Here is a 144,179-nt window from a genome sequence, read left to right on the forward strand (position 1 = left end):
TGTTTCCAAACATTTTAATCCAGAGGATAACATGATACATTTTTAACTTAGAAAGATTACTCCGGGATTTATATACAGAATAGATTGATAAGAATTTGAATATATTCATGGACATGAGTTATGAGGTTCTTATGATACATAATAGAAAATGAGGTCCAGAAATAAATAAATAAATAATAAATAAATAAATAAATAAATAAACAAACAAACAGTTATAAAATAGAGACAATAAACTCTGAGAAGGAATTATACACACACACACATACATACACACACACAGACTTGGCTTTGTTATATAACATTAAGTAGGGAAATTAACATATTACCATTTTGCTAATCAAGTCTCAATATGACCCATCAATTATATACTAGACTCTGAGAAATAGAAGTCTCTTTCCTAACATCTTAATTTCTGGATATCCCAGCTTGCAAATTTGGGGGGCTTCCACCTAATATTTTCTCAAAAGTGTAATTTATTTCATTCTCCATAGTCATTGTCTAAAATAGGAGGATAATCTAAAAATAAGAATGAAGATATAAATAAGAACCCCTCCCTCAGGTTTATATATATTTGAATTCAAATTCAATATTAACATCTCAAAATGTAATCAATTTTTGAAACAATGTGAGGTATTTTACATACTTTTTTCTTTTTTCCTAAGTCTAGGAAATCCGGTATAGAGACAAATAACAAGTAATTAGACATGAACTAGTTTTCCCTGGTTATCTGAACCGGAGGCTTTTAATATTTGTTATAACTGAAAATTTATAGCACAAATAGTCTGTTAACGAGCAGTAATGGACTTTTCATCTGTCAGCAGATTAAAGGTGCAAAAAAAAAAAATGATGTCTTCTCATTGCAATGCCTCACTGTGTGCCTCACAAGTGCCACAGTGCCACCCTGAACAAGCTCAAGAGTCCTTTATCTCCAGCTAGGTGTTTTTCAGACAACAGTATTTGGACATTTATTCTTTTTCCCACTCAGCCATATCCTGAACTAAACTTTTCACCCCTCTTGACCCTATTCCTACTCCATGTCCAGTCCAGCTCATTTTCTGATTTGTGGCTCTACCGTTGAACTCATGTTTCCATAGAAGCTTATTTCATTTTGTCATTAAATTGGGAAGACTGTACTCCATCAGTACACCATGATTGTTAGGTGGGCCTTCCCAGAAGTCTACTCTTAAAATATGCAGGTCTCTTAGGAGTAGCAACTCCATCATTTCACCCAAAGAAACTGATGTCTGTATAATTACTGTGAAAACAGAGATTCCTACTTCAGGTTTTAGCATTTTTTACTGACCTGGACTGTGTTGCCCACTACTCACTGCTTTTCTTGCTGAATCAAAAAAAAAAAAAAAAAAAAAAAAAAAAAAAAAAAAAATGAGAGCTAATAAATGGTAGAGAGCATATACACCAAGAAGTTTTGCCTGATGTTTTTGTTGCTGCAGTATGTAACAAATTACCACACGCCTAGTAACTTAAAGCAACATGTTCATTACCTTACATTTCTATAGGTCAGAATTTAAATACAGTGACTAAAATCTTAAACACAGTGACTAAAATCAAGGTGTTAGCAAGACCTTAGTCCTTAGAGGCTCTAGGGGAAAATCCCTTTCCTTGCAGTTTTCAGCTTCTAGAGACTTCTCAGATTCCTTGGCTCATGGGTCTCCTCCACTCATCTTCAAAACAAAGTTATGTACCTCTCTGACCATTCACCAATAGTTACATATCCGTCCATGCTGACCTCAACGTGGAAAGGTTAAAGACTCGTGTGATCAAATTGGGTTCACTCAGGTAACCCAGGATTACCTTCATATTTCAAGGTCTCAATTTTACTCACATTTACAAAGTCCTTTTTTCCATGTAAGGTAACATTTTCACAAATTCTGGGAATCAGGACTCAGGTATCTTTGGAGGGCTGTTATTCTGCCTACCACAGAATTGTTTAAAAAAGTATTGAATAAAAATATTTTAAAAATAATCCTCTTCAAACACTAGAGAAATTCTACCAGATGGAATTCACTGGGTGGGGTCTCATCTTTTGAGGGTAATGGAGTACAGTGGTTGAGAGTGCACAGTATAACCCAGACAGCCATCTCACAGGTCATAATTGTCACCCCTAATGAACCAATATTGATATGTTACTATTAATTAAAGCCCATACTTAATTAAGTTTTCTTAAATTTTCACTTAATGTCCTTTTACTATTCCAGGGTTCCATCCATGTTTCCACAGAATATTAATTTTCATATCTTCTCAGACTGTGACATTTTCTCAGATTTTCTTTTTCTTTTTTTTTTATGACCTTGGTAGTTTTGAGAAATAATGGTCAAACATTTTATAGGATGCCTTTGGGTGGAATTGGTTTAATTTAGTTCTCATGATTAGATTATGACAGTATATTTTTGGAAGCAAGACCATGAAAGTAAAATGTCATTCTCATTACCTCGTATCAAGTGTGTATACTATCAACAGGGCTTTCTCCCAAGTGGGATGGATAAAGCTCTGTTAAAGTCCTTTCCTTGAAATACAAATCAAAACCACACTCAGATACCACCTCACGCCAGTCAGAGTGGCCAAAATGAAGAAATCAGGAGACTATAGATGCTGGAGAGGATGTGGAGAAACAGGAACCCTCTTGCACTGTTGGTGGGAATGCAAATTGGTGCAGCCGCTCTGGAAAGCAGTGTGGAGGTTCCTCAGAAAATTAAAAATAGACCTACCCTATGACCCAGCAATAGCACTGCTAGGAATTTATCCAAGGGATACAGGAGTACTGATGCATAGGGGCACCTGTACCCCAATGTTTATAGCGGCACTCTCAACAATAGCCAAATTATGGAAAGAGCCTAAATGTCCATCAACTGATGAATGGATAAAGAAATTGTGGTTTATATACACAATGGAATACTACGTGGCAATGAGAAAAAATGAAATATGGCCTTTTGTAGCAACATGGATGGAACTGGAGAGTGTGATGCTAAGTGAAATAAGCCATACAGAGAAAGACAGATACCATATGGTTTCACTCTTATGTGGATCCTGAGAAACATAACAGAAACCCATGGTGGGGGGGGGGAAGGAAAAAAAAAAAAAAAAAAAAAAAAAAGAGGTTAGAGTGGGAGAGAGCCAAAGCATTAGAGACTGTTAAAAAACTGAGAACAAACTGAGGGTTGAGGGGGGTGGGAGGGAGGGCAGGGTGGGTGATGGGTATTGAGGAGGGCACCTTTTGGGATGAGCACTGGGTGTTGTATGGAAACCAATTTGACAGTAAATTTCATATATTAAAAAAAAAAAAAAAAAAAAAAAAGTCCTTTCCTTGAATTACAGATCTTTTTTTTTTTTTTTTTTTTTTTTTTTTAATGGAGAATGCTGTCAGTACATTACACAATTGGTGTTTTTCCTTTTCCCTGCCTGAAACAAAAAGAGGTCTTTAGTATTTTCATTATGAGAAAATGGTGAGGTTCCTGGAGGCACAGTCATGTAGGTATAGGACCCCCAAGTCTATGGAATCAGGAATTTCTCAATCTCATGCTATACTACTCTGTTTTCAGCAATTCATCAAAATTACCATAGAAATGGCCCTGCCAGTTTATGACTCCTTATGAGTAGATCTCAGCTATGTTTCCATATCTCAGGTTGGATGTCTATGTTGTGATCTCAGTTCTCTGCGAGGTCTGAGAACAACTGTAGATTTTCAATTTTCTCAGAATTTTTCTTGTTGTAAAGCAGAAATGATGACTTCCAAGCTCTTTATATGTTGGAGCTACTATTTAATCTCCAACCAACTGCACTCTGTGTTCATTCTTCACCCTCAAAAACCACTTGGAAAAAAAACAAAAGAAAACAAATAAACAAAAAAGCTCTAGAAAGGGCACCAAGGTCTCCTAATTGTCCGGTCTTTAATAGTATCTTAATATGGCAACTCTCAGCATTTTGACACTGTTCTCCATTTTTAAAAATTGTGTTGGTTACTTTGTTATTATGAAGTTTTGAGGTTTATATATTCTAGGTATAATTCCTTTATCCTATATGTGATTTGAAAATTATCCAACCATTCTCTTAGCGAGTTTCAAAGAGAAGAATCCTTCATTTTGATGAAGTTCGATTTGTCCATTATTATCTTTTATACATTATGTATTTGGGACATATCTAAGAAAATTTTAACCCAATGTCACAAAATTTTATTCTATGCTTTCTTCTTAAAGTTTTAAAATTTAGGTTAAATACTCAGGACTATTATCTAATTTCAGCATGTTTTTTTCTTTTTCTTTTTCTAATGTTTATTTATTTATTTGGAGAGAAAGAGACAGAGAGAGCTTGAGCAGGGGAGGGGCAGAGGGAGAGAGAGAATCTCAAGCAGACTCCATGCTCAGTTCAGAGCCCGACTTGAGGCTCAATCCCACGACCATGAGAGCAAGACCTGATCTGAAAACAACAGTCAGAAGCTTAACAGAGTAAGCCAACCAGGCGCCCCTCTTTTTCTTTTAATTGTGGTTATGTTGTTAGTTAAGATCAAAGTTCATGTTTTTATATATGGCTATCAATTATTTTCCAGCATCATTTGTTAAAAATAATATCTACTTTCCACTAAATTGCTTTTACTTCATTGTCAAATTTAATTAGCTGTATGGGTAAGTCATTTGTGGACTTTCTGTTGTGCACCATTGGTCAATCTGTCGTCTTTACACCAAGGCTTCCGTGTCCTAATTCCTAGAGACACATAATAAGCTTTGCAATCAGTAGAGTATGTTCTCCAATAGTTCATTTTCAGAGATGTTTTTTATATTCTAACCCTTTGAATTCATATGAAATTTAGAAGTAACTTGTCAATTTCCACAAAAAAAAATCATGCTAGAATTTTATCATTGCACTGAAACTATAAATATTTGGATAAAATTAACATAATAATACTGAATCTTCCAATCCACAAATAATGTATCTTGTTTCATTTATTTAACTCTTATCTGAGCACATGTTCTCAACACAGTTACAATAGCTGTTTTAAAATGCTTGCCTGCTATTTCCAACATCTGAGTCATCCTGAGCCCATACTGATATGACAGGCTTTTCTTTTAAATCTTGATCATATTTTTCCATTTCTTCCTATACCCAGTACTTGGGGAATGTATCCTAGATATTATGGCTGTACATAGTAGAGGCTCTAAATTTTATTATATTTCTCTGAAATATGTTGATTTATCTTTTTAAGAAAGTTGTTTAAATTGGCTAGACTCAAACTACAAATCTGTCTTCCCTATAGTGGCTGTAGCAGAATTTCTCTGCTTATTTCTTTTGTTCTTTGATGGGCTTTTTGAAGTCTTCCCCACACAAATATAGTTTAAGAGTCAGTCTGAGATTTGGGCAGAGATTTTCTTTCATAAAATTTGGGACTCCAATTTATGACTCTATTTTTCTGTGTTTTGTTTTTTTTTTTTTTCTCTTCCTTTCCTGCTGCTATTTTGCTCTAATTCTGGTCCTCTTGTTCTTGAAGCCAGTAAGACTGGATCTACTCTTTAGAAAGAACTGGGGAAAAAATCAAGATTATCAGATACCATTGCTGTTCCATTATCCCAAGTGTAGACTGCCATCCAGTGTCTGCTTACTTTTGATTGTTTTCAAGTACTTTCAAGTAGTTATTTATATTTGTCCAGAGATTATAGTTATCTGAATGAGAGTTGGTGCAAAAGAGGTTATATCTGTATTAGTGAACCTGGTGCACTTTTCCTTGAAACTGATAATGAAGTGAACTGCTTTGGCAAACTTGTAATATCAAAGTATCTTTGAATAGCTAAGCAAACATTTCTTGGATACTGATATTTGAATTAGTGTCAGTATGATTTGTCAGTGTATATTTTGGGATATTTGTGATATTAGTCTATGAATGTTCTGAAGAGATATTGGTCTCTAGCATTGTTTTTTGCTATTCTCTCCTTTATTCATTTGAGTTCCAGGATCATGTTCAATTCATTATGTGTAATTTTCCAACATTTTTTTTCTGTGCTTTGCAACTCTGCTTATGAGATCTAAGTGTCTGTTTCCTGAAGACTGGCTAAAACCAAACTTTATAGCCATCAAAGCTCAGTGCCTGTTTGTGTAGGCATTTAATAATTGGTTTTTTTGGTAACTGTTCATGTTTCAACTTTTCTATTTATCCTTCAGTTACATTTTTTGCTATTTAAATCTACCTACAAGACTTTTCTTCATAGATTTTAAAACTAATTTTTATAAGGTAACATGTGTTTTTATAAATTATAAATGCTTTCATATCTATAGTTATATCATTCTTTCTAGATATCATTAATATTTACCTTCTATCCATTTATAAAAATAATTGCTAAAGTTTTATTTGGCTTTTTAAAAAAATATTGTAATTACTTAACTATGGCATTATTATAATTTCTAGTTAATTTTCACATATTGTTATTTCAGTATCACTGCTTCCTTTCATTTTATTTAGCTATTTTTCAACCCTTTTTATATGAAAGTGTATTCATTTTTTTCTATCTTGTTTTGTAGATTATTGGCTTTCAATCTATAAATCTTCTGACTTCTACTTTGTTCACATCCTATATGTTTTATATATAGAGGGTTAATTGCTATTTACTAGAAGCTAACATAATTTTTGATATTTTTAATAATCAATAATATTTGGGATTATGATTTATTAACCTGATAAGTATTTGGACTTTTTATTGTCATTGATATTTTACTTATATATTTATATATTTTTTGGTTTTTGTGTTTGTGCTATGTGCTACTCTCTACTGGTCTCTGGGATATTTTTTCTAGAAGTCTCGGCATTTTTCAAAATAGGAAGAAATGCCTTGTGAGGACACAGCAAGGAGGTGGCCATCTACACAACACAAAGAGAAATCTCACCAGAAACCATCCCTGGTGGTAATCTGGTTCAGGAATTCTAGCTTTCAGGATTATTAAAAAATAAATTTCTGTTGTTTAAGCTATGTAATCTGTGGTAATTTGTTAGAACAACCTTAACAGTCTGATATAGGGGGAAAGCTTTTAGTCTTTCATCATTGAGTATGATGTTCACTACAGGTTTGTTATAAATGCCCTTATCTTTCAGAAGTCCCATTCTTTTCCTACTTTTATAAGTGTTGTTTTTATCATGAAAAGGTGTTGTTGGATTTGATCAATGGCTTCTCTGCATTCATTGGTATTATGTGGCATTTTTTTCATTCTATTTCTATTAATATGGTGTATTATATTGATTGATTACCTTATGTTGAAACCTCCTTGCATTCCTTAGATAAATTCCACCTGGTCATGGTATATAATCCTTTAATATGCTGTAGATTTAGTTTGTTAGTGTTATGTTTAGGGTTTTTGCATCAGTATTCATAAAGCATGATAGTCTGTAGTCTTCTATTCTGGTGATGTTTTTACCTGGCTTTGGTATCAAAATAATGTTGGCCTCATATAGTAAATTAGGAAGTGTTCCTTCCTCTTTTATTACTATTATTGTTATTTTTGAAAACGTTTGAAAAAAATTATGTTAATTCCTCTATGATAGAATTCAAGACTGAAGCCATCTGCTCCTGGACTTTGTTGAGAGGTTTTTGATTACTGATTTAGTATCTTGTTATTGATATGTTGAGATGTTGTACTTAATTTTAAGTCAGTTTAAGTATTTTGTGCATTTCTAGGAATTTTTCCATTTCACCTACAAAAAATATTTTGGCATAAAGACAATTTTCTATGCCACAAAATTCTCCTTAGGATTATTTTATAATCTCTTCTCTTAAAAAAAAATCTGTAAGGTTGATAGTAATGTCCTCAATCTCATTTCTCATTTTAGTTATTTGTGTCTTTCTTTTTATTTTTTTATAAGTCTAGGTAAGTATTTGTCAATTTTGCTCCTTTTTTCAAAATCCAAATTTGGTCTTAGTGGTTCTCTCCACTGTTTTTTCTATTCTCTATTTTATTTGTTTTTGCTACCATCTTTATCATTATCTTCCTTCTCCTAGTTCTGGGTTTAGTTTGCTTTTTTTTTTTTTTTTTTCCTGCTTGAGGTGTAAAGTTAGGTTATTGACTTGAATTCTTTCTTCTTCTTTAATTTAGTAATTTATAGCTATAAATTTCCCTCCGAACATTGTCTTTGTTGCATCTATGTTGGTATGTGCTGTTTGGTTTTTCTTTATCTTTACGTACTTTCTGATTTCTTTTATGATTTCTTTTTTGACCTATTGATTGACAGTTTGTTTTTTACTTTCCATACATTTTTGGATTTTCCAGTTTTCCTTTTGTTACTGATTTTTTGCTTCCAAGCACTGACACCTATTTTGTAGCCTAATATAATCTCTATCCTGGAAAATTTTCATGTGTACTTGAGAAGGATATGTATTTTGCTGCTTGCTGTTGGGTAGAGTGTTCTCTATATGTCTGTTAGATCTCGATTGTTTATTTTCAAGTCCTCCATTTCCAGAATAATTTTTCGTCTAGATATTCTACCAATTTTTGAAAGTAGTATATTGGAATCTCCAACTATTATTGTTCAACTGTCTCTTTTCCCTTCAATTCTTTCAATGTTTCCTTCATATATTTTGGGGCTCTGATATTTGGTGCTATATTTATAACACATATTTTTTCTTGATGATTTCACACACTTATCAATATATAATATCCTAATTTGTCTTTTTTAACAAAGACAAATGTGGAATTAAATTCTATTTTGTCTGATAATGAAAGAGCCAACCGAGCTCTCTTTTGTTTACACCTTGCATGGAATATTTTTTTCTTATCCTTTTGCTTTCAACACATAGGTATCCTTGTAACAAAGTTAGTCTCTTATAAACATCATATAGTTGAATCTTGTGTTTTTCCCAGAGAAACTTATTTCTTCATATGGCTTGGAATTACTGTCTAGAATCCTTTCATTTTAACCTGAAGGAAACCCTTAAATATATATATATATATATATATATATATATATATATATATATATATATAGTAGGGTAGAAACTATCTTATCTTTTATTTATCTGGGACAATATTAATTACTTAAAGGAAGTAAATCAAGATAATTAGAAAAAAATAGAAGTTACCAAAAAACAAACAAAAAAAACATATGAACCCATAATGATAAAATATGTAATATCTGAAATGAAAAAAAAGTACTGTAAAGATTAAAGCAGATTAGGAACTCTGGGGAAAATCAGTGAAATTTAAGACATGGCAATAACCTCTCTTAAAAGAATCCCAGAAAGGGAAAATATTGAAAAAGAAAACAAACCTTTGTGACTTGTAGGAAAATATTAAATTTCTCACGTGTATTAGGAGTTCATAAAGAGAGGGAGGATGAGGAGGAAGAGAATAAAATATTTGAAGAAATAATTTCCAAATATTTTCCGAATTTGATGAAAACTATGAATCCACAGATCCAAGAAACTCAATGAACCCAAAGCAGGATAAAAATGAAGAAAACCATACCAAGACATAGAATAATTAAATTGCTTAAAACCAGTGAGAAAGAAAATTTTATGAGCCAATGAAAACAAGCACATTCAAAGAAACAAAGATAGTAATGACAGCAGACATTTTTAAGAAAATGGTAGCGTGAAGTCAATAGAACACCATCAATACTCAAAAAAAATCTTTCAAAAATGTGTAAAATACAGGCATTTTCACACAAATAATAGGTGAGAGTAGATCATCATTGTAAGCAATATTAAATTAATTCTTCAAGGAACAGAAAAATGATCCCAGATGGGAAAGTGGATCTATATAAAGAAATAAGTAACAGAGTAAATGATAAATTTGGGAGTAAATATAAAATATTTTTCTCACATCAATTTTTTAAAAATATAATTAATTATGAAAAATAATAACTCTTGAGAGGGTTATCTGAAATCCACACTCTAGAGATCCACAAGGAGTTAACAACTGTGCATTTCCAAGTAAAAGTACTATATATTTCCCTCGATCTCTATTGCTCTACAGATATATGGCTATTAGTTTAAAATATGTATATATGAACCATCTGAAAGACAGGATAAAACAATAATCTTCCAAGATACATAGTTATCTACAGAAATAGACTCAGATGTGACATAAATGTTGAATTTATCTGACAAGGAATTCAAAATATGATACATTTAAATTGGTTATCAATGTTCAGATTAAAATAGGCATGGTTTGAAGGTATCAGTTAAAAGAAAGATTTTCTGTCTTTTAAAGCAAGATCCAACTAAATATTGTATACAAGCAATTGATTATAAACGTAAAGACATATTTAGCTTAAAAAGTAAAAGGATGGAAAGAATATATATGAAAATGCACAGACAAAACAAAATTAAAAAAACATTCAGTATCATTGACCAGTACTCTTCAAAGTATTGAAGACAAGAATAACTAGGAAACATTATGGAACATTCTGCATTGGAGAACACCAAGGGTCACAAAATCTAAATGACATGTGTGATCTCAGTTTGATTCCAGGACAGGTAAACACCATCAATTAAGAAACTGCTGAAGTCCAAATAAGTTGTAGTTCGGTTATAATATTGGACTGGCAGTATTATTATTATTATTATTATTATTAATATAGTTTTGGTAATTGTACTTTGGCGATGTAAATTATTTAAATTGAGGACAGGTTGGTGAAGGATATATGGGTACTCTCTGTCCTATTGCTGCAACATTGCAGTAAATCTGAAATTATTTCAAGGGAACAATAAAAAATGTTTTCAAGAATGCAGGCAAATCCATAAAAACAAAAAGTAATTAATTTATCTTTCATGGGTGAAAACATAATCCTGGCTTAGATTTTTACTATATATTTCTTCCTATGAGTAGTTGTTATTCATGTATAGTACATATAGTCTTTGTAATAGCATAATAATATTGACAGTATGATGATGTTCAAAAATAAAATAAAATAACTGATCATTTGAACTTTTGCCTAATGAAACCTCCAGTAATGCTGCTTAAGATCACAGTATTTTTCTGAATAGCATGAAACTTTGTTGATAAAAACCAGAAACAAGTTCCTTCCTATTTTTGGAGTTCCTTCCTACCCATTATCAACATACAATCTTGAGTAAACAAAATATATATTCTGTGATCATTGCTCCAATTTTTATTTCCTTACTAACTTAGGAATTTTGTGTTTCTTTCTTTTCTTTTTATGTATCTTTGGAATTTGCTTTACTTTTTTTTTCTTCTTCCAATTTTTTACCTAAATTATAATTAGTTAACATTAGTGTAATATTAGTTTTAGCAGTAGAATTTGGTGATTCATCACTTACATACAACAGCCAGTTGTATCATAACAAGTGCCCTCCTCAATACCCATCACCCATTTAACCTATCCCTCTGCCCACCTCCCTCCGTCAACCCTCTTTGTTTCCTATCATTAAGTCTCATGGTTTGCTTCCCTCTCTCTCTCTCTCTTTTCCCTTCCAATGTGCAACAATATGGATGGAGATAGAGTGTACTGTGCTAAGTGAAAAACAGTCAGTCATAGAAAGACAAATACCACAGAAATTTTGCATTTTTACATGGAAGAAGAAATTTTTACTTTGTGACTATATGCATGCATACTGAGGTGTCAAAGTATGGGTAGAATGGGAATATTTGATTTTGGAAGAGTTATGGTCGAGCAGATTTCAAACGTATCTGTATATCACAGTAACCTGAGGAGGATTTTAAAATTGTGTATTCCATGATCCCCACCCAGAGATTCTTATTCATTAAAACTGAATTGATATAAGAGAATATGTATATTTAATAGCTCCTCAGGTGAGTTTGATAAAGACCTATCACCGTCTGAGTACCAATGTCATAAACCGAACTTCAAAAAGTGACTCTTAATAAAATAGCACAGAATAATAAAAATCAGAGAGCTTTGAAGTCAGGAAGCAATACACATATTTCTGTAAGTAGTGGCTGGGGGACTTTCTAAGCTTCTTAAAACCCATTTTTGTTATCCCCCCAAAAATCTGGATAGCAATATATACCATTTAATGTTATAACTATTAGGACAATGTAAGTATACCATGTTCCTGACACATAGCCAATACTCTATAAGTCATGAAACCCCAGTTTTTCATTCAAACACAGCTACTTATGAGTCAGTATAACCAGATTCATAAGACTGTCATGCACCACCACCCTTTAAAACAAGGTAAATGCAGGATAACTCTCTATATATGAGATGCTTCAAAACTCTTTAGTTAATGACCATTTAAGGAAGATGACTTTTCACTGACAGAGAATAACAGAATAGTATAGTACAGAAGAAAGAGAGACATGAGCTTCTATGACTTCATCTCCTATGGGAAGATATTAATAATTTATAAAGGGTGGGTGTATGCTCTTAAAAACATAAATATTATCATTAATTTAATGGGAAATATTGCTTTGTTATTTCTAACACTAGAAATTAAGCCATAATGTACATAATCTAGACTGTAGAGATATTGAGAAGAAACTACCTTCCCAAAAGAGAAGAAAATTGGGGTATTGTGGTGGAAAGGGAGACATCAAAATTTTTAGGACAAGGGCAAGACTTTTGTATTTATGAAAAAAAACTATAACTTCAAAAATTTAAGAAATACTGATGGCTAGATATTTTATAGTTTAGGGATGGTCACTAATCATATGCTTTTGAAAGAGTTTTTTAAATATCCTTATTAAAATTTGAATGTTAGATGTACTTCATAATAGTTTCCAGATATTAATGATTATTATATGCTAAAATATATTGATATAACTTAAAACTTAAATATTTTATCTATTTTAACCCTAAACATAATTAGGTATATAATACATATAAAATAACTATATATGTATATATATATAAAAATATAAAAATATATGTATATACTTTCTATATATATGTATATATAGATCTTGATATATGTGTTTGCTTTAGCAGTTAATAAAACATGCACCAAGCTGAAATATTTTTGAGGACACAGGTGACTCCTTTCTTTCTGTACCTCTATAAACTGTAGTTGGATGAATAGATAAATAGATAAACATGGGTTATCAAAATCATCTTATAATTATTTATACTTGTGTATTAACTTTTTACTTTTTCAGGTTCTACCTCACTCATTTGATTACTTAACTGGTTTCTATGTTTGATAGTACCTTTGGTACTAAAATAAAAGCACAACTGACAAAAATCTAATTGCCCTCAACAAATACACATGTGAAGGATACAAGAAATCCCAAGAATAATAACAAAGATGTGTGTGTGTACAGAGATGAAATTTGTCTAAGGAGATTTTATTGAGAAGAAATAAAAATCCTTGCAAATTTTTTTTAACGTTTTAAGTTTTGAGAGAGAGAGAGAGAGAGAGAGAGAGACAGAAGGTGAGCAGGGAGAGAGGGAGACACAGAATCCAAAGCAGGCTCCAAGCTCTGAGCTGTTAGCACAGAGCCCGATGCGGGGCTTGAACCCACAACTGCAAAATCATGACCTGAGCGAAGTCAGATGCTCAACCAACTGAGCCACCCAGGTGGCCCCAAATGAGAATCCTTTAAAACTTGAAAGCTTTACAAGGATTAAAGGAATAAAACTTTTCTTCCCTTGAAAACCACTTTTCCCTTCCCTTGAAAACCTTCATTCATAGTGACAATTTTTCCTTTAGTGGCAATTAAGAATAATATACAATGGATAATATACCTAGAGAAAATATACCATTTTTTAAATGGTGAAAACACTAATTAATATACACTTTTAGTACAGGGACAGCAAAAAGCTGGAAATTTCTAAAGATCAGGAAAAAGAAGGGAACAAGCTTTTCTATTTTATTAATAAGGAGTAAAACTATAATAATGTAACAACTTAAACTATGTACCACAGGAAATTTTTGTTTTGCTCTGTTTTGTTTTGCATTTTTCTATGTGGTCTTTCTTTCATTGTTAGTTCAAATTCATTATTGTACTAAGACTATTGTAATCTATTTTCAAAATAAAATTCTATATATTTCCTGGAAGTGAGACACTGGATATAAGAAAATACCTTGTTTCTTGGAATACAAATATGATATAACTGCACTGTTACCCATAGTGAAAGAGTAAAGGTTAGTGATGGTTTGAAGACTCAGGAGATGATGTCATTATAAGAAGAGAATTGTACATAGGGAGATAAACCTTTTCAAGTAGCAAAATCACATATTAAATCTTTAAAATTTCACTTTCTTCTGAACCTATCAGTAAGCAAAACAAAATATAAAGTAATTTGAATACATTCTTCTCTGTACTGCAAATTTCATGAAAGTTATTTGTATTTGATCTTTATTTTTATCCCTAAAACAATAATTTTCAACCTTAGATTAAGAAAAGCTCTTATAAATTTCAAAATATTGTTCTTGTGCTTACCTTTGAAGACCTTTTCATGTTTCAAATCAACTGCTTTCTTCTGTGTAAAATAATCTTCTTTTTAGAAACGTGTGAACAATTTTATTGTTTTCACAATTAAGAGAAAACAATAAAGAGAAAAAGAATTGATTTTACTTATAATCTGTGATAGTCAATATTCTTTTTCTAAAAAATGATTAAACCCTATTTTATATTTCGTGTCAATTATTTAGGTTAAACACATATCTAATGTTCACATATTTCATGGCTCCAGTGTCCACTCAAGGTTTGTTGGTATGCATTTTCTTCAACTAAAAATAATTATGTTGTTATGTGCAGATATGGCTCACTTAGAAAAGACAGCTCTGTTCTCAAATAGTTGAAATCCAAGCTCTAACCTCCTGACTTCCATTAAATTTACCACATTTATAAGTACACTGGTATAGGGGTGCCTATTTGGCTCAGTCAGTTAAGCATCTGACTTCAGCTCAGGTCATGATATCATGGCTCGTGAGTTCGAGCCCCGTGTCGGGCTCTGTGCTGACAGCTCAGAGCCTAGAGCCTGCTTCGGATTCTGTCTCCCTCTCTCCCTGCCCCAGCCCCCACTTGCACTCTGTCTCTCTCTCTCTCTGTGTCAAAAATAAATAAACGTTAAAAAAATTATAAATATGTTGGGATAACAGACAAAAGTGGCTTAGGTACATTAAAAGATTGCTCATTAGTACCCAATGGTGAGACACTATTATTGACCTGTCCCATAGGACTAGTTTTGGATTTTAAAATAATCATAGTTCTAGCAAATATTTATTGAGGAGTTAGTATGTTTCAAGTACTGTACTCAGTACTTTATCTGTATTATCATACTTAAGCACAAAAAACTCTATAATGTAGGAAATATTCTGTTTTATAAAAAAGGATAATTATTCTGTTCACAGTGTCATAACCAGTAAGCAATGGAGCTGATTTCCAAACTAGAGGATTGGATTCTAAGGTGGGTTTCATAAGTCTGTATAGTGAAAAGAGCCCTAGAAGAACAGTGTGCTGGGGAGATAATTGTTTATGATGACTGCACTCTAAAGTGGTTCTAAATATCCCACCATTGAGAAACTCTTTTCCCCTTTATATATGCCCACAAGGGATATAAAACTATAAACTTCACTTTGCTTTTCAAATGATTGCCCAGCAAGTGGAAAGTCTTTTTAAGTCATGAGAAGGAAATGAACTAGCTCAAAATCCCCCATCAGCTTCACACAGAAGGCCAATTCTTTTGTACAAATGCATTTTGCTGTAAACAGCTCCATTATTAGCTGCTATCCTTTCCCAGCAGGTAAAATGTGACACAACAATAAATTACTATTCACCATATAACTTCTGATGAAACAATAAACATTGTTCAAAAGGCAGAAAGGCCAATTATTTTCGACTTCTTAACTGTTTGAGTAGCAACTAGACAGAAATAGATGACATAATGTCTATTATGTCTGAGGACAAAGTACAAGTAATTTAAATCTAGATGGGAAAGATTCTATTCCAGAATTTTAGACCTAGAAGGAACCACAGAGATTAAATTGCCCATATTCCTTAACTTGCAGGTAAAGAGATTCAGGCTCAGAAAAGTTACGTGGCTTATTAAGGATCGCACAGCTAATTACTAACAATTCTGGGAACAGAATGCAGGTGTCTTGAGTACTTTTCTGATGCACTTGGTTCTTTATCAAGGCGGGCTGAGGCACTAGTTTAGGCTTTTAATTAAAATTGAATTATCATTCATTTCTTTTCTGAATCTCTGCATAAAATAACTGCTTTTTAGAAAAGTGTGAACAATTTTCTTGTTTTTGCAATTAAAAGAATTACACATATTTCATGGCTCCAGTGTCCACTTAATGTTTGTTGGTATGCAGACAGTTACACTTTCTGTTTGTATCACCAAAATCTTGAGTCATCCTGAATTTCATTCTTTTTCACTTCATAAATCATTTATCTATACTTGGAAGAATGCGTCTTGTGTATTTACTTATACTTTATTGTTTATTTTTGAAAACTTAAATGTAAGGTCTTTAAAGGCAGGAGCTTTATCTATGTCATTAACCATTCTTTCCAGGCAGGTGACCAATCATCCTGATTTGCCTGGGGCTGAGCTCCCCCCCCCCCCCACCCGCCCCAGATGTGGGTTTTTTAATAACACTGGGAATGTCCTGGGAAAGCTGGGATGAGTCAGTCACCCTATCAGGGTTTCTGCATAGTTTTATAGGTTATGCATTCCACTCTTCCAAGGAGTACCATCAACATCAGAATTATCATAGGTTTAATTATTACTAACATATTCTGAAAGATGGTGGCAAACCTGGCAGAATTTGCAGAGTTACTGTTTGAACTGTGATAGTACTGCTTCTATCCTCATTTAGGGACAGTGCATGGTATACTGTAGGCACTCAATTAGCATTTGTTGCCTGACACACCTGCTAAAAGTATATCAAGAAAGAAATATGTTCAGTTATGATTTCTTATGAGAAGTGGTTTATCCATACAGTTAATCTCAAATTTGGGGCTAAATCCTTTTTGGGAGTGAATCTGCCTTATGCTTTGTAAGATCATACATATATACACAGATAAATACATATATAACCTACAAATTGTGCATACATATTCATATGCGTATATAGTGAAACTAGTAAGTTATAGCCATATTAGCACTGCATATATCTATATATATCTAGATCTAGATATATAGATATATATATATGCATGCACATTGTCTTAAAATGCTATTATTTTATTTGATTGTTTGACTCAGGATTGTCAAATGACACCAGTTAGAAAAAGCACACAGAAAAAAAAAGAGAATCAACAAAAATGTTCTTGGTTTCAGGAAAGACAGCAAATCCCTTCACTGTAAGAATACGATTCTTTAAAAATGGCTTTTAGATTAATCTCAACAGAGTGACCATCACTATAATGAGTAAGGCTTGGCAGAACTATCTTCAACTCCATTCCCTGCTGTGACAAACAGCAAACCCTATACTTAGTACCTGCTTGCATTGTTGAGATGAAATTTGTCATGTCACTTCCTATGCAGCCCCTGATTGTGTTTGTGGTATGGAATGACTCTACAAAGTCTTCATAGAATTGCAGTTATCAGCTATTCACTGCTATCACAAACCACAAAATTACTGGTTTTTTTCGCAATCATCCACTTCCAATAGTTCTTCCCACACCCTTCAATGACTAGTTAGGCATTTGGTAATTTTCTTTGGACCCCAACATCCACTTTGTCCACAGCCAGACTTCTTTTTTCATTGTTATGAGAAATGTCTTTACAAAAGCCTCTTTAATGTGTTTTTTATAGAGACTATTTTGTGGCTTTGTTAGCCCTTCCTCTTGATCTCTTGATCAAAATAACTCCAACAAACTTGTGATGGCATATTCTGCTTCAATTTCTCCTGCCTGACATTTTACCTGCTGCTCTATATACTCAGCCTATTTAATTGCTACAATATTCTTAACCCAACTCAACTGCAAAAGTCTAAAATATCTTTGCCTCACCTTTCAAAAAATCCATCAAAGTGCATTTGGGGAAGGTACATTGTTTTATATTTTTATGACTATTTTATGTATAACTTAGAATTTGTTATAAGCCTCCATTTTTAAAGGAAGCAAATATTTTCTTTTTATTTTAATGTTTATTTTTATTTTTGAGAGAGAGAGAGAGAAAGAGGGAGAGAGAGAGAGCATGAGCAGGGGAGGGGCTGAGAGGGATAGAGACACAGAATTCGAAGCAGGCTCCAGGCTCTATAAGCTGTTAGCACAGAGGCTGATGCAGGGCTCAGACTCATGAACCGCGATATTATGACCTGAGCCAAAGTCGGATGCTCAATCCACCTAGCGTCCCAACTCAGGCGCCACGTGAAGGCAAATATTTTCTAAAAGAACCAAAAGGTTTTCCTGCACAAATGAAAAACTGGTGAAATTCATTTTGTTTTGCCTTCTTTTTTGCTATTTGCTTCAGATTTCAGGCACTTACTAATGAGGTCAACTCTATATGGTATTACCAACTCTGCTTGTAGCCAAACAGCATTCAAGAAGCAAAAGTAAACCCTCTATAGAGAAAGGGAAACTAGTACAAAATGTAATATTATCTCTACAGTTTTTCATACTTGATATGAAGCATTTACTCACAAATCATCACTCATAAAAGACTAAAAAGCAAGCAAAAGTAAAAAGACAATAGAAACTGATCCTCAAAAAAATTTTAGAAATCAATTACTTCTGTGAAATAAAATGACAAAACCGATGCCTCATTGGATCACAGTAGCTATCAAAATAAATAAGTCTAATGGCCTTGGTGTCCCCAAATTACAAATATATGTTGATGCTCCTCAGTCAAAGAGAACAGAACATAGTAGGGTTGAAAAAGGTGAATTTATTGTCTTCCTAAAACAAGACAGCAAGCAGAACATGGGGTAGAAGCAAGTATGGGAAGTCTCATTATGAGCGTTACGACAGGTTTCTTACAGGGTTTGGGTTTTGTTTAGTGATTTGGAGAGGGTTCAAGAAAGCATAGTTTTGTTCTGAATTGGATGTTGTCAGGAAAAAAGTGGGTTATTATAGAACTGGGTACGTTAATAATTTGGGAAAGTTGGGAAGAAGCTAAAATTGTAATTCCTAGAAAAAGACCAGTCACATTATCTGGGAGAGGGAGATGTTTGTTCCTTTTTGTTGCCTGGCAATGTTCTTGTTTCTGTCTTTGCTGAAACACGATTATGGACTGCTGTTGTTTTGGTTTGGACTCATCCAGGTCTCAGAGTAGCCTTGTCTAATAATAATTTATTGTTCCACAAGAAAACATCATGCCCTAACAGTCATCAGGGGCTCAAAGCAAAAATCTGAAACATACAGCTATGATCTGGCTGAATGTGAAGGAAATCCATATCCTCATGAATAGTACTAATATGCTGGGGAAAATTTTTGTTTTTTATTCCCCTCCCCTATGCCTGACTAAGTAATTTGAAAGAATTTTGACCTCTATACCAATAGATATTAGGTACATGATAGGCACATCTTTTAAATGCCTGTGCTTATGGAAAATAAGAGGAAACAGCAGCACCAGTAACTACAACAAACATACTTGGCTTACACCAATCATAAGTGTGGCAAAGTGGGCTTGGGCTTACTCCTAACATCCATTTTCTCATTCTGTAGTAATAGGAGCCCAAAATGTTTATTTAGTTGGGCACAGGTCAAAGTGACTATTACTGGTGTCTGTACTGTAGTTTATTTTGAGGTAAATATAGCCATATGACTAAATTTGGTCAATGATTATAACAAGAAGTGCCATGTGGTCAAATCTAGGGACTTTTGAGAGATATTGCCCTCTTGTACTGTTTCTCTTCTTCCATATGCTATAATTTGCAGAGGAAAACACTGGAGACTTAAGATTAAAGACCACATATGGCAGATCACAAGGATTAAAGGACCCAGGTCTCTGAGATACTTGAGACAATGGCAGTCTTAGACTCTTTACCTGGACACTTAAATGATAAAAAATAAATTTCAATCTCACTGATGTCACTGCTATTTTAATTTTTCTTTTCTGCAGCAGAACATAATACTAATTGATACAATAAACAATAAGCTTTATAAAAGCCACAATTTACTGATACAAATGATGACACTAACGCTAGTAACTAGAAACTCAGCCTGGGGCTTTTTCTAATTTTAGGAGGATGAACCTGAGATTTGGTATTAAGTCAAGACTATAAGGAAAAAAAAAAATAGACTGGTAGTGTTGCTTGGATCCTATGACAAATAAATGCTATATTCAATCAAAGGTAGCAGCCTCTGGTTAGACCCTCTGAGTTATTATTATTATATATTCTTTATGAAGAGGAAGAGAAACTTAAAATCCACTTTTCTCGGGGGGGGGCACTATTATTTATTTCATTGAAAGCTTACTATAAATTATTTATTTTCCATTCTGCTTTATATGTTAGACTTAGAAACTGAAGGATCTGAAAACCTAAACTTGTAAATATGAAAACCTGAATTTATAATTTGGTGACTTCTTGTAGCTTTTTGGATGTGGTGAGAGGTGATGAGGAATGTGATATACAGAAGAAGGGAGGGAAAATAAAAGTTTATATTTATTGAGCACCTATACTGCCTAGCACTCACACAACTTATCTACTATAACTAATGGAACATGACATGAGGAATACTAGAAAAACAGAAGTAGTAATAAATCCATATTTGGGACTGAAATTCAGGGGTCATATATGCCTGGCCACTAAGAAATATTTTTGCCAATACCATTCTCCAATATTCCATTCTCTCTTTCTCCCAATTTACTTATCCTGTTTTCAAGATATAGACCTCATTCTATGTTTATTGTGGAAAAATCTCTTATCCTAGAAAATAAACTTTAAATGTTAATATCTATCCAGACTAATGTGGTATCTAAACAATGCTGACCCTATAGTATCTAGTTCAAAGACAGCATATGTCAACATTTTTATTAAATAATTATTTAATGAGTCACAAATTAATATTAAAAAGCATATTTATGATTTTATGGCAAGTAAATATTCCACTATTTCATTTATGAAACCAAATTATAGAAAAATATTTCACATCACTTAGAAATGAAATATGATAAAAATAGTTTAATAATAAATGTTGTAAGTTTTATTATATCCCATTAATCTAGCCCACTGACTTTTCTATATGTACCAAAAATTTAATCACTGTACCTTTATAACATGTTTTAATATTGGGTGGTGCATTTTTTAAAATTTGTCTTGTTTATTTTCTTCTGTTCGTTCTTTCATATGAATTTAACATTATTTTGGCCAGTTGAAAACATCTTTTTTTTATTTACGTTTATTGGTATATACTATATATGTATGAGAGGGAATTATTTTCACATCATTAATGAACCATATTTATGTGTCTTTATTTACCTATCTATACTTTTCATAGCTTGTAGCTTATACCAATATGTCATAACAATTTCTGGATACATCTACTTTTAAGTTTGTGTGGTGAATGTGAGTACCCTTTTCTAGACTCTACCTTGAATACCACTTCTACAAAGTTACTTTCAGTATTTCACAGCAAATGAGTATTTGAGATACTCTATCCCTCTGTTTCATCTGGATAATGCTTATATTTCAGTGTTCTTTAACATTTTAAGTTTTCTTCATCCTAGCTAGATCACATATTTGGATTACTCTTGTCTCTACTGAATATCAACTTAGGTAATATTTTATTCTGTTTTTCTGATCTACAGCTAAAAAGTGGTAACTGTGTTTTGCTTTTAGTATAGTTCTCATTTATGACTTATTCATCTAGTGACCATTCTGTACTCCAGTGGGATATTCTAACCCAAAGCTTCATTTTCAGACATGCTTACCTATTAAGTAATTTAGGATTTAAGCCCCCTATACTGATACTAGGAGTAGGATCATTTTAGACCCAACCTACCTTGAATTACTTATGGTAAGAACACTTTTAAGGTACAAAGTGTAATTGACATCTTTTCCCTCACATTTGTTTTCTCTCTGAATGGACAAAGATGGGAAAAGGCTGTTTTAGATGAATTTTTAAATGAGACAACCAGAAATAACTTTCCAGTTGAAAACATCTAAAAATCTTGGGATATGAGGGTGTAAAACAGAGGAAGAAATATTTTTCTTCTTCTTCTTCTTTTTTTTTTTTTTTTTACATTTGGCTGGCTTTTCAGGAAATTAACAGAAATTCTCAGAGGATACATTCTGTGACATAAAGGAAATTCATATAGGTCAGTGAGCACTAAGGCCAGCTTTTGCCCTTGGGCCAGGCAGTTTTGGTTACAAGGGAGACAGGAAAACCTATTGGGGAGCTCGGCAGGCAAGAAGTTAGATTATAGATTTCTCAGAAAATTTCAGTTTCCTGAGCAGGTGTATTAGGAAAAAAACCCACCAAGTAAAGACAGTGTTATAGTGGGGATTTATATCTAGCTCAGCCTTAGCTGGAGGTGAGAAGTAAAAGAAAGATCCAGTGGGAATAAACCCTAATAACACACCCTCAACTCATACCACCTATCTGGCTTAAAAACCCTGCTAAAAACATATGTTAAGGTAGTCTCAGATTGGTAATAGGCAACACTTCTAAGAGAGGAGAAGGAAAAATCTTTCTGGAGGAATGCATGCTATAACTGGGATTCAAAGAGTTAACTATAGGTACAGGGCAAAGTGTCATGAAATTAAAATCGCCAAACACAGAGATAACCAACTCAAGAACAAAGGATATAGTTGTTATTATGGAATATATATTATAAGAATATATGAGATGGGGACTAGAATAAATGATACATTTAGGTTTCATAATTCTATAAATACATGGTTTTTATGGTAAATTGCGTACAAAAATAATATTCAATCATTTTCATTCCCTTTTTCTCACTTAACATTTATCCCACTGACAAAAATCTATCTAGAGAGCTCCCACCAAGTCTTCTTGAGCTGTGCTAAATTTGGAGGATATCCATCCATTTAAGATACACAAATATTTTATTAATATCTACCAAATGTTGCACATCTGCCAGTAAAAACAGAAGGTCTTGAGAGGGGTGAGATACATGATCTCTAGCACCTGTTACTGCCTTACACAATAAAATAAATTATGGGAACATGTTTGAAACCATAAAAAAATCAGCATAATTTTGTGGTAAGTTTAATCTTCCATACTTTTATAGAATGAATTGCTCATGGACATCATTTTTAAGGAGATATTGATAGATATATTTCTCTAGAAACTTTGTCAGTTGAAACATAATAGACAAAATATTTACAGATGGTAATTACCTATCAGAACTGTAGAAGAAAGAGACAATGATACCAAACAATTAACTGTTTTATATAAAATTCCATGGTGTTATTTCCAAAATATGTGCATTCTATGTATGGTTTTCTCAAATGTACATTATCAGCTACATCTAAAATAACCTAAATTGGGAGAAGTTAAAACGGCAGAATAGCAGGAGGACCCTAGACTTGCCTGGTCACTCGAACTTAGCTAAAGAAATATCAAATAATTCTGAATACCCAAGAAATCAATCCAAGGACTGACGGAACAAAGTACACAACTAGAGGGAAAGAAGAGGCCACACTGTGGAAGGTAGGAGGTGCAGAGATGTGATTTGCAGGAAGAATGAATCACGGGTGCCTTGGAGGGGAGGAAGCCCTGGCCACAAAGGAGAGAGAGAGAGAGAGAGACAGGAGAGAGGAGAGCACAGGAGATCACACAAGGAAAACACGTTCCCAAATCTATTGTTTGGGAAAATGAGAGGTGTGGAATCATTTCTAGAGACTGTATTCTAAGCCCTGGGAAAGTGAATGGGATAATTGCTGAAACATCAGTGATGTTCTGGTCTCAAGGCTGTTGAACGCAATAGCACTATGAGAACAGAGCCCCATGATCTCCCAGGAGTCAATTAGGGAACAGACCCACTGTAATTGCTTAGCAGTCCTTGAAACTACACATCACCCCTACATGCTTTCACGTAAACACCAGATGTGTGTTTGGTCTATATCTGGAAGCTCCTTGTGTTTTCCACCCATGTTTTAACATTCTTTGATATTTATACCTGGTGCACATGAAATAAAGACTATGTGCAGCTTGCTGCTGCTGTTTCACTGGCAGAGGCAGCCCTGCACGTCTGCTCATTCTAAGTGTCTGAGAACTTTTTCTTCAGTGCGTGGCTACAAAATGGGGCTGATTTTCCTGAGTTTTTACAAACAGTGGGACTCAAAGCCTGGAGTTTTAGAGGTCCACAGTGTGGTGCTCTGTAGGTGCTGCTTTTCTTGGGCAGTGTGCCTGAGAATCACATCAGTGGCCTCTCCCACAGAAGACCAGCACAAAACCCCTGCATGCATCATATCTGCTGACCATAGTTATCAAAGCTTCATTCAGCTCCAGTGGAAATACCACTAGGTCTCTTTAAACAAGCAGACCAGAGCACACCTGGTTAAAACTCACCACACTCTAGCCAAGGTCCAAACACTGTCCACTGCAGGAAAGGAGAAACTCTGCAGAGGACTGACCTGAGGGAAAGAGCAGCCAAAACACAGCAGCAGAGTGCACACAGCATACATTAGAGACACTTTCTAAAGTGCCAGGCCCTGGACAGTATATGACTTCTTCTTTATAAAGCCAATACTCTCAGGAGCAGGAACCATAACAGGCTTTCCTAGTACACAGAAGACAGAGACCTAGGCAAAATGCCAAGATGGAGGAATTCATCCCAAAAGAAAGAACAAGAAAAGGTCACGGCCAGTTATCTAATTGAAGCAGATATAAGTAATATGCCTGACCCAGAATTTAAAGGAACAACCATAAGAATACTAGCTTGGCTTAAGAAAAGCATAGCAGACACCACAGAGTCTCTTACCACAGAGATAAAAGACCTAAAAACTAGTCAGTCTGATGTAAAAAATGCTATAAGTAGGTTGCAAAACTGACTGTGATAATGACCACAGGATGGAAGAAGCAGAGGAAAGAATAAACGATATATAAGATAACATATAGAAAACAATGAAGCTGAAAAAAAGAAGGAAAGAAAAATTTTGGATCAAAATGTCGACTTAAGGAACTCAGAAACTCCATAAAGCATAACATTTGTATCATAGGAATCCTAGAAGAGAGAGATAAAGGGGGAAAAGGTTTACTTGAAGACATCATAGCAGAAAACTCCCCTAATCTGGGGAGGTAATCAGGCATCCAACTCTATCAGGCACAGAGAACTCCCATCAAAATCAACAAAAGCAGGCTAACACCAAGACACATCACAGTTAAATTTACAAAATACAGAGAAAAAGAAAAAAATCATAAAAGTAACAGGAGAAAAGTAGTCCCTAATTACAAGGGAAGACAAAAACGGTTAGCAGCAGATCTCTCCATTGGAACTTGGCAGGTCAGAAGGGAGTAGGAATGATATATTCAATGTGCTGAATGGGAAAAACATGCAGCCAAGAATACTCTATCCAGAAAGGCAGTCATTTATAATAGAAGGAAAAATAAAGAGCTTCCCAGACAAACAAAAACTAAAGAGTCTGTGACCACTAAGCCAGCCCTGCAAGAAACATAGGGGATTCTTTGAGTAGGAGAGAAAGACCAAAAGTGACAAAGACTAGAAAGGACCAGAGAAAATCTTCAGAACCAATCACAAAACAGGTAATAAAATGGCATTAAATTCACATCTATCAATAAATACTCTGAGTGTAAATGGACTAAATGTTCCAATCAAAAGCCATAGGGTGTCAGAATGGATAAAAACAAGACATATATATGCTGCCTATAAAAGATCCATTTTAGACCTTAAGACACCTGCAGATTGAAAGTGAGGGGATGGAAAATCATTTAGCATACTAATGGACATCAAGAGAAAGCCAGAGTAGCCATACTTGTATCAGACAAACTAGATTTTCAACCAAGACTGTAACAAGAGTTGATGGAGAGTACTATATCATAATAAAGGGTTCTATCCAACAAGATCTAACAGCTATAAATATTTATGCCCCCAACTTCAAAGAACCCAAGTACATAAAACAATAATAAACATAAAATAATTCATTGATAATAATACAATAATGGTAGTGAACTTTAACATTCCACTTACATCAATGGAGAGATCATCTAAGTAGGAAATCAACAAGGAAACAATGGCTTTGAATGACACACTGGACCAGATGGACTTAAGAGGTATGTTCAGAACATTTCATCCTAAAGCAGCAGAATTCACATTCTTTACAAGTGCACATGGGACATTCTCCAGAGTACACATACTAGGGAACAAATTAGCTTTTTGTAACAGGTACAAAAAGTTTGAGATCATATCATGCATATTTTCCGACCACCACACTGTGAAACTTGAAGTGAACCACAAAAAATAAAACTAGAAAGACCACAAATATATGTAGATTAATGAATATCCTACTAAATAATTAATGGGTCAACTAGGAAATTAAAGAAGAAATTAAAAATTACAGGGAAAAAATGATAATGAAAACACAGGAGTCCGAAACTTTGGGATGCAGCAAAAGTGGTCATAAGAGAGAAGTATATACCTCAAGAAGCATGAAAAATCTCCAGTATGTAACCTAACCTTACAACTAAAAAAGCTAGGAAAAGAACAACAAATGAAGCCTAAAGCCCTCAGAAGAAGGGAAATAATAAAGACTAGAGGAGAAATAAATGATATTGAGAAAAACAGGCAACAATAACAACAACAAAAAAAGACAATAGAACAGATCAATGAAATCAGGAGCTGGTTTTTTGAAAGAATACAATCTATAACCCCCTAGCCAGACTTATTAAAAAGAAAAGATAAAGGACCTAAACAAGTAAAATCACAAATGACAAAGGAGAGATCACAGCCAACACCATAAAAATACAATAATAAAAGTATTAAAAAAAGAAATTATTTGCCAAAATATTGGGAAATATGGTAGAAATGGATACATTTCTAGAAACATATAAACTATCAATGAAACAGAAAGAAATAGAAAACTTGAAGAGATGAATAACCAGCAAAGAAATTAAATCAATAATCAAAAATCTCCCAACAAACAAAACACAGGGCCACACGGTTGCCCAAGGAAATCCTACTAGACATTTAAAGAAGAGTTATACCTATTCTTCTGAAACTATTCCAAAGAATAGAAATAGAGGGAAAACTTCCAAACTCCTTCTATGAGGCCAGCATTACGTTGATTCCAAAAGCAAAGACCCCACTGAAAAGAATTACAGGCCATTATAACTGATGAAAACTGATGCAGAAATTCTCAACAGAATAATAGCAAATCAAATCCAACATTACATTAAAAGAATCATTCACCATGATCAAGTCGGATTTGTTCCAGGGCTGCAAGGGTGGTTCAATATTCACAAATCAATGAACATGATACACCATATTAATAAAGAAAGGAAAAGAAGCATATTAGCCTCTCAATAGGTGCAGAAAAAGCATTTGGCAAAGTACAGTATCCATTCTTAATACAAACTCTCAACAAAGTAGGGATAGAGGGAACATACCTCAACATCATAAAAACTATATATGAAAGACCACAACTAATAAAATCCTCAATGGGGAAAAGTAAGGTCAGGAAAAAGTCAGGGATATCCACTCTCACCATTGTTATCTAACATAGTACTAGAAGTCTTAGCCTCAGCAACCAGACAACAAAAGAAATGAAAGGCATCCAAATCAGCAAGGAAGAAGTAAAACTTCCACTATTCGCAGATGACATGATGCTTCATGTTGAAAACACAAAAGACTCCACCAACAATTTGATAGACTTGATACACAAATTAATCAGTTGCATTTCTATACATCAAGAATGAAGCAACAGATAGAGAAATCAAGGAATCAATCACATTTAAATGGTACCAAAAACCATAAGATACTTAGGAATAAACCTAACTAAGGAGGTAAAAGATCTATACTCCAAAAACTATAGAACACTATGAAATAAACTGAAAATAACACAAAGAAATAGAAAAAACACTCATGCTCATGGATTGAAAGACCAAATATTCTTAAAACACCTATACTTCCCAAAGAAATCTACACATTAAAAAAATTAATGTTTATTTATTTTTGAGAGAGAGAGACAGAGAGACAGAGTGTGAGAACAAGAGGGGCAGAGAGAGAGGGAGACATAGAATCCGAGAAGACTGCAGGCTCTGAATGGTCAGCACAGAGACTGATGTGGGGCTTAAACTCACAGACCATGAGCTGAAGTCAGCCACTTAACCAACTGGAGCGACCCAGGCACTCCAGAAATCTACACATTTAATGCAATTCCTATCAAAATGTCACCAGCACTTTTTCCCAGAGCTAGAACAAACAACGCTAAAATTTGTATGGAACCACAAAAGACCCTGAATAGCAAGATATTACACTATATGTTAACTATCTGAAATTTCAATAAAAAATTTGAAATAAAATAACATGTTTTGTCACTAAAAATGTAAAATAAAAATAAAAGTAACCTAAATTTTTGGAAGTTTAAAAAGGAAAATGTGTTATGTAATGTTCTATTGTCAATTCCCAATTTTCCCATAGAAATACATTTAAGAAAGAGCAATTTATATTTCTCTCTCATTCACACTAGACTGCATTCAACATTTCTCTGTGCATGCCCACTAGAAATTACATGCATGCAATTTTTTTTCCAAATTGTGAAAAATAATTCATTGATTCAGATTAAATTTTATCAAAGAACAAAGCTCTGTGCTTTATGTGACCTCCTCTAGTCTTATGTATTTACACTTCTGCATTCTCTTCCATTCTGCTTAACTCTTTAAAAAAAAAAAAAATTTTAACGTTTATTTATTTTTGAGACAGAGAGAGGCAGAGCATGAACAGGGGAGGGGCAGAGAGAGGGAGACACAGAATCCGAAACAGGTTCCAGGCTCCGAGCTGTCAGCACAGAGCCCGTCGCGGGGCTTGAACTCACGGACCGTGAGATCATGACCTGAGCCGAAGTCAGACACTTAACCGATGGAGCCACCCATTCTGCTTAATTCTTAGCAGAAGGCATTCATTATTTTCACATAGTTTTCCTTCTTACCACATATTTAATAAAATAAAAAACTGATCAGTTTGATTTAGCGGTTGAATGAATCCCCGTGGATGTCTTTTGAGAGAAACACTTTTGGTTTGAAAAGTTAGCTACACTGAGTTAGCAGTTCAGTGAGATAATTTCTAAATTTACTTAGAAATATTGAAATCATTTTTTAATTTTAATATTTCATTTAGAATTTGTAAAAAATTAAAAAAAATTGCATATGGTTATCACAAAATCAATTATTAGTCTTTAAAAAATGGATTATATGATGGTTAGTTTTTTTGTTTAACTTTGAGAGAGAGAGAGAGAGAGCAAAAGTATTTTGTATTATATTACAGAATTGTAATCGTTTTTATGCGAATATTTTTGGGTTGTGGAATGAATCATCTGAGTTTCCATTATTTCCTATGGGCAAATTTGCTTCAATATACAAGCATTTTGTATTGCGAGCATGTTTCCAAATGAATTATGCTCACAAACCAAGGTTTTACTGTATAGATATACAGATATATAGATATAGATATAGATATAGATAGATATAGATATAGATATAGATATACATATACATATACATATACATATACTTATACATATACATATAGATACTACTGATTCTCTGGAAAATTCTAATACAGATTTCCATAGACTTAACATTATTCATAGCCAAAAAGGTAGAAATATTGGTCAAAATTATTTAAAATAACGGCGTGATTATTTTGAAACAATATTTGCTTTTATTGCTATGCTAATAATATTTTTAAAGTTTCTATCACAGTCCTTGCTGATTTAACAAATATTATTTGTACTCAATGGGTATGGTTAGGCAAAATACTGTATTTTTATCTGAAACTCTAGGAATTGACATTTATTTAAAAATTAATGAAGACAGGAGAGGTTGGAAGATGGCGGCGTAGGAGGACGCTGGGCTCACCGTGCGCCCTGCTGATCACTTAGATTCCACCTACACCTGCCTAAATAACCCAGAAAACCGCCAGAGGATTAGCAGAACGGAGTCTCTGGAGCCAAGCGCAGACGAGAGGCCCATGGAAGAGGGTAGGAAGGGCGGCGAGGCGGTGAGCGCTCCACGGACTGGCGGGAGGGAGCCGGGGCGGAGGGGCGGCTCGCCAGCCAAGCAGAGCCCCCGAGTCTGGCTGGCAAAAGCGGAGGGGCCGGACAGACTGTGTTCCGACAGCAAGCGCGACTTAGCGTCTGGGAGGTCATAAGTTAATAGCTCTGCTCGGAAAGCGGGAAGACTGGAGGACAAAGGGAGGGAGAGCTGCTGAGCCCCCGGACGACAGAGCTCAGCTTGGCGGGGAACAAAGGCGCTCGCCAGCGCCATCTCCCCCGCCCATCCCCCAGCCAAAATCCCAAAGGGAACCAGTTCCTGCCAGGGAACTTGCTTGCTCTGCACAAACACCCAATGCTGTGCTTCTGCGGAGCCAAACCTCCAGCAGCAGATCTGACTCCCTCCCGCTGCCACAGGGCCCCTCCTGAAGTGGATCACCTAAGGAGAAGCGAGCTAAGCCTGCCCCTCCTGCCCCCGTGCACCTTGCCTACCCACCCCAGCTAATACGCCAGATCCCCAGCAACACAAGCCTGGCAGTGTGCAAGTAGCCCAGACGACCACGCCACCCCACAGTGAATCCCGCCCCTAGGAGAGGGGAAGAGAAGGCACACACCAGTCTGACTGTGGCCCCGCCCACCAACTCCAGTTATAAACCACAGCACAGGGGAAGTGCCCTGCAGGTCCTCACCACTCCAGGGACTATCCAAAATGACCAAAGGGAAGAATTCCCCTCAGAAGAATCTCCAGGAAATAACAACAGCTAATGAACTGATCAAAAAGGATTTAAATAATATAACAGAAAGTGAATTTAGAATAATAGTCATAAAATTAATCGCTGGGCTTGAAAACAGTACAGAGGACAGCAGAGAATCTCTTGCTACAGAGCTCAAGGGACTAAGGAACAGTCACGAGGAGCTGAAAAACGCTTTAAATGAAATGCAAAACAAAATGGAAACGACGACGGCTCGGATTGAAAAGGCAGAGGAGAGAATAGGTGAACTAGAAGATAAAGTTATGGAAAAAGAAGAAGCTGAGAGAAAGAGAGATAAAAAAATCCAGGAGTATGAGGGGAAAATTAGAGAACTAAGTGATACACTAAAAAGAAATAATATACACATAATTGGTATCCCAGAGGAGGAAGAGAGAGGGAAAGGTGCTGAAGGGGTACTTGAAGAAATAATAGCTGAGAACTTCCCTGAACTGGGGAAGGAAAAAGGCATTGCAATCCAAGAGGCACAGAGAACTCCCTTCAGACGTAACTTGAATCGATCTTCTGCACGACATATCATAGTGAAACTGGCAAAATACAAGGATAAAGAGAAAATTCTGAAAGCAGCAAGGGATAAACGTGCCCTCACATATAAAGGGAGACCTATAAGACTCGTGACTGATCTCTCTTTTGAAACTTGGCAGGCCTGAAAGGATTGGCACAATATCTTCAGTGTGCTAAACAGAAAAAATATGCAGCCAAGAATCCTTTATCCAGCAAGTCTGTCATTTAGATAGAAGGAGAGATAAAGGTCTTCACAAACAAACAAACAAAAACTGAAGGAATTTGTCACCACTAAACCAGCCCTACAAGAGATCCTAAGGGGGATCCTGTGAGACAAAGTACCAGAGACATCACTACAAGCATAAAACACACAGACATCACAATGACTCTAAACCCGTATCTTTCTATAATAACACTGAATGTAAATGGATTAAATGCGCCAACCAAAAGACATAGGGTATCAGAATGGATAAAAAAACAAGACCCATCTATTTGCTGTCTACAAGACATTCATTTTAGATCTGAGGTCACCTTTAGATTGAGAGTGAGGGGATGGAGAACTATTTATCATGCTACTGGAAGCAAAAAGAAAGCTGGAGTAGCCATACTTATATCAGACAAACTAGACTTTAAATTAAAGGCTGTAACAACAGATGAAGAAGGGCATTATATAATAATTACAGGGTCTATCCATCAGGAAGAGCTAACAATTATAAATGTCTATGTGCCGAATACCGGAGCCCCCAAATGTATAAAACAATTATTCACAAACATAAGCAACCCTATTGATAAGAATGTGGTAATTGCAGGGGACTTTAAACCCCACTTACAGAAATGGATAGATCATCTAGACACACGGTCAATAAACAAACAAGGGCCCTGAATGATACATTGGATCAGATGGACTTGACAGATATATTTAGAACTCTGCATCCCAAAGCAACAGAATATACTTTCTTCTCGAGTGCACATAGAATATTCTCCAAGATAGATCATATACTGGGTCACAAAACAGCCCTTCATAAGTTTACAAGAATTGAAATTATACCATGCATACTTTCAGACCACAATGCTATGAAGCTTGAAATCAACCACAGGAAAAAGTCTGGAAAACCTCCAAAAGCATGGAGGTTAAAGAACACCCTACTAACGAATGAGTGGGTCAACCAGGCAATTAGAGAAGAAATTAAAAAATATATGGAAACAAACAAAAATGAAAATACAACAATCCAAACTCTTTGGGACGCAGCGAAGGCAGTCCTGAGAGGAAAATACATTGCAATCCAGGCCTATCTCAAGAAACAAGAAAAATCCCAAATACAAAATCTAACAGCACACCTAAAGGAAATAGAAGCAGAACAGCAAAGGCAGCCTAAACCCAGCAGAAGAAGAGAAATAATAAAGATCAGAGCAGAAATAAACAATATAGAATCTAAAAAAACTGTAGAGCAGATCAACGAAACCAAGAGTTGGTTTTTTGAAAAAATAAACAAAATTGACAAACCTCTAGCCAGGCTTCTCAAAAAGAAAAGGGAGATGACCCAAATAGATAAAATCATGAATGAAAATGGAATTGTTACAACCAATCCCTCAGAGATACAAACAATTATCAGGGAATACTATGAAAAATTATATGCCAACAAATTGGACAACCTGGAAGAAATGGACAAATTCCTAAACACCCACACTCTTCCAAAACTCAATCAGGAAGAAATAGAAAGCTTGAACAGACCCATAACAAGCGAAGAAATTGAATCGGTTATCAAAAATCTCCCAACAAATAAGAGTCCAGGACCAGATGGCTTCCCAGGGGAGTTCTACCAGACGTTTAAAGCAGAGATAATACCTATCCTTCTCAAGCTATTCCAAGAAATAGAAAGGGAAGGAAAACTTCCAGACTCATTCTATGAAGCCAGTATTACTTTGATTCCTAAACCAGACAGAGACCCAGTAAAAAAAGAGAACTACAGGCCAATATCCCTGATGAATATGGATGCAAAAATTCTCAATAAGATACTAGCAAATCGAATTCAACAGCATATAAAAAGAATTATTCACCATGATCAAGTGGGATTCATTCCTGGGATGCAGGGCTGGTTCAACATTCGCAAATCAATCAACGTGATACATCACATTAATAAAAAAAAAAAGAGAAGAACCATATGATCCTGTCAATCGATGCAGAAAAGGCCTTTGACAAAATCCAACGCCCTTTCTTAATAAAAACCCTTGAGAAAGTCGGGATAGAAGGAACATACTTAAAGATCATAAAAGCCATTTCTGAAAAGCCCACAGCTAATATCATCCTCAATGGGGAAAAACTGAGAGCTTTTTCCTGAGATCAGGAACACGACAGGGATGTTCACTCTCACCGCTGTTGTTTAACATAGTGTTGGAAGTTCTAGCATCAGCAATCAGACAACAAAAGGAAATCAAAGGCATCAAAATTGGCAAAGATGAAGTCAAGCTTTCACTTTTTGCAGGTGACATGATATTATACATGGAAAATCTGATAGACTCCACCAAAAGTCTGCTAGAACTGATATATGAATTCAGCAAAGTTGCAGGATACAAAATCAATGTACAGAAATCAGTTGCATTCTTCTACACTAACAATGAAGCAACAGAAAGACAAATAAAGAAACTGATCCCATTCACAATTGCACCAAGAAGCATAAAATACCTAGGAATAAATCTAACCAAAGATGTAAAAGATCTGTATGCTGAAAACTATAGAAAGCTTATGAAGGAAATTGAAGAAGATATAAAGAAATGGAAAGACATTCCCTGCTCATGGATTGGAAGAATAAATATTGTCAAAATGTCAATACTACCCAAAGCTATCTACACATTCAATGCAATCCCAATCAAAATTGCACCAGCATTCTTCTCGAAACTAGAACAAGCAATCCTAAAATTCATATGGAACCACAAAAGGCCCCGAACAGCCAAAGTAATTTTGAAGAAGAAGACCAAAGCAGGAGGCATCACAATCCCAGACTTTAGCCTCTACTACAAAGCTGTCATCATCAAGACAGCATGGTATTGGCACAAAAACAGACACATAGACCAATGGAATAGAATAGAAACCCCAGAACTAGACCCACAAACGTATGGCCAACTCATCTTTGACAAAGCAGGAAAGAACATCCAATGGAAAAAAGACAGTCTCTTTAACAAATGGTGCTGGGAGAACTGGACAGCAACATTCAGAAGATTGAAACTAGACCACTTTCTCACACCATTCACAAAAATAAACTCAAAATGGATAAAGGACCTGAATGTGAGACAGGAAACCATCAAAACCTTAGAGGAGAAAGCAGGAAAAGACCTCTCTGACCTCAGCCGTAGCAATCTCTTACTCAACACATCCCCAAAGGCAAGGGAATTAAAAGCAAAAGTGAATTACTGGGACCTTATGAAGATAAAAAGCTTCTGCACAGCAAAGGAAACAACCAACAAAACTAAAAGGCAACCAACGGAATGGGAAAAGATATTTGCAAATGACATATCGGACAAAGGGCTAGTATCCAAAATCTATAAAGAGCTCACCAAACTCCACACCCGAAAAACAAATAACCCAGTGAAGAAATGGGCAGAAAACATGAATAGACACTTCTCTAAAGAAGACATCCGGATGGCCAACAGGCACATGAAAAGATGTTCAACGTCGCTCCTTATCAGGGAAATACAAATCAAAACCACACTCAGATATCACCTCACGCCAGTCAGAGTGGCCAAAATGAACAAATCAGGAGACTATAGATGCTGGAGAGGATGTGGAGAAACGGGAACCCTCTTGCACTGTTGGTGGGAATGCAAATTGGTGCAGCCGCTCTGGAAAGCAGTGTGGAGGTTCCTCAGAAAATTAAAAATAGACCTACCCTATGACCCAGCAATAGCACTGCTAGGAATTTACCCAAGGGATACAGGAGTACTGATGCATAGGGGCACTTGTACCCCAATGTTTATAGCAGCACTCTCAACAATAGCCAAATTATGGAAAGAGCCTAAATGTCCATCAACTGATGAATGGATAAAGAAATTGTGGTTTATATACACAATGGAATACTACGTGGCAATGAGAAAGAATGAAATATGGCCTTTTGTAGCAACGTGGATGGAACTGGAGAGTGTGATGCTAAGTGAAATAAGCCATACAGAGAAAGACAGATACCATATGGTTTCACTCTTATGTGGATCCTGAGAAACGTAACAGAAACCCATGGGGGAGGGGAAGGAAAAAAAAAAAAAGAGGTTAGAGTGGGAGAGAACCAAAGCATAAGAGACTGTTAAAAACTGAGAACAAACTGAGGGTTGATGGGGGGTGGGAGGTTGGGGATGGTGGGTGATGGGTATTGAGGAGGGCACCTTTTGGGATGAGCACTGGGTGTTGTATGGAAACCAATTTGACAATAAATTTCATATATTGAAAAAAAATTAATGAAGACAAAAATTGAACATTCCTTTTTTTTTTTTTATTATTACAAAATTGTTTGTCTTTTCACCTGTTCTTGGATTACACATACTTTGAGGCCCAGATCTTTCCTTTAATATGCAAACCTTGGATCACTCTTTTTGCCAATTAATAGTTTCCTTTCGTTTGTTCTTGTTAACATTTAAAACAACTTCGTGGGGCGCCTGGGTGGCTCAGTGGGTTGAGCATCTCACTTCAGCTCAGGTCATGATCTCACAGCTTGTGAGTTCAAGCCCCACGTAGGGCTCTGTGCTGACAGCTCGGAGCCTGGAATCTGCTTCAGATTCTGTGTCTCCCTCTCTCTCTGCCCCTACCCCTCTCACACTCTGTCTCTGTCTCTGTCTCTCAAAGATAAATAAATGTCAAAAAAAAACCCAACAACTTCGTAATACAATTTATCATGATTTCATTGTAATTATTTCTGCTTGAGTGTTTTTTTAAATTTTTTTTAATGTTTATTTATTTTGGAGACAGAGAGAGACAGAGCATGAACAGGGGAGGGTCAGAGAGAGAGGGAGACACAGAATCTGAAGCAGGCTCCAAGCTCTGAGCTGTCAGCACAGAGCCTAACGCGGGGCTCGAACCCACGGACCGTGAGATCATGACCTGAGCTGAAGTCAGACTCTTAACCGACTGAGCCACCCAGGAGCCCCTGCTTGAGTGTTTTTTATGCTAGGTTGTGAGACATCAAAAACGCTAGACATCAAAAATGGTGTTACTTAGTTGTATATACTAAGTATGTGATTATGGAATGATGAATGATTTGATAGTAAATAAATAAAGTAAAAATTTTCCTGCAGTCACCTTCCTACCCTGTTTTTCTGCTTGCCACTCTACGCCAGGCCTGTACAGTGTATCCTCTGCAAGTCATGCCAGACATGGAAGAGAAAGGGGCTTGTTGCTCAGCACTTTTAAATGCCTTTTTTCTCCCACTCTTGTTCCTAGAATACTCGTTCAGGAGAAGACATGGTGTGATCAGAAGGAGATCAAATTCAACAGAGCAATGAGAGGACAATCTTCATGCATTTAGAAGAGTTTACTATGTTTTGAAGAGCAATAACAGAAGGTAAATTTAACCAGATCACATATGCTAGCTTCCTAGTTGAATTCATGTATAAAGCTCATGTTTTGAAAAAGACATTAGCCTCATATTGATACTGATCTTGTACCTTTTAAATATAGTCTGCTCTATATTTAATGCAATTCAGGGAAATCAATATTAATTGGTTAATTGAACTCTCATTTCAAAAATAATTAATTAAAACAGAAAATACATTACTGAAATTTGATGACATTGTTGTTATTGAGAATATAATGAGCTATTTTCACTTAGATGAGTTAAGAATGCTTAGTTTGTGGATGCCTGGGTGGCTCAGTTGGTTAAGCGTCTGACCCTTGATTTTGGCTCAGATCATGATCTCAGGGTCATGAGATCGAGCCCCATGTCCAGCTCTGTGCTGGGCACAAAGCCTGCTTAAAATTCTCTCCTTCCCTCTTCCTCTGCCTCTCCCCTGCTTTTTCACTCACTCTCTCTCAAAAAAAAAGAAAAATGCTTAGGCAGTATGGTCTTCATTAATGTGAAAAAAGGATCTGAAGCCTCACAGACATAAAGCAAAACATCAATTTAAAAGTATAATTATAATTGAATAACTTACAACTTTTGTGCATACTTCTGGATAATATGTAAAGCAGAAATGCATTTGACCTTATGCTTTCACACATAAATGCACTTTTAATTAAGATAATATCATCTTTTTAAAACAAATTCTTTCTAGAGCAATTCGGTTGAATAAAATTATTATTTAAACATTTTTAATAGCACTATCTGAAGGTCAGTGGTTTCTCATAGACATAAATGTTGAGGCAAGGCATGTGATTGTGTTTTTCCTCTGGTAATGGCATCAGTACAAACAAGTCCCAAATCTGTAAATGAGAAATTTGTATTTTGGATTAACTCAAAGATACTTTTCCCAATATACAAAGTCTATAATTACTAAAGTTTAGAAATTTCCTTCCAATTCTGCTTAAATATATTAAGAGTAAAATAAAATAGGAAACAAACCCACAGATTATGTCATCCAAAAAAATAACACAAATCAGATATTTGTCCTCCATATTCCAGTTAAATAATAATCAAATAAAAGAATAAGTACAGTTAAATAAATATTTTATGGAAGAAATTCTTACTCAAGTTTGATTGCCTTTTGTTGAAGTACCACTAAATTACCTGACTTTTTAATAAATGAAGTAATTTCTAATTTTAAAAGTATTAGTGAGAAAGATAACATTGTAGTTAATAGTGTAAAATTGAGTGATGAAATTGAAAAGCCTTAGAGCAATCAGTGCAGTTATTAAAAGAACTAGTGTGCATATTTTTTTTGGTCTGTGTTATTCTGATTTTTTCCTTATTTTACTTTTTTCTCTAACTTTGTTTCAAATATACTTGTTTCTTAAGATACTATTAGAGGAAAATATTTCTATCAGAAATAACTGTTAAAGTGCCTATATCTCTTCTAGGCATACGTAATTCAGATTAATATGACACTGACAAATTATAAATTAAATATGTATTAAATATCTTTCATGTTGGATACAGGGAACCAATTCAACACCTTTTAAGAAGAGCTCATCTCAATTCAATGAAATGCACTTCGGGGAAAAAATGGTGTTTGTTTTTTACTGAAACTGTTATAATTAACTCTACAAGGTTTTTAAAAAAAATTTAAACATTTCACATTCAGTTTTGGTGTTTAACAAAATACGAGTATTTTTTTTCAATGTAATAAATTATTTATATGTTCAATTTTTAAGAATAGTTTTCCACAGGGTTGCTAGGCCATTATTTAGGTAGTACTCTTTTTATTAATAAACATATTACTTCAAATTCTTAATTGCATATAACATATCGATAGAGATCTCAGTAATTATAGGCTTTTTTTAACCACTTGGAATTACTTTATAGCATATCCAAAGCTGAATTATGTGAAAATATATGAATTTTTGACATTAAATATACAAATTTTTCATGTGCTTTCCAAAATAATGTGTTTACTTATTCTGCTATAGTAAGGAATAAGAATGCTTGCCTTGCAACATTCTTAGTTATAAAAATTATTTTATTTCATTTTAACCATAATTTTTTCAAACATAAAAGATATATATGTGTATATATGTGTATAATTAACTGAATATAACATATTCTAAATTTTTTACCTTAAATATTTTTTCCAAGTTGATGAGTATTAAAGAATCTCTCTATTGGGGCACCTGGGTGGCTCAGTCAGTTAAGTGTTCACCTCTTGGTTTTGGCTCAGGTCACGATCTCACAGAGGGATCAAGCCCTGCCTTGGGCTCTGTGCTGTCAGTGCAGAACGTGCTTGGGATTCTCTCTCTCTCCCTCTTTCTCTACCCCTCCTGCGCTCTCTGTCTCTCTCAAAATAAATTAAAAAACTTAAAAAAAAGTATCTATTTTTATGATGGCATTGAGGATTCTTTGCTAAATTACTTAGGTTTCTTGTTGCCTATTCATATTCTTTGCCTATTTTACTAATATTATTTTTTTTAGTTAGGTATTTTAAATATGCTGTATGCTAATACCAATTCTATATTATGTTTTAAAATATATTTTCAAGTCTTAGGTATATCTTCCTACTTTTTTATCTGCATGGAACATGCAATTATAAAATAATATATTAATCCTTTATTATTTGTACATTGTGCTTTCCAAATCTTATTTTGGATATTTCATATTTTCCTCATAAAAATTTAAATTTTGTAAATTGGATTTATCTATCAGATATTAATTTACATTTATTGGATGAGATAGGAACATTATATATCTTTTTCAAATGGATACCTGTTGGGAAAAGCGGTCACATGAAGACAGTATCTGTACCGCTGCATAGGTGCATGAAATGCTCTTTGGGATGTGAACATTTCCTTACAAAAAGATTAAAACAAACAAATAAACAAACAAACAAAAAACCTTACAGCCTATGCTGAGTATATCTCTTTGGGAATGTCTTTATTTCTTCTAGTCTTGATGTTTGCTTCTTTGTTCTCCTTAAGTGTGTGCATCACATGGCACCTGGCCAACCCCACTGCTCTAACCATTCCCAGAAGGAATGGGTGCATATAGACTCTCTCTTTGCTTGGCTGTAGGAGGAACCCCTCTGGCCATAGAAGCTAATCTTGCTTACTATAGAAGCTGATCTTATTCTGTCTCTTCTTTATGTGAGTAAAGCATTGCTCCATCTAGTAGCTGTGTGAGTTCTTTCTTGGACACCTGATGCCTATAAATCATGGACATCTGGGGACTACTGGGGGTTGACACACCTGGGGACTACTCGTCCTTTATAATGGTTATTATGCTATTTGCTATACCTCATGCCATGCAACTCCTCCCCTGGATCTAATAATAATAGGTGTCATTTGCAAGTAGACAGTATTCATTGATTCAAATTCTGTTTAGTAAATCTTTATTTATTCGTACCATTTCCAGTATTGTCTAAGGTTCTTTAGAGCTCTTAATCTGTATCTGAGCTTTCCATTCTGTTCCATTGCCAAATAAATATTTGTCTATTTTCATAATATCAGCCTTAATTGCTGTCATTTTTAATAGTATTGCTGTTTCATAAACGTCTTTTCATCTTAATGAAGCTCAAATCTAGACAAAGGTAGAGATGTACAGACATGGACAAAAAGAAGATGCTGATTGATAAAAAGATATTTTTACTATTTAAAAAGTTCAGTAGTAAGTTTACCATTTATGTGTGTTGCTGGGGCCATGGCTATCATAAATGGAGGTTATATACAAATTATAAAAAGATGTCTTCCATAATCATATTAATTACAAAAATGTAACCCTCTTTTCCCCTTTCCGGAAGACAAATTCCAAAAATGTGCTCTTTCCTCTGAAATGGGGCAGCTCTGTCCCATACTGGAAAGGCTTATTGCACAATCTTACTTTGAGGTTTTGTACTTCACTCATCCGTATCTCTTCTTCTTCCAATTTATTATGCTTCCTCTGGCTATATAGGATTGGTGTGGGAGGGACAGGAAAGGAAGGGATGCCCAGGACTGGAAAACTCTTTCTTGACCAAGCACTTATAATCTAATACTGGCTTACTTTAGATAAGACTACATTTTCAGACACTAAACCCTTCTGTTGTTGCAATGAATTTTGCTGGTTTTTCAAACTCACAGTACAGGGACGTTTGACTCCCCAGTTTCTGCATCTAAAAGTCACATTTATTTAGCTATGAAATCTTAGATGAAACACTTTGCAGATACTTGTGTCCAGTTATTGTCCATGGGCCCCACTGTCCATCTGAATGAACTTAGACTTGTTTTCCATGATGTGTCTGAGAGCGGTGTGCTTCCAGTACTCAGAAATATCCTTCTTAGTGATTGATGCCAGAGTATCAGGACAATCTTTTTTCTCCTAAAAATCATCCTGCTGTGTCAGTGTTTATTTCAAGGACTCACTTTTTGGCTTGTGGTGATGACAAAAAGTACCAACATCCCAAGCTATATAGATATTAGAGAGTGGGAGAAGGGTTGCACATCACTGTACACTCTCTTCAAAGAAATACTCTTTATCAAGTATGTCCCCCAATCACACCTGCCTCTCTTCGCACCCTAGAGTAGTGTTTTGCAATAGAGCTTTCTGATAGAATGGAAATGTTCTTTGTGCTGTCCAGTGTGGCTGTCATTAGCCACATGTGGTACTAAGGACTTGAAATTGAAATGCACCTGGTATGACTGGAAAACAGAACTTAATTTTTTTTTTTAAGTAACTAAAATTAAAGTTAAATTTGCCATGCCTCTGATGGCTACCATCACAGAAAAGAAAGCCTGGGTGCTCTCTTTGGGCTAGATGGACTCAAACTCCATTTGTATGGCATGACTAAATGGTCTTACACTTTGTCTTGCTTTAAAAAGTGAGACTACCTAGGGGATGCCTGGGTGGCTCAGTTGGTTAAGTGTCCAACTTCAGCTCAGGTCATGATCTCACAATTGGGTTCATGGGTTTGAGTGCCACGTTGGGTGTTGTGCTGACAGTTCAGAGCCTGGAGCCTGCTTCAGAAACTGTGTCTCCCTCTCTCTCTGCCCCTCCCCTGTTCCTGCTCTCTCTTTCTCAAAAATAAATAAACATTATTATTTTTTTTAAGTGAGGCTACTTAGAAAACATTGTCCCCAGTTCTGGGGCTGCAGACAAATTTTTATTTTTTAAAAGAATTTTTAGTATTTATTTCTTTTTAAGAGAGAGATAGACAGAGTGTGAGCAGGCAAGGAGAGAGAGAGGGAGACACAGAATCTCAAGCAGGCTTTGGGCTCTGAGCTGTCACCACAGAGCCTGACACGGGGCACGAACCCATGAACCATGAGATCATGACCTGAGCTGAACTCGGACACTTAACCAACTGAGCCACCCAGGTGCCCCTGCAGACAAATTTTTAAATGGTAAAAGTTCCTACTAATATCCTTTCCCAAATATTATTAAATAACTGTCTGGATCTAGTAAGAGAATCAGATAAATTTCTCTCTGTTTTTACTTTAATGTGTTGGTATACATGGATAAACTTCCTAAAGTAAACCAACTTTGCATTCTAGGGACACTCTTTATTAATGATTCAATATTTTAATACATTCTAAATGTGATTTGTTTGAAGATTTTTGCATATACGTTCATGAGCAAGAATAATTTATCATTTTATTTTCTTGTACACTCCTTGATCACTTTAGAATTAAGATTATATTAGCCTCACTAAATTTGTTGAGAAAACAGGTACATTATCTCTTCTTTACAGATTTGATAACAACCATGTCATCCTGATTTTTGTCAGGAAGAGGTTGAAATACTTGTTCTGCTAATTTATTTAGTTATTATTTATTTAGATTTTTATATTGCTTACTCAATTATCTTACATTCTAATTTTTAAGAAAATCATTCATTGCTATTAAGTCATACTTTACTTACTTTAATGTGTTTTTACTTTAATGTGTTGGTATACATGGATAAACTTCCTAAAGTAAACCAACTTTGCATTCTAGGGACACTCTTTATTAATGATTCAATATTTTAATACATTCTAAATGTGATTTGTTTGAAGATTTTTGCATATACGTTCATGAGCAAGAATAATTTATCATTTTATTTTCTTGTACACTCCTTGATCACTTTAGAATTAAGATTATATTAGCCTCACTAAATTTGTTGAGAAAACAGGTACATTATCTCTTCTTTACAGATTTGATAACAACCATGTCATCCTGATTTTTGTCAGGAAGAGGTTGAAATACTTGTTCTGCTAATTTATTTAGTTATTATTTATTTAGATTTTTATATTGCTTACTCAATTATCTTACATTCTAATTTTTAAGAAAATCATTCATTGCTATTAAGTCATACCTATTTTTTCTTTAGATTCTTCCACTTGTATGTTATACATCAGGCCTCTACTTATAGTCACATTGTTTTGATAATAATAATGCTTAGCAACCACAGGGACTAATTCCAGAACTTCTGTGATGCCTAAGGTTTATTTGATTAATATATTTTTCTTATGGGGAACCTGGGTGGCTTAGTCAGTTAAGTGTCCGACTTTTGGTTTTGGCTCAGGTCATGATCTCACAGTTCATGAGTTTGAGCCCCGCATCAGGCTCTGTGCTGATGGTGCAGAGACTGCTTGGGATTATCTCTCTCCCTCTCTCCCTCTGCCCCTCCCCTGCTTGCTCTCTCTCTCTCTCAAAATACACAAATAAACTTAAAAAAAAAGGTATTCTTACTTTTTATATCTCCTCTCCTTTATATTAAAACATAGACTGAAAATAAACAAATGAAAATAGGAGGCCCTTTGAACGACAGCCTAAGAGTTTTTGAGAAACCCAAACCTGGAAGTTTTAGTTTGGAAAACGGACACTAGCCAGTAGGCCAGAAGACAGAATTTATGAAGTTTAAGTATTATTTATAGGCATTCACACATCTTTCTTGACCCTGATTCCACTGTGTCATCTTTTATGTTTAGGTCATATCAGTACTCTCTAAAATTGTGTTTGTCATTCCACTAGAATTTAAACCTCATGATGTAGTTTCTCTAAATTGTATGTCCTTATGGTTGGATGTGTTTTAGTTTTGTAATACTATTGTTTCTGTCATTTTTTTTCCTTTTGTCGATATTTAAGAAGCCTAGAGTTTATTTGAGAAACCTTTAAAAATGATAGGCTTTATACTCAGCCCTGGAACAAAAATATAATATATGGACTCTTTCCTCATTAACCTTACAGCCACTGTTTTAATAGTATTATCTACCAGGTGAAACTATTTAATTAATATTCTCACTGTTTAGAACTGTCTCAGTTTGCTTTTTGGAGATGTGGTGGTAAGTAGTATTTCCTCAATTGTCATGTTCAAAGTATGTATTTTCATGTTTAGATAATCATATATGTCTATATGTACACACATACATGCACACATATATATGCATATATTTGTACATTCTTAATAATTTGGTGATCCTTGTTAATTTTAATAAAATTAAATTTTGGTTATCTGCAATTAGTAAATATTTGATATATTATTATCCTTACCAAATGTTTCTACACCATGAACATAAGATGGCAGTTATATTAAACACACTAAAAAAAAACGGCTTAAAAGGACAGAAAATAATGACCTTATATTGTATTTTAAGATCCTTATGTTTATGTAGACTATATCAGAGAAAGCCTGTCAACCAGAAGCAGCATGAATACAAGTGCAAAAGAGAATAAAGATCACATTCCCAACTTCCTGCTTGTGGTTTTAGTAATTCCTGAGACTTGTTTGTGTTTCCATGTAGGAACTGTGAGATACCACTATATTCTCATTCTAACACCCTTTTTCTGGAACTAATTGCAATTGGTTTCTTTCCTTTGGACCCCAAATTTTCCCAACTAAATTCACTGCTAAGATAAAAGGAGAATCAAGACTAATAGTTCCACCAGTTTAAAATATTGGTTATAGAAATTAAATGACAGTGCTACTCCATTTCTAATTTCCCATCTCTGTACGAAGATATATGGGAGGAGAGCTAATGAGGCAAGATTCTAAATGATGAAACATATACTATCACTGATGTGTCATCTATTTAAAGTAATTGTAGCAGCATTTAAGTAATACATGTGGGAGGTTAGTATGAAACATACATCTGAAAGGCACTATTATAATAATGGGGCTCTTTTTCTTATGTATTTGATGCAGGATAGAAATTTCCAGAAAGTAGTTTCTCATGATTCATACTGAATAAGATCTAGCCACAGAATATGCCATGTCTCTGAATAAGGTTTTGTGGTTTCTCAGAAAAAGGCCTTTGAAGAATTAGAAATACACATATTTCAACTTTGGGGACCCACAAAACACTTTCACTGCAGAACTTACTGCCATAAAAAATGCTCTCCTCAGGAATCTATAACTTCTCCACAACACAGAAGGGAATGATGAAACAGAGCTTTGAATGATGAAACATCTGAGTAGCTAAGACTCTGAACATCAAAGGACACAGAAATTTTTGATTGATAGTGGTTCAGATAATAATAGCTAATATTTATTGAATGCTTGCTTTGTACTTACAGTTGTAGGTTGTAAGTGCTTTAGATATGATCTTTTTTTCAATCACGTAGCAACTATATGACACTAGGAATTCTTATCACCTCTAAAAAACAAGTTGTAATACGTGACAGGTCCCAGATCTCTAACCTGACAGAGGAAGAGTCAGGATTTGAATCCGGGAGGTCTGGCTCCACAGGATGGTCACCAGATATGAGTTTGCTCTCTGACTGCTATGCCAAGAATAGACAGGTGAATAACTCAAGTATGCATTCAAAATAATCTCCAAAGGATGTATTTGCTTGCTAATCTTGTTGTATTCATGCAATTTTGTCCTTTACCTTCATGAGACATGCTGCAATGACAGATAAGTCATTCAAACCTGCAGTTACATATGCACTATAATTTGATACATTTCTTTCATAAACATTTGTTGAGTACCTCATCAAAAGTTAATTACTGTGCAGGCACAACACCATATAAAACAGACTGTATTCCTGAAGCTTCTAATGAAAATAGGGCAAGACAGTAAACAATGAGTTGTAGAATCAAACATCCATGACAATCAGGAACAGTGGTTGCTAGACCCACATAAATGTGAGGGACAATCATTGAACTAGACTGCTCAGGCAGGACTTCTGCAAGGAGCTGGGATTTTACCTGTTACATGAAGTAACTCCCTTTGTCTCTGATTTACAAATGGAAAGCCTTTGTGAAGTGGCCAGCCAAGCCACCAAATTCTTCATCCACAACTACTCAAACCTATGGATCAGCAAAAGCTAAAGTCCTAGAATTAAGAATTTCACTTTTGTTTAACAGAGTTTATTGGGGCACCTGGGTGGCTCAGTTGGTTGAGCGTCTGACTTCAGCTCAGGTCATGATCTCACGGTCTGTGAGTTCGAGCCCCACGTTGGGCTCTGTGCTGACACCTCGGAGCCTGGAGCCTGCTTCAGATTCTGTGTCTCCCTCTCTCTCTGCCCCTCCCCTGTTCATGCTCTGTCTCTGTCTCTGGCAAAAATAAATAAACATTAATTTTTTTTAAATAGAGTTTATTGACCATCTGATCTTTTCTCCTGTACTATGTGTTACCTGCTTCTTTAGGTCATAGTTGATCTTGATATAATTTACACAGCATGTGCCTAGTTTAGCACTGCTGACTTCTCTGATTATCTGTCCTTTTTTTCTTATTGATTGTTATCTTAAATACTTTCCTAAACTTGTCCTAAACTCACATAATTAGCAGAAGAAGAAGCCAAATTACTGTACAGCTATGTATACCTCAATGTCTATTTCCTTCCCACAATACTAGTTGCTTTTTTTCATTGGTCCCAAGGTTCTGGGCCATCTCAGATTTATAATTTTGAACATCATCTTTATTTTGAAAAATTGCTGCTCTATATAAGGTACCAGCTTTCTACTGCTAGTGACTTATTACACAAGGATGTGTGACTATAGGTCATCTAAGCTTTAGAATTCATTTTGGCTGGATAATTCTCCTCTATTGCATTTTCGATGCTATTATACAATATAAGAGCAGTGTTAGGGTTAGCTTCCATAAAGGTTTCCATTGTGATCTTTTCCCAGAAAATAACTGATAGATTATCAGCAAAGAAGAATCAAATATTTAAGTGACAAAAGAAATTGGGTGTGAACTCCTGAAATCACTGGAATTTGACAAAATTTCCAACCCAGGACCTGAAATGGACTGGAAATCTTTATATTCTATTGTGTAATAAAAGAGGATATACTCTAGGAGGTATGCCTTTAGGCTTTCATAATTTTTTTTTCTGGGAGATAGTATAGCCATTTTATAAACTGCTGATGAGACTCTGTCATAAATCAAAATACAACCAGAAAAATGATGACTACTGTCTTAATTATGCAGAATTTTAACAATTACAATATACACAGAGAGCACTTGTATGGCAAAAGTCATCGCCAGGTATTAAATCCTCTGAGTCAGTTACCTCTGCCCTCTTCCAACTGTGCCTACCCTAGATCAGTAAAATGTTAAACGCTCATTCAACTTTGTTCACCTTTGTGGCCACCTGAATTCCTTTAATGTTAGCAGTCTAAACTTTAACTATATTTTGCTTCAGTCATCTTTACTTAATTTGAAATCCTCATCTCTATGTATGTTGGTAATAATGCAATCCATATGTGAGCTCATGGCCCCTGACTTTTGAAAATTTTGTTAAAGTGAACAAAAGCTCCCTAAGACCTGAGCTCCACTTGCCTTCCTAATCCTTCCTTATAAGGAAACCCTCCTTATTCTCAGATTGCCATGCACAGCTTCAGATTATTTTTCTCTATTCAATGGAAAAAGAGAGATCCTGCTCATCTCCTGTCTCCAAAATAGCATATTAAACATAGTAATTGGTTCAATAGAATAAATATATACCTGAAATAACATCGTTGAATGGCAGACACAATTAAGAATTCTGCAGATTACACTAAATTGCCAAGAATGTAGGTTAAAGCAATTTACGTTCTTATAAAAGTTATTTGTGTGTTTATATGTGTCTTTGTAAATGTGTGCATATGCATATGCAAATGCACATCAAAGGTCACACCTTCAGTAAACATAAAGTACATACCTTTTGGGTAATCAGAAGCAAGAATGAGGTAAATAGTGAGATTAAAAATCCTCAGGTGGTGGCAGTCCCTAACCTGCTTTTTCTAAGATTATTTTTGATAACAAGTGAACTTACTCTCTATGCTAGCTGAAAATACTAATATGAAGTGACTTAGGAAACAAAAGCCAGGTAGATAGAAGAACTGGCAGATGCCTGCTAACTTAATGTGATTTAGGACCTCTTGGATGGGACACAGGAATATTTTGAAAACCAGACAAGTAATCTCCACAGTGACATGCTACTCACAGAGGTACAGGAAAAAGATATTTATTCCTTATTTTAGCTATTTAGATGTCCACTTTTGTGTATAATGTATTAGCACAATTGTATGAACATAATATTGCTAAGTAAAGAGTATGCATGTATTAGGGAAATGTGCTTAATTTTGTCATTATCATTATTATTTCTATGAAGCAGCATATAAAAGAAAAAAATTAGTTACTGGTTGAAAGGCATTATGCAGTGATAAAAATGGAGGTCCTTAACCACTTTAAAAGTCCTATAATTGGTCTTAACATGTCTGTCAACTTGGCATGCACAATAGATTATCCATTCTGTAAGAGGAAAAGCAAAGTATGAGTGATTTGCTGTTCCAATGAAAGTCCAAATGTATTTCTTTAGATGCTTCCATTTAACATGCTCTGTCTTAAAATATGACTTTTGTTTACTTCCTGTAACATTTATGTGTTAATATGCACACACATATAAATGATATTGTTCATGAAAACCAATGGCTGTGGTACAAATAATAAATGTCTATACTGGAAACTAGCAAGTCCATTTTTATGCAGAGTACATCTTATGAACTAAACATCTGTGAAATAAAAATTACAGAGAATTCTACTGTATACTGGAGTGCAATATTGTATTGTAGAGTCATATTTAATATAGTTTGATTTTGAAAATCCTTTGACTTTTCGGAGGCACTTAAGTAATAAATGATTCTTTAGAATTTTAGAAGATAAATAATATGCCACACATTTGTGGTTCTTTTACACTTCTCAGTAACATTTACTATTGCATGTCACTGTTTTGAAGATTTTAACTGCAGCCAAAAAAGTCACATTTTATGAATTCTTAATATTTTAAAATGAAATTTCCAAAACACTATTTTTCAACAATTCGTTGTTATAAGCATTATATCCAAATCATCTTCAGATCTCAGGAGAATCTACGTAAATATATGGGGATAATTATGTTTACTATGTATTTAAATAAGCCAGTTTTTATAATAAAATTGGAAATTTCACTACTGTCATTCTATTTGTTATAGATTGAATGATATTTTTGCAAAGTACAAAAAAGTAATCTGATAAATAATTTAGATAATATTCACATTTAAGAATGATAGACTTGGGTGCCTGGGTAGCTCAGTCAGTTAAGTGTTCGACTTCGGCTTAGGTCATGATATCATGGTTCCTGAGTTCAAGCCCCGCCTCAGGCTCTGTGCTGACAGCTCAGAGCCTGGAGCCTGCTTTGGCTTCTGTGTCTCCCTCTCTCTCTGCTCCTCCCTCACTTGAGCTCTGTCTCTCTCTCTCTCTCTCTCTAAAATAAACATTTAAAAAAAGAATGATAGATGTATTATTATAATCATGCAACCATGTTTACCTCATATCTTGAAAATTTTTGAGTTATTTTTAATTTTATTGCTGATGCAGATTTCCTTACCAGTTTTACTGATGGCAGTGTGTTACTAATCAAGATTCTCCCTATATAAAAACTATTATTTAGGAATATTTTAGGATATTTTAGAAAATTAAATTTCACTTTCATGCCATTAAGGTACAGGTGTAGCCTCACTTTTCAGAATTATAAACATGTAAAAATCTTATGAATAAATTCAGAATATTTAATACAATTAAAAACAACAGATGAGTGACAATTATACTTATCCATAAATGGATTATTCAGCTAAAAACATCTTTCTCTTCTTTATTTTTTTAAATAAAAACTTAATTCATTCAAACTTTTCAAAAATGGAACTGGTGAGAAACAGGAAGTACACCTGAATCAATAATAAATTAAATTACTGTTCTAATGCACTTATTCATATCCTAGAGGCCTAAAACTACTGACTCTGTTTTCACAAAAATCTAATATATTCTAAAGAGAGTAGTTTCTTCACTATGAATCTCAAATTCATTTTGTTTAACTATCCCACTGCTATTTGACAGTGTGTTTAGGGGCATATTTATATTTAAATGTATTTTTCTTTAGTTCATTATGAGCCTTTTGAAGGTAAAACATATCATGCTTCCTTTATGTTGTAAAAGATAAGATTGATCTCTATGGTATTATTTAATTGTTGACAATAATGCTTAATACACCCACCTACCTACCTCCAAGAACGTTTTCGTGATTAATGAGGTATATTTAAATCATTCGAGATTCAGAAATGAAAGATAATATGTAAACATAACACTTCATGGTATTATTATTAAAATCTAGTCATTTCTGATACAATTTCATAACCATTTCACAGGATTTATTGGCCAAGAAAATTACCTGGGTAAAGTATAAAGCACATTTCAATATTTCCAATATTGAGTTTACTAAAAAACTTTCTTTGAAAATGACACCCTCATTTTAGAGTTGAAGAAACTATAGTCAAAACCATAAAAACAAAACAAGAAACTGAAAGGTAATACTCAAGGTAATAGCAAGTTGATCAGTTATCCCTTCCATTTCCAAAGACTCCTCTGCTTTCCACATTTTCTTCAGTTGGAAAGGTCTATTCAGTACTGAAAAACTCTTGAGTTACTACAATCTTTGAAATTCTTTTTTTTTTTTTTTTTGCCTCTAGACTGCTTGTCTTTAATCCACTGCTTATCAGAAAGGCGTAAAAATTGTTCTTTGTTCTTCCCAGCTTCTGGCAGTTTACTGAGCTTTGTTCTGTTTGTTCTGCAGAGCAATGCCTACCACCAAAACCTCTCTCACTTTCTGAATAAACACCCCAAATAGTTGACAACATTTCTCCTTCATGAGCAATCCTATCTATTTTTTTTTTGTTGTTAATTTAACTCTAATTTTTCTTGGTTTTAACCTGTTCTTCCTCCAAACTAAATAGTAGTTTTTATTTTGTATCTTATTTTATTTCATTTACACGGTAGTTTTTAAAGGAGTTCACACCCCTTGGGAATGTCAGATTCACTTGGTTGTCAAAGAAAATTTTGTAACTTACATTAATATTTGTTAAAATTTAGAAAATAACAAAAATTATTAATATTTTGTAAATGGATTGGCCCTAAAATCTGTACTTTTGTCCATGCATGAAACTGTCAGATTTTATTCATAATTTGGAAAATATACAGAGGCAGGAACAGGAATGGAATCTTTATAATATTTAATAATGAAATAGAGAGTGACCAAGAAAACTGTTGGGAGTTTTTTGTTTGGTTGGTTGGTTGGTTGTTTGACCTTTTGCCATTCAGAGATTTATCTCATGTGAAAGTACTTAAAACAGTTGAACTAAATTAAACATAAATTTCATTCAGCTTCTGTTTGCAAGGAAATGGAATACATACAAATTTTTCTATTGCTCCCAGTAAGTACAGCTAAAAACCATGGACAGAATATGTAAAGCAAACATAAGGAGACTGAAAGGTTTAGAGAAGTCAGATGAGCTACAGACTTCAGAGTCCAAGGAACAACATACTAATGGATTAGGTGGTTTTTCTTTCTATCTAATATATGCCAGATTTAGAGCCAAAGAAGCCAGAAAACTAGAAACACTAGTAAGTGGGGGGAAAAAGTCCTAAGACATGGAAAAGGGCAGACTAACAAGAGAGAAGCCTTTTAGACAGTGACTACCCCACTCCAGGCAATTACCACAGAAAAAAAAAAAAATTGTGGTCCCTCTTCCACTCATGCCAGTAAAAGCCAAGTAGTGAGCCTAGACATCCATACTTGTTAGACTGTGATATGGCAAGTCAACCCACCGACTGGGGTGGTATCAGAGGAGGCCAAATGGAGAGTAAGGACCTTCACCACTACTCAGTACTAATGGGACCACCCTGAAATTAGTGTCAGAGGAGGTCAGAGAGGCAACAGTAAGGAGGTACGCGTACTTCTCCCAAACAGACAGGTATCAAAAGAGGCCTAGAGAAGAACTGAAACTCTCATCCCTGCCGAGCAGCAACAAGGAGCCCCTTCTCCACCGTTTCAATGGAGATCAAGTGGGGAACCTGAACTTTCACCCATGCCTGGCATTCATGAGCCACTTCCCCCTCTTCCCTGCAGAAGTGATGTCAGAAAACCTGATTTATACGCAAACAGAAGTTGAAGTAAGACCCTCAATCATATCATATAATACCTAAAATGTCTATGTTTCAATCAAAAGTCTCTCATCATATCAAGAACCAGGAAAACCGAAAGTTGAATGAAAAACAAAACAAAAAAAAGAGTCACAGAAAGAGAGAGAGAAGGAGAGAGAGAGGGGAGATAGAAAGACAGAGAATTGATAAATATAGAACTATACCAAATTTGCTATTGAATCTTAACCAAGATAAAGATGCCTAGTCTTGTCACTTTTATCCAAAACAGTACTGGAAGTCCCAGCCAGAGCATTTTGGCAAAACAAATTATAGAAAAATTATAGAAAAACAAATTATAAATAAATAAATAAATAAATAAATAAATAAATAAATAATAAAAAGTATCCAACTCAAAAAGGAAGGTGTAAAAATGTATTTTTTGCAGATGGCATGATCTCATATATATAAAGGACTACAGACTCCACCAAAAGAACCTTAGAAGTAATAAACAAATTAAGTACATTTGAAGAATAAATAATCAATATACAAATATCAGTTGTTATTCTATACACTAAGAACAAACTGTCAGAAAGGACTTTAGAAAACAATACCATTACAATATCATCAAAATGCATAATACTTAGTAATAAATTTAACCAAGGAAGTGAAAGATCTGTACTGTGAAATCTCTAAGATACTGATGAAAGGAATTGAAGAAACAAATATATGGGAAAATTATTCCATGCTCATGCACTAGAAGAATTAATATTGTCAAAATGGCCTTAATACCCAAAGAGATCTACAGATTCAATGAAATACCTATCAACAGCATTTTTTACAAAAAAAATTCTAAAATTTTAACAGAATCATAAAAGATCCCCAAATAGCTAATACAATCTTAGGAAAGAAGAAAACTGGGGGGAACCACATGTCCTTATTTTATATTAGAAAGTTATAGCAATCAAAACAGTATGGCATGGGCATAAAACAGATACATCTACTAATGGAACAAAATGGAAAGTCCATAAATAAACCCATGCATATATGGGCAATTGATTTTCAAAAGGAACCAAGAATATTCAATGGGAAAAGGATTGTCTTTTCTATAAATGGTGTTGAAAAAATTGAATAGCCACATGCAAAAGAATGAAACTGGACCCCTTTCTGACAACATATATAGAAAAATCAACTCATGGATTAAAGACTTGAACATAAGACCTGAAACTATAAAACTCCTAAAGAAAACACAGTGGTTAAGCTCTTAGACATTGGTCTGGCAATGATATTTTTGGCTATGACACCAAAAGCAAAGGCAACAAAAGCAAAAATAAACAAATGGGACCAAAAAAACTAAAAACCTTCTGCACACCAAAGGAAACCATCAACAAAATGAAAAGACAAACTACAGAATGGGAGAAAATATTTGCAAACCACATATTTGGTAAGGCATTACCACTATCCAAAATATATAAGAAACTCCCACAACTGAATAGCAAAACAAGCAAGCAAACAAAAACAAAACAAAAATATCCCTGAAAAACAAATAACCCAAGTAGAAAACGGGCAAAGATCTTTTTGAATATTCTGCTCAGTTTATTTGGGTTGCTTCCAGTATCCCTCATATCTGATCTCTCTCTCTCTCTCCAACTAAGCAAAGTTTTTAGGCTCTGTTTGGGTTTTCCCTGCACTGAGCTCTAGAACTGCCCCATGCAGAAAGCATCATGATACTGGGGTATACTTTAAATGGTTTCCTTTTCTAAAGGCTAACAATCTTGTGCAGACTGTTATCCAATGTATGAAAATAATCATTTTCTATTTTTATTTCTAGCTTTCTACTAATTTGCAGCAGAAGAGTAATTCTTATTTTTTTTAATATGCCTGAATTTAATTTCCTCATGATTTACTATTTCATGGCAAAAGGATCTGACCTCTGATCCTTTTCTATTTCAACCACAATATCAAAATTATTGTAATAAATTAGAATTAAATTTCAAAAATAAAGAAAAAAAAGGGGGGGCGCCTGGGTGGTTCAGTTGGTTAAGCGTTTGACTTTCGCCCAGGTCACGATCGATCTCACGGTTCATGAGTTCGCGTCTGACTTTGGCCCTGATCTCAGGGTTTCTGAGTTTGAGCCCTGCATCAGGCTCTGTGCTGACAGCTCTGAGCCTGGAGCCTGCTTGGGATTCTGTGTCTCCCTCTCTCTCTCTGTCCCTCCCTAGCTCATGCTCCCTCTCTCTCTCTCTCTCTCTCTCTCTCTGTCTCTCTCTCTCTGTCAAAAACAAATAAACTTAAAATTTTTTTAATAAAGAAAAAAAAGAAAACAGGCAAAGACAGGAATTCTTCTAAAGAAGATATTTAGGTGGCCAACAGGTATATAAAAAAGTTGCACTGTTAAAATTTCTATTGCCAAGAAGATAAATGCTGGGAAGAATGATAAAAAAGAAAACCTTTGCACATTGTTTCTGGGAATGTAAAATGGTATAGCCACTTTAGAAAACAGTATAGAGTCTCCTCAAGAAATTAAAAATAGAATTTCCATATGATCTCAAAGATATATTTGTTCTCTAATTTCATTGTAGCAATATTCACAATAGTCAAGGAATAGAAACAAACTATGTATCTATCAAGGAATAAATGGGTAAAGAAAATGTGATATATATCTAATGTGATATATAGGTCTAATGTGATATATCTATTATATTATATATTATGTGTGTGTGTGTGTGTGTGTGTGTATATATATATATATATATATATATATATATATATACATATACATATATGTTATATAATGGAATACTGTTCAACCTTAAAAAGAAAGGAAATCCTGTCATTTATGGCACCCTGGGTAAAACTGGAAGGCATTGGCTAAATGAAATAGCCAGACAGAGGAAGACAAATAGTGCATGGTATCACTTATATGTGAAATGTTTAAAAAAAAAAAAAAAAGGTTGAACTCATAGATAGAAATGGAGAGTAGAAAAGTGGTTTCAGGGAATGAAGAGTGGGGAAAATAGGCAGAATAAGCAGAGTTTGATATAAATTTTCAGTTATCAGATGATTAAGTTCTGAAGATGATACATAATATGGTGACTAGATTTGATAACGCTATATTGTATTTGATACACTGAAATTTGATAAGTAGAACTTAAATGTTCACACCAAAAATATAAAATAAAATAAAAGGAAAAAATCTATGAGACGATGAATGTGTTAATTAACTCTTCAATGGGAGGAATGCTTTCATAATGTACACATATACCAAATCATTACATTGTATACTTTAAATATATTAAATTTATTTGTCAATTATGCCTCAGTAGAACTGAAAAACTGAAATAATACTTTAGTTGTCTTATTACAAATTAATTTTATATCCCATGTTGCTATACAATTTATTTATTTATTTATAAGATCAAAACAACCACAATCAGCTTGGAATCAAATAAAGTTATTTCTCTCTGAATGCTTTTTGTTTTGTGTCAAATGTTTCCAGGGTGTTTTCATGCATTGTTTCATCACTAAAATACTTTTACAATTATTGGTCTTTGTGAATATGCTTCTTAAATTGCTTTGTGTTACTATCAGTTCATGCTAATATGTATAGCCTATGAAAGACAAAAAAAAAAGATAAATGATAACTCTGCAGCTGCTAAAAGGATACTTGTAGCAAGAAAAAAATTTACAATTTAAAATTTTCCTCAGTAAAATTACAAATACATACTATTTATATTTTAAGCTAATGCTTGAGGTTACTTTTCCATTAAAAGAAACACTACCATTTTATGTTAATTATATTGAGAATTAATGGACTCAAAATGTTTTACCTGCTAGGAAAAATTTGGAACTGATTAAAAAGATAGAATGAGAGTTGTGATACAGTTTTACAAAGGCAATAAAATCATAAAATTATTTACTTATGTAACTTCATGATTAAGAAAAAGAAATAGGCAAATAAGAAACAAGACCATTAAAGAGAAAATAAGTTAATTTCTGTCTCTAAACTAATGAGGTATGCATTTAGGTATAGTAAAATATGTCATTCAAAAACGTTGTGTGTCCTCTGGGTTTTGAACTAAAATCTCTTCACTTTTTTTTAAGTTTGTGTATTTATTTTTGAGGGGGAGAGAGAGCACATGAGCAGGGGAGGGGCAGAGAGAGACCGGGAGAGAGCATCCCAAGCAGGCTCCTCACCATCAGTGTGGATGGTGTCTCACGCGAGGCTCAAACATGGGAACCCTGAGATCATGACCTGAGCTGAAGTCAAGAGTCGGAAGCTTAACTGACTGAGCCACCCAGGTGCCCCTAAAATCTGTTCACTTTAACTGCAATGCAGAATATCACTATATTTCTTCAATTATATGAGCTTCATCTCTTAGTGCAATTCTGAAACAGATCTGAATTGTAGCTTTAAGCAATCTGCTTGCTTGCTTGATTGTACTTTTCATTATACTGTTCCCAGCCAAGACTTTTCTTTTAAGTTGCAAAACATTCTGGTGGTTTTTCTTCACAATTTACATGATTGGTTTTGAAGTATTACTTCAAGAATGATAGTTTCATGTAGTGTTGCTAGGAATTTTCTTGCGAAAGAGATGTCAGATTTTTTGCCTGATTTGCATTTCAACAATAATTAAAAACCATATTTGAAGCCTTTACCTGCATCCTTTGTATTATGTTGAGTGACACTGCTGTTGACTAGTGTACTGGTTATGGGTGGGATAATGTTATTATATTGTTCACTATCAGGTTCATTGTGGGCATAGCAACATTCTATCAGTCATAGACTTTGTGCTTTCATATGGTACAGAATCAAACTGTCCTGCACGTTTTTTCAAGTTCTCACTACAAATTTCCTTTTTTTTTTTTTTTTTTGTAAACAAGCTATGTTCCTCATTAAGCATACTGACGTCACAAAAACTTGATATGATGCACTGAGGACACAAAATCATTTTTGCAGTATTCTTGCCCAAAATGCATAACCTCATTGCAATTAGCAGAAAATATTGGACAACTCCTAGTTGAGACACATTTTACAAAATAACTGATCAGCACTCTTCAAAAGCATCAGTCTAGGTAAGGAAAGACAAGGAAAGGCTGAGAAACTGTTACATATGGGAGGATACTAAGGATAAATAACTAAATGAAATGTGAGATAGTGGGTAGAATCCTAGGAGAGCAGAAGGACATTAATGGAAAACTGCTGATATCTGATATCTGATATCCTACAGTTTAGTTCATAATATTGTAGCAATGTTAATTTTCTTGATAATTGTGCTATGGTCATGTAAGCTGTTAATACATGAGAGAGATATAAAGAAACTTCATACTATTGTTACAATTTTTCTATAAGTTTATAATTAGCTCCAAGTTTTTTTTCAATTAAAAATGATATAATGCATTATATTTTAATGTAATAACTTAGGTCAGGTATTAATGAAATATATTTTAACGTATTCAGCAATGAATGATATAAAACCACACAGACCAGAATTTTCATTTTTTAAAAGTTCTTATGGGCCACTTAATGTTATGAGATAAGAAAGTAAAACAATTCTACAATTTCTAAAATAACAAAGAGAAAAAAAATGAACAAAACAGCAAGAAGCTAACCTCCTCCCTGGGTGTCAATGGGTGTGAGTAGCCAGGTCTCCACAAGCCAGCTTCTTTTGCTCTACTCGACTAGTGTTACTTATGCAGACTAGTGACAGCTATTTATTTTATTTTGTTCTAAAAGCCAGTCCTGTTCACTCTAACACCAGGTGTGTGGTATTTCACCTTGACACAGGCAAAGCATGTGAATTCCTTTAAAATTAACAATGGCTACAATTTATTAAACACCATTTCTACACCAAGGAAGTATTACATAGCAACAATCTCAGTATGAACAGAGTTTGAATAACCTCCCCAAGGCCAAGGAAGGGGCCTGCTGCCATGGACACAAACTGGGAGGGTGAAAGTACAGGTGTCCAGTGATGAGGGTCCCATAGGTCTTCCAAGAAGATCCTTCGTCATTCTCACGTGGATTTTTATTCCTCTCCAGAACTTTTCTGGAGACTTGGGATTTGGGCATGTCTGCCCAGTACTGCCAGACAGCAGTGCCAGTTTACGTCTACTCTATCTGCCAGATTGGGTGAAGAAACATTCCATTTCTCAAAAGTAGTTTTCCCAGAGAAGATCCAAATTTTAGACTAAAGTCTGTTCATGTAATTGCCCAACCCTAATATTCAATATTCTTAACAATAATTGCTTGGACAGCTCATCCCTCTCCTTTCCCTAAACATTTCTTCTATATTAGGCAGAAAACAAAACAATTGTCCCTTGGTATTATTGTGGTAAATCCTTTATCTACCCAAAGGTGACAGGAAAATTTATCAAATAAAATAAAACGAAGTATTTCAACTTCATTTGATTTCTACTTATTTTTCTCCTACCCAATCCCTACTGGTTAGGGTGAGAAATGACACCAAAATGGGCACCAGGGTGGCTCAGTTGGTTAAGCATCTGACTCTTGATTTCAGCTCAGGTCATGATCTGATGGGCATGGGATCAAGCCTGGCCAGGCTCATACTGGTCATGGAGCCTGCTTAGGATTCTTTCTCTTCCTCTCTCTCTGCCCTTCCCCCATTCTCTCTCTCTCTCTCTCTCTCTCTCTCTCTGTCTCTCCCTATTTCAAAATAAATAAATAAACTTAAAAAAAAGGAAAAATGAAAAATGACATTGGTGGATTTGTTTATTCTGGAACGTTAGCAATCTAGGATTGACCATATAACAACTAAATTAGAATGTCTGAAGGGGAGAACCAGGCATTAGTATTTCTAAGCAATGTTTCAAGCAGAATACTGAAAATTTTCTGTTGCAAAACATTTTAAAATTTTGAATAAAATAAAACAAATAGTCATTAAAATATCTGGCTGAGCTCACAATAAACTAAGGCAAATCACATAAGAGGAGACTTACAAAGCCAGTAATCATATACAAATGCTCAAACTCATTAGTGATTGGAAAAATGCAAATTAAAACAATAATTACCTACAATTTCACACTCATTACATTGCCAAAAATGAAAAAAATAGCAATTATTGATGGTAAGGTGAGGGGCAAAGGGAACTCCCATTCACTGCTAGCAGATTTGTAAATTGTCTCAGTCCCTCTAGAGAGGAATTTCACACTCTCTAGTGAAGTGGAAGATGCACATATAACTCTGCAATTACACTTCCCCGAGAAGTAGCCTCATGTGCCCAGAGAGACGTGTACAAGAATGTTCATTATAACATTGTTTGTAATATTGACAAACTGAAAACAATCTGAATTTCCAGTCAGGAGAATAAATCAAGAAGTTGTATTATTCACACAGCACATCGATTTATAGTCATTAAAATGAAGGAACAAGAGCCTCTTGTAATAACATGGATAATTTATTTTAAAAATACTTCTAAAAGTTCTACATGATCATAAAGTATAATATCTCTAATATAATTTTAATTCATGCAAAATAAATTACATGCTCTTTGGAAATAACTCCATAGAAGATAAAACGTAACAATTTGCATGAGAATTTAAATGCCAAATGCAGAGTAAAGGTTACCTATAAGTAGGGACACTGAAGATGATCTGGAAGGAATAAACTGGAGGCTTCAATTCTACTTTATTTCTTAAAATGCACACGTGCACATTACATTATTAGATACACAGTAGCACTTACTGCCCAGTTTTCCTTTCCAGGTTTCAGTTACCTGAAGTCAACCACCTACATAAGCAGCTGGTCCTCGCAGACTCCTGATCAGAAGGTCAGTAGTAGCCTAACGCAGTGTCACAATGCCTATGTCATTCACCTCACTTCACCTCATCACATAGGCCTCTCACATAATCACAAGAAGGGTGGATACAGCGGTGAGATTATTTAATAGAAAGAGGACATCTTTCAAATAACTTTTATTAGAGTATGTTGTAATTGTCCTGTTTTATTTATAAATTAGTACTGCCTAATTTATAAATTAAACTTTTTTATACGTATGTATGTAAAGGTGGGAAAAACCAATATATACAGGGTTCAATACTATCCATGGTTTCAGGCATCCACTGGGGGTCTTGGAATGTATCTCCTTCAGATAAAGGGGGCTGCTGTATTTTCCTCATGCCAGAAATAGTTTACAAAGCAGTGGATTGCTTATTGTACACTTTACTGAAAATTTCATGCTTCAATTTTGTACTTTTATTTTGCAACTTGGAATCTCTTACCCTAAGTCAATAGCCTAAGACAGTAATTTTCTGAACCCCCTTTAACATTATATTCACCCTGTAGTTTTATAACTGCCTAAAAGAAAGTTTAAATGCACACATTTTAGATCAGGATTGCTGACAGTTAAATCCTTTAACCTATACCTTTTTTCTCAAAATGAGTAAGTGAAGATTATTGTTTTTTTACTGTTGCTATTTGTATTGCTCCATACTGCATCTAAAAGCGTGCAGATAGTGTTTCTCTTACCGCTTCTAAAGCCAGAGATACCTGCCTGAGAATTAAAGAATCTCTCAGCTCTACTCACTCATACACACAATGAATTAGCTGGGCAGTTGCTAACTGATGCTCCAGGCCCACAGGGATCCCGGTATCTCTGCGTTTTCAGTCACCACCCCAGGCGATACCCCCTTAAGTGTTGTAATCCTGGGTTTCAATTCCAGTTTACCTTATCGGTTGGACATCCCTTCTAATTATTCTCTGTTATGTTTCTATAGATTTATCATCCCTATAATTTTAGCAAAATTTGATAAAATTAAGCATAAGACTATAAATGGGTTCTCTTTATACACTAACCTCTTCAAAGTGTAGGTACCACCTAGCATATTCCGCTGGGGAAAAGAAAATCCTCCTTCAATTTCCAACTCCCACCACATTGAGTAATGTGCCAAGGATCATCTGGGAAAAAAATTCTGGTAATCTAACATAAACTTGCTTCCCTTTGACATTCTAATGTCACCATAAAAATCATCTAAACTGTTAGGTAGGCCAGTATCATAATCTGCCATTAATATGGGGAGCTCCAATGATAATGGTGTAGAGAAATAGTACTAAGTGTCACGGTAAAAAGCATTCTGTGCCCTTTAATACTGCTGCATAGAAAAGGCTACAAAGAACAAGAGACATGAATGCAATCCCAACTGAGTACTCATATTTTCCTATCATTCAGACTTCTGCAACCTGCTACTAATGATGACACTATGTCATGGAGTAATAAGGATTTCATCTGGTCCTTATTGAAACCATCTTTGTTATGCTCCTAAGGTTTCTAACCTGTTAAAGTCCAAATTGCTCTATAAAGTCTTCTAACATCCTACCTGACCACCAAATGAAGGTGAGAATTCCAGCATATTCACGAATCTTCACTAACAGAAATGGTAAAACAAATTTCACTTTTCATTTTACAGGTTAAATTTCCTAGCTGTATTATTTTCCTAGGGCCTGTATCTTAGGCTTACTTTAATTTTAAGATACTAATTTTTTATTAATTTTCTTTATTTTTGAGAGGCAGAGAGAGACAGAGCACGAGTGGGGGAGGGGCAGAGAGAAAAGGAGACACAGAATCCCAAACAGGCTCCAGGCTCTGAGCTGTCAAGCACAGAGCCCGATACGGGGCTCAAATTCACAAACTGTGAGGATCATGACCTGAGCCGAAGTCAGATGCTAACCGACTGAGCCACCCAGGTGCCCCACAAGATACTCATTTTACATAAAATTATTCTCTGGGATTTTTCAAAAATAAAACCAAACTTGAAACTGACATATATGACCATAATTGGTCAGAATTCTTCTTACAAATCATCAACAGCAACAACAAAAACAAAAAACACCACTCTAGCAGAAAGAAGTTGAAATTGGAAATATTTCACAGACTTTTTCATTCTAAGAAAACAAATTCTAGACTGAGATTCTAGAAGTGATTTTCCACTTCACACAATAGAAGTGGCTAATTAAAAGAGCTATTAGCTCTGCTATGATCAGAAGTACAAATCAGGAAGCTATCCCATTCTGACAATATCAGATCTTTGTTAAAATTGGCTCTAGCACAAGATACACACAGTCTTCTATCTCTTTTGCCATGAAACTAATCAAAATCTCCTTTGGATGCATATAAATGGTGGAAACTAAATTTCATATATGAGCCTTAGTATAGGAAAATGATTTTTTCTGAGTATAGAGAAGTGGGATTCTATATTGGAAAAGCAAGTAAAATGTGAACAAGTAAAATGTAGAATGACCAAGATATGGAGGCAATTACAGTCTTCCCAGATTATACGGTCATCAAAATAGATGTTCACCACAATTCCCACCCTTGACTAACAATATCAAAACAACAATAACAGGACCCCTGAACATAATATATTACAACTGCATACATACAAGTAAAATATATCCATCCCTCCCCAAAGGCAAGATTCCCAGTTTCATCAATTATTGAATATAGCTACAAGTTTAAAAATTTTAATTAATGGCCTTTCCTCTCTAATGTATTCACAGATATACCTTAATAATCTGTAAACTGTATATTTACTAACACCCCAACCCGAAACTAGACAAAGACCCCACTAAAAAAGGAGAACTACGAACAAATTTCCCTGATAAACATGGATGCAAAAATTCTCAACAAGATACTAGCAAACCAAATCCAACAATACATTAAAATAATTGCTCACAATGATCAAGTGGGATTTATTCCTGAGCCGCGGCTGGTTCAATATCCACAAATCAATCAGCGTGATACATCATATTAATAAAAGAAAGGGTAAGAACCACATGATCCTCTCAATAGATACAGAAAAAGCATCTGACAAAATATAGCATCCTTTCTTAATAAAAACCCTCAAAAAAGTAGGGACAGAAGGAACATACCTCAACATCATAAAGGCCATTACAAAAGACCCACAGCTAATATCATCCTCAGTGGGGAAAAACTGAGAGCACTCCCCCTAAGGTAAGGCACACAACAGTGATGTCCACACTCACCACTGTTGCTCAACATAGTGTTGGAAATCCTACCCTCAGCAATCAGACAACAAAACAAAATAAAAAGGCATTCAAATTGGCAAGGAAGAAGCAAACTTTCTCTCTTCACAGACGACATGATAGTCTACGTAGAAATCCTGAAAGACTGTACCAAAAATCTGCTAGAACTGATGCATGAATTCAGCAAAGTCACAGGATATAAAATCAATGTCCAGAAATCTGTGACATTTCTATATGCCAATAATGAAGCAGCAGAAAGAAAAATCAAGGAATTGATCCCATTTACAATCGCACTGAAAACCACAAAATACTTACTAGTAAACTAAACCAAAGAGGTAAGATACATATACACACAATGGAATATTATTCGTTGATCAAAAAGAATGAAATCTTGTCATTTGGAATAACGTGGATGGAACTAATAAGTATTATGCTATGCAAAATAAGTCAGAGAAAGAAAAATATATGATTTCACTCAGATATGGAATTAAAGGAACAAAACAGATAAACATAGGGGAAGGGAAGGAAAAGTAAGATAAAAAGAAAGAGGGAGGCAAATATAAGAGACTCTTAAATACAGACAACAATCTGAGGATTGCTGGTGGAGTGTTGGGTGGGTAGATGGCCTAAGTGGGTGATGGGCATTAAGGAGGGCACTTGTTGGGATGAGCACTAGGCGTTATATGTAAGTGATGAATCATTAAACTCTATTCCTAATGCCATTATTATACTACAGGTTAACTAACTTGTATTTAAAAAAAAATGAAAATATTTTTTAAATACCCCAACCAGTATATACTGTATAAATAAAAGTGGAACAGTATGTTGGGAAAAATAAGCTTATATAAGTAATTCATGGGGTATTTTCATGACTTTCATTCATTCAACTATTCACAAGGCCAAAGTTACTATTTACAGGAACTGTTCTTGATTTCTGGTTTATACACCCTTTGCTTTCAGTTAGCACCTCAATTAGCAGGGCTATCTAATTGATTTGATGTCTAAACTTTCCTAAAGATTACAAACCTCTCTTAACGCTATTATATTGTAAACCTATATTGTAAAGCTGTTACCTTATATTAACCTTACCCACCGACCATAGTTCATGGAGGTGCCTTATGTTTTCATACTTGTATCTTGTAACAGCAAAAGCATTACTATTTGTTAAACAGGAGCAATAATTCCAGACAACATGATAAATATCTCTTTTCCTGTCTTTCCTCAATGACATGGAAAGCCCCAAATAGCCATTTTAATGGTTAATTTTATGTATCAATTGACAGGCCTAAGGATTCCCAGATGTCTGGTCTAGCATTGCTTCTGGGTGTGCCTATGAAGAGTGTTTCTGGAAGAATTAGCAGTTGAATGAGTATACTAAGTAGAGAAAAAACAGATCTGCCTCACCAATGTGTATGGGCACTATCCAGTCCTTTAAGGGCTTAGATAGAACAAAAGGTGAAGTAAGGGCAAATTCTCTCTTTTCTTGACTTCTATTTTTTCTTGGTCTTGGACATCGAAGCTCCTGGTTCTTGGCCTTTGGCCTCACATTGGGATTTACACCATCAACTCCCCTGGTTCTCAAGCCTTTGGATTTGAACTGAATTATAATACTGGCTTTCCTAATTCTCCAGCTGGCAGACTGTAGCATTTCTTGACCTCCATAATTGCATGAGTCAATTCCTATAATAAATCTATCTGTTGTCTATCTATCCTGTGATTATGTTTACCTATTAAACTCTCACTAATCTAGCCATTTAGTAGTCACAGTTATAAATTCAAAGGAGACATGTTTAGAATCCTTTGATGGAGGTTTTTTTTTTTCCCTTCTATTACTTTAAGAACTCTAAAATTGTGGAAATCTGTTTGGTGCATGTAAGGAAATCAATATTTTGAAAGTTGGTCAGGAATTCTGATTGGAAGCTGTCACTTTAGCTTCTAATCCTTGGTCTCTTGGTAGGTCCATATTTCTAACTCTCAGAGAAATAGTACTACATATTGATCTTTTGGTCAGAGCCTACACCATATTCCAAACCCAAAGGTATTGTCCCCTTTACAGCATCTTAACTGAGTATTCTATAGAATATTCCACTATTCTTTAAGGCCAACTGTTTTTGAGTCATGAGAAATATGGTAAACTGATATTCTTATAAGGATAAGCTCGTTTTCTTTCTTTTCTTGCTTTAATAATAGTTTATTGATCAAAGATACATTCAGTGAGACATATAAATGAATGAAAATCAATTAAAGATATAATTGGTGGCAGAATGGTAGACAAAAAAGGAAACTCTACCTCCATAACAAATCCATATTCTAATATAGGCAAAGTCAGCTCCTTCCATGGTGGAAGATATTAAATATAAATCAGTCAGGTTGAACCCTCCAAGCTATGGCACAATTTGAAAAGCTCTGGATTACTGAAAACTAGCTCTTAGTGAGCATCAATTTATCGTAAATGACATCTGGCCTTGATGAAGGAAAAAAAAAAAACATATTAATGAGCCCATGTATTGCTTCCATTCTTGCTACACCCAATTTGTTCACTAGCCCATTTAGCAAGCAGTATGGTATCTGGAGAAAATTCTCACTAATAACTAATGGGTAAATCACTTTGTCAAATCATTTTGATGATCATTCACTTGGGAAAATGTATATTTTCTCTATATGAGCCTTTAATGAAAAGTTTTCCAGCCACATACCATTTTTCCCAAACGTCCTTGTCATCAATAGTACTGTCTCAATTATTTCAAGTTCTCAGATATGTGGCCTAATCTATTAGCCACAATCCATTAGTGTAGAACATTAACTCTGGCAGGTATCCCCAACCAGGAAAAATAGATCATGAGGTATCCCCTCTTGGCCTCTTGATCTGTACCAATGACAGGAGAATTTTACTTTCCCAGTATCTTTCGTAGTGGGCTGTAATGCTGCATGAGTCCCATTCCCATAGCTACAGCCACAGCCGCAGTGAGAGAAAGAGACAGAGAGAGTGAGAGTGAGAGAGAGAGAAAGAGAGAGAGAGAGATCATATAATAAGAAAACTGTTTATAAACTAGTCAGTGAATGGGGAACTTCTTATGAAATAGGGTGAAAAACAAATGGAAAGAGACAAGAGCAGATCCACTGAGAAATGAGTCATAAATTACATTACTCACTTGTGGTTTCAGTGGTTGCCTGAGCCTAATGCTGTATGTAGAACTTCCGGCACACCCATTCAATAATTTAATAATAAATCAGACATGAAACAATTAATACAGGGTAGCTCAGATTCCATAATTATTTTTTTCTCTAGGGAATCACAACCCTAACATTTATGAGACCCACATAAAAGAAAAAATAGAAGCTCATATTGAAACTAAATTTCATTTTGTTGTCTGATTGCTGAGGGTAGGCCTTCCAACACTATGTTGAGCAACAGTAATGAGTGTGGACATCCTGTTGTGTTCCTGACCTTAGGGGGAAACTCTCAGCTTTTCCCCATTGAACTCCTATAATAGTGTCTTTACATCTGTAATCAGTGGGTTGGAATTACACTACTAAAAATATTCCTTATAGAATTCAAAGTATTATCCTTAACCTTCTTTCTGTTGAAAAGGTGAATTATTTCCAGTAAGTGTGGCAGACTTCTATGATACACACAAAGAGTACAGGTTTGTGATATTTCATTAGCTGAACATTGATATTAATAGCTAACTTTTGTTGCCAGCTTCCTTTTTTTTTTATCTAGTTCACCCCATTTACGTTTTTACAATGAGATATACACATGGTAGGATCAAGGTAGAAAATTAAGCAGCATGACTCTGAAGAAAACACATTATAAGCATTAACTAGTTACTAATTAGACTCTAGCACAAGCCTTATCTGTAATGATTAATGCACTCTTAACAAAAGAAAAAATGAGTCATCCTGTATATGAAAGAGATTTGGTTAACACTGCAATTAATCTTTCCATTTATGGGAGAAAATTGTTTACTGCAAATTTTACTTACTTAACAAATGCAGATGAATTACCCTAGATGGCAGTCAAAATCATATCAAACTCTGGGCTGTGTTTCGGTAGTGATGAATTTGATACATTATTTTCTTGATATGTTAGCTTTTTTTATGCTCAATTACCAGCACATCAGTAACATTAGCAGAAAAATCACATAAATATGCTGCTTCTTTGTTTAAAAAATTTAATGTTTATTTAGTTATTTTTAATTTTTTTCAATATTTATTTTTGAGAGAGAGAGAGAGAGACACAGCATGAGTTGGGGAGGGACCGAGGGAGAGGGAGACAGAATCTGAAGCAGGCTCCAGGCTCTGAGCTGTCAGCACAGAGCTGGACATGGGGCTCGAACTCACAAGCCATGAGATCATGACCTGAGCCGAAGTCAGATGCTTAGCCAACTAAACCACCCCTGCACCCCAAATGTTAATTTATATTTTGAGAGAGAGACGGAGTGTGAGTAGGGGAGGGGCAGAGAAGAAAGGCAGACACAGAATCCGAAGTGGGCTCCAGGCTCCGAGCTGTCAGCACAGCTGACTGAGCCACCCAGGTGTCCCAATATTGCTTTTTCAAATCAGTTATGTGCACTTTTAATAACACAGTTTAGTCATTCTTAACAACAGAGAACAAAACAAAAAAATAGCATCTAAAATGACATAACTGTTCATAACTGTGAACCTTGAACTTATAACAAATGAAGTGAACAATGGTGGTATTGAATATGAAAGCAATCATGTTCAATAAAGTTAGAGTGAAGTCGTCATTTTTTATAATACTAGTTCATTGACTTCAATTAACTTTCAATTCAATGAGTTTTACATATGGCAATATAAATAATATTCTAGAGATATTAAGATCCGCTGAAACTATTTATGAAAAGGAAACTGTGAAGAATTGTAATGACTGAATGGTTTACAAGGGATTCTTTTAATTGGGTAATAGAACATACTGTTATTAATTATAAATATTTCCTCAAATGATCTTCATCCTTCACACTACCATTCTCTGGATCATTATTCAGGTAGAAAGTTGTTTTTAGCAGAGATGGTACCTCGCATTGAATCAGGAGTATTTTCAAAATGTGTTTAAAATATGTTACTTCAGTAGAAAGCGGTAATATAAATGAACAGTATCAAGAATAATTTCATATGAAGAGATAGTCTGTGATTATGCTATGATCTTAGGGCGGTTGATAAAACTTAAGAACAATTATTTTTCCTTTAAAACATGGCAGAAACCTTTGTCCCTAAAATTATAAATCCTAATGTTGGTGAACACATTTTCTGTTAGTAATAAAATATAAGGTGTAAACTTAGTTTATATCCTCTCTTCTCCTCCAATTATTGTTATTGTATCTATATACATGAGATTCCCTCATGTAATTTTATCTAATATAAAGAGCCTGAGTTACTATGAAAAGATAGTTGTGACAGATCCACCAGTTGAAGTTAGAATTACATGTTCCTCTTTGGTGTATCATTTGAGTGAATTTGTTGCTCCATTCATTAGTTCATCCATTCATTTGGTCCCTCCATAACTCATTCAGCATTTATTGGGTAATTACTTTATCCCATGTGCATTTACTCACAGTGTTCAGAATGGACAAAAAAGAACTTCACACGATTCACTTGCTATCTAAGCATACGGTGATGGTTAATTTATATATCAACCTTACTGGGCCATGGGGTTCTCAGATATTTGGTCAAATGTTTTTCTGAATATTTATGTGAGGGTGTTTTTGGAAGAGTTTAATATTTAAATAGGCAGACTGAGTAAAGGAGATTGCCCTCTTTATTGTGGGAGTCTTCATTTAATCAGTAGAAGGCCTGATTAGAAAAGGTTAACCCTCCTCCAAGTAAGAAAATTCTTCCTGCCTGATGGTATGAGAATATCCACTTTTTTTTCCGGCCTTTAGACTTCAACTGAAATATCACCTTTTCTGGGGGATGCCAGCCTTTAGACTGGATCTACACCATTGGCTCTCCTGGGTCTCCAACTTGCCATCTCACTCTGCAGATGTTGGGACTTGCTAGTCTACATAACTGTGTAATCCCATTTCTTGTAATCAGTCAATCTCTCTTTCTCTCTCTCTCTCCTTCTCCCGACACACACATATATATACACATATACATATGTATGCGCGCACACACACACACACACACATATCCTATTGGTTTTGTTTCTCTGAAGAATCCTGACTCACACACATACACTGTTTAGCATTTGATTAAACAGATACTAACAGTTTAACAATTGTTAAACAAATCACGATGAAATGGTTGTACAGTCTCATGTCTTCAGCTTGTGGTATATAGACTTCAGTATTGAGTTTCAAATAGAATGGCACATTCAAAGAGTTGAAAGTTGGAGAGAGTATGACTTTCGTAAACTGCAAGAAACCCAATTTAAATGGTGCATAGAAGACATATGAGGAAGTGGAGAAAGATGAAGCTCAAATGGTCCATGCTGATAGTAGTCAACCACTCTAACCATGAAACTTTTTTAAGGAATTGGTAGGAGTTGAGTTGGGGCACCTGGGTGGCTCGGAAGGTTGAGCGTCTGACTTCGGCTCAGGTCATGGTCTCGCAGTCAGTGGGTTACAGCCCTGCATTGGGCTCTGTGTTGACAGCTCAAAGCCTGGAACCTGTTTCGTATTCTGTTTCTTCCTCTCTCTCTGCCTCTTCTCCACTCATGCCCCATCTGTCTGTCTGTCTCTCTCTCTCTCTCTCAAAAATAAATAAACATTAAAAAATAGTAATAATAAAAAATAAATTGGTAGGAGTTAATCTACCTTTTCATCTTTTTTTCAATGTTTGATGCATAGAGAAAAAGCTCAAAGAACCATGTTCCATTGCCATTCACACAGTGTTTGGAAATGAGTAGTTCTTCTTTTTGTAAATTCTAAGTTCCATTTTATTCAAATATATATTTTCTGACAACATGACAATATGAACTCTTTTGTGGTAAATAACACTACCAAAAGAAATGTCTTCATAAACTACAATAAACGATTAGATAATGTCCTATTCAAGCTATATTCCAGGCAAGACAATTCTAAAAGCAACTTAAAAAAAAGAAACACAAATAAACAGCCATACATTTGACCTGTCATTGGAATGAATTGTATTGTAAATTTCAGCTCAGAGCCTGGAGCCTGCTTCAAATTGTGTCTCCTCTCCCTCTGCCCCTCCCCCACTCACACTCTGTCTCTCAAAAATAAACATTAAAAAAAACTAAATAAACATTTAAAAATTAAAAAAAACATTATTTATGTGATTTTTCTGCTAATGTTACTGATGTGTTGGTGACTGGGCATAAGAAAGCCAACATATCAAGAAAATAATGTTTCAAATTCATCAATACTGAAACACAGCCCAGAGTTTGATATGATTTTGACTGCCATCTAGGATAATTCATCTGCATTTGTTAAGTAAGTAAAATCTGCACTAAACAACTTAAAGATGTAAAGACACTATTATAGGGGCACCTGAATGGTCAGTTAAGCGGCAGCTGAGATCATGATCTCATGGTTTGTGAGTTCAAGCCAGCGTCCTGCTCTGTGCTGATAGCTCAAAACCTTGAGCCTGCTTCAGAGTCTGTGTCTCCCTCTCTCTCTGCCCCTCCCCTGCTCCCTGTCTCTCAAAAATAAATAAACATAAAAAAGACACTATTATCTGTGCCAGTTAATTATGAATCTCTCAGGAATTCAGCATTTTAGACTGGTAAAGGATCAATTCTGCACTATTTTCACCATAGAATTTCTTATATATTTATCATTTTAATGAGCCAACTTTCTGTTTTGTATTAGTTATTTGTTTTGTGAGCAGAATCCATACTTCCTTCTGTGTTTTATTTCGAACCTAGCATACATTAATGAATAAAAGTAACAAGTGCAAATCACACATGCCATGACTTCTTTGGGGGACTGAAACATGATAATCACCATAATCTGGGACTCTTAGTTGCTTCCTCATCCTGAGATGAGCATTATATTTATTATACACTTAACTAATAAAAAATAGCAGAAGGCAAGAGTGCCATTTTACAGGCTTTCATTCTACTTTGAGACTAACAGGGCATTACATTTCAAAACTCATGGATCCATCATCAAGTTTCAGAGTAGCATTACCTATAATTCTGGAGAGTCATGAAATGTACTGTTTCTTATTCCCTAAGACTTCAAGTCTCATTCTATCTATTTTTGCACTTTCGGAGTAAAAATATCAGCAGTACAGTTGATTTCTTCTTTCCCTTACATGCATGAAAGACTCAGAAAAAAAAACCAACCCAGAATATCATGAAATAATTATATCTTGTTTTAAATTTATGATAATTTTAATATCCATGTTTGTAATGCATTCTCTATTATAAAATACACTTTTATAGACATTATTTTAATTTGTTCTCACAACTCTCATTAAATGACAACAAGTATTGCTAATTCGATTTTAATAGAACATGAGGCTCACGGGGCAAAACTAATGAATTTGTCCTAAGTTGACTAGCCTGTAAGTATAAGAATCAAAATTTCAACCCCGTTCTCCAAGTTTTTAATACAGTTCTCTTATAAAATACAGACTTCAATTTACGTATTTTTTTTCAACTTTTAGTTTTGTATTTGTTTTAGGTGGTAGTCACAAAATTAATTTTCTCAAATCATCACAGGATTCGAGGTAGCACTCAACTGGTTAATCATTTGAAATTAAGCAATATCTAAACTTTGGCTCAATAGTGAACTGGTATGTTATTCATTAGATTAAAAGCCCTTTTATGCATAATGCTCATAGAGTGAGCATATGTATGCTTACCACCCAGTTAAGCATATGCAGAGAGCCTACCTGCTGCTGCTGGGTATCCTGAATATTTACCAAAAACAAAACAGAAATGAATGAGCAAATGTCAGCCCTTATTATATTCAAATTCCTGGCAAGAGGGGTATATAAGAAGACAAAGTAAAAATACATACATACATACATGCATACGTACCTTATAACTATGTGGCTACATAGCTTTTATATAAAATTATATAAAATTCATTAAATAATATATCAAATAATAATATAATAAAGTTATATAAATTTATATAAGCATAAATTAAATATATTTCATTAAATAATATATCAAATAATAATCTAATGAAATTATATAAATTTCATTAAATAATATTATCTTACATAACTAAAATAAAACTGAATAACTTTTTATTCATTTTTTTAAGTTTACTTATTTATTTTGAGAGAGACAGAGACAGCATCTGTGCACATGTATGAGCAGGACAGGGGCAGAGAGAGGTAGAGAGAGAATCCAAGCAGGCTCTGTACCAGCAGCACAGAGCCCAACAAGGGGCTTGATCTCATGAACCGTGAGATCACGACCTGAGCCAAAATCAAGAGTCAGATGGATGCTTAACCGAGTGAGCCACTTAGGTGCTCCATAAATGAACAACATTTTTAAAATAATACATATAAGTGGGGATGCCTGGCTGGCTCAGTTGGTTAAATGTCCAACTCTTGATTTTGGCTCAGGTCATGATCTCACTGTTTGTGAGATCAAGCCCCTTCATGATATCAAGTCCCACGCTGCCAGTGTGGAGCCTGCTTGGGATTCTCTCTCTCTTCATCTCTCTCTGCCCCTCCCCTGCTTGCACTCAAAATTAATAAATAAACTTTAAATAAATAAAAATATACATATGTGGATTATACATAAGTGGATTGTTACTTTATAATTTCTTAAAAGTCTTTTATTAAATGAGAGTTGTGACTAGATACAGTAGTGTGTATAACTGAGGTTATTTTAGGATTTGTCTAATAATTGAATATCATATCATTATCTAAATTAATATCTCACCTATATTGGTATCTAAACATAAGGCTTATAGGAAATATCAGTACCCATACTTTGATATTTCTTTCCATTAATTTTGGCTTTGATAAAGCCTTCATTTCTGTGTAATATGAGATTTTCAAGGGCTTAGTGCCTTTTAGGTGTTAGGAACATTGCGTACATCACAAAGACACTTCTGTCTGACTGTAAAATTTTTGGACTTGCACTGTGTCTTGCAGTGCCATATCACTTACTCACTCTCCAGGTTCTTACTGTCTGATCTGGCCTGGGCAAATTTCTAAAGTTGAAAAAGTAAAAATGGCACAGAAGTACCTCTCTTTTCTGAAATATTTTTCTATGCATTCTTGTTCCACTCTAATCCCTAAAGAGGTTACAATTATGTATGCATGTATGTATGTATGTATGTATTTTTGAGAGATAGAGACAGAGTGTGAGCAGGTGAAGAACAGAGAGAGAGGGAAACACAGAATCCAAAGTAGGCTCCAAGCTCTGAGCTGTCAGCACAGAGCCCAATGCAAGGCCTGAACCCAGGAACTGTGAGATCATGACCTAAGCCAAAGTAGGATGCTTAATTGACTGAGCCACCCAGGCACCCCACGAGGTTACAATTTAAATGGATTAATTACAAGGTGTTTTTCAAGTGCAAAGCTAAAACTATGAGACATTATAATAGGGAGAGTTAAGCAACAACTTTACTCTCTGCCCCAACAACAAGTCTTTATCCCAGGAAAATTCTGCATTACTAGTACATTTCCTTAAGTCTTCTTTCATGCTTTCATGCTATGGAATGCTCTAGAATACCAAAATGTAGCTACTGTGATCTTTCGCATATAATTTAGGAGTGTGTTAGGAAATTCTTAAACTTGTCCACAACCTAGAGAAAAAGTATTAATCCCCTCATTAAGGCCCAGGAAAAAGCCCAGAGTAGTTAAAGAATTGCTCAAAATCACAGAGTTTCCATTGACAAAACTAGAATCCAGTACCTGTCAGTTTGATTTATATTAAGCATTAATTAAATTAACCACTTTGTTTCACTGCCAACAATCTCAGTTGTAGAATGTCAAGCTTGTTGAGATATTATTTGCATTTGAAATTTTCATTTTCAATAAAATATCTCGCTGGCACAAATGAACTTTCTAAAACTGCAGAGATGCTATAAAGTCTTCTGACAGCATTGATAACAAAAGTTTTTTTCACCTCTTAAAATTCATTTTTGGTTTATAAACAAGTAAGCCATTTCAGGATTGCTGTTGGGAAATGATCAATCATAACAGATCATTTAAAAATTGCAACAAAATATGGGTAAAAGAACAATAAACAAGAAAAATAAATTATTTAAACTCTAAGCAGAAATAAGTTAGAGAAATAAAAACAAGTTTTAAGCATGCTTCCTATTTGTCAAGTTGATGACGACACCCTCCATTCCATACAGAAACTATAGATTTGAGAATATAGACTTATCTTTTACAGTATGTGAAAGGAATTTTAGGTAAATTTAGCCACAAAGAATTACAATGTCAAAGCAGGTAGAAGAAAAACAAATCTTTTCTATATGAAATGTCATTTAAGAAATACGATTCTCAGTGTTAGAATCACCTTGCCTAGAAATTGTGATCAGACCATCACCATTTATTTACAAAGACAAGATTCTGGTGTTCTCAAACTTTTGTCAATTACTTCAATCAAAGGTTTTGCTTCTGCTATGTCATTCAACCAAAATGCCTTCTATCATCTAATTACCAGCTAACCACATTCTTTGAAAGCTACTTGAAGTGAATTCTGTGTGATAAAGGAATTCAGGATCATCCTCTTCTAGAATTTCTTCTAGTATCAATCCTATCATGTATTGCCTATGCTATTTTTCCTAGGATTTTTAAAATTATTTTACTTGGGATTCAACATCTGTGCTATTTAGATCAACAAAGATATGTAGATTTATTTTCTTCAGCAGATAATATATTTTTCTGGAGTCTACATTCCTGCTCAATAGGGAATAACAACAAATCAACAAACTAATAAATAAAGTTGTAATTACAAGTAAAATTTTGTATCTTTTCATTTAAAACTGTCCTGTCCAAGTTAGGTTAGCCTCTCTTTCTTTTTCTGAGCACAGAATGATTCTTGTACCTGAATCACATGAATAACATATTGCTTGATTGATAGAATCATAATCAAAGTTAATCTATAGTATTTTTCACCAGTTGTGAAATCAAGATTTTTAATGGTGATTTTCAGAGCCAGAAAAAAGAGATTCAAAGTAGGCTTAAGTTTTAGTGTCACAGAGAATGTTTTCATTTTGCAGTTTGTTTTATTTTTTCCTTCTTTGTATTATGGTTCAAAACTTGCCTCTCTCAAAAGTATATGTATGTCTTCCTTTACGCTAAGTGGTATAATCCACTAAAAGCTCAATTTCTATAGTACCTTTTTGGTTGTTTTGATTTTAATATATTTTAATAACATGGCATATTATATTTGTCTCTCTTCCAATCTCCACATAAATTATGAGCTGGTTTTCACCATCCACGAATTATATAGAAAAATAAAACTTCTAGATATAACCATATGCATAAAAATTAAAATTTAAAGATATATGAAGACCTCCTTAATATAGTTGCTTAATAAATGTGTATATAAGAAACCTATACATCAGAATCCATTCAGCAGGTAAACAAATGACAAATTTAAAGTTACTTTTTAAGATGCATAGTTTTAATAAAGTGTATCAGATATTATACCTATGAATACCAATAGTCATGCAGTTTGTTTGGAGATGAAAATTAATTTCTCAGATCATTTTACTCATCTGCAAAATGAAAAATGATTTAATTCTCACGGATGTTAAGTTTAATGACAGTAAAGCACTTTTAAATTTACCCAGAAAGTGTTATAGACTAAAAGAAAAAAAAAAAACTGAGGATCTCTGTAGGTGGGGGAAAAAAGGAAAAATGCTACTGGTGAAGAAAATCAGGAAATATGCCTTTCTCCTTCTATGCATAGTGTCATCTGCTACCTTTTGTGACAACCTGATACTGTTTCAAGTCACATTTCTTCTCTTTTTGTCATTATTGAAGTTCTCTAATACTTCTAATACCTGAGAAGAAACAGTTAAAATGGTCAGGAGATTAAAGATTTAGAAAATAATGATGATTTTTAAGATTAGAAAGACTTTTTAGGCTCAGAATATTGATATAAATATATACACAAGGAGGGACAGTTGTAATTTTTAAACTATTATATTTTGTTCATTTTGTTTGTCAATTTTCCTGGTCCTGGCTTCTTTTCTCTTCAGTGTAAGAAACTGAAAAAGCATGTGTTTGTATGTGTGCATGTGTACAATGCACATTTTTACCTATAGGATTACACAGTGTTCCTGATATGATTAAATCCTCATGGCATTAAATGACCTTGTATGGAAGGCAAGAGCTGGCTAAAGAATGTATACTCATTTGTTTAGCAAAAATATGGTCATTGTTTAAATATGCACTTTTAACTAAATGAAATACGAACTTTATCTTTAAAATATTGCTGAATCTTGTTAAGATCTGTTGCTGTGAATTGTTAATCAAATATTTCTAATGAACACAACAAAAATAGGTCTGTGTTCTTCTTCCATCCTTACTGACACTACATTAACACAGGCAATGAAGGTACTTTTTTAATATTGGCTCAATTAAATAGTTAATAGGCTTAAGTCCTTTCGTGAATATTAAGATTAATCACCGCTTATTGCATTACATTAGAGAAAATAGCAGTAGGTAACATTTTTTAAAAGAAAAAATTCCTGCAGCCTGAGAAATAGACTTTCTGTGGGCTTGAGGTAAAAGACAGAGAGAAGTAATTGTCCTCACCTACTTTGTTTTTGTTTTTTTAAATGTTTATTTATTTTTGAAAGAAAGAGTGTGAGCAGGGGAGGGGCAGAGAGAGAGAAGGAGACACAGAATCAGAAGCAGGCTCTAGGCTCTGAGCTGTCAGCACAGAGCCAGACGTGGGGCTTGAACCCATGAACCACAAGATCATGACCTGAGCTGAATGAGGATGTTTAACCCACTGAGCCACCCAGGTGCCCCTGTCTTCACCTACTTTGAATATCTTGTTTTGCTGCAACATGTGGACCTTTACTGTAAATTTTTTATGGGATTTTAATGAATTCATTAGAACATGATAACTTATACTGATACTATTTCAACTAGTTGACCCACCTAACACTAAAAATTGCAACATTTAGTAATTTTGTGCTACGCAATTTTTTTAGAACATTTGATGATTGATTTTTCTAATGATTATATGTCATCAAAAATCAAGACAAATGATTTAGAATGGTTTTTCTTGGCTCTTGATGAGCCAATAATTGTTATGGATCCTTTTTAGTTATTGTTTATTCAATGAACTAATGCTGAGTTTGAAGTGCTGAAAAATGATCTATCAATGGTCTGCTTTGAACAAGCACAGGGGAGATAAGTTTCAAAGTTGAGAAAACACAGTTTAGTACAACCTGAGATGGAATCTGCTAAGATGCGTTACACTAAATGCAGATAAAAATATGTGTGGAGTAGAAAAAGGTTTATTTGAACAAAATTACAAAGCCTTTGAAAATATATGGTAATTTATTATATTATTCACCAGCAGGAACCTTAATGATAATATTTAAGTCTATTGTGTGTTATTGAACCAGTACTGTAAAAAGTGAACTTCATTTGCTCTTAGAATTAAGCGTTATCAGTTCTGTGGCATGCTAACATGCCTTACCATACAGAAATTCTATGGGTTAGCAAAAAAAATCCCTAAACTCAAAAAAAGCACAATTTTTAGAAAAAATCGGGAAAATGGCTTTGCAAAAATTGTTTTTATTGCATAATTCATAATGTCTCTTAATTGGTCAACCTAAAATTACAAGACAAAACAATGCCTATATGCAAAAGTTATACTGGGGAAAAGTCATTTTGATGACAATTGATTTCATTTGCATCCCAAGTAATGTCAAACCATTTTATATATGTCCTATGCTATCAAATATTAAAATATGAAACAATGTCTTTATTGCCACATTAATTTGGAGGAGATACATTTTCTCAATTCAATCTAGTGTGTGTGTGTGTGTGTGTGTGTGTGTGTGTGTGTGTGTGTGTGTGTATATAGTTATTTTGATCCAAATACAAAGGAAATTTTCATAATTTAAAACCCATTTAACTGTGTAGTTGAAGAGCTTCCACCTATTCCTCATTTGGAAATGATTCACCTGCAATGTATGACATGATAAAAGGAAAATATAAGAGAAGGATCCAATGCAGTTTTATAGGTGCTTTAAGAGTCATGAATATGCTCAATTAAATATATGCTAATGGGCTGATATCAGTATATGGCAGTGCTAATCTATGTGAAGATACTGTCAAAGGTGAAATACATAAAATTCCATGAGAGTCTGGTATTATTGCATAAATATTTACAACCATTCTTGACAAATAACAATAATTTTAAAGACCATTAAGTGAAAAGCTGTTCATCAGAAAGATTTCCATTCTTATCATTAAATGACCCATAGTACAAAAATATTGTACTCAACCATCATAATTTGAACTCTATTCAAAAAAATTTTTAATTGTTTTCTATCTTTCTTTTATAATTACCTACAGAATTTCCCTATTTTTGCCTCATGGCCTCCAGAGCTTATAATATATACTATTTTGCCTTTTACAAAAGTTTTCAATTTCTTTTCTAGATAATTGTGATGACAGATATATAACTATTTTTTTGTCAAACATTGAATTTTACACATAAAGTTCATAGAGTTATTATTGTATTAAATTATATCTCAATAAAGTTCATTACAACTTTTGAAATGTTTTACAAGTAGAGATGGGTGTTTTCTTTGTAGAAAGGTTTTTAATTATAGATCAATTTATTTTACTGGCATACTTTTTAGCATTAGAATTTTCTGTCATCTTGTGTCAAAACCCATGAAACTATATAACACAAAGCATGAACCTTAATGCTTTGTTAATAATAACCTCTCAATATTATTTTATTAATTATAGCAAATGTAGCACACGAATGGGAAAATGTTAGTAATGGAAGAAACTATGGGGGTGTGAAGAAAGTTTGGGAGGTTATGGGAATTCTCTGTAATATGCGCTCAACTTTTTATAAATTTAAAATTGTTCCAAAATAAATTACATTAATTAAAAAAAATATATACATATATAATTGATACATATATCAATTAACTCATTTGTTAATTGTGCTAAAATATTAATGATTTGTTCTATCAGTAATAGGAAACATGAATTTTAAATACCCTTCTATTATTTTGGATTTATGTAGTCCTCCTTTAGGCTAATGGAAAGTTTCGGTGTATTATGAAGCTACGTTATTTAGGAAATAAAAATTTAGAATTGTTATATTTTTCTAGTGAGTGATCCCTTTTATCATTATTTCCTTAAATATATATATTTTCTATCTCTATGTCTCTTTTCTCTCTGCCCTTTTGGGACTCCAAATACACATGTATTGGGTCCCATGAAGTTATTACACAGCTCACAGATGGTCATTTTCTTTTACTTTTTATAATTTATTTTCAGGTATTTAATTTTGGAAGTTTCTATTGCTATATTTTCAAGTTTACTAACATTTTATTTTGTGGTATCTTATCAGCCTTTAATTCATTCCATTGTATTTTAAATTTCAGACATTATTGTTTTCTTCTCTAGGTTCACTTTAGGTCTTTTGTATATCCTACCTTTCTCTAACATTTTAAAAATATTGCTAGAATAGTTATTTTAATGTCAACTGCTAATTTGTGTTTCTTCTGTGATGGTTTTTATTTATTAACATTTCTTCTCATTACGGCCTCACATTCCTGCTTCTTTTACATGCTTAGTAATCTTTGGATTCAGTCATTTGTGAATTTTCATGTTTTAGATGGCGTATATTTCTGCTTTTTTTAAAATATTCTTGACATTTGTTCTATGATGCAATTAAATTAAATGAAATCCATTTGATCCCTTTGAGTCTTAAGATTTGTTAGGTGTGACTGAGCAGCATTTATTCTAGGGATAATTATCACATGTAACTGAGGCAATACCTTACAGAGTACCTTATTGAATGCCCCATGAATTATCTCATTTTCCAATCTGGCTGGTGTAACATTCACTATTACTAGCCCTGTGTGAATACTAGGTCCTATTCCCTCCAATCCTCTGCATGTCCTTTCCTTGGCTTCAGGGAGTTTCCTGAAGAGAGCTAATATTTTTCCTTTTGGAAGGTACTTCACATAGAGGAAGTTCAAGTTGATCAAATCAGGAAATGAGTAAATTCAAAGTTAGACCTTTCCAGTCTATTTTTCATTTGTTCTTACTCCTAGATAACATCCTGTCATAATTTTTAACTGAAACTGATGAATGTTTACCAGAGTTCTCCTTTTTAACAAGTTTTAAATCTCTAATATTTATCACTCCAATCTTGTGAGCATGCTCAAAGTTCAGCTCAATTTGATCTGTTGTCTCTTTTTCTTCTCTTCTTGGCATTTAATTCTTACAGTATAAGAACTGTCTGATGCCTTAAAGAGAATAGGCATGGAAATATGGATCTCATATCCATGCCTTTTCCTCATATTTAAGATTGTAGCCATTCTAGTTCTTGTTGCCTTGGTTCTATTCAATTTCAGATTTTATCTAACTTCAAATCTGCTCTCGTAGGGAAGATCTGTATGACATAAGCTACAACCTAAAAGTTGATAAGGTAACAACCAAAAGCATAAGTTTCTTTCTTAAAATTCATTGCTTTTGTCTTTTGATTCTAATACTCAATGATAATATGTTTGGCCAAGTCTTAATCATCAATCACATGGACAACTGACATAGTCTGATGACTTATCTGTCTCCATTTTACAGATATATATTTTTTATCCTATAATTCATATTCCTCACCTTTAAACCTTTCTAAATTTTTCCTTCAACTAAGGTAGCATTGTTAAATATATTCCATGATTTATTCAGTGTCTTTAACCCTACTTACTCCATTCAGAGCATCCTTCTATCCTATGTTGTAATAAACTGAACAATTTTCAGTTTCATAAAGAAGCCACAATCTTTTATTATTCACTATTTTGTTCATGCTGCCACATTGGTATAGAAATTCATTTGTCTTCCACTCTCCACTATTTAACTTTACTTTATAATCTAAATTTATTCATTTTCCAAGCCCAACTTAATTTTCACCCTTGATAAGTATCCCTATCACTGACAACTTCTCATCATTTGTGCCCAATTAATAACCAATAGGTTTATCCATGATACTTCAAGTGCTAATTAAGTTTAATATATATAGTTTTAAGTTTGTATTTAATACTATTAATACTAAGATATTTTATATAAATTTTGTTATAAAATTTTTTATATTTTAATATTATATACTTATATGTTAATTTTATAACAAATTCACAATTACTTTTCTTAGCTGTATTTCTCTTTACTGCATTCCTTAAGTAGAAGGAAGAAATAGTTTTATATTTGTGCCACTTCATGATAGTGTGCTAAATAGATTAGATAATGGCACCTTACTGTGGTAGCTAGCCTCCAATGATCTTTCCTCTTAGTATTCACTTACTTGTCTCCCATTAAATTTAGGCTGGACTCAGTGGCTAGTTTCAAAATAACAGAATGAATGAAGCAAAAATGATAATGTGTGACTTTTGGAGACATATTCACAAAGAGCAGTTTTGTAATGCATGCTATCTCAGATCACTTTCTCTGGAATAAGTTAGCTCATATTATGAGCAACTCTCTGGAGAAACCCAAGCGGTGAACTGAAGCTTAGATGTGGATTCTCCAGCCCAGTAAAGCTTTCAAATGACAACAGCCCCACCTGACATCTTGGTTACAACCTCAGGAAGGAGCCTAAACCAGGGCTACCTGGTTAGGATACACCCAGGTTTCCAAACCTAAGAAACTGTGTGAGATAATAAGTGTCTTGTTTGTTTATGTCTTTGTTTTAAACAGCTAAGTTTGGAGATAATTTATTATGTAGAAATAGATAGCAAATATATTACTCATATAAAGCACAACACATTCCCAAAATGTGAACTCATTTAATACTTTCAATAACCTGTGGGAAATTATCATGTCTATTTTTTTGAGTAAGAATATGAATCTTATAGTAGAGGTTAAGTTATGCCCATTCTTGGATGCTTTCACTTTATCATAGTTCTCTCTCCTACCAGCCATTAAAAGAAATTATTACTTCAGAATAGTTCAGGGAACTGAAGGAGGGAAAAGTGTGGAGGCATGCCACAGAATATGGAAGATTACCACCCTTTTAAAGTAATGGATTACAATCTTACATATTGATAACTTACTACAGAAAACCCTAGAAGCTGCTCTTAAAATTCCGGAGTAATACATAGAAACTTAGTTTTATGGAATATACATATTAAAAATTACATTGCAGTAAAACTACCTGATTTACCATAGAATTAAAGGTATATATAATAAGAGAAGTGTTTGAATAGAAAATATATTTTATTTTCATAAATATATAAATATAAGAAATCACATTTATCAATCTCTCTAAACTTGAGGAATTTTAAATATTCATGTAACTATGAGCTAGCTCAAATCAATCAAATTATTTTTTAAATAGCCATTCACTTAGAAATTGAAAGACTGTCATGTAAATATATATAAAAGAGTTATAAATCAGAATGAAGCAGGACCTGTATGAATATGCAAATTGCATAGAAACTTGAAACTCATAGTATTCTACTAATCCAATTACCAGGAAGCTGATTGCCAATCTGATTCAAGTATGTGAGGATGGCTGCCTCATTAAAACTAATGGCTCCCTCTGGTTAGAAGTAAGTGGGGTTACCAACTGTTAAACTTTGGTAGCCCAATCAAAAATGTGCTAGCAGCCATCAAAACATAACAACAATTAGACCTCCAAGTATAAAGAATAATTCTTTCTAAAACTAAAAATCTGAGAATGAAATGAGAAGGGGAAAACAGCCTACTCTCCCTATGGGGCAATAGATAGATAGCATCAAAAGGTTTTTTGGCCACACAAGATAACAGGTGTGGTATGAGAAAAGCTTCATTTAATCATATTACATAAAAAAGAGGAAATTAAAACTGACGGAAAGAGCAGAGATCCTTTTCTTTTCTTTCTTCTCTTTTCTTTTTTTTTTTTTTTAACAGTTAACCTCTAATTTTTATGTTTCTGTAGTGGTTAAGTTGAAATTTAAACAAATACAATAAGATAATAATTACATATCAAATGAAATTTGGCACTTTACAAACTCCCTGATTATTGTTTTACATTCAAAGCATCCATTTAAACACTTTAGAAAACACTAACAAAATGCATATGTATTGTGAAATGTCATTTAATAAAATAATCGTGCATATAGAGAAGTACAGAAGTTTGGTAAGTTAATAAAATCTGTATCCATCAATCTTATTGCAGAAATTGATTTGTTTCACTTATATAGTTCTTTTCCTTTAGTTAATGGTGTCATCTGAAGTAAAAAGACTGACTTATAATTAATGTGATGGAAACTGCATATTTAAAAAACTCACAGGTAAATTGATTTCTTCCAGTCCCAGTCCTAGCCATCACTTTAGTTCTTCCATTAGATGCATAAAAAATACAGAAACGCACAACCTCCAGAACAACATCTCAGAGTTTTGTGTCTCCCCTGGGAGATGCAAAGGCAACACCAATACTCAAAGCTGCCTTGGATATTTCTTTCCCTGTAACTGCATTAGAGTCTTAGCTTCAAAAACTGTGAAAGAACCAGCACTGAAGAAGAGAAATTAGTTTCAACTGTGTGGAATGTATTCTTCTGAAAGAGTTATTTTTTTTAATTAGCATTTGTTGACTTGAACAATCAGGATGAAGAAAACAATAATTTTATACTCTGGTGAGCAAAGCATTTAGAGGGTCCACTTGTTTCAATGACAGGAAAATTGCTATGCCACTGACAGACATACTACCAGAAAGAGAGTTAAACTAAATTTTACATCAAGGCTCAAGTCAACAAACAAGTTTTCATGTTAGGCTTTGACTGAGAAATGAAGCCATGAAAAATCAATAACCTGTTTGAAAGAGTAAAAGATATGATATTAAAGTGATGCTTGGTATAGATGAATCCTGAGAATCTCATACCAAAAAAGCAAAGATGTTCTATGATTTTTTTCCCCTGCTGTACTTTTCAAATTTGTGTACTATCATTAAAAAACATCTAATTTTTTAAATTAAAATCTTTTAACTACACTGAAGTTTAAAAGTTTCTAACTAGGGGCACCTGGGTGGCTCAGTCAGTTAAGCGTCTGACTGGCTCAGGTCATGATCTCACGGTCCGTGAGTTCAAGCCCCGCACCGGACTCTGTGCTGGCGGCTCGGAACCTGGAGCCTACTTCAGATTCTGTGTCTCCCTCTCTCTCTGCCCCTCCCCCACTCACACTTTCTCTCTCAAAAATAAACATTTAAAAAATTTAAAAACAACTTTCTTTAAAAATTTTTAAATATTCATTTATATTTGAGAAAGAGAGAGAAAGAGAGAGAAAGAGAGAGAGAGAGAGAGAGAGAGAGAGAGAGAGAGAGAGAGGAGGGCAGACGGAGACAAAGACAATCTGAAGCAGGCTCCAGGCTCTAAGCTGTCAGCACAGAGCCTGATGCGGGGCCAAACCCAGGAACTGTGAGATCATGACCTGAGCTGAAGTTGGCGCTTAACCAAAAGCCACCCAGATGCCCTTAACAAAAAACAAACAAACAAACAAACAAACAAAAAAAACAAACAAAAAAACCTTTCTAGCTAAAAAGAATTATTTCAAATTTGATAGTGAGTAGAATTTTTAGTGGGACTTTGCATACCTACTTATCTTCCTATTCTCTAAATCAGGAATACAGAATTAGTTATATCTTTAAGACTGCAATAAGAATCTTGATAAAGTCTGCTATCTTTCCTCTATTTTTCTCCTAAGTGGAAAGATTAGGGGCAAAACAAAAACTATAATTATTCTTTTGGAAAAGACTATAAAATAAATAACCTAAGTTATAATAGAATCCTCTGTGAAAATAAACAAATGTGGCACAAAACATTTTAGTTCATTTCTGTTCTGACCAGGTTAAGACTGTTTTTCAATAACTTGTTTAAAATGAAAGCGTATGACCCAAACACCTGTGCCAGATTGGTATTTGAGATCACTAATTTGCTGTGCATGATATCCCTTGGAACAGATGCAGGGGGACAGAAGTGACTAAAATTGCTCTGTTCTGATGGCTGATCAGAGGTTGTTGTAGCCAAGAAACAGGAACAGAGGCTTGGCTGAGAATTACTTACTGCATCAACAGTCTATCATGAAACTAGGCTCAGAAAATACATAGATCAAGAATTTATCCATACTTGAGAGAACCAAATGTCTCTGTGTTTAATATGGCAACTATCTCCTCTTGTGTTGAGTAGTTATCATGAGGCAATATAAATTAAACCTACTAAATAATATAAACAGGAATTGCTTTATGAGATGCCATTTGCTGTTGATTTAAGTCTATACAATATCAGTGTCAAAACTTGCTGTAACTAACTTGGAATTTATTGCAGCTAACATTTCGATTTGCTATTCCCAAGTACAGTTACAGCTAAGTCAGGTTACTATCAGAGTTAGAATACACATCTATCATTTAAAACTTAGAGATTTGGCATAACTATCTTACCTATGTGGAGATTCTTAATACCTAAAATATTCAAACAGACAGAATCTCATGCAAATCCAAGTGCTTAACAGACAACAACTTTTACTTAGATCAGTGGTTTCCAAACAAGTCGGTATGCAATCTATGGAACGATAAGCAAAAATGCTAACACTTTTATTTATATTTACTTTTAAAACTAAAGACTGTAAGATAATAAGAAAAATACTAGGATTAATAATATGTATTATAAGAATTGCAAGGCTCCTTTACTGGTTTGAAACAGTCGGTATTTAGGCAATTGAGTTACCCTGAGAAAAGTGGGAATTTCACAATGGGTAAGCTTGACAGTGATACCCTCAAAGTTTATTCATGTCTATGTTGACTTCATTTTTATATTAAATTATATTTATTCCCAGGAATGACAGATAAAAATAATACCAGTAAAATAAAAATACCAGATAAAAAATAACAGCAAGCAGAGAGAATATGGCTGTGTAATTTAAACATACCAAATAATTCTCATATTTCTTACATGAACTAATTTCTACCCATAATCACATGTTAAAAAAAAGAAGAAGAAAAGGAATAATTCTAATTGGAGGTCACAACTAATAAGTCAATGAATGGCAACCTTCACTTAAATATTGGAAATAAAGATGCAGGTTGTGTTTCCAGCCCAGCGAGAGAAAATTGCACTGGTACACACAATATTTCCATCAAAGCAAATCCTTGACCGTAGTTAGAAATTTTTAAGAAAGCTTAGGGTTCTGGGATTTTATCAAACAGAATGAGAAAAAGTGGGCCTTTTTGAGGGATTGCTTACATTAAGGAAATAGGGACTGGTTACTAGGAAGGTGAAGGATAACTGCCCTACACTTGTGGTTTCTTCCACCTGCCCTGAATCAGTTTTGCAGTGACAAATATAGAGAATGGTCAGCAGTCAGCTCTTTGGTTTACATGACTTCTCACTGGGGAGAGATTCTTTGTTTTCATCATTAACAAGAAAATTTTATGAAATAGAGATTTCATGTGTGACTATGTGAAACTAAGATTAATGTTGAACCTTACCTTGAATAAAATTGTAGCTTGAAATATAACTTGTTATATTATGACTTTCATGTTGCCAGTAAGATTTTTAAAAACTGAATATCCAACATAAGAAGATAAATCTTATAACTGGAGAGCAAGACTCTTTTTTTGACAGCCATATAAAATAATTATTTAAAGTACTGTTTATTTTTTCCTTGTCTCTTTAGCTGTATTTAGTGTATACTTTATAATGCACACAATATATCAGTAGAGTAATATAGAGTTATATATACATATATATACATATATATATATATGTATGTGTATTCTAAATACACATATTTGGGTTACATGCTCAATAATTTTTATTGGCAATTATATGCAATAAAATGTTGGGGATTTCTCATCTCCCAACTACATAACAGGGCTCTGAACATGATGATGTTCAGAATCCTTAACCCTTAGGCTTTTCCACCTTTTCAGCCTCTTTTCTTTCTTTTCTTTTCTTTTCTTTTCTTTTCTTTTCTTTTCTCTTCTCTTCTCTTCTCTTCTCTTCTCTTTTCTTTTTTCTTCCCCCTCATGTTTGCCTTAGGCTTACAACTTTGTGAAGTTCCTCAGCAGACCAGTTTACTTTCACAACCCAATGCCTTCATGATGATGGATAACACTAAGGGGCATCAAAGCAAATTCTACCGTTTTTACTGAAATAGGCCTATGGTTTTAAAAGTCTGTTGTATAAAGTTAAAAAATTTATAAGAAATATTAGTATATTTGAAAAAAAATGGCTTATTACCCTGTTGTCAAAATCCGAAAATAAACATAAGATTCACTAGGAACTAAAAGAATGGCAACTTCAAAGAAAAGGAAATATAAGTTAATATACAATGAAAACTAATGAAAAATAATGCCCTCATATTTTTTATGAATCAAAAAAAACAGTCAGATTATATTTAGCATCATTAAAACACTCACATGTGACATGAATTGTTAATTGTCTGCAGATATTATTTTCATCCTTTTAGTAATAGAGTCCCTTGTGGTTTGTTTTTAATTTATTCATTTGAGAGAGAGAGAGAGAGAGAGCGCACACACATGAGCAGGGAGAAGGGGAGGGGCAGAGGGAGAGAGAAAATCTTAAGCAGGTATCAAGCTCAGCCTGGAGCCAGATTTGGGGCTCAATCCCACAACCCTGGGATCATGACCTGAGCCAAAATCAAGAGTTGAATGTTCAAGTGACTGAGCCACACAGGTGCCTTATCCCTTGTGTTTTAGCTTGTAATTAGTACATCGAGAGAACACATGTCCCAGGCTCTTTTGCAACTAATTATAACCAGATGACAAAGTCCTACCTAAAGAGAAAGGGATGTATGCAACTTCTGAGTAACATGCTTAAAAGGAACTTGATTTTCTGTACCGAATACCTCTCCATCTTTACATGGGCTGTAACATGAAGGTGGGTATATAGTTCAAACTTGGAACTGGGAAGGCCAGCACAAATTCTAAGGAAGAAGATATGCATCCCTGGGTTGCCTCATGAATTAATCCTTCTATCCCCCTAAACTACATGTGGGCTTGGGCTGGGAAATAAGTAAACATTTTACCCTCCTAGAGACACATTTTGGTATAACTAGTGCATCTTATATTAAGGTTCTTACAGCTGAAACATTAAATCAAAAAGAATTTCAGGGGCACTTGGGTGGTTCAGTTGATTAAGCCACTTGATTTTGACTTAGGTCATGATCTCATGGTTTTTGGGATGAGGCCCCACATCAGGCTCTCCACTACAGCTCGGAGCCTGCTTGGGATTCTCCCTCTCTCAAAATAAATAAATAAATATATATTTTAATTAAAAAAAAGAATTTCATATTAACACAAAGGAGAATGAGTTTCTCATTTCCTTACCAACAGTTTATTCGATATTCAAGGGTTTACCCTATCCCGGGAAGGTGCTAAGCTAGTTCTAGCTTGCTATATTTTTTGTCCTTATCTTCCTTAGGAAAATGGAAAAGGATAGACAAATATATATAATGTTATATATAATAGAATATGATTACCAAATGACATTAAATATTTTGGAAATATATATTACTGTTGAAATACATTATTCCATTATTCAATATAAAAATACACCTATTATATTAAAATGTACAATTTGATTTAATTAAAATTATAGAGATCATAAAATAATGAAGTGTGAGCCAATTGATAGTCCTTTAAAAATATGATCATATATTATTTGGTAACAAATGAAATTAAAATATTATAGCATTCCAATCAGTAAATACAGATATATAATAAAGGTATTTTACTATAAATCATTAAATTCAGTTTTATAGTAAAGATATGTTTTAAAGGCAGTAAAGAATAATTATCTTGACTTTTTAATCTGTCCTCTATTTTAATTTTTTTTTAACGTTTATTCATTTTTGAGACAGAGAGAGACACAGCATGAATGAGGGAAGGTCAGAGAGAGAGGAAGACACAGAATCTGAAACAGGCTCCAGACTCTGAGCTGTCAGCATAGAGCCCGACGCGGGGCTCGAACTCACGGACCGCGAGATCATGACCTGAGCCGAAGTCAGACGCTCAACCGACTGAGCCACCCAGGCGCCCATGTCCTCTATTTTTAAAAGAGATTTTAATTGGTCTTTAAGTACTAAAAAAAGGAGATGTTGGCATTCTCTTAATTTGTCAGTATTAAGGTACATTTTTTTTTTAAGACAGAGGACATATATCACTTCTGCAATTCTTGACTTTCATCTATTAATTGAAAGGAAAAGAGTAGTTCTGAATAGTTCTATTTGTATCCACTATCCGGGGCATATTAACTTAGTATTTCTGAGGCACTTGGCTGTAGGTGGGTGGCCGACCCTACATTACATAACTACTATAATGTGAACTTGAATAACTGTCCAAGCCAGTTGGGGATGTTATATATGAATATTAAGTAGTAAACCAGTGTTAAAGCTGGTTGAAATGCTTTGGGATAATGAAAGCAAATGTTAGCCTATAAACACCTGTTTTGCATTTATATAGGCATGTGCTGCTTTATATTGTATCATACTCCCCTGCATTTTTCACCAATTCCACAATCCAGGAGTGTGTAGTTATCGATGCACATGTGTGTGTGTTGAGTGTACATGTGCACTCACACAATACATGCTAGGTTAGGTGGAGTTCTGTAGAAGATGAAAGAAATTTCTTGTTTACTGTGAGGTACTTCTACGTACTAAAGACATAGATAAGAATGTTCAGAGCAGCATTATTTATAAAAAAAACAAAACAAAAAACTAGAATCAACTCATATGGTCATGAATGAACATATTAGTATATAGTTACAATGGAATGCTGGCACACAAGATGGAGCAGGAACTTGAAATAGCTTGCATTGTTTGGGCTGGCATCTTGCACTGGTGCCATCCTTCATCTGAACAACATGCCCCAGAGAGCCACTAGTCCCAGACTGGGGAGATATGTGCGGAGGAACAGAACCTAATACACAGTGTACATTTAGGTCCAGTCAATCCAAACTGAGTGCCGCAGAGCCAGAACTGACTTGCAAAAGTGTGAATGAAAATAAAATTTTGTTGTTTTAAGTCATTGATATCAGGCAGTAATTTGTTAAGTAATATAGTAAAATCTGACATTTTAGTATTTATAGAATTATAAATATTTTCTATTTTGTACTATTTTTTAGTTCTGGTAAAGTGTATCTTTCAAAGTTCATTTATTTATTTATTTTTGAGAGAGACCGGGGGGGGGGGGGGGGCAGAGAGAGCGAGACAGATAATCCCAAGCAGTCTCCATGCTGTCAGTGCCAAGTCTGATGTGGGACTTGAACTCACAAACTCATGGGATCTTGACCTGAGTTGAAATCAAGAGTGGGTCGCTTAACTGACTGAGCCACCCAGGTGTCCCAAGGGTATTTTCATAACAATTTGTCCATTTCACTATATAGCCTAATTTATTTTATAAAGCCTTCGCTATTTTTGTTACCTTATTAATGTTTGCAGAATGTAAAAGTGTTCCCTTTTACATTCTAAAAACTGATTATTTATGTATTTTTCTTTTTTTTTTCTTGATCATTGATTAGTCTCACAGGGGGTTGATAAATTTTATCAGCTTTTTAAAATTATCAATATGTATCTTAATGAGACTTGCCATAGTATGGCTGTTGTCTAATTCAATATTTTATATCATCTAGTGCTTTTTATTTCCTTCCATTTTATTTGTGTTCATTTTGCTTTCTCTTCAGTCTTAGCTTCCTAAAGCATGTACTTGAGGCTATAAATTTTCTTCCCCAAAATTCCAGCATGTTGTCAATATGTCTATATTTCTCTTTGCTCAAAAATATGTTATATATATATTTTTTATAATTTTTTTTAATGTTTATTCACTTTTGAGAGAGAGACAAAGAGCAAGCAGGGGAGAGGCAGAGAGGCCGGGAGACACAGAATCTGAAACAGGCTCCAGGCTCTGAGCTGTCAGCACAGAGCCTGACGTGGGGCTTGAACTCACGAGCCACAAGATTATGACCTGAGCCAAAGTCGGCGCTTAACCAACTGAGCCACTCAGGCGCCCCGAAAACATATCATATATTTTAAGTACAATGTCTTATATACAATTAGTTAACTGTTTGCTGTACTTCCTAAATATTCTAAATTGTCACCGATATTACATCAATGTTCTATCATTTGCTGAAAGAATTATATAAACATTCCTTAATATAATTGTGTATTCATCTGCTTTTCCTTATAATTTCGTCTGTTTGGGCTCTGTATGTTTTGAGAGAGGCTATGGATTGCTGCATACACATTTAGAATTGTTTGTCTTCTGGTGAATTAAAGTTTCTTATTATAAAGTGTCCTTTTTAATCACTATAGTTTTCCTATTAAAGGCTATGTTTTCTATTAATATCACTGCATGAGCTTCCATTTGTTAGGTGCTTTTTGCTTGTTTTTTTTTTTTTTTTTTTTTTTCCATATGCTTTTCTGGTCTGTATTGATGAACTTTCTATGTGAGGATCAGAAGAATATGCATTCTGCTTTTGTTAAATGAAGGATTCTATAAATGTCAATTAGATCAAGTTGTTTGATAATGCTATTTAGATCAGCTATATAACTGATTTTCTGCTTGCTATGTCTGTTAATTATAGAGGGGTGATGAAGTCTCCAAGTATAACAGTGATTTTGTCTGCTTCTCCATGAAGATCTAGCAGTTTTTGCCTCATATATTTTGACACTCTGTTATTAGGTGTATATATGCTAATTATTCTTAGAGAATCAAGCACTTTATCACTATGTAATGCTTTCCTTTATCAGTGATAATTTTGCTGTTCTATATCTGCTTCTTTCTGAAATGAATACTAATGTTCCAGTTTTCTTTTGATTAGGGTTTGTATGGTATATCTTTTTCCTTGTCCTTTTAACTTACTTGTGTTTTATATGTTTAGTGGGTTTCTTGTAGAAAATATGGAGTCAGGTTTTCGTTTTTGTTTCTTATTATATGTTTATGTTTATTATATATTATTATGTTTGTATTCACTTAAAAAACAGTCTCTGGTTTTCTTTGATTTAAATTTAATTTTTTATGTGATTCCATCTTATCTCCTCTGTTAGTATATTAATTATATTTTTTAAAAAAGGTTTTTATTGGTTGCCCAAGGTTTGCAATATACATTTACAACTAATCTGAAACCACTTTCAAATAACACTATATCACATTACATGTAGTGGAGTTACTTCTACAGATAACTCACCACCTCTTTCCATTACTTAGGACTTTGCTGTCATTCATTCCACTGATTCATATACTATAATCATCCAATATATTGTTACTGTCATTACCTTAACAGATCATTATCTTTTAAATCTATGAAAATTTTTAAAAAATAAAAGATTTTACTTTACCTTGATCTATTCCCTCTCCAATGCTCTTTCATTCTTTATATAACACAAATTTCTGAACTACATCATTTCCTTCTTATTGAAAGAGGACCATTTTTTGCATATCAGCTGTCCATAAATTCCCTCAGATTTTGTTTTTCTGAGAAAGACTTTTTTCTCCTCCATGTTAGAAGGGTGTTTTTACAGAATATAGAATTTTAGTGTGAGGATTCTATTGTGTTCAATGCTTGAAATATTTCACTCTACTCTTTTAATATGCATAGTAAGATAAGAGTCCACAGTAACTCTTTGTTTCTCTATGGTTGTCCTTCTGGCTTCTTCCTATATGTTTTCTTTGTCTTTCATTTTCTGCAGTTTGACCTTGATATGCCCAGGTATAGATTTTGGTATTTATTGTTTGGTGTTCTTTGAGCTTCATGGGTCTGTTGTTTGACGTCTGCCACTAATTTTGGAAAAATCTTGGCCATTATCACTTCCAATATTACTTCAGCTCCATTACCTCTTTCTTCTCCTGTTATTCCACTTATGCATATGTTACACCTTTGAAATTGTCCCAGTTTGTGGATGTTCTGTCCTCTTTTTTCATTCTTCCTTTTTTTTTTTTTCTCTTTGAATTTCAAATTGAGAACTGTGTATTGGCATATCTTCAAGCTCACTGGTTATTTTCTCATCTGTGTCCACTCTACTGATGAAACCATAAAAGACAGCCTTCATTTATGTTATACTATTTCTTCATTTATTTCTAGCATTTCCTGTCAATTCTTATTTAGAATTTTCTACTGCTTATATTATCCATGTTTATATATGTTGTCTATTTCCATTAAAGCCCTTTACATATTAATCAAAAAGGTCCAATCCATTTTGTATAGTACTAATATCTTTGTATAAGAATAAAAAATAGGGGCACCTGGGTGGCTCAATCAGTTGAGCCTCGGACTCTTGATTTCAGCTCAGGTCATGATCCCAGGGTCCTGAGATTGAGCCCTGTATCCAGCTTCCTGCTGGGTGTGGAGCCTGCTTAAGATATTCTCTCTCTCTCTCTCTTTTTCTCTTTCCCCTCCTCCCCCCACTCTCTCCCTGTCTCTAAAATTAAAAAAATAATTAAAAAATTAAAAGAATAAAGGTTAAATAAAAAGTATCTTATGGTATGGTCATAATTTCCTCCCTTTTTATGTTCATTTTATTCTATTTATCTTAATTTGTATTTTAAAAATACTTTACCAGAAGTTTCCCCTCCATAGTTTTTGAAAGGTAACTATTTTTAGTGGTTATTTTATAGTACTGTTCATAGTGATTATTCTAATTTATAATGTGTCTCTTTGATTTATCAAAATCTAAAAACATTTGGTAATTTTATTATGCCTCCCAGCCCATAGATACTCTCGGGAACTTAGCATACCTTAACTACATTTATTGCTACACGTGGCCATATGTTATGTATGTTTATAAATGTATTAAGTCTCAGAAACATTACTATTGTTTCATACAGTCAATATAACCAATATACTTGCCATGTTCATTGTGCTCTATTTCTTGCATCTCTAACCTTCCATCTTACAGAAGTTTCCTTTTGCTTAAAGAACACTCTTTAGTATTGTCTTTGGGATATCATATTTGTTTGCCCCAATGTCTTTATTTCACCCAAAACTTTGATGTATTTTCCATGGGTATAGAATTTTTGAAAGGTGTGACCTTTCCTTGGCAATTTGTATATATTGTCTTATTTTTGTTTCCCTTCCCTGTTTCTGATAAAAAGGCAGTTGCCATTTGTGACTTACTTGAATGTGTTTTAACTTTTATTCTTTTGCTTTTTTCAAGATTTTCTCTTTGTCTTGGATTAAACAGTTAACATTTCCTTATCATTTCCTTCCTTCGTTCCTTCGTTCCTCCCTTCCTTCCTTCCTTCCTTCCTTCCTTCCTTCCCTCCCTTCCCTCCCTTCCCTCCCTTCCACTCCCCCCACCCCTTCCTTCCTTCCTTACTTTTAACACCTCTGGTAAATGTGTGGCAGTAACATGGTGTGGTTTTAATTTGCATTTCATTGTTGAGCAATGAGAATAGGAAGTTTTTTATAAGTTTATTGGAGATTTGTAAATATTAATCCAAATGTATTGCCTATCATTCTTTCATATTTTTGTGTATTTTGTATAATTTAAATATGAGACATGTGTCAGTCATATGTGTCACAAATATCTTCTTTTACACTGTAGTTTGCCTTTTATTTTTCCGATGGTGTTTTAATGAGCAGAATATGTTATGAAATATTATATAGTCATATGTTTTGCTCTTTTATTTCATATTAGTTCTTATTCTTTCCTGTTATGAAGCAATTTTCTACCCAAATCTATAAAATATTTTCCTATCTCTTTTATAACTGCATTATTTTTTTTTTTACATTAGTCCACAATCCAGCTGAAGGTGCTGTTTTCATATGGTATCAGATGGAAATAAACTTTTATTTTATTTCCATATAAACAGTTTTGCCATCAATGCAGTGTGTTAATTACTGATACTGATAAATGGTCTTTTTAATCAATAAAAGTATAAACCTAGAACTCCACATATATAGTTGCTTGATTTATGTCAATTATGCCACCACAAAAAAAGATGATCTTTTCAAGAAATATTACTGTACACACTAGACAGACAAGACTTCTGTCTATTTTTTTTCCCCAAAGAGTGTGTTTGAAGTCACCGTTTTTGTTTGTTTTTTGAGAGTGGGAGGAGAGAGAAAGCATGCGTGAGCAGGGGAGAGGGGCAGAGGGAGAGACAATCTTAAGCAGGCTCCATGCTCAGTGTGAAGCCGTACATGAGGCTCAATCCCACAATCCTGGGATCATGACCTGAACCGAAATCAAGAGTTGGCCACTTAACTGACTGAGCCACCAGGTGCTCCTAATGTCACCCTTCTGAGAAAAGATTTGTTAAACACTCCTTGTAATTCTGTCAAATTAGATTTGTGTATTTTGTGCTCATGTCATCAGGTTCCTGTGTCTTTAGAATTGCTATATGTAACTGATAAAATCTTTCTTTAGTATATATTGAGAATTGCATATTCATAATGGTTTTGACTTTGAAAGGTATTTTATTCACTATCAGCACAGATATATATGTTTTATTGTTTACTGTTTCCCCATAGAGCCTTTTTATTCTTTAATTTCTGTACTACTCTTTAAGAGTTTCTTGCAATTTAATACAATCCAAAAAGGTTCTGTCATTTAAATAGAACATTTTGTGATATGTATTCATACATATGATAAAAAAAGATGTTTGTTTCATCTTTCTACTTACATTATTGTGCTTTTTCTGTGCTTATTTTTCTTATTTTATGCGTTTGGGAAATTATTTTTAGTTTTATACTGTTTTATTCTCCCTTCATTAATCTATATTTTTAAAGGTTTACTTAAATTTTAATAGATATGCTGGAATTCCAATGTTAATCAAAACCTCTATGTCTTCTCAACTACATAAGGTCTTTTTTACATTTTAACTCCCAACATTCTCCTCTTTTTATATTCTTATTTGATAATTACTACACATATTTAATTCTGAAGTTATATATTATTATTGTTTTATATAAATATTTATTTGGTTTAAACAAAAATCTACCAATTTCCTTTCTTATATTTCTTAACTTATTTCTTCTTCTCCTGGAATTTCAACTTCTAGAATGTTACCAAATGAAATTGTGTATGTGTAATGAAATATGTAGATTTTTATTGATCTGAAAATCTTATTTAGTTCTTATTCTTGAAAGCTGTTATACTGAGTTTAGAATTCTAGATTGGCATTTTTTTCTACGATATCAATAAACCATTCCATTGTCTTATGAATTACATTATTTGCTGTACAATAATTTGTGTTAGTTCAATTCCCTGGCTTCCCATATTGGGAGAGGCAGTCTTCCATGGGCCCTTAGCATCCTGCATGTCCTTGCACAGTGTTCCAAACTGCAGGCTTATCTGTCTCTTGATCTGAGCTATTTCCGTAATGAGTTACATAGGCAATTAAGTAGATCAAGGTGACCACAGAATGATTGCTTGTAGCTTCTTGCTACCCAGGCAAGGGTACTGATTCTTCACTGTCAAATACCAAAGGTTCTGAGCCTTTTGCCTCATGTTCATCAAGTGTGTTCAACTCATTGACTGCATAGCCTCTAACTGGTACTTATGAGCCAGGGAACTGGTACAACCATACTGAAACTCTTGCTGTCTTTCTGTAATAAACTTTCTTCCCCTAATCTCTTCTGTTTCACTCTGTTAACAAGGATGAAGATGTGGCAGCCCAACCTTTTAGCTTGCTCTTGGAATCTTACTTTGTTTGCTACATGAGCTTTCATATTTGTCATCACTTCTATGGAATTCTAAGCTATTATTTCCTATTACATTGCCTCTTCTCACTTACTTTGCTTTATCCTTTAGCATTTAATTAATTCATCTAATTATCTTTATGTTACACTTAATCTTAGCCAAAAGGCTGAGAAGGAATAATTATCTTTATGTTAGACTCCTCTGTATCCTCATGTCTCTATCTTTATTACCTTTTACTCCAAAAGTTTGTCTCATTTTACTCCATTATAAGTAATTTCCCCAAATTCTAATAATGAATTCTACTTTAGCTGGGTGGAATATGTAACTTAACTCGTTCATTTTAAAATTTTTGTATTTTAATATCTATGTATTATGCCATTATAAAATCTACCTGGTCATTTTTATAATTGTGTTATCAATTAATTCTTTTATCACTTAAAGCACTTGAAATAGACTGTGCTCATATTATAAATCTGACATTTCTATAACTGAATATGAGGCCTAATTCTTCTAACTAATGTCTCTGCTGACACCTGGTGATTATCTTCTTGTGATTTTCAAGTTTAGATAATTAATTCAGTTTAGCAGATGTTAAACTCTGGAAATTAATAACAGATGAGTTAAGGCTGAATTTCCTTGCATTTGTTCTTTCCAGGTACACTACTGGCATGGAAACTATGTATTGTGTATTAGAAACCCACTTTATAAAGAGAAATGAGCCTAAAAGCAAAGGGATGGAGAAAGATATACTGTTAATTTAAAATAGTGTTAATTTAAAAACAGTAAGAGTAGACATATTAATTCCAGACAGAGCCTAATTCAGAGCAAGAAAAGTTATCAGGTATAAAAAGGGTCATTACATAAAGGGGTTAATTATCCAAGAAAACACCAATCTTTAATGTGTGTGTGCCTAAAATAGAGCATAAAATATGTGAGGCAAAAACTCATAGGATCGCAAGGAGAAACAGATGGATATACCATACTTGGAGACTTCAACAGCCCTCTATCAGAAAAGAACACATCCAATAGGTAGAAAATCAGTAAGAACATAGTTCAACTTAGGAACAACACAAAGCAACTGGATATAATGACATCTATCAACTACATCATCTAACAAAACAGAGTACACATTTTCCCATGCAATAGTCACCAAGAAAGACTACATTCTGGGCCATAAAACACACCTTAACACGTTTAAAAGAGTAAGAATCAAGTAATGTCTGCTCTCAGACCACAGTGAAATTAAACTAGAAATCAGTAACAAAGATAATTGGAAAACCACAAAATACTTGGAGATTAAACAACATATTTCTAAGCAGAATATGACTCATAAAACATTTCAATAAAAGTTTTTAAATTTTTGAATTAAAAGAAAATGAAATCACACCTTATGAAAATTTGTGGGATGCAGCAAACCCATTGCTTGGAGGAAAAAACTTGTAACATTAAATGTATATATTAGAGAAGGAAAAAGATCTAAAATCAATTGCCAAAGATTTCACCTTAGAATACAGAAAAAGAAGAGCAAATTAAATCCAAAACAAGAAATAATAAAAATTAGACTAAAAATCAACAAAATTAAATCCAGCAGTTCAATTATAAATATCAAGAAAACAACAAAAAATATCTTAAAGGATCAAAAAAATCAATAAACTTCTAGCCAAGCTAATTAAGAAAAAAAAAAGAGTACATAGATTACTAATATCATAAATGAAAAAGACAGCAACACTGCAAATCCCATAGACATTAAAAATATAATAAGGGGATACTATGGACAATTCTGTGCCCCCAAATTTGATAACCAAGATGAAATGGACCAATTCCTTGACAGATAAAACCTGCCAAAACTCAAACAAAAATAGACAACTTGAATAGGCCTATATATGTATTAAATCAAATTGAATCAATAATTAATAACTTTCCAAAATAGAAACTACCAAGTTTAGATGGACTAATTTGGTAAATTCTACCAAAGACTTAAGGGAGAAATTATGCCAATGCTCTACAGTCTCTTTCAAAAGATAAAGCTAGTGGAAACACTTTGAAAGTCAAGCTATGAGGCCAGAATTACTTAATACCAAAATGAGACAAAGACCTTAAACGAAAACTACAAACTAATATCTCTTATGATCATAGATACAAAAATTCTCAACAAATTATTATCAAATCTATGCCAACAATGTACAAAAATAATTATATACTACAATCAAGTGAGATTTATGGAAGGATGATTCAACATCTGAAAATCAATTAACATAATGCATCACAGCAACAGGTTTAAACACAGTCAAATCAATATATGGAGAAAAAATATTTGACAGAATCCAACATCTATTCATGATTAAAAAATCTCAGTAAACTACAAATGGAAGAGAACTTCTCTACTTAGTAATTAATACCTACAAAAAACCTACAGCTAACATATACTTAACAGTGAGAAATTTGAAGCTTTCTCACTAAAAGGAGATACAAGGCAAAGATGTCCCCTCTGACTACTCTTTTTAAACACCGTACTGAAAGTTCTAGCTAATGCAATAAAACAATAAAGGAAATAAAAGGTATATGGATTTGCAGGGAAGAACTAAAACTGTCTTTGCTCACAGATGTCATAATCATTTATGCAGAAAATCCAAAAGAATTGACAAGAAAATTCCTAGAATAAACAATTATAGTAGGTTGCAGGATACAAGGTGAATATACAAAAGACAACAGTTTTCATATATACCAGCATGAATAAGTGAGATGTGAATTTAAACACACAATACCACTTAGCAGTACCTGGCTGGCTCAGTTGGTAGGGCATGTGACTCTTGATCTTGGGGTTGTAGGTTCGAGTACTAAAAAATAAAATCTTAAAAAAATACCATTTATATTAATACCCCCTAAAATGAAATACTTAGGTATAAATCTAACAAAATATGCACAGGATCTATATGTAAAAAATGCATGACTCTAATAAAAAAAATCAATGAATTGCTAAATAAATGGATAGATTTTCCATGTTCATAGATAGGGAGACTCCATAGTATGAAGACAGGACTTCTTCCCTATTCAGTTTACATGTTCAGTGCAATGCCCAATATAAAATCCCAGCAAGTTATTTTGGTATATAGACAAACTGATTCTAAAGTTTATATGGAGAGACAAAACAAAACAAAACAGAAAAGCCAACATAATTTTAAGGAGAAAAATAAAGTTGGAAAATTTATTTTACCAGATATCAACATTTACTATAAAGCTATATAATCAAAACATTGGCAAATGAATGAACAGATTAATGAAACAGCATTAAAGAGCCAAGAAATAGATTCATATATGTGTAGTCAACTCAAATGATATTTGGTAAAGAAGAACAGGCAATAATACGATGATACAAAAACAGTCTTTTCACAAATGGTACTAGAACTACTAGACATGCACATGTTAAAAAGTGAACAAGATACAGAACTTATACATTTAACAAAAATTAACTCAAAGTAGATCACAGATTTAAATGTAAAGTACAAAACTATAAAATTCGTACAAGATGATAGATGAGAAACTCTAGATGATCTTGGTTTGTTGACTCTTAGGATGCAACACCAAAGGCACAATCCATGAAAGGAAGAAAGAATAGGCTAGACTTCATTAAAATTAGAAATTTGTGCTCTGAAAAAGACATTTTCAATTAAAAGACATTCCAAAGACTGGGAGAAGTTATTTGCAAATGACACATCTGATAAAGAAGTAATATCCAAAATGTGCAAGGAACACTTTAAACTCAACAATAAAAAAACAAAAACCCTGATTTAAAAATGGGCCAAAGACTAAAAAACACCTCACCGGGGTGCCTGCATGGCTCAGTGGGTTAAGCATCCGACTTCGGCTCAGGTCATGATCTCACAGTGTGTGAGTTCGAGCCCTGCATCAGGCTGTGTGCTGACAACTTGGAGCCTGGATTTGCTTCAGATTCTGTGTCTCCCCCCTCTTTCTCCCCAAAATAAATAAACATTAATTTTTTTTTTAAAAAGGCACCTCACCAAAGAAGATATGCAAATGGAATTAAGCAAATGAAAAGATGTTCTAAATTACATGTCATCAGGAAATGCAGATTAAAACAATGAGATACCACTATGCACGTATTAGAATAGCCGAAGTCTAGAACACTGACAGAACCAAATGCTGGTGAGACTGTGGAGCAATGTGAATTATCACTCACTGATGGTGAAAAGGCAAAAATCTCACAGCCTCTTTGGAAGACAGTTCAGCAGTTCCTTTTAAGAAACTAAACATAGTCTTGCATACAATATAGTAACTGCATTCCTTGATACGCATCCAAAAGAGGTAAACACTTAGGTCCACACAAAAACCTGCATATAGATGTTTATAGCAGCTTTATTCATAATTGCCCAAATTTGGAAGCCACCAAAATATTCTTTTTAAAAAAAAAAGTTTATTTATTTTGAGAGAGAGAAAGAGAGCAAGTGGGGGAGGGGCAGAGGGAGAGAAAGAGAAATAGAGAGAGAGAGAATCCCAAACAGGCACTGTACTGTCAGTGCACAGTCTGACAAGGGGCTTGAACTCACGAACAGTGAGATCATGACATGAGTTGAGATCAGGTGTTGGACGTTTAACTGACTAAGCCACCCAGGTGCACCCCCACCCCCGCCAAATATTTAGTAGGTGAATGGATAAATAAACTGTGGTATATCACGACAATGGATTATGACTCAACACTAAAACAAAATGAGGTATCAACTCTTAAAAAGACATGGAGGAACCTTAAATGGTTACTTCTAAGTCAAAGAAGCCAATCTGAAAAGTCTACATACTGTATGATTCTAACTTTGTGACACTTTGGAAAAGGCAAAGCCATAGAGACTGTAAAAAGATCAGTGGTTGCCAGAGGGTTGAGGGGCAGGGGAGAGGGATAGACAGAGCACAGAGTATTTTTAAGACAGTGCAACTAGTCTGTATGATATTATAATGCTGGATATATGTCATGATACATTCGCCCAAACTCATAGAATGTATAATACTAAGAGTGAAGCATAATGTAAACTATGAACTTTGAGTGATTACGGATGTGTCAATGTAGGTTTATCAATTGTGACAAAAGTACCACTCCAGTAGGGGATGTTGATAATAGGGAATGTTGTGTATGTGTGGGGGCAAGGAGTATATGGAAAATATCTATCCTCTCCACTCAATTTTGCTGTAAACCCAAAAGTATTTTTTTTTAATTTTATAATGTTTATTTATTTTTGAGAGAAGGAGAGAGACAGACTATAAGCAGGGGAGGACAGAGAGAGAGAGAGAGGGAGACAAAGAATCCAAAGCATGCTCCAGGCTCTGACCTGTCAGCACAGAGCCCAACACGGGGCTTGAACTCACGAACTGTGAGATCATGGCCTGAGCCAGATCAGGCTACTAAAAGGACTGAGCCACCCAGGTGCCCCCTAAAAGTATATTTAAAACAAACTCTATTTAAAGATATAATGCATTTAAGTTCTACTTATAATTAAATGGTATATTAAAAAATGTATTCTTGTACCAGAATATGTATAATAGACAGCAAGACAATCTTCTGTGGAAAAAGAATTATGAGATCCATTAATCAAAGACTTTATTCCTTTGTTCATTAACATCTTACTAATCATGATGCACAAAATATATGGTAAATTATTTTTCTCTCTTAAATTGACTACTTTCTAAATAGTTGATTTGGTTGGAAATGGTCTATTAACATGGCTGACCAAATTAAATTGAAGCAAAACATTTTTAAAACATCACTCTAAGTAATGTATTTTATCTGTTGAAAATTATACTGCCTGTTATGGTTTCTCACAATACTTTAATTACTTTACCCTACAGGGTATAATAGGCTAGAATTTTGAGTATTTTGTAGATATGCATTTATCCGGAATTAACTAATTACCACTGCCAATGAAATGTAAAATTCTCTGTCCTTATTTTATGGACTTATTCAAAGTACATGAGACACTCTTTTGAAACATTTTCTTCTTTTGTCTCTGGGAATGCAGACTCTCCGATTTCTCCTTTCACCCCTCCCCCTTTTTTTTTCAGTGCCCTTTTCTCATTCTTTTTCATCTTTCTAACTTTAGAGACCAGTTCTTGAGAAAGTGTTTTTCTTTTTTTTTTTTTAATTTTTTTTTAATGTTTATTTTATTATTTTTGAGACAGAGAGAGACAGAGCATGAACGGGGGAGGGGCAGAGAGAGAGGGAGACACAGAATCGGAAGCAGGCTCCAGGCTCTGAGCCATCAGCCCAGAGCCCAACGCGGAGCTCGAACTCACGGACCGCGAGATTGTAACCTGAGCCGAAGTCGGACGCTCAACCGACTGAGCCACCCAGCCGCCCCGAGAAAGTGTTTTTCAATTGATATGAAATTATGCCCACCCAACACCAAGACTTGACATTTTTTTATACCTTCGGTATTCCTAAATTATGTCTTCAGTCCAAAACATTTCCTTGAACTCCAAAATTTCACATCCAGTATCCTTCATAGCATGTCCATATAGAAGTTTAATAGAAAACCTGTGTATAATCAAATCTTAACTATTGATTTCACCCCAACCTTTTGATCTTCCATCTGTCTACATCTCAAGATAAGTGAGAAATTAATTCTTCCATGTTTCTTCAACAAAAACTGTAGAATTATACTGAAGTCCCCCCTGTTTCAAACTCACATCCTATCCACTGAAAATCTATTAATTAAGATACCAAATATGATTCCCTTTCACTGTATCTATGGTTATTACCTTTGTCTAAGGCAATATCAGCACTTTCTAGGACTAGCCTTCCAACAATTATCTTACTCTAATATACTCTATTGTCAAAACTACAGCTAGAATAAATATTTAAAACTGGTAAATGAAATTAAATTCTTCTTGAAGAATCCCAGAGCGGTTGCACCCGTTTGCATTCCCACCAATAGTGCAAGAGGGTTCCCCTTTCTCCACATCCTTGCCAACACCTGTTGTTTCTTGTGTTGTTGATTTTAGCCATTCTGAAAGGTGTAAGGTGATATCTCATTGTAATTTTTATTTGCATTTCCCTGATGATCAGTGATGTTGAGCACCTTTTCATGTGTCTGTTGGGACATCTGTGTATCTTCTTTGGAAAAATGTCTATTCATGAATTCAGCCCATTATTAATTACAATATTCTTTTTTTGGATGCTGAGTTTCATAAGTTCTTTATATATTTTGGATATTAACCCTTTATCAGATATGGCATTTACAAATATCCTCTCCCATTCCATAGGCTGCCTTGAGTCTTGCTGATTGTTTCCTTCACTGTGCAGAAGTTTTTATCTTGATGAAGCCCCAATAGTTTATTTTTCTTTTGTTTCCCTTGCCTCAAGTAGAAGTTAAAAATAGAACTACCCTATGATACAGCAATTGGAGTACTAGGTATTTACCCCTCAAAGGGATACATGCATATAAACCCAATGTTTATAAAAGTATTATCTACAATAGCAAAATTATGGAAACAGCCCAAGTGTCCATTAACTGATGAATAGATGAAGAACATGTAGTGTGTATGTGTGCATACACACACACACACACACACCATTTATATATATATATATATTATATATAATATATATATATAATATATATATATAATATATATATATTATATATATATAATATACGTATATAATATATATATAATATATATATATTATATATATATATATAATGGAATATTATTTAGCCATAAAAAAGAATGAGATCTTGCCATTTGCAAGGACATGGATGGAGCTAGAGAGTATTATGCTATGCAAAATAAATCAGTCAGAGAAAGACAAACACCATATGATTTCACACATATGTGGAATTTAACAAACAAAACAAACAAGCAAAGGGAGAGAGAGAGAGCGAGAGAGAGGAAATCAAGAAACAGGCTCTTAACAGTAGAGAATAAACTGATGGTTAACAAAAGGGAAGAGAGTGGAGAATGGGTTAAATAGGTGATGGAGATTAAGGCATGCACTTACTGTGATGAGCACCAGGTGTTAAAGTGTTGAACTTTACTGTATCCCTGAAACTAATATTACACTATATGTTAAGTAACTGGAATTCAATAAAAACTATAAAAGATAAATGAAATTTTTCTTGTGCTTAAAACCTAATAAATCCTCATATTGCTCAAAATAAAACCCAGTGTTCTGCCTCACCCTCCCATCCCTGAACATGGTCTATAAGGCTCTCATAAACCAGCACAGAGTGAACCCTCAGATTTCATTTCCTAGTATTCTTCTTCTTTTGGAATTTCAGTCACACAAGCTTCCTGGAAGTTGACTAAAAATATCAAAAGGACCACCCCGGGGCCTTTTGATTTACTTATCCTTATTCCTGACTTGCTCTGTGACATCATTTTGAAATCTGCTGAAGTAACAACCTATCACTGAAGCCTGCATAGGTCTTGGAGTAAAAGCAACCTGGAGCAGAGCCACTGAAAACCAATAATGGATATGTGATGTGAAATAAATAAGCCTCTGAAACTGGGGTAATTTGTTATTGTACCATAGTCTATCTGCTTTGATATAACATACTATATAACGGTCTATATTGCTATCTGACACTCTGTGTCATTAATATCATAATTGATCTGTAAATTACCCTTTGCTAAATTTCTTATTGTATTTAATATTATACATTTGTATTTATATTTGCTTATTTTCTCTCCTTAACTGAAGCAATATAAGATCTTATGTAAATAAATAATAATAAAGACTTAATCTTATCTAAAGCAGTACAAATATTTTATGATTTATTTTGTGCCTACTGGCACACAGTAGTAAGTATTAAATACATATATGTAGTTTTACTATTTGTACTGAATAGAAATGTGTCTATATTCCATTTAAAACAATAAGGCAATTAAATACCCTGAGTGAAAAATTCTGAAACTGAACATTCTTAAAATACTTTACCAAAACTTATAGATCCTAGTTTAAACTGGTTTAGTAACCCAGAAGTATCCAGAAGTACTCTAACAAAGTATAATTAAGCACCTTATAATTATCATTTACTTTTATTATTTATCACCTAATATCACTTGAAAGAATAATGCCACTCTTTTAGCATATATTATTAGTACCCAGGTGGGCAAGAAGGGATTTTAAAGAAATTTAGACTGTTAACAGTTGCAAATCTTCTTTTAAGATTTCCTCTTTAAGGCAAATTATGCCATTTTAAGCCAGAACTCAATTACATAAATCATGTTCAAGAATACTTTTAAATGTGTATCTCTCCAGTTGTTGCTGGATAGCTAATAACCACCTAGATGTAGAATTTGTTTTCTACTAAATAGTTATTTTAAACCTTCCATGACAGTATTTTTTTTTCTTAAATTAGACCTAGTTCCCTGGGGCAATAAACATAGTACTTGAAAATCTTTCTTCTGTGAAGTAACTAAGAAAGTGGAAGTGCTTTATCAAAGAATACAATGTTATAAGGGGGAAAATTATATGTAAATTTCAATGGAAATATAAAATTTTTATTTATTATTTATTTATTTTTCAAAAATTTTTAATGTTTATTTATTTTTGAGAGAGACAGAGCATGAACAGAGAAGGGGCAGAAGAGAGAGGGAGACACAGAATCCAAAGCAGGCTCCAGGCTCTGAGCTGTCAGCACAGAAGAGTGGGACGTGGGAGTCAAACTCACAATGAGATCATGACCTGAGCCAAAGTTGGACGCTTAACCACTGAGCCACTCAAGCCCCCCATGAGATATAACATATTTTAATTGATCAAACTCTACAAAAATATGCTTATATTCACTTTAATGATTGGTGTGTGCATATTTAAATGTAATGGATCTTGATCCTGTGGAGATCTGTTAAAATGAAGGAGCATTGTCCTAGATCTACACAATTATACTTTGTGAGGAGGACACAACTCTATTTCTTTTTTTGATTTTTTTAATTTATTTTATTTCTTATTTTTTTGTTTTTAAATTTTTTTAATCTTTATTTATTGTTGAGAGAGACACAGAGTGTGAGCAGAGGAGGAGCAGAGAGAGAGGGAGACGCAGAATCTGAAGCAGGCTCCAGGCCCCGAGCTGTCAGCACAGAGCCCGACCCGGGGCTCAAACCCACGAACCGTGAGATCATGACCTGAGCCGAAATCGGATGCTCAACCAACTGAGCCACCCAGACGCCCCTAAATTTTTTTAAATTAAGCCTATTTATTAACTTAATTATAAATTAAGGGGCATAGAGAGAGAAGGAGAGAATCCCAAGCAGGCTCAGTGCTGCCAGCACAGGGGCCCAAACTCACGAAACTGTGAGACCATGACCTGAGCCAAAACCAGAAGTCGGTAGCTTAACTAACTGAGCCACCTAGGCACCACTCTTTTTTTTAGTGTTTATTTATTTTGAGATAGAAAGTGCAACAGTTGGGGAGGGGCAAAGAAAGAGGGAGAGGGAGAATCCCAAGCAGGTTCCACACTCAGCACAGAGCCCTATGCAGGGCTCAATCTCATGACCATGAGATAATGACCTGAGCCAAAATCAGGAGTCGGATATTCAACTGACTGAGCCACCTAGGTGCCCCCAAACAATTCCATTTCTAAAATATTTCCCCTGATGTGTCTAAAATATATTTCTATTTGAGATACTGTTTCCTGGAATTTAAGCATTTGCAGAATGGGTCAGAACTTGGAAAGTTCATTTCTACCTGGCAGGGGAAAAACAAAAACCTGTATTTGTTGGATGGGAATGATGTCAGAGAAGTACTTCTAATGAGACAAGGTTACCTGGAATTTAATGACATAAATGTACAAATTCTGGTCCTAGATACAGAAAAAAACTTCAGATATAAGCAAGCAAAAGATTGATATGAGTTTTATAAATAATGTAGGGAGCTTTCAGCTGGGAGCTTCTGACTTGTGATGATTTTGGCTCAAGCCCATTTACTAATATGGATCACAACATATATTTTTTGTACACCTAGAAGTAGAGGAATGAAGAAGGGCTAACTCTTTAAATGATAAAGGAAAAACAGTCACTAATGGTACCTGAGAGAGGGTAGTGTTTCATTACTTTTGTGGTCTGGATAGTGCTGTTGTTTTTGTCTGTGGTTGTTTCTGTCTGTGGTTGTTTTTGTATGTGCTCAAACAAGATAAAAGATTGGTCCTGTTTTTTGGTCCACTGATGTACCATGATCAGAGTGGCCCTATTGACATTGGTCTCTAGAGAAAATAGTCCAATTCAACAAGGCCATGGCTTACCTGTTAATACAGTAGTCAAGGGCTATGTTTTCTGTCTCTTAGTCAATTCCAAACTTAATATTAAAGGTTACCTATTTTCCCTACTATATTTGTCAATATAGCAACTATGAGAAACCTCATGTTATGCAGATTAAATATTCTGTTTTATATTCTTAATTATTTTACTTTTATGTATCTAAAAATATGGTATGGATGTGAGTATTCCTAACCACTTTATTTGGACTTTTTTTTTTCTGATGAACCACTGAAGGACATACATTATCATTAGAGCTTAAATACTGAAATTTGAAAATATACTAGAATTCCTAGCAAGTTAACATAACTGAGTTTTAGTTTCCTCAACCACAAAATAAGGAGAATCATATGTATATCATAACTATAGCTAAATTCTACAGTTCATTCTCTATATTAATGGCTTATATCTTACTTTAATCCTCATTAAAACCTTCAAAAGCTTAATAATATTATACTCATTCCCACTCATTTTTATTTAAAAATAAGTAGAAATTATCCCTGCTAAGTGCACTAATAACATTCTTAATAAGTTGTAATTGTTACTTTCAGTACATCGAAAATAATAAACAATTGTCCTTCGAGGTCCAATTTGTCAATTTTGAAATTAGAACTCCTAAATGGTAGGCATCTTTAAAATCTCCCATTCTTATTAGATTTCCTGCCAAATTTTTCATACATCATTAAATTAGAAAGCATAAAAAGTGCTATAAATCTGAAGTAATGGCAGATAAATCCATTGATTTTAGTCATCAGTGATTGAGGGCAGGCATTTTAATCAAAGCTTGACCAGTTCCACTGAACTTTAGCCTCTGGATCAGTACCTAATATCAGCCTTATTTCTGATATTTGAGGCAAAAAAGAATAATTGAGACCACTTAGAATTTGTGTATTTTATTCACACATTTTTAAAAGTATATTTTACTTTTTAGAAGAGTTTTAGGTTTCCAGGAAAACTGGAAAGATAGTACAGAAAGTTTACATTCTATCCCACACAGATTTTTTTTTATCCATAACTAACATCTTACATTAGTATGTTTATTACATTTAATGTACAATTAATGTAATGTAATGTAATACTGATATCTTAACAGTTAACAAAAGTCATAGAGATTTATTTAGTTTTTATCTAATGGCCATTTTATGTTCCAGTATCTCATCCAGGGTACTATATTAACTTAGTTGTCATTTATCCCTAGGCTCCTGTAATCAGTTGAATTGTGCCCCGCCCCCCACCAAAAAATTGTTAAAGTCCTAACACCCAACTCAGAATATGACTTTATTTGTAGTTAGGGTCTTTACAAAGGTAATCAAATTAAAATGAAGTCATTAAAGTGGGTCCTAACCCAATATGACTGGTATCCTTATTTTTTTTTAAAAAAGGCAAAAATCAAGGTGATGCTTCTACAAGCCAAGGAATGCCAAAGATTGTCAGGAAACCAATAGAATCTATCAGAGAACCATGGAACTGACTTTTCCTCATAGCCCCTCACAAGGAACCAATCCTGCCGACATCTTGATCTTGACTTATAATCTCCAGAGTTGTGAGACAATAAATTTCTGTCGTTTGTATCTCTCAGTTTGCGGCACTTTGTTATGACAGCTATAGCAAACTAACACAGCTCCTCTTGTCTACAATAGTTTCTAAGATTTTCTTGATCTGATGCCTTTGACAGCTTTGAGGAGTACTGATTAGGTAGGGACTTTGGAGGATGCTTGAGATTTGTATGTGTTTTCTCATAAATGGACTGATGTTATAGGTCTTTGGGAGGAAGATAACCCAAAAATGAAATGCTATTTTTGTCACATTCATACTAAGATTACATACTATTCAACATTATTTTTCAAAGTTGATAGCGAATCTCTTCCCCTCGTTTTCACACTGTACTCTAGAACAATTCACTATGCACAGGTTAAACTTAAATTACACTCTCCTCTTCAAGAGCAATATCTCTATATAAATTATTTGGTTTTGTTTTTCATATGAAATTTATACTATTTTATTCCTTTTGTTCTTCAAATTGTTCCAGATTTGGTTATTGGGAACACATTAAGTGGGCTCACATACCCCTTTTACAACACAATCTCATTAAGAAGTTACCTGTTTTTCCTCCGAACACTTTCTTACTTTCTTATACTCTAGATGATCCTGGCTTATCTTGTAATTTTTTTCTGAGTCATACAATCAGTCATTTCTCAAAGAGGCTACGATTCATTTTATTAGAGAATGGTATTAGAGAATGATGATACAGTGGTATACCTAGACAATAGAATATTATTCAGTTATATAAAAAAATGAGATCTGAGCCATGAAAGACATGGAGAAACCTTAAGTGCACATTAGTAAGTGGGTAAAAAAGTCTGAATAGATTAAATAGTGTATGATTCCAACTATATGGCTCTCTGAAAAACAATCTATAGAGACAACAAAAAAGATCAGGGATGTGAGATGGGATGGGGACTGGTGAGAAAAGATGAATGCACAGAGCACAGAAGATTTTTAAGGGAAGTAAAAATGCTCTGTAAAATATTATAATGATGATATTTGTCATTATACATTAGTCCACATCCATAAAATGTATAATGCCGAGAGTGAACTATAATGTAAATTATTGACTTTTAGTGATAATGATGTGTCAATGTAAGTTCATTCCTGGTAGGAAAAAATAAAATGCCATTCTGTATAGTGATATTGATAATAGGGAAGGCCTTACATGTGTAAGGGCAGGGGATATGGGAAGTCTCTGTACTTCCCTCTGAATTTTGCTATAAATCTAAAACTGCTCTAAAAAATAAAGTCTTTTTTAAAAATCTTGTGAATAAAGCTTGAGAGTCTTAAGAATGCTCTAATTTTTATTTATAATCTCAGTATAACATGATACTTTACCTTAAGTAGGTACTCAATAAAAGTTTATTGAATAGACTGTCATGGACAAAACACATTTTGACCTAATTTTAAATAACCAAAGGTATTCCCAGCTCACAACTCATTGCTTGCACAAAATAGTTCTCAATAAATATATTTTTTAAATTAGTGAGTATACTAATGAATAAACTTTCAATTTTATTCTCACATTTACAGAATCTCACTCAAAATAGGTATTCTATGATTTCTTAGCTCAATACTGTTATTCTTCTGACATCTCCCTTGGTAAAATATATGTAGTCCTAGTCATAGAAAAAGATCTTTGGGAGGGAAAAGCTGCTGAAATCTATTTAGACTTAGGTTAATTACATCACTAAACTCCCTAACATTTCATGTTTGAAGTGAGAAGCTTAGAGTTTACCTAATTCTTTTCAAATATCCTAATAAAAAGTAAAAAATACTGTAATTTACGTGGTACATTGCTTTTCACTTAATAGTCTTATTTTTAATTATAAGGCAACTAAAATGATTTTCTGCTAAAGATTATTAGTACTACTGAGGAAAGATTAACCAGAATAGAAAATATTTTCCTGAAGGGGTTATACTAAAAACTAGCCAGTAATGTCAATATAATTTTTTCTCTTTTGTAATCTTCAGTTTTTTCTGCATATCAGAAATGTAGTTAAGAGAAAAGATGCCTGAATTTGTACTTTGGTATAATCACCCTGAAGAAACTTCTCTCTACCAATAATGACTTTGATACAAACAAGGACCATTGGGTCACTGTGATATTTCTTCTGGTGAAGCAACCAAAAATGATGTTCTCCCCAAGACTCAGTAACTGAATGTTCTTGTGGTCGCAACACATTTCGTTAGAAATAGGTTTTTCCAAATTGTGTTTGACTGGACCAACACCCAGGAAAACAGAGGACCTGCTCCTAAAGAAACTATTACGGGAAGAAACATTTCATTTGTTTCTGACTTTTATTGATAGTCACCATATTTTTTCTGCCTATATCTCATATGTTTTCTCATAGCACTTCTTGTAAATACCATAGGTTACTCATACAGTTATTTAATCATCAGCCTTGAGAAATACAAACTATAATTCCTATTTTCACTCAAAGGATCAGATTTATTATATAGAATATATGTACAACGTGCCTTTGAGGAGGCTGGGTATGCAGAAGAGTCCATTTAGAGAGTATCTTATTCCATGTCTTGGCTCAGCAGATCTTTCTGATTCAACGCCCTTCTCCATACCCAGCAGTTCTCTTTCCTTAAGTTAGTGCAAAGTATAGCACTTTTTCAAAAGAAAAAGATGGAAATTCTGTCACAGTTGCAAAAGCTGGAAAGGCAGCAGTGTCACTCCAAGGGATCAACAATGGTATCTGGCCTTCTTTTTCTGAGAACTTAGCTAAAGTACTGTTTCTTGACTTTCCCAGATATGACTAGCTCCTGAAAGAAGAGCCCTTACTAGTGACAAGAAGTCCAGGAGAATACACATGTATTCATTTTCAGGATGTAACTATCAGAAGGACTGGAAATGCTCCATTTCAGGAAAAATGAAGTCTGGTGAATCAAGAAATCCTCTGTACCTCAGCACACCTGGGTAGGGATGCAAAATCATAATAGGGAATAATATACAATAACCTGTCACAGAGACCAGAATCCTGTAAGTACACATGGTCAGCATAGACCCTTCTTGCAGAGAGGAACTGAAAGATCACTTGGCAAACATAAGAACATTATGAGAAAAGTTAAGAAAGTTAAATATTAAATAATGCAATGCTCTCACCATAGGGATGACCTTAGTGTAAAGCAACAAAAAGATATTAATAGTTCAGCTACTCAGTTTCTAAGATAGCAGGTTGAGACTCCTGCGAGTCAGAGAGTATTCAAAAGAATTTAAATTAAAATACAAAAAAGTCTTAAAAATATTTGAAGGTCTAACAAAATATATCTTTGGAACTACATTCAGCATCCTCCCTGCTCACAAATAATATTTAAATAAAAGGAAAAACAAACATTTTAAAACTCTTGGCAGGAACAACCAACTCCATCCACAAGCCTATAACATACTGGCAGTTATCTATTTGTATCTTGGCATATAGCAATTTGGAATTAGATATTTTAGGTTTATTGAGCACACTATGACTAGCTATGGCTAAGAATCCTGTCTGTACACATGTTAACATAATCAGTTGACAGTGTTACCATGGGTCTAGGGGCTAGACTCTCCTTCAGGTGACTTTTCTATCCTTCTTTTGAACCTCTATGCAGTGCATTTGTAGTTCATAGGTATTTCTAATTGATTAATAGTTCTCAAAATTTATGAAAAACATCACTCTCCTCTTTCAGTCTACAAATAAAAAAGACACTGGGGGCGCCTGGGTGGCTCAGTCGGTTAAGCGTCTGACTTCGGCTCAGGTCATGATCTCACAGTTCGTCAGTTTGAGCCCTGCATCGGGCTCTGTGCTGACAGCTCAGAGCCTGGAGCCTGCTTCACATTCTGTGTCTCCCTCTCTCTCTGCCCCTTCCCTGCTCATGCTCTGTCTCTCTCTGTCTCAAAAATAAATAAACATTTAAAAATAAAATAAAAAAAAAAAAAGACACTGAAATATGGCCCAACTATGACACTTTTGTTGCATTTTAAACAACTAACTACTATCCTGTTACAGAATGCAGAAGTTTGTAACCAGAATCTCAGGTGGTCTGTTTTCATCCAATATCCAAATACCTGGCCTCACAAAAAGCTTAGAAAATAACATGGAAACATCTTTGTAGACTGGAGACACTAGGTAACAGCCTGCTAACTAGAGAAATGATTGGCCTAACGCCTGTGATGTTAAACCCTGGTGAGCTGCATCTGCTACTTCAGAGATTTTGCCATCAAATGTCCTTACTACAGACAATGAAGTGGTAAAAAGCAAATTAAAACCCTAAAGACAACCATCCAATTAATCAGACTAATTTTAAAGTTATCACTTATATTTTAATAATATAAACACTGGTAAAGCAGCACCCACTAATGCATTTTTGAAAGCTCCCCATGGGCTGCTTAATCCTCTGGTTACCAATGGGCTATTAGACCATAACAACTGTCCTAAGTTGATGTTCCTTATTCCATTAAGTGGTGCACCCAAAAGCTCTCAATAAAATATACTTTATACTGATACTAAAGTACTGTTTAAGATGAATCCACAAAAATGGTTATTAACACAGGTGGTATGTAGTATGAGGATATTAAAACAATGAATAAATATGAAATAGGATATCTGGAGCAATGACAAAATAAATTAATAAAAAATAATCTATAATGATAAAATTCCAAGCACTCTGAAAAATGGCTAAATTTGTATTGTTCAAGATATTCAACCTTCATGTAACTGTTACCAATTCTCAGTGCATAGCTGCAGAGCTCTGCAAGGAAAAAAACACAAATAATTGGTATTTAAATATGAGTTAAGAGAATTTCAAAAAATTTGACATGGTGAAGATATATAGGAGAATTTGAAAAATATATAATGCATAATGAAAACTATGAATTTATTTTTAGAGCAAATTGCCAAAGAATTGTAATTGACTAGTTATATGCAAAGAACAACCAGAAACTCTGTCAGAAAAGTTTATCACTTCCTCAACTTATTATGTAAGTCTTATGTAAGGGTCTAAGCAATATTAAATGAAATCCTATTTAAGAACTAAAAATATTTTTATCACTTCATTACGTACCAGAAAAGTGATTCTTTTTTCACTTTGTAGCATTTCGTTTATGACATCATCTGGCACATTTGATGTAACAATTCTCTCCACACACAAAATTTTCATTCTTTGCTTATAAACTTGTTATTTTTGATTTTTGTATTCTATTTTGGCTACACCAGTTTACATTCCCACCAATAGTGTACAGGAATTCGTTTTTCTCTACATCCTCACCAGCATTCATTCATTACCTCTTCCCTTTCTAACAGGTATGAGGTAATATCACTGTGGTTTTGATTTGCATTTCCCTGATGATTGGTGATTTTGAGCACCTTCTCATGTACCTATTGGCCATTTATATCTCATATTTGAGAAAATGTCTATTCATTTATTCTGCCCATTATTTAATCAAATTGTTGTGTTCTTTTTGTTTGTTTGGTTGTTGCTATTGAGATACAGGTGTTCCTTATATATTTTGGATGTTAATCCCTTATCAGATAGATGATTTGCAAATATTTCCTCCCATTTGGTGTTGCCTTCATTTTCTTGATAGTTTCCCTTCCTGTGCAGAAGCTTTTTAGTTCAAGATATTTCCATTTGTTTATTTTTACCTTTGTTGCCTTTACTTTTGATATCAAATGCAAAAATATCATTGCTAAGATCCTCATCAAAGATTACCTCTTATGTTTTCTTCTAGGAGTTTCATGGTTCAAATCTTACGTTAAAATTTCTAATGCATTTTGAGTTGATTTTTGTGTATGGTATAAAATAGGTGTCCAGCTTCATTTTTTGCATGTGGCTGTCCAGTTTTTTCCAACACTGTTTATTGAAGAGACTATACCTTCTCCATTGTATGTTCCTAGCTCCTTTGACATAAATAGACCATATACGTGTGCATTTATTTCTGTTCCATCAATCAATGTGTCTTTAGGCAATACCATATTGCTTGATTACTATAACCTTGTAATACAGATTGAAATCAGAAAGTGTGGTGCCTCCTTTGTTCCTCTTACTCAAGATTACTTGGGCTATTTAGGGTCTTTTGGATCTTACAATCTGCTATTGAAAAACTATCAAAACAACATGTTTGAACTTAAGATACTGTCAAATTCTTTACTCAAAATTAAAGTTATATTATTAGGGAACAAAAATTTTTACAGCATATACTGTGATAGGGATATTTAAATATAATGTTTGAGGGGCGCCTGGGTGCCTCAGTCAGTTAAGGGTCAGACTCTTGGTTTTTGGCTTAGGTCATGACATCGTGTTTTTTGAGTTTGAGCCCCATGTCAGACTATGCAGGCAGTGTGAAGCCTGCCTGGGATTCTCTCTCTCCCTCTCTCTCTGCCCCTCTCCCACTTGCACTGTGTCTTTCTCTCTCAAAATAAATAAACTTTAAAAATAAATAAAGATAATGTTTGATGTTATGTTTACTATTTGTGAAGATTAAATTCCTTCTAATTTTTGTTAATAGAAAAGCTCTATTTATCCCACGAATTTTAGTGCTGGCTGTGGGTGGTATGTCTTTGGGCGTATTCGATTGTCTGGTTTGTGGCTACCTACTTTGTAAAAAATTATTTTTATTAATTTATGAAATGTCCCAAGCATAGAGATAAGCTTATATGATAATATGGACAATATCAATTTATCTGCCATTCTTTCAAATTCTAATATTCTGCTATTCATATTCATCTTTCTAAAAAGATAGGCATACATAAAAAATTACAGATATGAATATAATAGATTTTATATTTCTTTTCATTCTCCCTCCTCCACAAGGCTATGCTCACATTTCCAGTCACTGTTGTTATATTTGTTTTGCATTTTGGTTCTTATTTCTAAGAAATAAGTTGATAGTTATATATCAACAAAGTCATTGTGCAATTTTTAATGATACGGTGCATAAATGACACCCTTCAGCTCATATAATTCAGCCACTTGATTTTTTCAACCAACATTATACTTTGAAATTTCACTATTCAAGTTACCATTAGATTTTTTAGATTGTCCATACAAATATGGTAGCTCTGAATTATTTGATTACTGCATATGACTTCCTCCATGAATATAATTCTGTAAATATATATTTATGTTGTTTTCTCTTTATTCCAACTTGTTATATTACATTTCCTATTGTGTTTTTGTTACAATGAAGGACTGCTCTTCACCCTCCTCTATTTATTTTTTTTTAACCAGCAATGTTGTTTTGTTCTTTTTAAAAGTTGCATTTTTGATTTCTTGGTGTTTAAACATGCTTATCTTCTTTTGTTTGTTTGTATGTTTGTTTGTATTTCTCCTGCTTGATGTTCAGTGAACTTCCTTAACCTGTGAGTTTCTGTCATTCACTTTAGAAACTTCTCAACAACTCTTTTTTTTTTTTTTTTAATATACATAGTATCCTTTGGATAAATATCTAGTAGTGCAATTGCTGGGTTGTAGGGTAACTCTACTTCTAATTTTTGAGGAAAATACATACTGTTTTCCAGAGTGGCTGCACCAATTTTCATTCCCACCCAGCAGTGCAAAAGTTTTCCCCTTTTCTCCGCATCCTCACCAAAATCTGTTGTTTCCTAAGTTGTTAATGTTAGCTATTCTGACAGGTGTGAGTTCTTTATAGATTTTGGATACTAACACTTTATCTCATATGTCATTTGCAAATATCTTTTCCCATTTTGTTGGTTGCCTTTTAGTTTTGTTGATTGTTTCCTTTGCTGTGCAGAAGATTTTTATCTTGATGAGGTCCCAATAGTTCATTTTTCCTTTTGTTTCCCTTGCATTGGGAGACATGTCTGGTAAGTAGTTGCTGCAGCCAAGGTCAAAGAGGTTGTTGCCTGTTTTCTCCTCTGGGATTTTTATGGTTTCCTGTCTTACATTTAGGTTTTTCATCCATTTTGAGTTGATTTTTGTGTATGGTGTAAGAAAGTGGTCCAGTTTCATTCTTCTGCATGTCACTGTCCAGTTTTCCCAGCACCACTTGCTGAAGAGAAATTTTTCCATTGGATATTCTTTCCTGCTTTGTTGAAGATTAGTTGGCCGTACAATTGTGTGTCCATTTCTGTGTTCTTTATTCTGTTCCCTTGATCTATGTGTCTGTTTTTGTGCCAGTACCATACTGTCTTGATGATTACAGCTTTTTAATACAGCTTGAAGAGCAGATTTGTGATGCCTCCAGCTTTGGTTTTCTTTTTCAACATTACTTTGGCTATCTGGGGTCTTTTGTGGTTCCATACAAATTTTAGGATTGCTTGTTCTGGCTCTATGAAGAATGATGGTGTTATTTTGATAGGAATTGCATTGAGAGTATAGATTTCTTTGGGTAGTATCAACATTTACAAAAATGCTGATTCAAAGGGGCACACACATTCATCCCAATGTTTATAGCAGTGCTATCAATAATAGCCAAATATGGAAAGAGTCCAAATGTCCATTGACTAATGAATAGATTATATATCACATATACAATGGAATATTACTTGATCAAAAATAATGAAATATTGCCACTTGCAATAACATGGATGGAACTAGAAAGTATAATTCTAAACAAAATCAGTCATAGAAAGATACACATCATATGATTTCACTAATATGTGGAGTTTAAGAAACACAACATATGAACATAGGGAAATATGAACATAGGGAAGGAAATTAAGATAAAAAGAGAAAGGAAGGCAAACCATAAGAGATTCTTAAATACAGAGAATAAACTGAGAGTTGCTGGATGGGTGTTGGGTGGGGGTATGGGTTAAATGGGTGATGGGCATTAAGGAGGGTACTTGTTGGGATGAACTCTGGGTGTTGTATGTAAGAGATGATCCACTAAATTCTACTCCTGAAAATAATATTACACTGTATGTATTTATTTTTTATGTTTTTTAAAATTTAAATCCAAGTTAGTTAACATAGAGTGTAATAATAGTATCAGGAGTAGAATTGAGTTATTCATCACTTACATGTAACACTGAGTGCTCATCACAAGTGTCCTCCTTAATATTCATTGCCCATTTAGCCCATCCTCCACCTGCCTTCCCTTCAGCAACCCTCAGTTTGCTTTCTATAGTTAATAGTCTCTTATGGTTTGCCTCCCTGTGTTTTTTTCTTTCTTCCCCTATGCCCATCTGTTTTGTTTCTTAAATTCCACATGAATGAAATATTTGTCTTTTTCTAATTTATTTTCTTTAGGATAATATACTCTAGCCCCATCCATGTTGTTGCAAATGGCAAGATCTCATCATTTTTGATGGCTAAGTAATATTCTTTATTCTCACATCTTCTTTATCCATTCATCAGTCAGTGGACATCTGGGCTCTCTCCATAGTTTGGCTATTCTTGATAATGCTGCTATAAGCATTGAGGTGCATGTGCCCCTTCAAATAAGTATCTTTGTATCTTTTGGGTAAATATCTAGTAGTGTAGTTGCTGGGTCATAGGGTAGTTCTATTTTTTTTAAGTTTATTTATTTTGAGATAGAGAGAGAACGAGCATGAGTAGGGGAGGGGCAGAGAGAGAAGGAGAGAGAACCCCAAGCAGGTTCTGGGGCTGTCACTGCAGAGCCTGATGTGGGGCTCAAACCCATGAACCGTGAAATCATGACCTGAGCCTAAACCATGAGTCAGACACAACCAATTGAGCCGCCTAAGCACCCCAAGGGTAGTTCTATTTTTAACTTTTTGAGGAACCTCCATACTGTTTTCCAGAGTGACTACACCAGTTTGCATTCTCAACAATAGTGTGTGTAAGAGGGTTCCCCTTTCTCTACATCCTTGCCAACATCTGTTGTTTTCTGGGTTGTTAATTTTAGCCATTCTGACAGGTATGAGGTGGTACCTCATTGTGGTTTTGATTTGTATTTCCCTGATGATGAGTGATGCTGAGCATCTTGTCATGTCAGCTACTCTTATTTCAAAGATTTCTTCTGCTTTGGACATATACTTTTAAGTATACAGGAACTGAATTAAATACACCTTTAGTTGAGGATTTATGTTAACCTGGCTATAAACTAGGCTGTGTGGAATGTCTGCTCTACCTACAGGCACCAGAAGCTTCAAATTCTTCCAGTGTCCTTGTTTGCCTCTTCTCTCTTGAATCTGACTTTGGAAGAAAGAGACTGTGATTTATAGTTCTTTCAGTTAGGATCTGCTCTTATTATTGTGGAGTCATGTAGGTGACTATAGATAGGTGTGAAGAGGGTTTAATCTCATGATTAATTCTGGCTTACTGTTGACGGACTCTTGTCTCTAGTTGTGACCCTCACAAGTATTTTGCAAATAGTATAGCACTTCTTTTCACCTTTAGGTGAAATTGAAAGGTTAGAGGGTACTGAAGTGGAAGGATTATTTCCTAGGCTGAGATAAATCTCTAGAAAAGCCCTTTCCCTTGAGGTTGGGCCTTTGCCATGGAGAAGACTTTGAGTATATTTCACAATGATTACTGTTTCTATCCCTATGTCATACCCACACAGAGATCTTTCTCAGCTCTTCACTTTGAGAACCTAGAGGCATTCTCTAAAGTAAAAATATAGGGGTCCTGGTAAGATTATGGCCCCCAAGAGATTCTCACTCACACTAGCCCACACTCATCCTTCAGCAAGTAATTAACATTACCTTTAAATGTTCTCATCAGTTTATGTCTCCATGGGCATATGCTCCAGGTTAGCAGCTCTGACTTGCAACTCTGATTTTCCTATTTATTTCTAGATTTAGGAATGGAGATTTTGCTATGTGACCCCAATTTTCTGATCAGTTTAACAGAATTTTATTTCTTAATGTATTTCCAATTTGTTCATTGATTTCTGATTTGTTCAGTTTTTCTTGTTGCAAGGATAAGTCGTGACTTCCAATCTGTTTACATATCAAAGATGAAGCTAGAAGCCTAGAGTTTTTTCAAACTTTTTTTTATTATTTCCCTAATATTTATAACATACATTTTAACTAATCTAAATCCAGTTTCAAATTGCCCTACATTGTTTCATGTGTAGGACAGGCACTTTATTACAGAGTGTTTCCAAATCTTCATATCTTTTATGATCTCATTGCTATTCGTTTCATTTACCCATATGGTATTATCATTAAATGCATTGCTACTATCATTACATTAAACAATATCTTTATGATCACTTAAGAATAATAATTTGAAAGATTTTTAACTTAATTTTTTCCTTTTTGACATGCTTTCTTTCTTTAGATCTAAGGTTTGAACCTGTAATATTTTCCTTCTTCTGAATAACTTATCATTTCTTGCACGGAAGGAAGGTCTGGTGGCAATAAATTCCTTCATGTTTTTTTATTTTTGAGAAAATCCTTATTCTTCCTTTGTTTTTAAAGAATTTTTTCTCTGTATATATAATTCTAGGTTGCTGGATTGTTTCTTTCTTTTAAATTTACATATACAGTATGGCTCTCTTCTTTCTTGCACATTCCTGAATAGAAATCCACTATAATTCACATCCATGCTCTTATATAGGTAAGGTATCTTGTTTTATCTCTAACATCTTTTCAGAGTCTCCTTTTGTCTTTTTTTATACATAGATTTTTTTTTTTACATTCATATGTTGTATTTTAGTTTCTGAAGTCTTTTGACCTATCTTCCACATACTTGATTATTTCTCTGCCATATCAAGTTTACTGATAAGATCATTGCAGATATTCCTTACTTCTGTTACAGTGGGTCCCCCCCCAGCATTTTCTTAGAGTTCCCATCTTTCTGCTTACATCACCTATCTCTTCCTGCATGGTCTCTACTTTTTCCACCAGAGTTCTTAGCAAAGTAACCATAGTTATTTTAACTGCCTTGTCTGATAATTCCAACATCTGTGGCATCTTCCTCTGGCTTTAATGATTGCTCTACCTATTCAGAATGAGTTTTCCTGCCATCAGGCATGCTTTGTAATTTTTTTTTTCATTCTCATGTTATTGAAAGCCAATAATTTTGTCTAATAAGAACTAAAGAAAGGAAGTCCTTAGTGTGAGATTCTACGTTAATCTAGCTAGGAATCAGAGTCTACTTAAAGTTTGCTATAGGTACAGGTGCCAGAGGTTACACATTGCTTTGATTTCTTTGTTTTTGTCTTCCCTTGACTTTGGGTATGTCTAAGTACTCCTCCCTAGAAAGTCTATGTCTTACAGCTCCTTCAGCTATAATGCTTGACATTACATTGGAACCATGTTGGAATGGTGGAAAGATGTTGGGAGAAAGGGATCTCTCTAAAACCTAATTAAGTCTCATTGTTTTTAGAAGCCAGTGTCACAAAACTGTGACTTAACACAAGTTTTTCTCCCCCAGTCTAGAGTAATTTGTCAAAATTACCATTTAAGTTTTCCTATCAGTTTATTGTCCCAACAGCTTCTGCTCCAGGTAGAGCAAATCTTAACTATGTGTCTTTGGATGAGGACATCTCTACAGATTTTGGTATGGTGGTTTGGCTTCTGATGGATCCAAGTAGAGCCATTGATTTTAAGTTTGTGCCTCTCCTTCTTGTTGTCAGAATGGGAGCAATGTCTGCCAAGTTCTTTACTTGTCAGATCCAATACTAGAAGTCTCCTTTATAGAGTTTTATATTTCCAATTTATAAAATCAGACTGTGGTTGTGGATCATAGTGAAAAAAAAAAAACCCACTTGGTGGTTACCGAATACTCTTCATTGAAAATATTTGGGTGTACAAAGATTTATTTTTTTTGGATAACAGATTTAGCAAAATCATTTATTTCCTTAATTTATCAGTTGCCAGTTGATGAAAGAATCCTGATTCTCTAATGGTGTTATGAGTGAAATGGCTATATATTGCAGATTTTCAACTAAGTAATTCTAGTTGTTGGAAAACATATAGACTCATATAGCTTTTTGTTTTGTTTTGTTTTTCTTCCAGATCCATAGCCCCATCCCAGCCCACAGAAGATGAACACAGATGAGTGTTACATGACTTTACCCATAAAGATCCCTAAAGGTAACACAGATTCTCAGGTATTTTCCAGATAAAGAGAAATGCCCATTTATGCTATAGAAAAATCTTACAAAATCTTAGGCTAATATAATTCTACAGAAAGGAAGGCAGATTTTACAGCTACAAAAGTATTTAATGTTAATGATGAGATTTGCTTTTCTCCTATAGACACATTTAGTAAAAATATGAATACTTTTGTAAAGCACTTTGAGTTTCTTGGAGAAAAATATCCATAATGTTATCCATCTTTATTGTTTAGTCATGAAGCAGGATTCAGTCTAGCTTGGGATTCAGGAAATTTTCTTGGAGATGAAGAGCTGAAAAGGTGGGAAAAGCTAACTAAAAAAGAATAACAATCCTCAATATGGAAAGAATGGTTTACCACCAAACAGGAAAAAATGGATATATTTTAAATGGATTAAAATTTTTTAATGTTTATTTATTTTTGAGAGAGACAGAGACAGAATATGAGTGGGTTAGGGGCAGGTAGAGAGGGAGACACAGAATCTGAAGCAAGCTCCAGGCTCCGAGCTGTCAGCAGAGTCCAACACAGGGCTCGAACACACAAACTGTGAGATCATGACCTGAGCTGAAGTCGGACGCTTATCTGACTGAGCCACTCAGGTGCCCCCTCCACCAAAAAAATGGATATATTTTAAAAGCAAGAAACAACATGATGTTTCCTAAAAACAACAAAAGATTCTTCCTACTAGAGTATGAAAGTCAAAGGCAGGCAGGAAAAGAGGACAGTCAGGAATCTGTCATGAAAGCTTTAAGGAAAATGTTGAGGAATTTTGATTCAATTCTGTAGGCAAAGAGGAGCTTGTACTAAGGTGATGTAACAGATAATGAGGGCTTAAGGGACTATACTGGAAACAGGAAGTAAGAGAGAGTAAAGAGAGTCAAGAAAACATTGAGACCAAACTGGCATGATTTTATTTTTAAGCATACATGTTAAGGGAGAGAAATCAAGATTTCTGTTGAGATTTCTAGGTTTGGTGATTGAAAGGCTGGTGCTGATATTTTTTGAGAGATTAAAAAAATAATGAGGCAGACACATTTGAAATAGGGTGAAATGAAAAAGAAGGGATAGGCCCACTTGGTATTCTATGAATGGGGAATTTGGTGCCTGCCATAGCATGTTTATAGTCAATAAGATAGAGCTTATAGTAAAACTATAGGAGTAATTGCAGAGAGGAAAGACCTAAGATAAGAACTCCAGGAAATATCAGAATTTAATTAATAGAAAAGGAGTCCAGAAAAATAAGGAAATAGTAATTTCTAAATGCGGAAGAATGGAGTATGAGTAGTGTCACGTAATTCAGTAGGCAAATTATTTGAGAAAAATACGGTTAACAATATTGAATGAAGTGAATCAGAGTAAAATATATCTACTATTCTACAAAATACAGAATTTACTAGTGAATTGCTTTTCCAAACAAATTTTAGTAGAGTCAGGGGGACATATATAGATGTTAATGGGTTACAGACACTATACCAAAAGACTCTGAAGGAATTAAGTTGCAAAATGGAGACAGAGAGAGAGAGAGAGAGGATGCACATAGGAGAGTGAGCAAGCAAGCTGTAGCTGGAGAGGAAAACATGAGTATGTGTGTATTTGTCCCAAAAAAGACGTGAGCACATTTGTAGTCTAGGGGAAGAGAGCAAGTATCATGAATACGAATGCAGATCAGAAAAGATGGTAGATCCCTGGGGAAAAGGGAGGAGCCTCGGGGACAATTCCCTTCCTGGGACTTGGGATAACTGGTTAGCTCTGTGTGTAGGTAGGTAAGTGTGTTAGTTGAAGATGGTATGGAGGGCTGACAGAGAGCTGCAGAAACCATACCTCATGATGTTATTATCTTTCTTGTTCCAAATCTGAGGTGACATGGTCACGTTAGACATTTAATTCTGCCAACTTCTAACTGTTCGCACTGAAGTAAATGTTTATCTTCAATCCTTACAAAGGCACATGATTCACTGGTGGTCTGCTACGCTGAAAACAAATTTTTAAAAATAACAAAAAAAAAATAACCAAAATGTATCCCCTGGTGTAGTATACTGAAATAAATCCTGTATTGTTTGAAACTTTATGAACCATTGGAGTGTGTACCGTAGGTAAAACTATGACCACATGTGAAATTCTTAGTGTAAAGAGATGGAAAATAAGATAGGCTTGCATATTTGCCTCCTTGTTTCTTATCTGGTCCATTTTCCCTTCTGCGTCTTTACTAGGCTCAGGTAAAGGCCAGCAGCTGCTCTGAAAGTGCCCCACCAGCTTGTGCACAGGCACTTCTTACCCATTGCGAGTGAAATTGACTAGAATCACACAATCTTCATCAATTTCCCACTCAGTAGAAATCAGTTTTCTATGCAAGGGAGCTGTTCTACATTTGCTCTGCAGCTGGCAGTCCCATGGAGCTAAGCTGGAGGGAGAAAAGGAGAAGACCTGCTGCTAGTGAATGATGCGCTCTGTGTGGGTGTGCTCACCTGATTTTGCAATTGGAATCAGCCCCCAATATAAGAGCAGTGGAGGCTCCGGTTGAATTGAAGGAAATGAAGAGTTTCTTGTTTCAATCTTTAAGTTCCATCTAACTCATAACTAATGAACTAGCATTCTGCACAGCAGTACCATCTTCCACAGGCAGCAATTATATAAGAATAGCATTCCAAACTTGGTAGTTCTGTGACTGGCTGGCATACGAGATGCTAGTGTGGGAAGAAGCCTTTTACACAGATGTTAGCTAGAAAATAGATGGATGGATGTGACTACAGCTTACTGGGATCACAATAAGAAAGGACAAAGATTTAAATTTAAAATGTTGAAACTAATGCAGAAGATGATTCATGCTGAAGATATTTTTGTGTGTGATTTGTGATACTTCTAAATGGGTAGATTTCAACTCAAAATACAAAATGGGGTGATGTTAGTAGCTACCCTAGTGTGATCTCCCAATCGTCTGAATTGGAATTTCCTATGGAACTTATTACAAAGCAGATTCCTAGACAACACCTTATGATTCTAATCAGTGATTATGAATGAAGCACAAGAATTAGTCATATAAAGCAATTCCCTAGGGAATCATTGTGCAAAATAAAATGAACTACCAGTGTATACTGACCTTGATATGTGACAGAGGCAACACAATTATGAAAAGAGAATTCAAAGGCACGTGTAGTTTTAAATTTTATCATTTTGGAGACACCTGGGTGGCTCAGGAGGTTGAGCATCTGACTCTTAATTTTGGCTCAGGTCATGATCTCTCGGTTCATGAGATTGGGCCCTGCGTTAGCCTCTGCGTTAAGAGCACAGAGCCTGCTGGTTCTCTGGTTCTCTCTCTCTCTCTCTCTCTCTCTCTCCCTCTCCTGCTCATGCTCTCTGTCTCAAAATAAATAAATAAACATTTAAAAAATTATAATTTTTAACCAGTCCCAGTTAAATACACCCTAATGTGAGAAAAATTAGGAAATGAAAAATATATGATAAAGAACAATATGGATAAAGACAATTATCTGAGTAATTTTAGCTATAATTTGAATAGCACAAATTGATGTTCCTTTCTACAGAGGGAATAATTGGGCCAAGAATTTGAAGATATTTCCTAACTGCTACTGACTTCTTCAAGTGTCTAAGAGCTAAATGGCAAACATATCCACTGGAAAAAAAGACTCAAGTGTCTTGCTGAAACAATGAGATAACACTACTTGTTAGGGAATTCAACTAGTACATCACTTCAGTATACAAATGCAAATATACGGCAAATAAATGCCTCTCCTCCTTCTTGTATAAATGGTGTTGCTCTTTAACTATAGCAATCCCACCCCTGCCCCTATGCTCAACCCAAGTTCTGACTGTGCCTCAAAATCCATGTCAGCAAGGCTCTCCTAATCTCCAAATTACAGCTGATTAAAAAATTTATCTCATGGAAAACAATTTTCTTATAGTTTAGGAAGATGCATTAGATTTAAAAAAAAAACACTAGTTAATCTTCCAAAGAATTTTACAGAACATATAGACACACATTAATTAATAAAGCTTTATTGGTTCAGCTTTTAAAAGTCAGATATAGATAATATCTTACTCTATGTAACAGCAGAAATTACCCTGTTTTTTATTATGGTCTTGGAAATAGAAATTCCCAGTTTCATAAGCAATTTACTTATATAAAAGTATGCAATCAAGGAAGTAAAGATGCTATCCAAAATATCGCTACTGCTTCAATTAGTTCCTAGGGAACTAATTCACTGAAAAAATATTATTCAGCAAAACTGAGCATAAAATTTATAATCTAATCAGTTTAAGGAACAGTCTTTGAAATTCAATTAACCTAGCAAGAACAAAGAATACTATGCATGATTAGAATCTACCTTTAAAACATTCAGATGTCTGTTGCCTTAAAATCAAACATTATTGGTGAGTTTATCTCTACCTCTGCTACCAAAAGAAGAGTTTACACACTGAAATAAACAAACTGTAATGCTTATTCTGAACTTTCTGTATCAATGAACAAGAAAATGAAGTGCAGCCAACCAATTAGTAATCATCTTTTCTCTTTTGAGGGACATTTTATTGATATCTGGCTTTCCAAATATTAGCATGTCACCTGCTAAGTAGTAGTTTCACCACAGTGAAACTACTGTGGAAATGAAATGATAGGGGATGATTTTTACACCCTGTTTTTGTGTCCTGTGTAACTACTAGCATAATCTGTGTATCTCTAATGCCTCTGCTTCTTATCTGGTCCATTTTCCCTTCTGAGTCTAAAGGCATTAGAAAGGCATTAGAAACAGAAAACATGAAATCTAATGAAAAGGAGTGAGAAAGAGATTATTTTAAGTATTTTTACCCTTCAGTACATAAAATCTCTGAAAACAAAAAAACTGTACTTCATGATAATATGCTATATCCCAGATCACGTTTTTGCCCCTCCTTATTTCATTCATAATCTTTCATCATTTACAATTACATTATGATTACTCATTCTCTAATACTAGTCTCTTAATTTCTTGGGAATATAGACCAAAATTTGGTCATTTGACATCCTCTGAAACTAAAGCATATTTTATATGTATCAGGAAATTACTAAAATTTTGAAGGAATAATAAAAATCATTTGGCAAGAGTTCTGAATATTAACATGACACATGGTATCTTTTGAAAACCAGAGATTATCTTCTCACAAAAATGTCTTTCCTCTCCAAGCTTTATAAACCAGAACAATATTCTGGGATTAGGAGTAGAGAGTTGTTAACTCATACTGCTTATGTTTTATACTGCTTATATTTCAACCATAAGACAAGTAACCTTTATTCAAACTATACTCTACATAGATTGTATTGAATTTATTTAAATCTGGAACAGCTACACTTAATAACAGACTTGCAATTGCTTTCCATTCACTGTAGAACTGGAAGGAATTAAAGGATGAATCTTTTTAATTAAAAACAAATACTACTTAAGCAATGTAGCTTATTTACTTCATAAACATACTTTAAGGCTTAGTATTTGTCAATTACTAAGAATAGGAGACAAGAATTACACTAAAATAAAATAAATTTAGAAAAAATCTTGGATACATAATATATTTTTACTATCCATGATGTAAACCGCTGGTGTTATCTATGTCTCACAACAAGTACTTGTTATGAGCTCCAAAAGTAACCTTGAGTTCTTTGAACTAAAGATACAAACAACAGAAAAGATAAAAATACATTTATATTGATGGTAATTGATTTGAGCTTTGCAGTCTATCCTATGGTAGTTTGTAATGTGCACTGTTTTTTTTTCCATTCTATCACTATAAGCCTTTTATTAATATGTATAGCCAACAATTACTATACCTAAAAATAAGTATGTCGCATTTTCTAATCTGAATTTCTTTTCACACCAGTTCCTATTTATATCATTTAAAATGTTTATAATGCTTTTGTCTTTTGGAGGTATCTAGCCATTCTTAGGGCTAGTATTTGCCACCTTTCCAATCTTACCTGTCACACATTAAAATTACAGAAAAGAATAGAAACTATAGTGATAAAAGAAATCAGCCATGCATTTCCCAAGATAATCTAGAGCAGAAAAGACGTGTGCTTAAGGGAGAATATCTTATTTTAGAAAATTCACTTGTGATACAACACCACTTCCAGATACTCTTTTTCCTCTCATAGATTACGATCAAAGACTGAGAAACAGAAATAATTAAGTGTATGTACATGTATTCTACTGAAAGAATAATTCATAAAGAGACAGTTTACCTTCAAAGAGAAAAATGTATCAAGGTCTAAAATGACCACTTCATCATGAGAGAGTGAAAATAAATAATATGCCAAACTTGTCAAGATGAGAGACACACAAGTCTTTCATTTCTTTATTTGGGGATATACATTTATTTGGAGGGACTTTTCAAAACAGACATGCACAAACCTCTGCTGTATCTCTGTAATAGGTATAAAAAGGCAAGTGAAGGGCTTGAAAGACTGAAAAGAGATCCTATTTTTAACAAATGGAGAGAACATTTCTTAATTATACCATACTTTGAAGCAATAACTGTCACACATTATATAAAATCTAACTAAGTGTATCTCTTTATACAGAGAAACACCATCATATGAGGGACTTAAAAGTTATTATCTATTATTAAGTAATATAAATCTATAAAAAAGCAGCAAAAATTGCTAATAGAGATCAACGCAATATACGATATCTTAACTAATATTGCCTTAGGGATCCCTGGGGCTTGCAAGGCTCTAAAAATTTATACCTTCTTTTTTGTTTTCATTTGCTCTCTGATTTTCAAAGAAATCTATAGTATATGAAGAATTCTAGAATTTGAAGCTAGCAAAGCTATCCAAGGCAAGGAGTATCAAAGTTATGAGGTGAGTGCGATTTTTACGAATGCCATGAGATTTGGGCATTGTGATATTACTAACATGATTAACACTAGATAGAATGTTGTCAGATCAATATATCAGTTATATTTTCTGATATTTGCTAGAATTTCATAAAACTTAAATTAGAAGTATACATATATATGTAGTATAAGTATACACAGGCATAAAATAATAAAGTATACACAGTGAGAACAAAGTATATATACATTACATGTGTATAATGCATGCATTGCATACCAAATTAGTATACTAAAATAATAGTTATTCTTTCTATAGTTACACTTTCTATATATTAAATGAACAGAACTCTGTTACATCTTGATTAATTTATTTGATGAACTGTATGTACTTGAAATTTTTAAGACTGGCATATAAAACATTTCAAACCTGTTTAGATATATATCAAATAGAAAGGTACCTAACCTGTAATATTGTTCTGAGACACATTTGTTAAATGATAATATTTATTAGCAAAATATCTTTGTGAAGGAAATAATAGAGGTTAAGAGCCACATGCATTTATACCTTCCTCTATTACACCTAACATAGTGGCTGGAACACAACCAATGTACAATATGTATTTGGAGAACAAATTAAAGAATATAAATAATAATTCTACTAAGATTTTAAAAGAAGGATTTTGGATTTCAGGTCTGGCATATTAGGAGCTTGTAAGTCCTCACTCCTTACTAAAAAGTAAAAAACTGAGATATCAACAAATATTCCTGGATCTGACAAAGACGTGAATTCACTGGGCAAACAACTCTTCCCAAAATTGGAGAGACAGGTGAATACGGGGAATAATAATTTACGAGAGCATAAATTCATGACCAGAAACTTCTCTGAGAACCAGTGCTGGGGTAGGAAAACCTAAGATGTAACTGACAAATACCTGGATGCTCAGTGTGGACAAGTCTGAGGGTTGAAAACACCAGGGGAAACTAGTCATAGAGTGGTTCCACAATTTTGTGTTTTGCCTGCAGAAGTTGGACTAAGTTCTTACAATGAATATCATACAAAAATGCCATCACCATTCCAGAAGAAGGAGGGGAAATTAACTGTTTGGAAATATGCCAGAGCATTCTGTTCTTCTTAACAAGACCTAACTTAAGAGAAACTTTTTTTTAAGTGTAATTGACCTAGCAGAATGGAAATATCCAATTCCAGCTAGCTTTAGCATTTCATGTTGAAGAAGGCAAAGGCAAATACCCAACTCTGGCCATATCTAGCCATCCTGTCCCTCTGAAGTGAGGAAGAGCAGGGGAAAGAGAATCACTTGTGAAGTTCACAGTCCAGCAGCAGAGACTCACTAGAGGCTGAGACTGTATTATAACACTGTAGAACAATTCCCTTCCTCCACACCTTACCATATAACTAAGGCCTGATTTCCTACAGTTCCTTTGATGCAGTACCTCATGTCCAGCTATCAAGAAAAAAAATCATAAGACATATCAAGTGGCAAAAACACAATTTAAAGAGACACAGCAAGTATCAGAACCAGATATGGCAAGATGTCGGAATTATCAGACCAGGAATTTAAAACAACTCTGACTAATATGCTAAAGGCTCTCATGGGTAAAATAAATACCTTGCCAGAATAGATGGACAAAGTAAGGAGAGAGAGGAAATTATAAGAAAAAAATAAAACATAAATGCTAGAGATTTAAAAAAATTAACAGAAATTAAGAATGCCATTGATGTGCTCAATAATACACTGTATCCATTGAGGGAAAGATCTCTGAGCTTGAAGGATATGTCAATACAAACATTCAAAAAACAAAAAATAAAGGAAAAAAGCATGCAAAAAGACAATAAAAATGGCTCAGAATATCCAAGAACTCTAACACAATTACAAAAGGTATAACATATGGGTAATGGGAACATTAGAAGAAAGAGAGAAAAGAATAAAAGAACTATCTGAAACAAGAACAGCTGAAAATTTCCTCAAATTAGTGCCATAAAGCATATCACAGTTCCTTAACGCTCAGAAAACACCTACCAAATAAATGCCAAAACAATAATAGGCATTTTATATGCAAACTAGGCATATTATATTTAAACTGCAGAAAATCAAAGATAAAGAAAAAATCTTGAAAGACACCATAAAGAAAAAATAAAATAAAACAGAACCTTGACTATAGAAGAACAAAGATAAGAATTACATCTGACCTTTCCTCAGAAACCATGCAAGCATGAAGAGAATGGACTGAAATATCTGAAGTGTTGAAGAAGACCAAAATCTGTTATTCCATACCCTGCCAAATTATCTTTCAAAAGTGACAAATATTTTCCCATAAAAACAAAAATTGAGGAAATTTATGGCTAATAAGCCTGCCTTCCAAGAAATGTTAAAAATTCTTCAGAAACAATAAAAAGGATATAGGTCAGAAACTCAGATCTTTAAGACAGTTAAGACTGTATTTCAAAATACTTGAAAACTTTCTAAATATTATATAACTTCATCAATAATTTATTATGGAAACTAAATACCACTTAGAACTCAAGTAGCAGTTAAAATATTTATAATAATGGTTCTTTAAAAGTAATTCATATTTATGTTTATGTAAGAAAAAAATCAACAAAGATTGAATATAACTGAGCTAAGTGATCAACTCTAGAACCTCAAAAAAAAGCAGATAATCAATATGAACTGAATAGGGAAAAAAAAGGCAAAAGAACTCACTGGAAGTTTAACAAAAGCTGAAATTTAAATTTCCAATAACAAATCAAAAGATGCTTCATCTCATTTACTTCAGCTAAATGCAAATGAAAACTCAAGAAGACATCCTGACACCCCAACAGACTAGCAAAAAGTTTTAAAAAGCTTGATAACCCAAAGATGGTTTGGGTGTAGGTATGGATTACTTTCATTCTATCCATGCTGAAACAGAGGGATTAAATTCTTACCTCAGTGACAAGTGTCAGGGAATACATGACGATGGGCTGGTTCCCAAACTCACACTCCTGACCTCTGTGTTTGATTGCTTCCCAAGAACAGACAAAACATTTCTGAAAAGGAAAACATTTCAGTTACTCTCCCTCTAGACTTCCTGGAACTCTTGTATCTTTTATATCATACAGGTTGGCTTTAAATTAATATTAAACTGAAGGGGCGCCCGGGTGGCTCAGTTGGTTAAGTGTCCAACTTCAGCTCAGGTCACGATCTCATGGTTTGTGAGTTCGAGCTCCACATTGGGCTCTGTGCTGACAGGTGGGAGCCTGAAGGCTGCTTTGGATTCTGTGTCTCCCTCTCTCTCTGCCCCTCCCCTGCTCATGCTCTGTCTCTTGCTGCCTCAAAAATAAATAAGCATTAAAAACATAATTTAATTAATACTAAACTGCAAAAACAAAAGATTTTGCTCAATTTACTTTACTTATGATGAAGCCTCAAGGTCACATGGTTTTTGGTTTTACCCAGAATTAAAGAATTCTACTTAACGACTATTCCTGGGAATATATGTTATTCCCATTCAAAATACGACCAAAAAATGAGATTAGTTTACCTATTCTCAGAAGACCTGCCCTCCCATTCAAACAACTTTCCCTCCTCCCTTTCTCATTCCTTTTCCTTATCTCTTTCCTTTCATGATTTTATTCACAAGGTATACTGTGCTACCCCAGACATTGTGCTAAATGCTGGAAATACAAAGGTGAATAAAAAATCACCCCTTTTTGGGTGAAGTTCACACTCTAGTATAAAGATTTCTTGGGGGGAAATTATAGATATGTTCGTATCCATTAATGCACAACCACTTCATAAACAAACAACAACTTGGCTTTCCTCATAGAGGTTATTCTTGATATCTGCTCTGAGAGACTTCAATATCTTCATCTGGTATTCCTAACTAACCATATATATAAAAACCATTACTTCGAGAATAATCAGTAATTAATGAACTAAGCATATGCTTTCAGTTAACTATGTTCTCCTTTCAGATCACAATAAAGACAATCAACCTATAGTTACAATCAAATACAGAATTGTGGGAGGCTGTCAGATTTGATCAACTTTTTTGAAAATTTGAAGTAATAATTGCAATGTTATTTGTAGGCTCATAGGATTGCCAGTAATACATGAATTACATCAATTATCTCTAATAGGGAAGGCAGAGGAAGAAGCATGGAGTGGCTCAGAAATAATTTATATTTCATGAATAAACTATTCCTTTGGCTCACAACAACAGGGTTTATGATTATATAACCAGTTACAAAATGAGTTGAAAATAGGAATTGTCACTTACAGGAAGACTCCTTTATGCAAAACTTCTAAATTTTTCACAAGTTTAAAACTTATTTTTGACTGAAAAATACTCCTGGATTACTTGGATTTTGACCATGCATAAAAAGAGTTATCCAAAATAAATGTGGTAATATAATTTATATTTTAAGTTGAACATTTATTATGTGCTTATGAAACAGGTAAATTAATTTCTTACTCCTTATTGAATGTAAACTCTTTAACATTTTTTTGCTCAAATATGAAGATCAATCCTATAATAGTGCTTTATGTTATGCTGAGCGAACTTGTGGTCAGAGAAACTTCCCAATTTCCTTACTAACACTTCACATTTTTCTCTTTTCCCTCCTTTTTGTCAGAATAGAAGGATATGAATTTTAAATGAAGCACTACTCATTTTGCTCCTACAATGTTCCAGGATATATCTAGAACATCAGGACTATTGGAGGCAAGAAAAAAGATAAGCCCGGTTGGCCAGGAAATCCCATAAGTAAACACTTTTCTGTCTTGTCATAATTTTAGCCAAGGTGCTTCGCACGTCCCACGGGATTTCACCATACACTATTATTTAACTTCACTTTTCTTATTCCTTACTTCAGGGAAATCTCCTGAAAAAAATTAGATCTCTACATCCTTTTTTGCATTGGAACAATGGTTTTATTTTGAGGTAACACTTTATATTTAGTTTTAAACTCCTTGATATAATTTTAAACTGCCAAAATGTACAAAAATAATACAAGAAACTCTCATAAACTCTTTACGCAGAACTTCCGTTTGGATTTTTCCTCATTTTCTTTAATGCTGTATAAAATATTCCCTGTGGGTGTTGTTTTTCTTTCAACACTTTATTTTACTCCACTCTCTTCTTCCTTGTGTGGTTTCTGTCAAGTCCACAATCATTTTTATCTATCTTCCTTGTACTTAAATTTCCTCCCAAATCTGGCTTCATTCAAAATTTTCTCTGTCTTTGGTTTTCTTCTGTTTAAGATAAACCAAGATTTGGGGGTTGAGGAGAAGAGACAATATTTGCCCTGTTTGGTGTTCTCTGGGCATCCTAGATTTGTGGTTTGGTGTCTCTCAGTAATTTTGGAAAGTTCTTGACCATTATTAATTCAAGTTTTTTTTCTTCTGTTTTTTTCTCTTTCTTTCCTTTACTGAAGAACATCATAACATCATAAATATCTTTTTTTTTTTGGTTATTTTTTATTGTTTTTTACTTCCAGTGTTTTATTTTGATGCTTCTTAAATTTGTCATCTGTTCTGACAGGTTTACTTTTTCCATTAAAACTGTTAGCAAATTAATCATAGTTATTTTAAATTCTCTAATAATTTCAAAATCTGTGCCATGTCTTATTTTGCTTCTGATGACAGTTTTGTTTTTTCAGACTGGGCTTTTTTATTTTTGTCTTGTGTTTCGGCCTACTTTGCCATTTTTTGTTGAAAGGCAAACATGTATCAGTCAAACATATCCAATGATATATTAATATCATTAGGCGTGGGCTCCATTAATACTTGCTGCACCTATGGATAGATGCTAGAGGCTTAAAATTATTCTATTGTCCATGTTTATGTCTCTCCTCTTGATTTTGTGTTTCCCTAAGTATCTTCATCAGAGGCAGTCAATACCTTGCTACTTTTCTACCTGTAATCCACTATTTTGGATTACAAATGTTGTGTTGTGTTGGTGTTACAAATGTGTTTGTTGTGGTTGGTGGTAAGAAGGGGATAGAGGACATTCTATAGCCTGCTGATTAAATCTCTATCTTTTACACAGTAAGTCGTATGGCTGAGAAGACTCTGGGTTTTATTTCAGTAATTACTCTCCCCCAGCCCCTGCCACATTCAAAAGGGATTTTTTCCTGTAAATCATATGAATGTGATGGGTCCTCCTTAAAACTCTAGCCTCCAGGAATTTCTTACCCTCATGTTCATCCACAATGAGCCTCCCGTAATTTACCAAAAATACCTTTTCTCCTGAGATTCTACTGGTTTGTGGCTTCTGCTGCAATTAAGCAGATCTTAGCTGTAGCTCCTTGGATTTGAACGTCTCTCCAGACAACTTTCAAACTGTCTACATGTCACAAATGAAACTAAAAGTATCATCAGCAAAATTTATCTATTACTTATAGATCTACTGATAATTTTCTAACTCCTTTATCCCCTCTATAGAATTTTTGTGTTACTGTTTTGGGAGGAAATCATTTATCTTCTTTGCATTTATTCATTTACATAGTCATTGATTTTTATGTCAGTGTGATAACTGTTTTTCTCGTTCATTTAATAAAATATAATTCAGTAAATATTTACTTTGGCCTTCGAGTTGTTCCAGGTTGGCCAGTGTGAACCCTGTCATGCTGATTCCTGAAACCTTCTGTCAAGTCTCCATGATTCTTGAGACTTCATTTTTTTTTTGACACATGATGTACGTAGCTCAGCTTTTATTCCCCTGTCCTAGTGTAGCAATCATCTGTTACTTCAAGGAACTATAGTCTTTTTTAGTGGAGACTGGTATTTAAAAACTAAGATCTGGACCCAAATTGCTCAATTTTGCTCCTCTCCAGGTCCATATTTATAACAGATGTTACCTTTTGGTACTGAAACGGTAGGATCTTATGGAACAGTCTGGTTTGATGGAAATATTAATTTTTACAGATATGTAAGCTATATGGGAGTAAAGATTTATAAAAATTGACAGAACTATATCTTTAATTTATATACATTTTATTACATGTGACTTCTACCTAAAAGAATAAATCCTGCAAACAAATATTGAACTCTGATTAGTGTATTTGTTGCAGAAATATGGGTTAAAAAAGCTGAAAATTATTTATGTATATTCTATTATTTAACAAGTTGAATATATTGAAGATAATTTGAGCCAGGTATTTCACTACTGAGGAAAAACTATAATGGTAGTAGGACAACTGAAGAGCAAAATGCAAAAGAATGAGGTTGAGCCTCAACCTCATACTATATAAAAAATTAACTCAAAATGTATTAAAGACTGGGGCATCTGGGTGGCTTAGTCAGTTAAGCAGCCAACTCTTGATTTCAGCTCAGGTCATGATCTCACAGTTCCTGAGATCGAGTCCCTGCATCAGGCTCCATGCTGACAAAGCACAGCCTACTTGGGATTCTCTCTTTCTCTCTCTCTCTTTCTCTCTCTTTCTCTCTCTGCCCCTCCCCAACTTGCATGTGAATGCTCTCTCTCTCTCAAAAAAAAAAAAACTTTTTAAAAAATTTTTCTCTCTCTGCCCCTCCCCCATTTGTATGTGCAGGTTCTCTCTCTCTGAAAAAAAAATCTTTTTAAAGAAATCAATGTATTATAGACTTAAATAGCTGAAACTATAAAAGTCTTAGAAGAAAAAAATAGGCATAAATCTCTGTGCCATTACATTAGGCAAAGTGTTCCTAGCTATAATAACGAAAAGCACAAACAAAAATAACAGAAGGATAAATCACACTCATCAAAAATTAAAATGTTTCTGCTTCAAAAAATAAAATAAAATGACAATAAAAAGAAAATTAAAGAAAAAAAACAATAAAAATAGGAGAAAACATTTACAAACGATATAGCTGATAAGGGACTTGATTCCAGAATATATAAAAACATTCACGATTCAACTATCAAAAGGTAACTAATCAACTGAAAATACTGACAAAGTATTTCAATAGATAGTTCTCTCTAAAGAGAGTATAAATATGTCCAATAAGTACACAAAAAGATTCTAAAATCATTAATTAGGGAAATGAAAATTTTAACCACAAAGAGGTATTATTTCACATACATTATGATGCTAAAATAAAAAGGACAGATAATGTGTTCATGAGGAGGTAGAAAAATCTGAACTTCATTCACTGCTGGTAGGAATGTTAAATGGTACAGCCACAACGGAAAATAGACTGGCAGTTCCTCAAAATGTTAAATGTAGAGTTTCCATATAACCCAGCAATTCCAAACTCTGGATACATTTTGAAGAGAAATGTATATTTCCACAAAACTAATGCACGAATGATCACAGCACCATTATTATTTATATCTGAAAAGCAGAGACACCTAAATATTCATCACCAGATAAATGGAAAAACAAAAGTGGTATACCCATACATTTGGAAGTTTAGTGATGAAAAGTTTAGTGATGGAGCACTTATACATACTACAGCATGTGTGTACTTTTAAATGTTTGGCAAAGTGAAAGAGGACATTTACAAAGGACCACATATTGTATGACTGCACTTAACTGAAATATCTAGAAGAGGTATATCCAGAGACAGAAAGTAGATTATGTGTTGCCAGGTGCCTGTGGGTGAGAGGGTATGGCTGCTATTCGGTATGAAGTCTCCTTTCAGGGTGAAGATGTTCAAAATTACACTTTATGGATAATTACCAACTCTAAGACTATAGTTGGAACCACAGAATTGTATAAGTTAAAGGATGGTTTTATTGTATGTGAATTATATTTCAATAAAACCACAATAAAAAATTGCACTGAGTCTTAAATTGATTTGTTTAGAATTGACATCTTCACAATACCAAATCTTCCCATCCCTGAACATGTATAGCATGCTATTTATTTAGTCTTCATTAATATCTCGCAACACGTTCATTGTTTTTGGTGCAGAAGACATGCAATCTGTTGTAGTTTCTTCCTAAATGTTATTTTATCTTAGGTGTTTTTAAGTGGCCTTTTTATTTCTAATTTTCTACTTTGACTACTATATAGAATTACAATTGATTGTTGTTTAATTGCTTATCATTCAACTATGCTATTTTGCATATAAGCTTTAGTAGTGGCTTTACTTTTTGTAGAACTTTCTACAAAAACAATTATGTCCAAAAAAAGAAAAAAACACAAATATGTACAAACTTAGGGACACTTTTGCTACTTATTTTCCAATCTTTAAGCTTTTTTTCTCTTTCTTTTTGCCTCAATGCATACTCACATTAGTTACAAAGGCAGACAGACACAACAGACTTTAGATAAACAGGTGGGTAGGTAGATACACAGTAGATAGATAGAAAAACTTGATTTATGCAAGTCATGTTATTTTCTCTGGAAGAAAGTTAATTAATTTTCCCCACCTTTTCTGTTATTAGACCAAATTCTAGCTCATGTCTTTCTGATATCTTGGTTTATGATACCTTGATTTAAGTTATCCTCTACTAAATAACAATAAAGTTGAACCAGTGAAATATGAAAAATAAAGAGATTAAATGTGATCAGTCCCATAGAAAGTATAATTGAGGGGCACCTGGGTGGCTCAGTCGGTTAAGCGTCCGACTTCGGCTCAGGTCATGATCTCACGGTCTGTGAGTTCGAGCCCCGCATCGGGCTCTGTGCTGACAGCTCAGAGCCTGGAGCCTGTTTCAGATTCTGTGTCTCCCTCTCTCTCTGACCCTCCCCCATTCATGCTCTGTCTCTCTCTGTCTGAAAAATAAATAAACATAAAAAAAATTAAAAAAAAAAAAGTATAATTGAGTTCCTCTTTCTTATTTCCCTAATTTAATATGATATATTCTCATTTACAAATATCCAGCCAAAATTTTAGTAACTAAAATCCTGTTTAACTTCAACTATGAAGGGGAAGATTTAGAGTCTACAAAGCAGGCTGAGTGATTAAAACTTTATGGCCTACATTGCTTTGGAGTGGAAATTTGCAATCTACTTTTTGGTCAAGTCATTAAGTAATATGATTCACTTTTTTAAAAAACAAATATTTCAACCAGTGATGATATTATTCCAACTGGTAATAACTAAAACTCAGTTGCATACAGACCCAAAAAAATAGGCTGTCGTATAATATGACTGTCTGAATATTTCAAATAATCAAAAACTTTGAGCATAGAACCTACCCAGAAAAATGTTTCAAATACTACAATGTTTGATGTATGCACAGAAATTAATGAGATAAGAGTTTGTAATATTAACAAAGATATTTTGGCACATTAGAAATCCACCTAAGATTCAAAAAAATACTAAAATCTGAGTACAATTATTTAAAATAAGCATATAACTTTGCTGTTCTCATACTGAATTTATCAATTTGTTTTGACATTGGGTTGACACAGCCTTGGGCTGTTTTCTTACTTTTTCTTGTAAAATAGACAATGCTGCAGTAGAGAATACAGCAGGTATTTTCATTTTACACACAAAGGTATAGTACTTTACATACTTCGATGCATTTCCCTCCTACAATTTATACATGCCTACGATCTACCCCAAGATAACTTTATTGTAAACCAAGAGGTTAAAATGTAATTGGGTGCTGGGTGTTTACAGGATATGCCCACAGCAACTTTGATGACAATTTCATTTGTTAAGAATGAGTTAGGATTTAGTAAATCTAAGATAAAGATATTTTGAATCTGTATCCTCGAACATCATTCCATATTTCAGCAAACCCCTACTGCTACAAATAAAATGCAACTAGCTATGAAATATAGAAACCTACTTAATCTTAGAAATCTGCTATCTTTTCTTCATTTAGTCTTTCATAATCCTTATTTAATTTTACATTATCGTCATTTATTTCTCAAAAAATAACCCATATTTATATCATAGTCTTTACCAGTAACTTGTTACTTTTCTACATAAAAAGGTTTCTTGACTGTTACCTCAAACTCACTGTATGCAAAATTTAACTCCTCCATATCATCCTCTAACATGTATTTGCTTTCCAGCTAACCCAATTCTGTCAATAAGGCTTTTCCAGATGACTTTCTAGATTTCCTTGATATATCCTTGAGATATATATATATCCTTGACATATATATATATATATATATATATATATATATATATATACTTGATATATCCTTCTTTCATAAAAAGGATTTTTATGTTATTTGTGTCACTGAATCCTAATTTTTTCTTTAAAATAAGCTCAAAGTTGATCCTTCACCATGACTACCAAAGGTTCCAAGAACATAACCATCATTGCCTTCTACGTAAATAACTGCAAAACCTAAAGTTTAATTCCTTTCTTCTATTTTAGACATATTAACAAACTATTTCATCTACTATTCTACCAGCCTGTCTGGAAATTTATTTATTTATTTATTTATTTATTTATTTATTTATTTATTTATTTATTTAAGTTTATTTTAATGTTCTAAAATGTTCATTTTTTATTCTATGTATTTTTTTAAATTTACATCCAAGTTAGTTAGCATATAGTGCAACAATGATTTCAGAAGTAGATTGCTAAATTTCCCATACCCATTCAGCCCATCCCTCTTCCCACAACCCTCCCAGTAACCCTCTGTTTGTTCTCCATATTTAAGAGTCTCTTATGTTTTGTCCCCTCCCTGTTTTTACATTATTTTTGCTTCCCTTCTCTGGAAAATAATTTTTAAAAAACTCTACAAAACGTTAAATAAGTATTGATTAAGTATTTCTTCTCTGGCACATTTTAGGAAGCCATCTAATATTTTTATTAAAACTTTAAGTAATTGCAAATTCTGTTTACTTCATTGTGAAGCCCTGTCTTAGAGCTCTATTTAAATTTATCCATGAAGTCCAAATACTATCACTATTTGATAAAACCTTTCTCTATTAAAATATATAAATAACCTCTTCATTAATTATAGATACTTTTGCATCCTATATTCCTAAAGGAGAACTCATGGGGAAAAAGAAAATCATCCTGAGTTTTTCATAATCCTAATAGTTACCTCTGACCAGTTTGAGTGAATATAAGACACTGGTTTAATTTTCCTTGCTCAAATATTTTAAATATGTTATTGCACTATCTTATGGTGTTAAGTATCATACAAAAGTCTGATAACAACCTGATTTATTTTCCTTATATATTGTATAACCTGTCTGCCTAAATGCCCAAATAAATTTTTCTTTCTCTTTCCACTCAAAGCAAATACTTCACTAGTATATACCAATCTGTGGGTCACCCTATGTTGACTTTCTCATATATGAACTGAAAATACTGTGTTTTTAGTTTTTGTTTTTCAATTTTTTTTAATTACATTTCTTGTTAAATTGTTTGGTTTCATGTATGGGGATTCCTATTTTAGCTATGTTAGCTTGCTCTAGCCTATCTTCTACATCTAATGCTTTTGTTCAAATCCATTTGATTTATTTCATTTATTTAAAAAGTGTAAATATCATTTTTTCATATCTCATATGGCATTATTCATGCTTATTTCTGTAATGTGTGTTTCTTCCAATTCAGTCTTTATTTTTGAGATGACTTTTTAACAATTTTCTAATTAATTCATGTTGCATATTTTTCATACATTTTCTCAACTTTATTTTTCACTTCTGATTTAGGATGTTCTTTTAGAGCTTCTATTATTTTTGGATTAATTTTAGCTCCGTTCAAAATATTAGGCTATCTTTCTAAGTTTTTGGGTGTGATTTTTTATTACACCTTTAGTTTTTCAGGGATGTAATTCTGCTTTATTCTTTTATTTCTCTATACTAATTTCTATGGAATTCAACCACAATACTTTAGTGGTGGCTCATTTTTAAGACAGATTAGTGTTTTGTATTTTTTAGAAGATAATTATAGGCCTTTGTATTATTGCTACCTCTTATTACTCTAGAGCTGATTTTCTTGTTTTGTTCAGAAAGTGATGAAACCTACGTTTGCATGCATTCTGAGGTATCAGGCCCCTTTTTTCTGTCCTTTTTCTCAGTCCTGCTCCTTTTGATCATGCTCCCCACACTTTCTCCTCAATGTAGGGTCTTTTCTGTGATGTGAATGTTGGTGTTTTGATGTCATAGAGCTCTAACCGCATCAATCTTTTCTTTTTAGAATCTCCTCTCATTCTTGCATATAATTAGGTCTCAAATTGCCTCTCAGTTTTAAATGCTCTGCTCAGTTTGAACTGGGATACTGGACAGTGAATATCTTTGGCCACTAGGGGCTTTCTCAGGTCCAAGGGTGGTCAGAGCCAAGTTGCTTCCCCTCTGCCTTCCCTCTTGAAGTTTTTGATTCCACATGGGTCTTGGCAAGTTTGACTATACACTTATATTTTAGAGTCCATGAAACCATTATGTCATTTGACTTTATGTAATTTTCATGGAACTTTCGATTTGACTATCTAAATTTATCTGTTGTTTTGTTTTGTCTTGTTCAATTAGGAAACTGGAGGAGATTCACAAACTATCCAACCATTGTTCCATTTTTCCAGAATTCCAACCTGACCTATTTTTTATAGTAAATTCTCAGAGACAATGGACTATTTGTATGTTGCCATCTTTTTATTGCTTTTGGAAACAATAAACTTTAAATTTTATTTATAGTGTAGATGATAGTAATTAACTTAGGCTATTTTTATCACCTAATAATAATACAAATAGAATTTCAAGATTCTATGCATATAAAACTGCCAAAAATATTTAAAGGAGGAATTCTTTATGTTTTTAATTTTGACATTTAATGTGTGACTTCCTGCAAATCTAACTTAATTTCCAAAACCTATAATGTATACATGTATACAAAAATGCTCAGTTTAACTCTAAAATTAGCACAAATTATTATTAAAAATACATCATTCAGGATGCATAAAGTAGGGGCTAAGGCAAATGTTACTATTCAGAAATACCTTTAAGAGTCAAATGCATGCCTTCCTTCAAATGATATAATCTCCAAAAATCTTTTCATATATGATTAAGTTTGTACTAGTCTTAATTTGAACTAGTCTTCTTAATATACATTCATACCACTACATATACATTCATATTCACACATTAAGTTAAAGCTACTCAATTCACTGCAAAGAAATACCTCGTTTCTTAAAGTATTATCATCCAACCCAAATAATTATTAGTTATTTAGTGGAACATTTCCCTGCCTCTACTCTACTCTGCCAATCTATATTCTATTCTCAAAACAGCAGCATTAAGAGATCTTTTTTTAAAAAATTGTAAGTCAAAACATGTCACTCCTTTCCTCAAAACCATTAAGTACCTCCCATTTTGCTCAAAGTAAAGCAAAAGTCACCTCTCTAGCCCAAATTGTAGTACAAGATCTGGTCTCTCTTCCTCTTTCTAATCTCATCTTTTATCACTCTGCCACCAGGGCCAGCTTCATGGATGTGCAATCTATGCTATCACATGAAGCCTTTTGCTAAAATGGACCTCATGTTTTGTTTAATTCTCCCTCATCATCATCTTTGGATTCCCAATAATATTTTTAACATTTTACTGTATGTAAATTACATAGTTGGTCCTGCTGGCCACTTTGGTATTTCTTGAATATGCCAGTCATCCCCATTTTACAAACTGTGTTAGTTATTCCTGTTTCCTGGAATATTAATCCCCCCAGAAAT

This window comes from Panthera onca, chromosome B4 (assembly GCF_046562875.1).
Source record: "Panthera onca isolate mPanOnc1 chromosome B4, mPanOnc1 haplotype 2, whole genome shotgun sequence".
NCBI lineage: Eukaryota > Metazoa > Chordata > Mammalia > Carnivora > Felidae > Panthera > Panthera onca.